Genomic DNA, 142909 nt, shown 5'->3' with positions numbered 1-142909 from the left:
CTCTTGCTCTGTGAGTTCTGGGTGCGCCCCGGGCATGGGAACAACTGTCCAGATGCACTGGACTGATCAGGGAGCAGTGCCCTGTCCTGCTTCACGCCTGTGTGACATGCTGCTCCCTGGAGCTCCTGCCACCACGTGAGTGAGGAGTGAGCCAGTGCAGAGGAGCAGGTGGCGTCCCCACCCCACACACCATACCACACATACACACACACACACACAGCACACACACACAGCACACATACCATACACACCCCACACACCATACCACACACACACACACACACACACACACAGCACACACACACAGCACACATACCATACACACCCCACACACCATTCCACACACACATACACACACACACAGCACACATACCATACACACCCCACACACCATTCCACACACACATACCACACACACAGCACACACACCATATCACACACACACACACACAGCACACATACCATACACACCCCACACACCATACCACACACACACAGCACACATACCATACACACCCCACACACCATACCACACACACACACACAGCACACATACCATACACACCCCACACACCATACCCCCCACACACACACACACAGCACACACACACAGCACACATACCATACACACCATACACACCACACACCATACCACACATATCACAACACCCTATAGACATACCACACACATACCACACACACATATGCCACACATAAATATACACAGACACCACACAGACACACCACACACACGCGTGCACACCACCTGTGAGCCGCCTGCACAGGTAGCCACCCACTGTGCCCTCTCGGGTCAGCATCTGAGGGGCGAACAAGGCGTAACCGGCGCTGGGCCTGCTTCCAGGGACCTTTGTGCGACTGGGAAGCCAAGTGGAACCGCATCCTGTGCTACTTCCCGGGCACAAAAGCCAGGCCTCCCGCAGCCGGGAGGGGGAGGGGAGACATTGTAAGGCACTAATTTCACTGAAACAAGTGGCCTGCATTCCACATTCTAGGCAGTGTGAGTGGCACCCATTGGGAGGGTGTGTGGAAAGGGGCAGCAGGCCCCGGCACGAATGAGCACCCTTCTTGAGAATTTTTTAAAGCAAAATAAACTTTTTTGAAAAGAAGAAGCAAGCTGGGATTTGCAATTTTTCTGGGAACTCCCGCCTTTCCATTGCCCAGGGGCCGTTGAAGGGCAGCAGATACTAGGCTCTTAACTAGGCTCAGATGACCCCAAGGTGAAGTGTCCAACAGGGAAAAACCAAGAGGCAAAACCATGCCCAGAGCATCCAGCCGCTTATGTGGAAAGAGAACGTTATTCCATGAACACAGCTGTGTGTGCGATGCATCGAGAAAGGACCTGCAGGAGCCACTCACACTGTGAGCGTTGTTATCCCTGAGGAGGGAAATGGAATTGTGGGTGAAGAGGCCCGTCATGTGCCCGCCTGTGTTCCTGACGCATGGGATCTCGGGAAAGAAAGACCCCCTTTCGTATTACTCGCATAACAAAAAAGGCAACAGCAACAACAAGAGAACAGAGGGGGAAGGGACAGTGAACTTACACATATCAATGAGAATTACACGTTTTTAAAATGCCAGGCCTGAGTTGGCAGGGCACCCTGGTGTTTTGTATTTTGGTTTTTGTTTTTTCAGCTGAAGACACTTTCAAGATCACTGGTGGGAAGCGAAGGGACTGGTCAGACACGAAGAGCGTGAAGTCTCTCTCCGTGGGTCTCTGGCCGCGCCCAGCGCAGGAGCCCAGGGCGGGATGGCAGCAGGTCACTGAAGGCAGAGGGGTGGGCCCACGCCGGCCAGGCTCCCTCAGCCGCGTCCCTGCTGGGTGGTCCCGGCCGCTGGCGCTCCCAAAGCCTCAACGTCTGGTCCATGGAACAGAGTTTAAAACATCATCTACCTCCCGGGTTGAAAAGAGTGCCAGAGGCAAAGCCCTGTGACCCCCGTCATGGGGCCTCGGACAGATGATTGGTTAGGAAACACTGGCTTATCCTTGTTCATGAAACGCCATGAGGGGTTCCCACCGGAATCCACACCATCACCCCAAATCCAGAGGGTGCGGGAAGATTCCACGGCCAGAGTCAAGTTTCACGCTCAGACATTCAACGAGTAGCTGCTGAGCACTTTCCCTTGAGGAAATTCGCAGAAATGACAACAAAGAGGGGAGAATTGGGTGCCCTGGAGCAGTGGCATGGGTGGCAGAGGGCAGCTGTCCTGGAGAGCGGAGTGGGGCAGGCTTCTGAGCGGAATAACGAGGAGAACGGAGAAAGGCAGGCAGAGTAAGCGTGCATCCATTCAGACCTCAGCGGCCAGCAGAGCCAGGGCAGGGCCAGCCTCGAGCGTTCTGATGAAGCTGGAGACAGGGAGTGAGTGAGGTGAGCAGAAATAAAGCCACTCCTGCTAATCCATTTCCTGCCCTGTCATGTCACACAGCTGGACTGGACGCAGAGGCCTGGCCCACTGTCCCCTCAATGGAAAACTGGGTGTCAGGTGTTGGGGGTGGGGAGGGCAGTGGGAAAGTGGAAGGTGGGGAGGAGGAGGATGGAGAGAGTCTTTACAGCAACAAAAGGTGAGGCCAGGGCTGGGGGCAACTGGGAAAACAGTAACACCCACAGGTGAGTGAAAACGCGTCCTGCCCCTCCTCGCACAAGCCCCAGACCAGTGGAGGTAAGTGAGCCTGAATGCTATGAACGACCCCACACTCTCCCTCGCAGACACGTGCAGCCAAGGCTCCCCAGGCCTGGGTCCCAGCGTCCTCAGCGGAGCCGGAGAGTCAGGGGACACGCAGCAGGCCGAGGTCTCCAGCTCCTGTCTCCTGTGGACGTGGCCGGCTCCCGGGCGTGGAGAAAACAGACTTGGAGCGTGGCCCCATGAACGCGGGGGAAGGGGATTCCTGGCGCTACAGTGAAGCCTGGTCAGTGAAGAGGCCGGTTAACGGACAGGTCTTATTCCCACGGCGCCAGGGCAGAGAGCGAGCATCCATGTTCAGACCTTACCATTTGTTTCCTTTCCAATTAGGTCAGAAAAGAACTGCTCACTGCCTGGATTTCACTTCTGTCACAGAATGATCCCGAGATTGTTATGGATTCAGCGCAAAAGGACCAAGAGACGGAGGAGTGCTGGCCCCAGGGCTCCCCCAGGCCCCGCTGCCTCAGGGACCCAGGCGGCTGCACATCCTATCACAGGCCCCCCCCCCATGTGAGTGATTAGACTCGGCATAGCCAGTGCATGGACCAGCCCCGTGGAATGAGCTGGCCAGTGGGGCTGTCACCCCTAGGAACTCGACCTGAGAAAGGAGGGGATCAGGCTGTGGAGCCCACGCTGCAGGGTCGTGGGAAGAGGAGGAGCGAGGTTAGGAGCCACAGGAAGCCCTGAGCAAGCGGACATGACAGGAAGCCACGTCTTAAGGAAGAAGATGACATCAGCAGGATAGAGGAGCCGATAATAAAGAAAAGAGAAGCAAGAAGACAGACAAAAGGAGAGGCTGGAAGAGAGGCCAAGCGCAGGTGAAGGTGGACCCTGGAGAGAAGACAGGTGCTCTGGGGGCGGTGCTGCACCGGGCAGGAGCCCCCCACCCACCGGACAGGCCCCTACTGACCAGGTGGGCTCAGCACACCTCTCCGACCTCAACCGGCCCAGGAGCGCCTCTGCTGCTGCCGTCAGGGAGCCCGGGAAACACAGACGAAAGACCAGACGCCCAGAAGGAACATGTACCCCCGAGGGTGTGGAAGAACTGGGGCCTCTTTGCCACAGCCAAGCTCTGCAGGCCTCTGGTTCGCAGGAGTGTTCGGGGAATTGTGGGCGCGGGGAAATCTTGTCCGAGTTCTATAGAAGTTGGCAGGTCATGGCTTCCCTGGCCTGTGCTGTGGCTGCTGTGCCAGAGTCTAGGACAGAGCATCAGACTAAAGGAGATGCCCTAAGAGTCCGAAATGGCTTCTGAAGAGCCAGCTGGGGCAGATGGAGCGCATGTCCTAAACGCGGCGCAGAAATTCAGTTTCTGGGAGAATATGTTTTTAAGAGTTGGCTTTCTTCACCTTTGCCCCAGAGTAAACGTCATTCTTCAAAATACAAGCTTCAAAATCAAGCACATCCTTAAAGATATGACGAGGGCAAGTCTCCCTCCGCCCCTGAGCACTGCCTCCTTGAGTTTGGCTTTCTCCAACGAGAATATGTAACTTGTCTGCCTTCCTGAATTCTTTCTGCCAAATTACCACAACTTTTTGTTAGTAAGAGAATAAAGCAAATATTTCTCCCAAGTAGCCACAATTGTATTAGCAAGAACCAGTGCTAAGGTTATTTACTTCTTTCTCTGCTTCTTCCTCCTCCACCTCTTTCTTCTTTTTAAATAGAAAGTAGCTTTATCAATAGTTTCTTTACAGAAGCCAAAAGGCTACATGTCAACTTTCAACTACCTCCTATCCCCAGAATTCCTCACTCCCACAAGCAGGGAGAGGCTACAAGCTGTCTTGCTTTCAGGAGGCCCAGTCCTGTCCCCTCCTCCACCGACATCCCACCACGACACCCAGCAGCAATCCCGGCCTTTGCACCAATGCCTGCCGGTAGCTCTTCAGTGAAACTGGTTTGGAGTGGAACAGGGGTGTCAGGGCTCAGGCCCGATTAGACACCAAATGTGAGGAAGACACAGGAAGACAGGGACCTGGACTACACAAGGCCTCTCTACCTCATCTCACTAGCTGGGATCTTACCTGCTTTCATCTGCTATCACCCCATCTGTCTCAGGGAACGCAGTTTCTCGTGTAGTAGTGAGATATATGGCAAGACTGTCAAACCAGATGCCAGATCCATACTGAGGTCATGGAAGTACTATTTTCAACCATCAAAATGTTTCCTGGTTGGACTCCAGTTGATACCAGTCACTGTTCATGTCATGTTGTGTCCTAGGGTTAGGGTTAGGGTTAGGGTTAGGGTTAGGGTTAGGGTTAGGGTTAGGGTTAGGGTTCATGTCAGGTGAGAGAATGTTGGTTCTCCTTGAACCTCTCCACCCACAGCCACAGCTCTGGTGTCTCTGGAACAATGGACTGTACTCTCAGCCACTATCTTGGATCCAATAATTTTTTTTTTATCTGTTACAATACTTTTGATCTCTAGCATCTCTTTTTGGTCGTTAAGATTCCCATCTCTCTCCTTCCATTGCTCATCTGCTCTTGCCTGCTGTCTACTTTATCCATTAGAGCCCTTATTAGATGAATAATCACAAGTATTTTAAAGTCCAGGCCTGATAATTCCATCATCTCTGCCATCTGGTTCTGACTCTTTCTCGGTCTCTCCAAATTGTGGTTTTTGCCTTTGGTATGCCTTGTGCTTTTTTTTCCTTATAGCTGGACTTGATGTCCTGGTGCAAGGAACTGCCTTTAGCAATGTGGTGGCGAGCCTCCAGCAATGCATCAATTAGAGTTTGGGTTTTCTTACCCAACGCTGGTTCCCATGGCAATTTCTGCTCTGCTCTGCTAAGCCAGGCCTCCCTGGGACACCTGTCTCTCCAGTCTTGGGGGCAAGCTTGCCCTATGACCTGACTTCTCTCACCGATCCAATAAGAGTGGAGTTGTTTCAGTCTGCGCAGCTTTTGACTTGCTCTTAGGACAGAGTGACGATTTCCCAGCTCCTTACATGGAAGCAGAAACAGAAAGTCCTAAGAATTTCTTTTAAAACCACCTTTGCCACTACAACCACCCCATGAAACGAGACAATGAATGCTATCACCACTATTGACATTTTATGTTATCTTACAGTATACTCTAAAAATAAGAAAACCCTCTGACCCATGATCTGGCCTAAATCAAAGAGGCCTCAAAAAATCAAGGACAGCAAGGCCACTGACCTAAAAGTGCCTGCTGACCTGCTTGGTGTCCCGGGACCGTCCGTGGGAACGTGAGGGCCCTCAAAGGCTACTGGCTTTGGACGGATGCCCACTTATGTGCTCTGTGCCTGATGATAGGGAACTGGTTCTGAAAGAGAAGGCGCCTGGAAGGATCATGCTGGGGAATGTGGGCAAGCCGCAGGTGAATGTTTCTTCCGAGTGAAATTAGTGTTGGGAGGAGACCATGATTTGGGAAGATCTTTTGGTGATTTTGTGAATTGTCTGTGACAGGTACTGCAGATTATTTTAAAAATCATCTCCAACGTTGTCTAGAATATGGTCCTTACCTCTAGAGGCTAAAAGGGGAAAACCACCTTCCCAGACTCCCTAAGAAGCACTTGTTGGATTCCAGTTGGAACCAATCATTGTCTGCATTCTTATGGGAATAGGCAAGTGTTCTAGATTATGCCAAACAGATGCATCCATGAGAAACTTGGAAGACAGCAGGGAGCCATGGAAAGTGATGCTAGTGAGGGGAGGTGGGATCTCCTGGCAAATATGGGGATGGAGGCGTTTGCTCTGTGGCCAGGGCTCTCCTCTCTGGTCCCGGCTGCCTGTGATCTGGGTCCTTGGCAGTGGGGACAGTGAGGCTTTTGCTAGAAAAGTCTCTCTGTGTGGCTGGTGTTTCTTCTGTTGCTATTCCCGCCTGGGTCGTGTCCAAGCTTGGTTCCCGGTCCTCCTGGGAATCCTGCACTAACTCTGCCTAAGCCAGCTGGGTGGAGCCTGCTGGTTGCAAAGGAGAAACCCGGCCTCGTCATGGTTTCCAGGTGATGCAGTGGCAAATGGGCGGCCATCCAGTCGGGTCCTAGCTTCCTTCCATCTCCGGTGCTCCCAGACGACCAGGTGAGAACCTGGGGCACGAAGAGATGACGCTGACGAACCAGCCAAGAGACCTGAACCTTGTCTTTTAAAGGCACTAGTTGCACCCATCTGAAAAGTTAGGAGTTTCCTCACAAACTCTATCCTGAAAACACTTCTGATATCTTCATGTTCCAAGGAGCATATGTAGAAGAAACTGATTATATCCTCTATTTTATACAGGAAGAGGAGGCCCCCTTCAAAGGGCCTCAAAATAGTTATAATTTGAAACAAAAAAAATGTTGTGTAATTCAATTTATTAGTGAAAAGAAGAATTTGAAATAGTGGGTTTTTTCTGTCACTTCTTTCACATTTCTGAGTTCAGAACTTTTAATTAGGTTGTAACATAATGTTTCTAATTGTTCTCCTCAAAAGACCATTTTGGGCAATTGCATTTGCTCTGAGAACCATGTCTAGATGTGCCATCTTCCAGGTCAGGGCAGCCTAGCCTTGTGTAAAACCTGGAGGTTGACCTGGCTCTGCAGGTTAATGTGTAAGAAAAACTCATTCATTAACCCACATGTGAAAACCACGCCCAGAAGCTCTGGACACGGCGAGCGTAGGAACAGCCACCCGACCAATCAGTGTTGACGGTGGAAGAGGGTAAAGAGAGTTTGACACAGACCACATTTGTTTTGAGATTGAATGTAGAAAGGTATCAATACTACAGGAGGGTGGGGGCGGAGTGGGTTCGATGCTGCAAAAGGAATTTGATGTGTAGAGAAGATTCCCAATCTTAGTAAATGACAACTCCCCTCATGCAGTTACACAAGCCAGAGCCCGGAGTCATTCCTCACGCTTGTCCCTCCCTCACTCCTCACAGCTGACCCAGCACCAGCGTTCGGGGTCCCAGCTCCTGCATGTTTCTTGAACTCATCCACGTCTCTCCAAGTCTCCTGCCAGCGTCCCGGCCCAGCGGAACAGCACCTCTGGCCTGGACAACTGCAGTAGCCTCCTCGCCCGCCCTCCTCAACCCACGTCCTCACATGCTCGGTCACGGGGCAGCAGACCACAGCCACGCCTGGGTCCTGCCGCCTCATTCATCTCACGCTACACGCTCTTCCCATGCTCCGTCCTTTCAGGCGTCAAAGCACCCAGCTCGGTCTCCTTCAAAGCCCACAGGAGAGAACCTCACTGCTTGGAGCATCCTTGGCTGACTCGGCAGGGGACTCCCTCGGGTCTGAGCGGTCACTTTTCAGGCCAGGCTCTCTCCCACCCCCACGCCTTAACTTCATATCCGGACGGGGCCACCCCCCTCCCCGCGCCCTGTTCCTTAGAGAACGTCTCACAAGCTGTAATTATGTATGTACTTGTGTCTCCTTTGGCGTAAGTCTCTCCCCTACTAGATTGTAAGCTTCTCGAAGGCCACATCTTCCCTGTGTTGTTCGCATTACGTTCCTGAGCCCGAGCTTTGTGCCTGGCACGTAGCAGGTCCTTAGGTATATTTGTTTTAATTTGGGGACAGATTAAGAAGTGGCTTAGGACATTAATTCAGGAGACTTAGCAGTAACCAACAAAGGGGGAATTAAACTTAAAATTTCAGTTGAAAACAAATCTAGCCAGTACATCCAGAAACTGGGAGGCGGGAATGTCAACTGGTCACATACAAAGCTCACTCGGTGGTTCTTCCACCCACCAGTTTGCAAAAATACAGGTAAAGGTTCTCAGGGCTGGACTTGCAGGAGCCAGTTTGTAAAAGAGCTTACACTATGCACTCAGGTTCAAGGTCGGAGCCAGCAACCTCACTCTCACTGTGTAACCGACAGGCTGTGCACGAGTGTGCGCGGCTCACCACTGTTGTTCACAACAGCCCCAGACTGGAGACAGCCCAGGGCCCACCAGCAGGAGACCAGATAAGTGAACTGTTATACAATATGACTTAACTACTACCGCACACAGCAACGCAGATGAATTTCACAAACATATTGCTGAGGAGGCAAAAACACAAAGCAGATGCCACAGCTACAAGCTGTCTGATTCCATATAGAGAGGCGTCAAACAGCAGACAAAACTCATGCATTCCTAAAGTACATCACCCATCCCAGGGAAGCGCAGGAAGTGATTGCCCCGGAATCAGGACAGCAGCTGCCTCTGTGGAGAGGAGGGGTCCCCAGGGGGTCGCTGCCCTGTGAGTGAAGTTCTGCTTCTTGGCCAGGTGACAGCTATATATGAGCATGCATGCCCGTAAATACCGAACTGTTTTTCAAAAATCTCAACATGCTTAAGAATTGAAAATACCAATTCCTGGGCCCATGTCCCAGGTAGTCTGATCAATGGGGGTGGCTCAGGCCCGGAAGCTACACTTTTAACAAAGCATCAGAGAGAATCTCATGTAGGTGGCCCTCAGGCCAGGCAGGGGAGATGCAGGCTGACACCCTACACCTCAGAGGCGGGAAGAGTGCCCAGGGACAGTCAGAAAACTTACCCTGGTTCCCAGCCTCACGCCCTGGCACAGTCAGCTCGGGGGGCTCCAGGTTGATTCCGTTAAACACCCCCTTGACCCAGGCACAGGGCCCATTAGCAGGGCACAGAGATACAGCGAAAGCTCACGACTCAGAAACGGTTTAAGTGAGCGTCTAAACAAACTGAGGGTAACGCTCAGAATTACATCCCAGTGTCTGTACGATCACAGCTGTGTGTCTGTCTCGTGAGGAAACTGACCATGGCAAAGTCTGGTAAGTGCATCTGATCACTTTGCTTAGCCTTTAGGGGAGACACTGTAGTGGCACATTGGGGTCATCGTGGGGTGTCTGCTGTGTGCCGAGGCCCAACATTGGCATGTGCGGCACCAAATGCCAGGCCAGTCCTGACAGAGGTCCTGCCCAGGCTCCTGCGCCTGCCGAAAAGGCCCCGGTTTTCTGGGAAGACACACCTGCAAAAGGCCAGGGGGTGGGTGAGCACCATTGTCTTGCCTTTCTGACAGTAACAACAGTAACGTTTGCAGAGCATTCTGGGCAGCAGCTTCAGGGCCCCAGACATCTCCTAGGTGCCCCCCTCACCCTGCTCCCCCCGGGGTGCTGCGCTTGATTGGCTGGTACAAAAGCAGCTGTGACACCAGGAGGCTGCAGCTGGCTCTGCAGCGCTCTAGGCTGAAGTCGCCATTGAGAGCCCCTCGGTCAGAAGAGCTCAATATACCCATTCATCAGGAGGACTTTCCTCAAGTCAGGTCCTAAGCCCTAGTGCTGCTCTCACCAGCGCAGCCTGTGCCGTGCTGTGTGTCCAAACCCCTGGAGACAGAGATGCTCACATGCGGTGGGGTCTTCCCTTTCTCTCGTTGCATCCTGCTTTCCCCTCCCAGATTCTGGAACTTTTGAGAAGCTGCACTAAGATTCCTCCGATGTGGCCTGGAATCAGACATGTTTGGGGCACATCTGGAATCCCAATCTCTTTGTTTTCCTGGACCCAGCAGGCAGCTTCCCTTGGAAACCTCTTCCTCTGATGATCCCACCTGCCACCTGGCATTCACCCAGGGCCAGGCCCCAGACCCGAGCTGCCCGAGCCCTATTGTTTTGTTTCTGCTATTGTTTCTACCAGCGCCTTCTGGGTTTTAACCTCCAGCCTCCCGGCCACAACCCCTTAAGCAAACGAAGGCCACTGGAACCAGCCTGCTGCTAAGCCTGAGAGCAAAAGCAGGGTGGGCTTTGGGGAAATGATCGGGGGCACTTCCTTCCCTTGCTTTATTGAGTTTGAGAAGTCTGTGGAGGAGAGGGAATTACCCATATGCAGGCATAACCTCTTAACACATTTTCCAAGGATCGCAAATGAAAAAATGTTAATACACAAAGTGGGAAGAACTGTAGCTTTGTGGGTGGCAGCATGGAAAAAGCTCCGGGCCAAGAGGAGAGAGGAACGGATTCTCATCTTGTCTCTGCCAGTAAACAGTTCGGGGCCTTAAGCAAATTGCTTGGCCTTCAGTTTCCTCATTTTTACAAGGAAAGATTTGGGTTTACCAACCGTTTCTTCCAGCTCTGAAATGCTGTACACGTATGGATGCCTTCTATTCATTCTATAGTATATGGAAGGACTGTGTGAGCAAGAACTTGACCTCAGCCCTAACCGGTTTGGCTCAGTGGATAGAGCGTCAGCCTGCGGACTGAAGGCTCCCAGGTTTGATTCCGGTCAAGGGCCTGTACCTTGGTTGCGGGCACATCCCCAGCAGGGGTTGTGCAGGAGGCAGCTGATCGATGTTTCTCTCTCATCGATGTTTCTAACTCTCTATCCCTCTCTCTTCCTCTCTGTAAAAAAAATCAATAAAATATATTTTTTTTTAAAAAGAAAGAACTTGGTCTCAGGTCTTGACTGTGCTACTTGTCCCCACCCATCCTTTCCCCTCTTTCCCAGGCAAGATTAAATATTAAATATGTTAAAGTCCCACCTACTCAACACCGTGGTGCAGTGGCCTGGGAGTCCCGCCCCCACCACGGGGGAGGAATTCCCTGGAGCCCTCAGGCATTAGCTTACTTCTCTCCCGCCTCATCCTGGATGACAAAAAGAACAAACCTAACAATATCGCCTACCAACAGCGAGCGATCTGGCTCGGGGAGCTGTTGCTCCTCCTGGAGAATCCCGACCAGAGAGAAACACGTCCACGGCCCACTCGGTGGTCCTCGTTCCCTCTTAAGCTCCCCGGAGGCCTACGCGGAAAAGCAAGCCTCGCAGACACGTAACCAGCACCTTGGACCTGAAAGTTCACGAAGGTTCAGCCAGTGCCTTAAGGATGCGCAGCTTCCCTGTGCCCAGTTTCCAAAAGGCGCTCTTCACGCAGGAACAAAACCCATGGCTGTTTCTCTCAAAAGCCTGCACTCCTCTGACTACAAGGCAGGTGACAATCAGGCTGTGGAGGATAGGAGGCAGGGTTAGGCACACCAGTGGTGGGTGGGCAGGCTGCCGTTAGTGTGACTAGACAGGGAAGTCCTGTCTGCTTAGGTGCCATCAGGGCTGAGGTCTGGAGGAAGGAAGGGGGAGCGTGCTGGCTCCCTGGGGGAAGGGCATCGCAGGCAGATGGAACAGCAGGAACAAAGGCCCCGAGATAGGCGAGGCTTGGTATGGTTTTTGTTGTTGTTGTTTTGGTTAATCCTCACCTGAGAATATTTTTTCCATTGATTCCCCCCCCCCCCCATTGATTTTTTTTAGAGAGTGGAAGGGAGGAGGGAAAGAGAGAGAAACATCAATGTGAGAGAGACACATCAATTGGTTGTCTCCCGCACGCACCCCGACTGGGGCTGGGGATTGAGCCTGCAACCAAGGTTCGTGCCCTTGACCGGAATTGAACCCGGGACTCCAGTCCACAGGCCAAGGCTCTACCCACTGAGCCAAACTGGCCAGGACAAGGCTTAGTATGTTTGGAGAAGGAAAGCGGCCAGTGTGACTGGAGTTGAGTAAGTGCAGGGAGTTATGACAGGGAAGTGGGATGGGACAGGAGTGACTGTCTCAGGGGCGGGTGGAGGGCTGATGGCATATGGCCGACCAGGACTGTGGCTTTCAGTGCAGGGAAAATGGGGACACACTGGAGGCTCCATGCAGAGCGTGACTGATAGATGCAGCTTCTTCCTCCTTCTGAAACACCCAGAAACCACACATCGGGAAGCCGACCCCTCCTCTGCCATCAGTGGGGTCTTCACCGCCAACCTGAGACTTCTTAATGCGCGCGCACACCTGAAAGCAAGCGCTACTTCCCAGGTTGCCACGCTTGCCTCGCCCAAGGCCAACCCTAACCCCACTCCCGGGGCCAAGAGAGCGCGTTCCAACGTGTCTGTTCCTCACACCATGGGGGTTCCTGAGAGATCCCAGGAGAAGCAGGGTGGGCCCCAAGCCCCGCCCCCCCCCCCCCCCGCCTGCTTGCTTCCGGTGTAGTTCTGTTTCCACCTGGGCCGTAGCTTCTATTTCCAGAGCCTGTTCTTGCTTGAAAAGTATCTGCGAGGACACGAGGACGGCAGGGCCACTCACCAGACCGTTCTTGCTTATCAGGCCAGCGGAGGTGGCCACTGGCGTGGGATGGAGGCAGCCAGCACACGGAGGAGGAATTTATTCTCCCAATGTGTTTCAACTGCGTACAATAACCAGGCGCACATTTTGTGTGTTTTAAAGGAAATGTGCTATCAACACATTAAATCCTGTGCAGATATTGGGAGATGCTAGGGATGGGACCATTCCGAGGTGGTTGTTGGGGGTGTTGTTCTGTCTGGATAGAGAGCAGAAGGCCGGAAGGCAGCAAAGATGAGGGGTGCTTTGCCCTAGTGGACACCCCAAAATGTTCTAGATGCAGTAATAAGCAAGGGCAAACCTCGGTGAGTGTGCTCAGTGAGTCCAGAGGAAGTGTGTTGAACTGAACGGTTGTCTGCCACAGACAAAACCAAACAAAACCAGGGTCTGGAGACGGCCACCAGCACAGATTGCAGGAGCCCAGCGGATGAAAGCAGCAGAGCATGTTCCCTCGCAGTCCTGGAGGCCCCGGTGTCTGCGGGCCACGCCCCCTCCAGAGGCTGGAGGGAAACAGCATCCTTGCCGCTCCCAGCGTCTGCAGCCCCGGATATCCCTTGGTTTGTGGTTCCAGGGCTGCCTGCATCCTCACAAGCCTTCTCCTCCTTCTTCCCGTGTCTCTCCTGTGTGTCTCTTCTAGGGATCACTGTCCTTGGGTGAAGGACCCCCCCTAAATCCAGGAGGACCTCCCCTAGAGAACCTCCACATAATCAGATCACAGACTCTCAGAAGGTCACATTCCCGGACTTAATAGTTTTTGGGGGAAAGCCATCATTCAACCCACTCAAAGGACACTTCTGGAGACAATAAACGGGCCTCCAGCCCTGGAGAGAAGCAGGGATGCAGCCATTCAGAGCCAGAAAGCAAGCAGCCAGATTGGGGCTCATGAAGCCACGCGAGCAGGTATGACATGACCGGCAGGTCAAGGACGTAGGGCAGGGGGCGGCCACGACTTGGTGCAGCACAGCCGTTCGCAACCCTGGCTGCACGTTAGAGTCACTTGGGAGCTTTAAACAAATATTAACACCCAGGCTCCTCCCTCCGAGATTCTGATTTAATGGGGTTGGTTTGGTGCCAGGGCACTAGTATTTTTTAAAGGTCCCCAGGGGATTCCAAGGTGGAGAAACACCGGTAGCTGGAAGAGCACTGAGGGGAGGAGTCAGAGCCCTGAGCTCTCCTCCAGGCTCTGAGGATGCTTACGTTGGACAAGTCAGTTCCCATCTCCCGCGGGGACGTGGGTGTGGGCTCAGAGAGGAGAGCCAAGGTTTCCTTTCATGGCGCTGGTTAAGCACCCCCTTTGCATGATGCTCAGAGCTTCGCGGCTGCTGCCAGGCCAGTTGTAAGACCTTCCATGAGTACACACTGTTCTGATTTCGCTTTCCATCTGCTTCTGCACAAGGATCGCATGAGCCTCGGCACTCAGGCACGAGTTGTTCAAACTGTTACAAGGATGACGATGTGAGCCACGTGTGCTGGGGCCTCGGCAGGCCACGGAGCCATTGGGTGCGATTAGGTGACCCATGTTGTTTCAGAGCATTCGCCAGAGGCCGGCTCCAGGTTTCTGAAGGACCCCGTGACCGGGGCCGTGGTTTCCGACTTTATCCCTCTTCTCCGAGCACTCCCTCCTCTGGGCCCGAAGAGTTGCAGAGAGAGCAGCTCTTTCCTTCTCCTCCAGGTTTCTGAGAGGGAGACACAAACTCAGTAACACATGTCGTGTTGCAGTAGTTACTCGTCCCTCGGCCTCAGAGCTCCCTGACCTGCCCAACAGTGTTATGGGGGCTGCATAGAACGTCTTGAGATACTCAATTAAGTGCATGTTTTTGTCCTCTTTCCCCTCTCAAGTTCATCATCGCCATCTTGCCCTGGATCCTCAGAGGGCAGCTCAAACAGGGTGCAGCCTCGAGCGTGCCAATGAGAGGCACAAGGAGAGACCCAGTGTCCTCAGCTCGGAGACGGCCCGCTGAGGGCACCCAGGAGGTCTTCTGCTGGAGGTGCCCCTGCCTTCATGTTTAGATACTCGAGACACTGAACTCGGACTGAAGCACTGAGCTGCTCTGGGGCGCGATAAGTGACCTGTCAGGGGTGGAGAACCGACTGAAGACTGGAAACAAAAGACAAACCGACTCTTCTTGGGATGGAGAGGTGAGAGGGGTAGGGGTTTCCTGGGGTGGGTATTGGCAAAATATTTGGGTGACATTTTTTTAAATGTCCTGAGACTCCACAGTGACATCTCTAGGTTTAAAGAGAATGGCAAACCTTCCTGGGCATGCAGTAACAGAGACAGAAAACAAACAAGTCTCCTAAGTCACTGTGATGTGGTAGAAAGCCCTGAACCAGGGGCTGAGCTAGCTGGCTTTCGGTGCGTCCTTAACTGGTTATGTGACCTTGAGTGAGATACATACCATTTCCTGGGTCCAAGTCTTCTCCCCCACAAATGAGGAGGTTGAATTATGGGGCTATCAAAATGACTTTCTTCATAAACCATAATCCAGATCGATGGATGTGAGCTGAATATGAGGAGGGAGCTAATATTTATTTTCACATACTAAAGGCCAGACATTGAGCTGGTGTTCAATGAGACATGTCATCACAATACAGTTTTACCCCCTTTTCAGCTGAGAAAGCTGCCATTCCTTGTCAAGTAATTTTGCCCAAAGGCACACAACTAGAAGGGAGTGAAGGTGGGATTGCCCATGTGGGTTTATTCGACTCCACAATTGAATGAAAATAATTCCTCTATACTTGCAATTTTATTTTTGAGTTTTCATCAGGAATTGAAAACTATCACAATTGATGAAATACAGTGGGTGCCCGAGGCATGGTTTTTGGATGAGTGAATGTTTAAACTTCACTATCAAACTGGCTCATCATACTCCTCAGCACCCAGAATAGTCCCTGGCACATAATAGCTACTCAGTAAGCATTTGTGACAGTAAACTACGCCCTGAACACATTAGTCCAATATGCTGTGACAGTAGAGAAGACCAACAGCTCACGTGTCTGATCAAGAAGGACACTGGGAACCAAGGCAAAAATAGCATATCCCAAACCTGCCAACAGGCTACGTGCTGCTCACCACGCTAGGCAGCTGTGCCTGCCCGGCTTCATCTCCCTCTGCTCCACGACCTACAAAGAGAAGTGAAGGAGCTGGAGAAAATTCCAAGTTGAAAGTGCTTTTGTGAGTGAACAACCTTAAAACTAAGGACTCTTCAACCTCCAATGCTCTCTTCTCAGTCCTCATCTTCTCAGCTACTCAATAGAGTTTGCCTCAGTCCATGGTCTCCCAGTCAGAAACCTACCAGATGATCTCCAAGGCAACATCTGTGTTCAAACATTACAAAAATCTAAGGTGAAGAAAGCAATTGTACTTGACATGACACTTAAACTGCTTCAAAGATACACAATCTAATTTTAGAACATGTTCAATGTTCCCCAAAGACAGCTGACATATCAGAGTCTTCCTGGTTCCTGCTTATCATCCCCTGCTCCAGGCACGTAGGATAGATGGGTGGGTGGATGGATGGATGGGTGGATGGATGGATGGATGGATTGGTGGGTGGAAGGGTGGATGGGTAGAGATTATATATATATATATATATATCCTATTGGTTCTATTTCTCTGTAGAACTTGAATACACCAGTCTTTCCTCTGACCTGATTCATTGTCAAAATCCTTATGTCTTAGTTTGGATTTCCTGGGAAGGATTTCTGGGACTCTGATATATGTGAGCAAGAGATGTATGGGGAAGTGCTCATAAGAGTAACACCCAAGTGAGTGAGGCAGAAAGAGAAGTTGCTCTGTGAGAAGTTCTGGAGCTGAGATGACCCTTCATGGTTGTCCCAAATTCAAGCAACAGGTTGGGTTTTTATAAACTCCGCTCCACCCACCACAATAAAGCAAAGTAGTGGCATGCTTTAACTGGGCAGCTTTCTTGGACTGAGATCAATTCCCAAGAGGGACTTAGCTGTGAGTTATCAGCCTACATTCCTGTCAGCTTGGAGATGAGTTCCCCTGTCTTGAAGAGGAATCTGGGCTGCACACTACAGCACACTACACCTCGAATGTTTCCATTTGCACCAAGTCACTTTGAAATTGGGGACTTGGGGGTTGTTGTGTTTTTTACTGAATTCAATCAGGAGACAAAAATCACCCTTTTTAGTTTGTGGAAAGGACTTCTTTAGCTGTTTAAGAGCTTTAGCAAGCAAACCTGAGTAAGAAACAAAGAAGAAAAGTTGCCCTTGCAAAGTGATGAAAGAATTCTACAGCAACTGGCAAGAACGCTGAGGGGCTAGTATTTGGTTATTAAAACAAAATCTCTAAGGTACTTAGCACAAAACACTGGCATTCATAATGGAGAGTCTTGTACACACAGACAGGCAGGCTGACAGACTGACAGAAAGGCCAATAGTTCTCAAGGCAAACATCTTAAGTTACAGCAGCTCTTGGCTTATTTATTTTCCCCATTAGGTACTGCATTCAAAGGACCTTCATGTGGTACAATGAAGATCAAAGTACATTTTTTCAAAGAAGAAAAAAAAAAAAACAGAAAGAATGAACTATTCCAAATATACATATGTTCTCAGTTGTGAATATTTTCCATCCTTTGTTGTAGGAAAATAAGTTGAAGACAGGAAAGAACTAGGTGATAGAATCAATTGTGTACATATCAGTGTCAAGAGAGGACGCCAAACCCAACACAATGGAAGCCTGTCTGTGAGCCGAAGCTTTTAGGATTTAAACCAATCAATGCTCTTCCTACATTTGAAGTCCTTTAAAAGACAATCTTCTTTTCACGACAGTAGAGTGAGACTTACAGACACAAAGCATCGACATGTCACTTTTTTTCTGCAGACAAGGCTTTTTCCTGCAGAAAGTCTTATTTCCCATTCTATTGCAAGTACAGTTTCGATTTAAAAACTCCTACTGCATTATCCTAGTGCTTCTACGAGAAGGAAAATCACACACTGTGTTCTTGAAGTCTCACCAAGAGAAAAGTCTTCTCATCAGTACATATACAGCAACACAGTTCAACACATGTTGATGTGTGGCCTTGTGTGTGAGAGACATCGCAGCAGGCACTGAGGCTGCGCGCATACCTAAGACACAGTTCCTACTTCCCAGGTGGGAGGAAGACAGGCAGTTCCAACGTTAGGCAGGAAATTTCAAGCTAGCACGTACCTTGGAAACCACCTGCGTAGCTGTGGGGAGGGATTTAGAAGATGAGGGAAGATTTCGTGGAAGAAATGGCTCATGAGCTTCGTCTTATAGGATGAGCAGAGTCAGATGGGGTGAAGAGTCCTGGGAAGACCTTACGGGCTTGGGGAAAGGTAACAACAGGCCACTCGGGAAAGAAAGGCAGGGCAGGAGGGGAGAGCTGGAGAGTGGACGGGAGACGGTCAAGGAGGGCTGTGGGTGGCATGCAGGAGCCCGATCAGAGTCATTCAAGAGGAACATGGCCAGATTGGTTCTCAGACCCGTTGTTCCGGCAGCGGCATGAAAAGGGGATTTAAAGGAAACAGGATGGGCTAGATGAGGGGGCAGGTGTGAGGACTTTTTTAGAAACTATTAATAGGACTGGGTTACCGAGAGGATTTCGGAGTGAGGAAGAGCGAGAAGTTCAGTATGACTCCCAGGTCTCTGGATTGGGCAATTGGCTAGATGGATGGATGTACAGACACAGAATTCAGGAAAAGCAAGTATAGAACGAAAGGATGGGAGTTTGATTTCAGATCCCTTGAGCTAAGGAAATCCAAGAGAGAGCTCAATGTAGATGTGTGAGTCTAAATCTCTGAGGAGAGGTCTGAGTTAAACATGGCCTTGGGCGTCATTATCATATTCAAGCACTCTATAAGGGTATGGACTTTTGTTTGTGTTCATGTGTCTCATTCACTACTGTACTTGGAGCCAAGGACGGTACACACCATAAATATCTGTGAGATGAAGAGTAGTCACACTTACAGAAGTGAGGGAATTGTCCAGGTGGAAATGTTGAATAAGAAGTAATCAGGGGACACACAACAGCATTGAAATAGATAACCTGTTGGCCATCTCCACTGCTCTCCCTGGCAACACCAAGCACCAAATCTCTATATTTCTAGTTTAATAGAAATTACAAAATAATTCAGTACTTACCTTCATGCAATTATCTCCAAAGTAATAGAAGATAAGAAGACATTTTGTTAATCTCCTATGGTGGGGAGAAAAGCCCATTTTATGTATTTTCAACTGATTTTTATGAGGTAGTGTGAATATTATAAATGGATGAGAAATACACTCATGGACCTACAAACACAAACCCTGCATATTTCATCTAATTTTTTAAAACCTGGAAAGAACAAACTATCCTACATAATAAAGCCCAGTGACCAAATGGCAGAACAACTAGAACAACCCTTCACCCTGGCCAGCCCTGCCCCTGATCGGCCCCCATGGGGGCAGGCCAGCTGGAGCCCACCAGTGCACAAATTCATGCACCAGGCCTCTCGGATAATAATAAAAGAGAATATCTTGGCCTCCAGATGTATCTCCATTTAGAGGACTCAAAGGCACTTCAAAATTAGTATGTTGAAGAGCGTACTTATGATCTCCTCCCAATTCTTGCTGAAGCAGAGAAAGGAGGAGTCAGCTCTGACACCTCCCTCTCCCTTGTCCCATAGCTACACGGTTCCCAAATCCTGTCCATCTCACATGCCATAGACCTCTAGAATCTCGTCACTTTCTCTCCCCATCACCCCACCGGACTCCAAGGAATTGCCACCTATCCCCTGGATGTCTGCTACAGCCCCCTAATTACCCTCCCCTCCTCTCACCCTCTCTGTGCCTCCCCCCATATATTTATTAATGTTAACCTGAGTGTTTTCGTTTTTTTAAAACACAAACCTGATCACGTTTCCCTCTTATATGAAGCCCTCCTTTGGCTTCCTGTGGCTCACAGGATGAAGACACATCTCCTTAGGAGGCCTCAACCTCTCTCTGGTCTCATCGGGCCTGCTGTCCCTGCTGTCTGCTGCCGGGACCTTCCTTCAGATCCTCAGATAAGCTGTCTCCCTCCCACCCCCGCACTCGCTATTCCCTCCACCGGGAACATACTTATCATCAGCCCCCCACTTTCCAACTCGATCCATTTGGCCTAGGTGACCCCACTCGTTCTTCCAGCTTAGATCAGGCTCTACTATCAGCTGACTCCATGGAACTCCACTTCTATCCTTCGGAGCGCATATTTCACTTTATGATTATACACATTCTTCACTGTATCGTTATACATTCATTTGTGTAATTAAATAAATAATATCTGTTGGCTGGGCCTCATGTTCCATATCTGTTTTTGATCACTACCATAGCCTCAGCTCCAAAATGCCTCAAAGCCTGGCATATAGTAGGTACTCAATAAAAATCTGCTGAAATAATGAATGTATTAATGAATGTGTGTGTGTGTGTGTGTGTGTTTCCTTATTTAGGATATGTGTGTGTGTGTGTGTGTGTGTGTGTGTGTGTGTGTGTGTGTGTGTGTGTGTTTCCTTATTTAGGATATTTGGAAGGCTTTGGAATTATTAACTAAAAAAAAAAAATTCTACCAAAACTTAAGTACTATATGTTGCTTCTCCCTCTCTGTTATTATATAAGATTAAATGACATATACCAATACATACTCCTTGACAAAATGTTTATTTATTGCTGGTTCATCTGACTTAGCTTTTCCTGAAAAACTAAAACAATAGTCATGTAAAAATTTCAGTCCCCTCTCTTAGACATAATTCCACTAGGAGAAAGGAACCAACTGGAAATGGCAACTCAAAAGCCATTTCAATGTATCCCTCACCACAGCATGTAACATGGACACTTTTTGAAACTGAAATAAAACAATACTTCTTAGACATTACTTTGGACGATCCTATAGTTTTATGGAAAGTTAATCAGGATATTGCAGATTAAATATTAGAGAATTTCAAGAAGTGTTAGATAAGCTTTTGTAAATATATTTTAAGTAACTCATCCCTACATGTTAGCTAGGGTTTCACACGACTGTTTCCTCAGACCCAGTAGAAGCAGGACCGGCCTGAGTTTCCACTGCCAGGGCGAGGCCCACATGCTAACCTCCACGAGCAACCCATGCTCCTGAAATAAATAATTTCCAGCTTCGACATTTTCATTGAAGGTTTCCTCTTTTTTCAAAAACAACTAAAAGGCATCCAGTTCAATACTGTCCAGAGACTGAATCGCCACTGTTCCCTTTGCCTCAAAAAAGGGTACTTCTGTTTAATCAAAGGCAAGTTTTGGTACTTTCCCCGACCTCCTAAGACTGAATCTGCATGACTTCAGATGCCTCTGCTGAGAGGTGAAGAGAACGGCAAACCCCACACCGGGCCCTGCTGCCACCAAGGAAACAGGTCGAAGTGGAAGATGCCTGGTCTTTCAGGGCTGCGGCTCCTGGGGAGCGGCCCTGGGGACCCCCTCGTGCTGATTAAGAGAAAATAACTTTATGACTCGGTTGGTTAAAAGGCTCACGTCTTGCTTTCAGAAAGGTTCCTTGTAGAGATTTCGAGGCTGGATCCATACAAACAGGCCAACATTCCTAATGAGAACGTTTCCCTCTTGTTCAAGGTGACTGTGTTACGATATGTTTCCCAGGAGCAACCCCAAGGAAGGATTTGCATGCAAGGAGTTTATTTGGGAGTGGCGCCGTCGGAGGGCGGCCGGGAGGAAGGGAAGGCAGCCAATAAAAGGTCCATTAACACGAAAGTCACCCCTGTGAATAGCTGGAGCTCGATCCCACTGGGGAACTCTGGAGCCGAAAGGGTGGGAAGCCTGGGATCAGAGTTATTCCAGGCAAGAGGGAGGAGAGCTGGGCGTTTTATACGACAGGCAGTCCTTGCTGAAGGCTGCATCCAGGCTGTTCTGGCCTCAGCTCCTCCCGCCTGCTGTGTGAGGGCAGCCCAGCAGGTTTTGGTGGCCGAGAAATCTCCCAGCAAAGAAGTGCAGCCTCCAGCGGTTGAAAGTTGGGCTGGCGAGTGTTAGGGACAATAGCCGGGCACCGACAGCATCTGCTGTTGGTGACGAACTGCACAGAAACCATTCCCACTTAGTGAGTGCCTGCTCTGTGCAGAGCCCTCTATGTTGATGATTTCATTTTCCTACTCCTAACAGCCCTGGGGGGTAGGCATTCTTATTATAATTTTACAACTAAGGAGGGAGGGCAGTTCACTTCTCCAAGGCCACGCTCCAATGCACCGCACCATGCGTCTGGCTCCAGCATGGAAGTGCTGAGCCACTACCGTCCATGGGAGGACTGACCCTGCACCTCCAAGAGTACATGCATATCACCATCCCATGCACAGCGGAACCCGCGCAAGGCCAGCCTTCCTTCCTGTGGGCACTGCACTCTTTGCCTTTGCTGGTTCTTTCACATTGGCACCAAGAGCTGTGCCAATTATTCAACAGTCAGTTGACCAAATACAGGACAACTTTGTGCAGGATAGCGGAGCTCTGAGGCCCTTTGACTGAAACGTCCAAATGAACATTCCGTGTGGCCAAGTTGTCAGTGAGAAAGGAGGTCTAATGAAGCTCCATGGTGTAAGCCAAAAGCAGAGCTGAGCCGCCCGAGCTTGAATACAATTCCAAGGGGCTGTCCCAGGGCTCTGGGGTACAAAGTGGCCGTTATCTGAAGTTGCGAAGGGATTTCCTGAAATAGCTGGTAACTGCACAATGAAGCACATCATAAAAGCTGGCTATCCCTGGTGCCTGATCACCAGGGCCAAATCGGACCAGTCAGGGCATTGACCTAGACCATGAAATGATTTTCAGAAACTTTCCCTCCAACAGGGAAAAACCCACTTCCCTAAAATAACCTCCCTTTAATAGACTGTTGCAGTAATAAAGGGGTTTATTTGATGGAACTTGCTGTGTACACTCAAAGTGAATTTGGACCGACCAAATTCCCATCCTCCTCTCCAGTATAGTAATGACCTCCTATGTGTTCATGCATTAAAAATCACAGCAATTTGTCTTGAAAACAACTAAATTCTTTAAAGGTTACGTTTCTCAATTTTCAGGGCCCTCATTTCTTCTTGTATAATTGCTCAAAGAATCCCCCTCAGTTCTGTTTTTCTTTTTTAAAGGGCCCGTGGCCTCCTCGTTTATCATTAAAAATACGGTTTTCCAAACTCTCCGCTGAGGTGCGTCTTCCAATTCTCACGGAAACCCCGGGGACTCAGTGGGTGTGCCGGCTCCTCCTGCCCCACCCCCCTAACCCCCCAGACCTCTCCTGGCCCCGCAGGTCCACCCCCAGCCCAAAGGCCCATTGCAGAGCATACCCATTCGCCCGGAAGGTTGGGAGGTCGGTGAAACCCAGGCCTTAGGCCAGACCCACACTCCCAGGCCGACGCCCCAAATGTTGAGGTTGGTACTAATAGGGGCGAGGAGGAGCGGTTGGCTGGAAGGGAAGCTCTCCCCTAAGTTCTCTGGTTCTGTGGAAAGCCTACTTCTAGGGGAAAAAATATTTACCCTATAACCCTTATAAAAACTATTAAAAGATACTAAAAGAATTAGCCTAATGGTGTTTTCTGAAAGCATAACCAGCCATCGGATCTTGTAATCTTTTTTTTAATTTTACAAAAAAGAAAGATCAAATATAGAGACTATAGACCCAACTGCCATCTGATTATAAATGACAATGAAATATCATTTCTATCCTTTAAAAAAAGATGTTCAGGCGACAATTGTACCAAATACAAGATCACACATTTAGAAGGAGAAGCAGAAGCGAGGAGTTCAGTTGACACAAACCGCCCAAGTTCTGCGGGTTAATTACCTCTCTCGTGCAAAGTTACCTGCCATGGTTGGCATTCTCTGGAGGCAATAATAATAATAATAATAATAATGTGTGAGCAGCCTCCACTGTCGGCGACAGTTCATTTCAAGGAGAGCTGCTGCGAAAAGGCATCTGGAATGACTTGACAAGCAAATCAGAGCGTGAGACATTCGGGCCTCTGTCTTCCAGCTGACAAGGAGTCCCCTGGCATCACCTCTCCTAGAAAGAATCTGGCTTCTTGTTCCCTTAACACAAGCAGTGTAAAAAGGCCAGTTTACATGGGAGGATAAAAGAAGAAGGAAGCCAGGGGAAGCCACCTAAAGGTGGCCTGGGAACGATGGTTTTGTAAAACAGCCACAGGAGCGGCTGAGGTCCCCAGGGTCCTCCCCGCTGACACAGCCGCCGTCTCCCCTCCCCGGTCACAGCGAAGGCCCCTAGAGACATGCTCGTCCGAAGACTGAGTCGCGTGTGCTGTGGTTCGTGTGTCTTTTTCACGGATGCCCTGTCTCTGTTAAAGGATTTCCATCCATAAAGCGATGGAGTCGCTGTAACTGTGAATGAACTAGACTGAGTTTACATTAAATAGTAACTTTGGCTCAGGAAGACTCCATCAGAATCAGGGAACGAGCTGGAGGAGTTGTGAGGTGTTGCCATTGCCATCGAACATGCTAACCATCTTGATTATGAATTGTGCCTACAAATGACATCACTGCCAACTGATGGCTCTCCCTCATCGATGCTTCTCCCTCTCCCCCTCTCTCTAAAATCAACTAAAATCATATCCTTGGGTGACAATTTATAAAGGCAGATTACGAGTACCAGAAAGCCCACTTCTGAAGTATTTAAACAACAGCGGGAAAGCACAGGCAGTGTGAAATAGAACCAGGGCCTGAAAGGGTCGTCAGGGTGAGGTCCCTCCTCCGTCTGCCACACCCCGTCTTTCCCTCATTCTCAGGCTGCACTGGCATTTCAAGCAGCACCAGAGTTAGTCATTGCACTCAATGTGAGGGCATCTCAGCGGGGTTGTCCCAGAGAATGGATGTCTCACTGTGTTTCACTGCCTCAGACTGGCTCGCCTGCCCTTCACGGAACCAATCACTGTGGCCAGGGGAGTGAGATGCCGGGTGCGCCGGGCCAGTCTCAGGACTGTGCCGGATGTGGGATAAAGTCAGCTCATCCTGAGCACTTCGTGGGGGACAGGCATCCAGCAGGAGGAAACTGAGGTGATGCAAGCAGAGAAAGAGCAGCAAAGGGAGACTGGGGATCAAAAATAACAGCTGTCCACCATGGCCGGTTTAGAAGAGAACAGAGAGTTAGAGCAGGTGAGTATTGTGGGAGGCAAGAGATAAAACCGCTTATTTCAAATGGGGAACCAGGGAAGTCTTCTTGGGGCAACTGACACCTGAACTGAGCGGCCGGGGGTGGAGGTGGGCAATAGGGAATGGCATGAGCAAAGGTGAGAGAGTAGGTGAGAGGGATGAGTGCACGCCGCCTGCTGCTTCACAGTGAATGAAGAGGAGACGGAGGACTCTGATGGGAGGTGCTGGCTGCCAGGCTGGGCATCACCCTTCACTCGGTAAATGATGGGCAGTGTAGAGGGTTCCGGTCCAGGAGTCATTTGAAAAGAGCTGTACCTTAGGAATGGAACTTTGCCATGATATATGGGGGTGGACTGGGATGGATGAGGTGGGAACCAGGGAACCAGTTTGAAGACTATTAGAATAGGCTCAGTGTTTGGGGCCAGGGCACCTGTGAGAATGAGGGAAGAGAATGAACATGAGAGAAATGACGGTAGGAGAAGAGGTGGGATGGAGACAGGTTGGTGACTTCTTGAATGGGAGTAGAGAGAGCTCGGCAGGCGAAAAGAATAAAACATATACACAAAGTGTCCGATTTGGGTGGATGTTGGAGCCTGAAAGAGAGAGAGAGAGAGAGAGAGAGAGAGAGAGAGAGAGAGAGAGAGAGAGAGAGAGAGAGAGAGAGAGGTGATAATTTCCACCTGCTGACATTTTGAGTTTGGGGTACCAGTAGCAGATCAAATAGAAATTATAACATTTCTGAGTTCTAAGGGATTTAAGGACCAGACATCTGGCCGCTCTGCACCCACAACCCTGCAGCTCATCGGTTCACCTGCTGGAGTGAGTAGTTGCTGTCCCCTCTGGACAGGGCTCTGCAGCTTGCCACACTGTCCACTACTCCCCCCTTTCAATCGGTGATTAATAAGCCTGTATTTATCTAATTACTTCTTTTATTTTATATTTTTACCATTCAAAAATATTGACTTTTTTTCTTATAATATGTCTTTCTTTTCTCTTATAAATGATGAATTTCCTACCTCTGTTAAAAAGGTTTCCCCAAACCCTAGGTCATGTTTTATGTCTTCTAAATTAATTTTTTTGTTGTTGTTAATCCTAACCTGAGAATATTTTCCCCATTGATTTTTTTTTTTTTTTTAGAGAGAGAATGGAAGGGAGGGGGAGAGACACAGAGATAGAAACACTGATGAGAGAAAGACACATCATTTGGCTGCCTCCCACACATGTCCTCACCAGGGGCAGGGATTGAGCCTGAAGTTGAGGTACGTTCCCTTGACCAGAATCGAACCTGAGACCCGTCAGTCCATGGGCCGACGCTCTAACCACTGAGCTAACCAGCTAGGGCTACATTATTTTTGTTATACATTTTGCATGGAAACACTCCAGCTCAAACTGATTTTTGCAAATGTTTGAGATAAGGCTCCAGCCATATTTTCTTTCAGGAGATACTCGGGTCAGCACCATCAGATTTCCCTCTGATCCTTTGTCAGATACTACATTCCTGTATTTACTGGGACCTAGTCCTGTGTTCTTTTTTGTTTTTACTTAACTATGTGACCTTCCTTGTTACTAGGAGAAGCGGGACAAAGCTCTAAAAGCAGGCTCTGATTAGAGCAGTGGTTCTCAACCTTCCTAATGCCACAACCCTTTAATACAGTTCCTCATGTTGTGGTGACCCCCAATTTCATTGTTACAAATTGAACATAATTAAAGCATAGTGATCAATCACAAAAACAATATGTAATTATATATGTGTTTTCCGATGGTCTTAGGCAACCCCTGTGAAAGGGTCGTTCGACCCCCAAAGGGGTCGCGACCCACAGGTTGAGAACCGCTGGTTTAGAGGGTCTGTCTTTAGGTCTTTTACAAGAAGGTGTAAGTAGAACGAAAAAGGACCAGACACATGTGAATAGTGTGGAGGTGGGAAAATACGGACAGTTTTGGTGACATTGAGTTTTGTATTCTTGGCAAACAGCAATATGATGTTGGCTACAAAAAATAAATAAATAAACACACACACACACACACACACACGTATGATGTTGGCTAGTTTGCCATTGAATGAGAGGTCCGGAAAGGCAATTGATCAAATAATAGGCCAATAATTTGAAACAAGTAAAGTCCTACCAGTGAAATGAAAAAGAAAAAGAGTCTGAGTTATAAGTACCACCTTTCTGATTCGAAGACCAATTTCTGTTCCATTCAGAAAGTATTTGACAGTCTTTCTGCCGAGAACCCATGCTCAGCATACGTGTGTGTCAGGCAGGTGAGTGGCTGCACCTGGGAGAGAGGCAGGACAGAGGGCAGGCCTTGGCCAAGGGAAGCCCATGAGCTGCCTACAGAGGCCCAATGAGCAACGCAATTCCATCTTCCCTTTCCCTTGAGGCCAGATCTAGACTAACAGCTCTCAAATTGTGGCCGGCACCAGAATCACCTGGGAAACTTGTTAAAACACAGATTGCTGGGCCCCAACCCCACAGCTTCTGATTCAGCAGGTGTGTGGGCTGGGGGGTGGGGGCGATAATTGGCATTTCCAACAAATGCCCAGCTGGAGTGTTTTCATGCAAAGAGGCAATGCTACTGGCCCAGGGCCCCACCTTGAGAATCATTATCTAGACCAGTGGTTCTCAACCTTGGCTGCACATTAGAATCACCTGGGAATCTTTTTAAAAATCCTGATTTCTGGGCCTCATCCTCCGGAAATTCTGTTTGTTTGTTACTAATGTTGTGCGCCACCCCCACCCCCCACCCCCCATAACAAAGAAACAGAATTTCCGGAGGATGGGGCCCAGAAATCAGGATTTTAAAAAGATTCCCAGGTGATTCTAATGTGCAGCCAAAGTTGAGAACCACTGCTCTAGACGTTAATTCCGATGTGACTAAAAAGTACACTAGTGCCTAATAAGCTAACATCAAAATGACTAATAATACTTGAGAGATTTAAATTGTTTAAGAGAAAACCTGATTTATGACCCCCTGGTGCAGAGTTGACGCCATCTGTGTGAACCAATGAAGTGACATCTGAGTTGCATCTTGAAGGATGTATGTAAAGGTAGAAGGGACAGAAAGTAGACAGAGGGAGGAGCGAGTGCATGGACATAGAGGAGTGAGGAAATCAGAAAGCTGCACACGATTGTGTTTGGCTGAAAAAGAGCAGCTGGCCGGGGAGGAAGGAGACGGACAAATTCACCAGGGCCCTTGCAAACCACCCCAAGGAACGTGGACACGGTGCCCGATGAACTCCGCTGGGTAGCAGAAAGCGGGCCAGCTCAGGTGCTGCTTACCTTCTGGCTGGCCAACCTGTGAATGGAAGAGCCAGGAACTGAGTCAGGAGGGGATGGGAGGGCACAGGGAACTCAGCTGGGAGAGGTGGGCCCGAACATGTGAAATGTGGGCACCTGTGAAGCTTCCATGCTCCTGGAGGTACAGTCTGAAGCTCGGGGTAAGTGGCCGAGGAGATGTGGGTGCCCATGGGCGCGTGGTCCAACCTGCAGGAGTAAAACAGTCAGCCAGCAAGTGGCGCTGAGGTCAGCGCTGGGCGACACCGACGTTTCAGGACTCGGTGGAAAGCCAGGAACCAGCAAAGGAAGTGGGGCAGGAACCGTCAGAGAAGTAGAAACAGAACAGAGGCCAAGGCAGGAGAAGAGAACTTGGCCACGAGGGGCTGCAGCAGGGCACATGAGCGAGCCACACAGGAGCCTGGGGCGTGCCTCAGTGACAGCCACCGGTCGGGTCTGGAGGCAGGTGTGGAGGCTGGAGCCCCAGCTAGTCTCTCCAGCCACAAAGCAGCCACGGTGGGAACTCCCAGGGTGGAGTCGAGTGGGGTCAGGCACTGGCTGCCTCAGGGTGTCCTCCAGCAGTGGCCTCGCTGAATAAGGCTCATGAGTCAGCTGGGGGAGGTCGTGTTTCAGGGGCTCAAAGCATAGCAGGTTGGCGCTGAAGGTGGGAGGCAGAAAACAGACTCCAAGAATCTCAAATCTCTGTATTCACACATATGGGATATGGACTATGTCCCTCCCTTTGGCTACTGGTGCACTATTTTCATGGTGTCCAAGTGGGCTCAGGGTGACTGCTCTAACACGGGTGTCTACTCCGTGAATCAAAGAGTCCTTGTTTTGAAATGCTTGCTTTTGAAAAAATTCCATGATGTTATGGGTTGCATTGTTCTCCCCCCGCCCCCGCCCCCCAAGATATCTTGAAGTCCCAGCCCTCAGTACATGGGAATGTGACATTTGGAAATAGCGTCGCTGCAGATGTAATGAGTGAGGATGAGGTCATACAGGAATAGGGCGGGCCCCTAATCCCATATGGTGTCCTTATAAGAAGAGGAGACACAGAGGCGGACACCCAGGGAGAGCACCTTGCGAAGAGGGAGGCAGAGCTGGGCGCGGTGCGGCCACCGCCCTCGCCGGAAGCGGGGAGAGGCCTGCGGCAGTCCCCCTCCGGCTCTCAGAGGAAACCTACCCCGCCCACACCTGGATTTTGGACTTCTCGCCTCTGGACTGTGAGCGGATACATTTCCGTTCCTCTAAGCCGCCTTCTGTGTGGGGCTTCTGTGACGCCAGGGAGGAAGCATGTGCACACGGGACGCTAGGGATACATTTGTGTTATCACGAGACATTTCAGTATCTGTCAAAGCAAGAAAGCGCCATCCGTTTAACAAAGAATATGTGAGACTCTGAATTTCAACGGGTATAAATTTGGGTGTTTTCAACTTTATTGAGGTATTATTGACAAGATATTTAAAATGTACAGCATGATGACTTGATGTACATATACATTGTGAAAAGACTCACCACCACGCCCATGGAGTTAATTATCACCTCCTTGGCCTCACATGTTTACTTTTTTTGTTCTTTTTTTGGTGGGAATTTTAAAATTCTACCCTCTTAGCAAATGCAGTTGTACAATCCAGGGCTATCAACTGTACTTGTGACCTTAAACATTAGGTCCTCAGACATCATTCATCTTATAACTGAAGCTGTGGATTCTTTTACCCACCTCTCTCCATTTTCCCAACCCCCTCATCCCCTGACAACTGCTTTCCAACTCTGTTTCTATGAGTTTGACATTTCCCCCACATGTAAGATGCTATGCAGTATCTGTGGGTTTTTTTTTCTGTCTCACTTACTTAGCATAATGCACTCAAGTTCCATCCATGTTGTCACAAATAGTGGGATTTCCTTTTTTAAGGCTGATTAATATTCCATTGTGTGCCTCTACACCACATTTTTTTCACCCATTCATCCATTGGCAGACACTTCGGTCATTTCCACATCTTGGCTATTGTGAATGATGCTGCAATGAACATGGGGGTAGAGATATATCTTTGAGATAATGGTTTTATTTCCTTTGGCTATATACCCAGGAATAGAATTGCTGGGTCAGGAGGTAGTTCTGTTTTAATGTTAAAACTGGGCAAAACTGGCCTTTAGGCTGGGCTTGAAGTGGCATTGTATGCCAGACAACCTCCACGGTGTTTCCCATAGTGGCTACACAAGGTTACTTTCCCACCAACAGTTTGAAAAGGGTTCCCTTTCTTCACATTTGTGATCTCTTGCCTTTTTGGAACAGCCACCCTAACAGGTGTGAAGTGATCTCTCAGTATGTTTTTGATTTGCATTTCAACAGGTGTAAATTGTGAATGATTGGGAAATGGTTTTAAATTTTTATCACCAGCCCCTGAAAAGTTTTAAATCATGGTAACTAGAAAGAAATTTGAGCGCATCATTTAGACATCTTGAAGAGATCATTATTAAAGTCTTCTTCAGAGACGTTTCACTCAGAGTCACTTTAGGCATAAAAACTGACATGAAAAAAAAAATGATATTCATGGAAAGAAGTTCAGGTTTCCCAATAAGAAACCTGAAGAGGTTTTATTTGGAAGTTTCATACAAATTTCATACTTACTATTTTTCTAATTTTTAAAAGTTTACATACTCTTCTTATAATTTTATACTATAAAGATGTAAATTTTCCACTAATTCCCGCCACAGACAGATAGATGCCTTTGAGCTTCCTCCAGTTTATTCCATTGTGTTGTATCAATATTATCATTCTTTCTAGGTGTAGCCTGACATAAAAGATTGGAAAGCACTAGAAACACTGGAAGAGAGGGTATCCAAAAGACGTTACTAGTGGAGCCAAATAGAATATATGTCTCAGAGGGAGAAGGCATGGAAATGAGGGGGCCAGTCAGTGGAGGGTGGGCCGATACTGTTTCAAATCATGATGGTTGAACAGAAGAAAACATCTGTGTACGCAAACAATGAGCTGCAATTTGTAAGCTGCCTTCTCCTTCACTTCCTTCAGGCCAATGCTTCTTTGTAACTGAATATTTCCTAAGCAGTCTGTCTGTCCCTCTACCCATAGCTGAGTGACTTCATAATAAAACATCCTAGCGACATGAAATTGACAAGAAAAGAGAGCTAAGGTCACTGTTTTGGGGTTTTTACTACTACTCACATTTACAACTCCTAATAGTGTTTGTAGTAAATAAATAACATCACTTCACACACTGAGAACCACCGAAATCTATATATATAAAACCCTAATATGCAAATAGACCGAACGGCAGAACAACCAAACAACCAGTCGCTATGACGTGCGCTGACCACCAGGAGGCGCATGCAGAACACGGCAGGTGTAGGCAGCAGGCGGCAGAGCATGGAACATGGTGGGCATCGCTGTGGCAGGATGGTGGAGCAGGTGAGCGAGGGCGCCAGACCAAGGTGGGACGCCAGTCACTGTCATTGGGGCAAGCCTCTGGTGGTTACTGAAAATTCTTTGCTCCTGTGCACCATGGTCCCACCGGGCGCTCGCACGCTACCAGTGCCCGGTGCCGGCCCTAATCGCTCAGCGCGGTCAGTGGGTGCAAGCGGCTGCTGGCCCCGATCACCCATGAGGGTTTCTCCAAGTCTCCCTGCTCCTGAGGGGTGATTGGGGCCAGCAGCCACCTCTTGCATTTGCTGATGGCGCTCTGCCTGAATCGCATGTGGGAGCGGCAGCGGAAGCAGGGCAGCCGGCAGCAGGGGACTTGGGGCCACGGTGGGAGGGGCCAGGTGGGAGCACAGAGGATGAGCTGAGACCTGCCCCTGTGCCCACTGCAGCCTCGCAGTCCACAGTTCCTTTCAAGGTGCACAAATTCATGCACTGGGCACCTAGTATCATTATAAGATGAAAAGGATGGAGATTTGTTAAACCCAGGTTTGGCCTGGTAAAGTAACATTGCATTTTCACATTTCCTGACTTTAAGTCTGTGTGTATAGCCTCATTCCCCTGGAACAGATCATGTGAGTTTCTAGTCTGTCCTGGGTCATTGTGTTGATACAGAGAAACTATGAAGGCAGTAGCTCAGAGCTGGGACAGGCTGGGGTCCAGAAGTAGAAGCCCAGATTCTAAGAACAGGACTTCCTCTTGGCTGCTGCTGGCTCTCTCCCTCACCCTCCCCCAGGAATACCCCTTCTCTCCCTCTGACCTGATGGCAGCCCTCCTTCCTTTCCCCAGCACCCCCACCCCTGCCCCCTCAGGAGTCAGGCTCAGGCACATGCTCCTGTGCTCCCTGGCTCCTGCACTGTCACAAACCTGGAGCTCTTTGTTGTTCTCCACAGCCATGGGCCAGGAGTTTGTCTAGGACCAGAATGATGTCTTAAAAAATGTTTTTATTATGAAACTAGAGGCCTGATGCATGAAGATTCATGCAAGGATGGGCCTTCCTTCCCCTGGCTGCCGGCATCGCCTTCACTCTGGCCGGAGCTGCCTTTCTACCTTCGCTCCAGCCCGGAGCCGTCTTTCCACCTTCCCACGCTGCCCAGAGGCCCAGAGCGGCTGGGGCGGTGCAGAACACCTGTTTCATTACCATGGCGATGATGCAACTGTCCCGCCCCACCCCCAGCCACTCGGCGCCTACGTATGCAAATTAACCCGCCATCTTTGTTGGGTTCATTTTCATACTCACTCCTGATTGGCTGGTGGGCGCCGCAAAGGTACAGTCAATTTGCATCTTTCTCTTTTATTAGTGTAGATAGACAATACATGAAGTGCATTTATTGCCCGTGTGAACAATAATATAAACAGAGCCACTTTAAAATGGAGTCGAGGTGGCCACTTTAGAGGAATGCCTTGCACTTCTTATTCCTCAAACCTTTGGAATGTTAAAACTGGGCAAAGCAGCCTTTGGACTGGGTCTGAGGTGGCATTGTATGCCAGACAACTGTTTGCTACGACAACTGGGCTGAAAATTAAGTGAGCATCACTATGTTAGCTTTTCTGCACCTTTAGCACTGCCTTCTTCCTTCTCTTGATGTACTTGTGCCCCTTCCCTTCCTCATGAATTCCCCTGGCCTTGTGCCTCCTAATCAGGACACTATGTGGGTTTCTGCCTCAGTGTTTTACAAACAGCTACACATTTGCATCTCAAATAAATAAAGCTTGTTGCCTCTCACTTTGGCCTTTTATTTTCAGGTTAACACCTCAATGGAGATTTTTAAAAACTATAGTGAAATGAATTATCTCTAAAGCTCCCAGCCCTTCTGCCTCCTGCACCCCTAGAGGCAGCTGCTTCCCTGAATGGGTTGTTCGTGCTCTTGCTTTTCTTGATAAGTGCCACCTGGTTTTGACCTTCATAGAAATGGAACTTACACAGGCATTCTTATGAGACTTCCTTCTGATGGGGGTCTTTCACCCAAGATACCGTTTGTAAGACTCATCCGCTTTGCTAGAAGGTAGCGATGACTCATTTGTTTTCACCTCTTGGCAGAATTTTTGTCGTGTAAATTCTGCATCTTGGTTGACCTTTTCTGCTTTGATGGACATTTTGGTCGTGCCCGTTTTATGCTTGTGGTGACCATTCTTGAACGCACCATGGGGCCTCAGCTTCCCCGTAGAGCAGCGGTTCTCAACCTGTGGGTCGCGACCCCCTTGGCGGTCGAACGACCCCTTCACAGGGGTTGCCTAAGACCATCCTGCATATCAGATATTTACATTATGATTCATAACAGTCGCAACATTACAGTTACGAAGTAGCAACGAAAATAATTTTATGGTTGGGTCACAACATGAGGAACTGTATTAAAGGGCCAGAAGGTTGAGAACCACTGCTATAGAGGGATGTCTAGGAGTGGGGTTCAACCTTTCTAATAATGCCAACTTGTTTTCCAAAAGCAAGGGACCCAGCCTACACTCCAACCAGCAGTGCCCCCAAGTTCCCATTGTCTCACAGTCTTACACTTGCCATGGGCAGACTTCAATCTTGCCGACCTGGTGGGTAGGAAATGGCACTCGTGGTGTTGTTAAGGAAGATAGCTGTTTCATTCCCCGGTTCCCAGCACCTACCAGAGGACTAGGCATGTGGGAAAGATCACAAGTCTTTTACCTGATGAATGAAGAACAATAATGCAATGTGACAAGTACCATGATGGAGGAGAACATATCTTTAAATGGACCTCCTGTCCTTAGGTCTTCAAATCAAGTTGCACATCAGAATCACCGGATATCCTTTTTTCTCATTTTATTACAAAAAAAAAAAAAAGTCCAACATACAGAAACGTTGGAAGAACTGTTACCGTGAGTCCCCGACCACCAGCATTTTACTCACTTGCTTTAGGGCAATTCTTTTCCCGGTTGAGTGCTGGTGCTGTAGCTCTAGGATGGGAGCAAAGAATCTATTTTTGTTTCCTCAGGTTTTTGTTTTTAAACTCCCCAGGTGATTCTGATGAGCAGCCAGCCTAGGAAACCAACCCCTGAAGGAACTCGCCGCCATAAATAAAGAAGACAGATTTATAATTAGCCTAGCACTGCTCCTTCTTTGTAAGGGGATGGGGGGAGTTCTACCAGCCATTTTCTTAGAGCCCCAGCATTCCGGGGACTGTGCCACCCAGGGTCAGCCCTGTGGCCGTGTGGGGGCAGGTCCTTGGCCTGAGAAGCCAAGAAGGACCCAGCTCACAGCCACAGAGAGGAGTGCGCCCTTCAAACCCAAGCCGGCTCCTTTCAACATCTGGGTGCTGTCATGGATGAACCGTATCCCCCCGAATTCATATCTTGAAGTCCTAACCCTCAGGACCCCAGAATATGACCATATTTGGAGATAAGGTCCTGAAAGAGGAAATTTGGTTAAAATGAGGTGACGTGGGGGGCCCTCATCCAGCATGACTGGTGTCCTTACAAGAAGCGGAACTTGGACACAGACACACACAGAGTCTGGAAGCCCAAGGAGGGAAGACACAAGGAGTAGGCAGCCAAGGAGAGCGGCTCCACAAGAAAACACCTTAACCCGGGACTTGTAACCCGCAGGACCAGGAGAAAATAAGTGTTTGCTGTTTAAGCTCCTCCGCCTGTGGTCCTTGACTGCGGCAGTCCTGGCACACTAATGCAGGCGTGAGGGAAAGACGGCAAGCCTAGAGTCAGATGGCAGGCCAGGCACACCGCTCCCACCTCCCGGGCTTCCTCCAACACACGCCTCCATCCACACCTGGAGAAGGTGCACTGCCGCATGGGTGCTGCTGCTAGGAAACAGAGCCTCCTTTCCTGGCCCAGCTCCTCAGAGGGCTGGGCCCGGAAACACCAGGAGTGGCACCATCTGCACAGACTGGGGTTTTCAGAGCCACCAGCAGACTGCCAAGCGGCCCCTGAACACAGCACAGGGACAGGGCTCAAGGCAGCTTCAGCCCCTCACACCTCAACCCTCCCCCCGAAAATCTCCCTCTCTCAGAGCCTTTGCCTCACGGCCGCTTTCACTCAGAGTGGAAATGAAATGTGGCTAATCCTCCAAATGTGTAACCACACAGCTCAAGTGAACGAAGTCCAGTTCTGCACCTTCCCACGGACCTGCACCAAGACGAATAATGCACTCTGGGTAGCAACCATGCCCATTGTGTAAAGCAGCACTGCTCTCAGACAGGCTGTGGTTCATGTTTACCGTACTCATAGCCTTCCCAGTCCTCTTAGGTGGGAACTTCGTGGTCATTTTTCTGACCTGCTTGATGGCTTTAAGCTCTTTCCCCTAGCTGTGACCCGCCACATCACTGTCACCCCCAGCCAGCCAGGCTACACTGTCCCCACAGCTTAACCCTCCTTGAGCATTTTGTTCCTTACCACGAGCTTCCGTGGCAAGGCTGCCCTGCGGGTCTCCTACATGGGAGTTGCGTCTCTTTAGAGGGGGTCCCACATGGACATCAGTTGCAAGAGGACATAAGTTTTAAGTTTTGAGGCAAGGAGTTCCACAGGTCTCTCCCTCTCTCACTATTTCTTCTTATCCTGAGATTGTAGCCCCCTCTTTGAAGATTACACTGTCTCCTGGGTCCCCTGGAGCTTTTGGTTTATGATCTTCCAGGTTGTACTCCACTCTTGGTTTTCAAGCTTTTTGTTCACCACGCTCTTCTGTTTTTCAATCCTGTTTTACTTCTCCCTGATTAAACAATTCTCCTCTTACTGTTTCACCATTGTAATTCAATTGTTCACTCTCCTAATTCCAACCTACCACCTTTAAATATTTCTTACCCATTGGTCCTTCAAGCCCTATCTTCCTGATGAAGGAGGTAGGGGTGAGGGTAGGTAGTCATTTTAGAATTGGAGTCCCTACATTGAACGACATCGCTCTGTATGAAAGTTTGATCTGTCTGATCCAGTATCAAAGAACTGCGTGCAAGAGTGGCATTCACTCAGAGGTGGAAAGCTTCTCAAATGTGGACAAATGTGTCTTAACCCTCAGTTATTCATCTGACGCATTCCAGTTGCTGGAGGTTGCTGTGGGGGAGGGGACAGATGAAAGTGCTTAGGCACACACTTTGAGTGGGAGCCAGGGAAGTCGGAATCCTAGAATGAAGAATGTGTGTGTAACAGGGGTTAACAACTGTATTTGAAGTAACAACAGATATTTAGAAAGACAAACAGAGCCAGGGATGACCTTGCCCATCAACAGGCTTGAAGATGCTCAGATGGTCTCTTTTCAGACCTGTTTCAAAAGATCCCTCTATTGTCCCCTCCGCCAATACCCCAAATGTTTCCATCTGGTCCTCCATAGTCAATCTCCAACTTTTTTAAAAAATATTTTTATTGATTTTTTACAGAGAGGAAGGGAGAGGGATAGAGAGTTAGACACATCAATGAGAAAGAAACATCGATCAGCTACCTCCTGCGCACCCCCCACCAGGGATGTGCCCACAACCAAGGTACATGCCCTTGACCGGAATCGAACCTGGGACCCTTCAGTCCACAGGCTGATGCTCTATCCACTGAGCCAAACCAGTCAGGGCGGAATCTCCAACTTTTGAGTTATTCCTCTGAGCAGGCTCTAAAAGTCCAAGTTAACTAGCAAATGTATCATCTAGTAGCCTCCTCAGCCATTGACACCTTGATGCTAATTGGCTTATCAGGTGGGGCGGCTAGAGCTGAGCTCTTTTGCGGAGCCTTGTCAGTCACTGACTCCTTCATGCCAAGTGGGTTATCAGACTGGGCAGCACTGGGGCTGGTTTGCGGGAAGGGACGAGGCATAAGCAGCTTTAGAAGCGGGGAGCGCGCTGTTTGATGAGAAAGAGCCCACCCTGGCGGGGAGTCTCTGAGAAATACCAGTAGGTGACAACATCGGGCGCTCTGTGTGCTGGAGAACATCTCCCTCCCGCTTGACAGCTGAGCATTTCTAGCAGCAAAGAGTCGGGAGAAGAGAGGCACTATCACTTTCAAAGACTGATCTCAGAGGAAGGCAAAGAAGGACAGGTTGCTCTTGGGAGAAAATATTTCCAGTGAGTTCTCATTCCAGACATTTTAGGTTACAACACCAAAGAAAGGTTCTCTCTCACTGATTCGCTACACTACTGCAGCCCAACTCAGGCTATTTAACATTCAAACCAAGCTTGTCTTTGCTCCCAGTTGTAAAGCATTGGACTGAAATATGATGTAATGTGAACACACTCAGTCTTAACCAATGGATGCAAGGCCACACATCTAAATAGCTCTGTAATCGCCTTGCTCTGCACTGCAAACGAGGGTGATTCGTCAGGAGACTCATACAGGAACCCCATACTGCACGACCCCCTTCTGAGGAGATAGAAGAGGGCTAGGCAGTCAGGGACAGGACCTTGGGGGTGAGAGGGAGGGAGTGAAGCACTGTAGACATGGGCAGAATGCAGCCTGCTGACCATGCCCTGTTCCAAGAAAAAACACAGAGACAGACAAAATGACCTAGAACTGAACCCGGCTGGGCAGGGAAGACTAAACCCAGCTAGGCGGGAATTACTAAGGCAACCCAACTGGGCAGGAAAAGAAGAGTGCAAGAGCACGCGTGCTGGAGAAATAAGCTTTAAAATGTATACATGTTGCTAAGGCAGAATTCTTTGAAAAAATCAATCAGAAGCCAGCAACGCATAGATGTACCCCTAGACAAAGAAGCACACTTCCTCTCTCTCTGGTGCACTGGGCTCCTGGCTTTCCTGTGGCAGGGGATGTGCTCTCCGCGCCCACGTGGCTTATGGCCATGTGGGGCTCCACATGTGGACAAATGGACTGTCATTAGCTTGGATGCTGAGCTACACCCGACTGCGACATGGAAGGGACGCTCTGGACACTGGCCTGCTCTGGCTCTCCTGGAACCCAGCTGTATCTTTCCCAGGACGGCTTAAGGGACACAGACTTTGGAACCTGAGATCAAGAAGCTTCCTGGGCAACCCCCCTTGGGGTCCCCTCCCTGTGGTGGGGAGTCCGTCTACCCCTCAGTACACTTTGCTGTGCTTACTGTCTTTGTCCATGGACTCATTCTTCGATTTTGCGAGAGAACAAACTCGAACAACAGACATTTGGCATCACTTCCAAGGCCCTACACTTGATCTTGTGTTTGTAATTCTGAGTTCCTAAAAAAAGCCTTCCCCTCCCAAACTGCACTAAGCCCCTGGCCCCACCAAACCTGGGGGAGCCCTCATGGGCAGCCCTGGCCGCACTCAAGGAGCATGGAGCCAAGTGTGCCTGCATGGCGGCTTCATTTCGATTAAGGAAAAGCCAACTGCACCAGTTCTCCTGGGCGTTCCCCACAAAGCTCGTGAAAGGGAGTTTGCTGCCACAAAATAGGTCTCCTTAGGGCAGTGGTTCTCAACCTTGGCTGCACATTAGAAGCACCTGGGAATCTTTTTAAAATCCTGATTTCTGGGCCTCATCCTCCAGAAGTTCTGTTTCTTTGTTATGGGGTGAGGCCCAGAAATCAGGATTTTAAAAAAAGATTCCCAGGTGATTCTAATGTGTAGCCAAGGTTGAGAACCACCGCCTTAGGGTAAGGATCATTTTAGGCTGTTAGCGTCAAGAAACAGCACACCTGGGAGAAGCTCTAAAAGCCAAGAAGTTCCTTTACCCTCCTAAGGGAAATCCCCATCTGCAAGGGGGTTCCCCTCAGGCTCCCTGACTGGCTTTCACTATCAATGGAGAAGGCATGAATTACATCTGCATAACACCCATAGCTCAGTGTTGTTTCCTGGGCTTTGCCTGGTCACCCCTAACTGACTCTCCAGCCCCAACATCTTTTGTCTGCAGTTGAAGGAGGTACTTAAAAGTGATGGCTTCCACCATTCGACAGGTTACTCCGTGTTCCTGGGTCTCTCCCAGGCATACATGGTAAACAAATATTAAATTTTAATTTGTTTTTGTCCTGCTTATCTGTCTCTTGTTAACTTGATCCAGCCAGAAGAACCTTGGAGAGTAGAAGATAATTTTCCCTTCCAGACACTAGCAACTTTATATTGTGAGCCATTTAAATGTCTTTTGCTAAGTTGTTTCTCTGTTTTCTTATCGCCTCTTCTCTTTCATATTCTAGACTATTCTATTTGGAAATGTATTGATACCTTCTTCCTCACCCCACCTAAGCTTATAGCAGGTTATGAATTGAGTCCTTTGATATGACACTAAATGTAGTATTTCTGAGGGAAATATTGCTGTCCCCCCCCCCCCCGCCCCCCAATTAGTATGACTCTTAGGATCCATGCTCAGGTTATATCTATTTGTAACTATTTCTTAAAGTAAATTGGTATGAAATGACTTTTTTGGGCCAGCCTAATTCACAGGGCTGCCAGCATTCCAATTGTTTAATGACTGTCTCAAACACTAACACTATGGAAACTCAAATGACCCTATGAAAGGATGGCCTACCATCTTTGGGGGAGGGGGATAAGTTGTGACACCTAGGGTGATTGTTGTTTTTAAATAACAGCACACGCTCGAAATCACACACAATCACACTGTCAGCCCCGAGTAGATGAGACAAGGCTGGCTTCACGTGAAGACCAGCTCGTTAACACTTGGTAGTTTCAGTAAGTTCCCTTACCTCTCCCCCATCGCAGTCATTCATTTTTATTCATAACGTGGTCCATTTAAAACAGCACCGATCAGTGGGAAACAGTTTGCCCTGCAGGTTTGAGCAGATACAACGTTAAACAGGGTCCTTCCCATTTAGGGCGAGAGGCTGAGCCGGTCTGTGCGGACCCACAGCACTTCCGGCTAACCCGATCACCCAAGCTTGCTTCATTTGGGAAGGCAACGTGGGTGGGAGCATTTGGGTGGCATACCCCAAAAACCACAGTAATTGGAATGGGGGGGGGAGCAAATCTCAATTAATGACCCCTCGGCCAGCTACCAATCTTGGTTTCTCAGGGACTCCACCTTGGTCTCCTCCGCGGCAGCGGCTGCCTGGGCGCCCCCGACCGCAAGGACACGAATCCACATCCATCTTGGTGCCTTGGCCATTTCCCAGGGGAGGCTCTTGTTATCTGCCCGGCCTCCCCGGCTCTCTGCCTCCCTGTCAGCCGGTGGGTCTGCCGGCCCGAATGCTCCCAGCTTCTCAGGGTTCCGTGGGAACTCGGGCAGCAAAGGGCTTGAGAAGTGACAGGACCGGCGGTGTGGCTCCGCCCGGGCTCCGCGCACCCCGCGTTTCCCGGTGAGCAGGGGATGCTGCAATGAGGTTCCCTGCTCCCCAGCACCCCCATCCCCGGGGGTCCGGAAAGCGGCTAAATGTTAGCAAAGAACGTGTGTGCGGTGGAGGCGTACGAGGTGGGGAAGGCGAGGCGGCGGGCCCAGACCCCGCGCAGCGGCCCCCCGCAGACGCGGCCGCGGGGGGTGGGGAGGGGAGGGGGCGCCGGGGCTCGCGGGAGCTCGCGGGGCCGGGCGCCTCCCAGGAAGGCGGGGAGGGCAGCGCCTGTTTACCCAGGAGGGCTGTGCTGATAGCACGTTCCTCGAGTTTACTTTGCTTTCCTTGAGTTTATTGTGAAGGGGTAAAGTTTTCGGATCTGTCACGTGACCCTGACAGGTCCTGCCTATGGCGCGGCAGACCACCCACGCCGAGGGCCATGGAACTGCTTAATAGAAACAGGCTTGTAATTGTGAGTCCGCGCCGCACTCCGCCGAGAGCCTCCGGCGGCCCCGCGCGCCGGGGTTTTTACACTTTCCGCTCCCTTTGTAACGACGGAGGAGGAGGAGAGGACGAAGACCGGGGCGAAGGGAAAGACGACGACAGGGGAGACAAAGAGACCCGCAGCGGCCAGGCTAGGGGGAGCCGAGGGAAGACGGGGAGCAGACGGAGGCGCGGAGGACCAGGAAAGGGGGGCGCCGGGCAAAAAGGAATTGATGTGAAATCCCAGCCCCGCGTCCGCGCCATCGGCACCCGCGCTCCGGGCAGGGCTTGACGGCCGGCTATGGTGAGTGCAGCCGCCGCCGCCTCGCCCATCGCGCGGCGCGCGCCCCGGGACGCGGCGCTACGGGACCCGGCGCCCCGCGCGGCGGGACGAGGGCCGGGCGGGCGGGCGGGCGGGCGGCGCGCCGGGGCCGCCGGGCTGGGTGGGCTGCGCCGCCGGGAGCGGTGGCCGCCCCGGGTCTCCGCGCTCGCTCGCTCGCTGGCTCGCACGCTCCGGGCCCCCGCCGCGCCAGGCGGTCCCGCGGGGCGGGGAGGGGGCTGGCGGCGACGGCCGGGGATCGGCTGCAGGGGGAATTCTCACGGAGGGGGTCGCCTGGGATCCCATTCGCACGCCTGGAGGGGTCGCCACCGTGGCTTCCGCTCCTCAGCCTGGCGGTGGCCACTGCGTGGCGAGTGCAGACAGCGCGGGGTGGCCGGGCCGGTGCGGAGTGACAGCGCCCCGGGCCCCGGGGAGCCGCTGGAGACCTGCTGGAGGGGGCGGCGCAGCTCGCGGCACCCGGGCCGGGAGGCAGAGGCACTTTCCAAAACCTGGGGCTCAGACACCTCCCGCCCCGCCGCTGCTGGTGGGAGAAGGGCCAGAGGGGCTTTTACGAGTTCACGGAGGGGCCACGGGTAGGAGATGGTATGTGTTGACTTTATCACCCACAGAGTCGGGGGGGTTCTGGTGCCTGCCACCCATTAAAGAGGAGGGCCGCTAGCCCAGTGCTGAGAGGGCTGAGGGAGCCCTGAGGGGGCCCGGCCCATTCAAACTCCTTTAGACCTAGTGCCACCGCTGGGCCCACGGGACCTCCAGGGGCTACACCTCTGGGGTGACATATAAGTTTATGTTTATAATGACAGTGCGTGGATGGTCAGTAAGTCCCAAGTTTTTAGGTCTCAGTTTGTCATCTAAGAAGAACCCTGTGGAAGACACCCAGAGACCTCTATTTTCCTAGACTCGGGAGAGAAAAGCATTATTTCCCCCTTTTATCCTTCCTTCCTCCCAGGGGAGGGGAAATACATGAAGACCCACGTGGGTGGCTCTAAATATTTAATAATTGGATAACTGAGGTCTTGAACTACTACAATAGTATCTTTTCAGCATTCTGTGTGTGTTCAATTTCTTCTTCTTCTCTTTTTGGCTCCCCTAGTTCAACATGCAATTAATTGCCTCCACAAAGAGAGACAATGCCTGTTGGTGTCATCCTTTGTCACTGTCACATCATTTCTGGGTGGCACCTCGGGATAAATTGTTGCCTCAGGTGCATTGTGTACCCACGCTGTAAAACATGGGCTTTCTAGTGTGAGTGTGTGTGTGTTCCAGCTGTCACCCAGCGTCCTTCTGCAAGGCTGTAGAACACCTTTGAGTCCAAGATCTTTTTATGTTAAATGTTGAATCCAGGTGGACACCAATAGGCCCATTCTCAACTTAGGTATTAACCTTCATTTCAGACTCACTAAGAAGTGTATCTAATTTCTGCTGACAATCTAGTCATAATCTAACAAGCTATTTGAATAGTAGCACCATTTGGAGCTATTCTGTGAAAGAAAATAAAAGCCTTTTTTACCAATTGTCTTCAACTTTTCAACTTTCTACAAATAGAAAAACTGACAAGCCAAATCAATGTGGATTAAAATACGTCTCCCCTGGTTTATCTTTCTTCCTCTCTCGCTCTCTCTCTCTCTCTCTCTCTCTCTCTCTCTCTCTCTCTCTCTCTCATACATACACACACACACACACACACACACACACACACACCTTTTATTTTCTCCTGCCTCTGCCACAGTATATAAAGCCCTATTGAGACATGTAGGCGTGATGTGTAAACCGGATTAGCAGTATGAAAGAAAGACACACAATAAGCTGGAATTGTTTTACTTCCCTTTCATTTCTCATGCCTATATCTCTAATAAATTTGTTGCTCCAGCAGTGGGTCAAAGGGATCATGTTGCTCAGCTCCTTTTTCATGCAAGACCCAATGGCAGAGATCACTGAAATGAATAGTGTGCCTTCTGCCAAATGCAAATCTTGATATAGATATATTAGATGGGGCGATAGAGATGAGGCAAGAGAGAGATGGAGAAAGAATTGTTCAAAGTGGGGCTGTTTCCAGAATACACCTCTATCCTTTAGAGTAAAGTAATGTAGCTAAGAAGATATTTAGACAAGGGAGGAATCAATGTAAGGCTCCATGCTACGTTATCTTTCAAGTTCACTGTAGACTCTGAACATTTTCTTTGCACTTGGTGACTGACATTCCCAACAAGAGAATACCAGTAGCTTTGGCAATGCATAAAGTCTAATTCCACTTCTCAAACTAGTGTTTGAACCTGGAGTAATAAATGTGGAGATTTCTAGGGCCTTCTCAGGACATCTCCCCTCTGCCACCGCCCCCAACCCTCAGCTCAAAAAATGCCAGTGCTCCTGGGTTTGTGCTGCAGACCCCTCATTTACTCCTTTGTGGAACTGGGAGCAGCTTCCCATTAAAGGAGATCAGGGGTAATTAGCAGCATTATTTTGACAAGTTGGCTAGAGCTATTCCCTTTCCTCCAGTTCTGAGGAGGAGAGAGTAGGAAACAGAAGGTGGGAGGGAACAGGGGAGGGTAGTCATACTTAGGGGGTTTATATTTTGTGGCTGCTGAATGTACCCGATCTGCCCCCAAACCTTTTAGACTCATTTCCTACCATCACCTTTTTAGCAAATACAAAAGCTGCCAAGGAGAAGATAATAAGGCATTCTTAGGGAGCCAAGAAAATGTGGTGGTTGGTGGCATACTGACTTGAATTGAGTCAAGACTCAGCTCTTAATCAAGGTACCTGCTTTGAACTGCTCAGGCTCTGACACATCCTGCAGTCTCCATCCATAAACAGAACATTACACCAAACCCCAAATCCCTCCCCCATCTCACCCTCTCAACACGAATACTATGGGACTTGGTATAATGTTAGCAATCATTGGCATTTGTGCAAAAGGGTATTAAAATTGGTAGACAAAATTATAACATCACCCAAGGATCAAATTACTAGAACGCATTTATCTCTATTCATTTGTACTCTGCAAAAATGAGTTAAGTTACATTAGATTTCAAAGACCCATTGGGTTGGATGTGAGCCACCAGTGCAAAGTTAAATCTCACTCTGGTTCCTCATTGCCCCACTGAGCCCAGCTCCCACAGTTGCTTACCATTGGCATGCCCAAACCCAAAGGGCAGATGCTTAGGTTCAGTGTCATCTTTCAGATAATCAGAGGTCATTTTTGAGATGTGTGTGTGGCGTGGCCATGGGTGTTTGGAGTATGGGAGCAGAGAAAGAGGATACGAGTGAATATGTTAAGAGTTGAAGGAATCTGTTTTGAAAACTACAGACTCCAATGAAGACTTGGATGGAGATGGAGAGACCAAAATGACAGTTCATGCACTGAGATGAACTTTACTTGGAAAGGGGAGATAGAACACTAAACTGTGGCTCCAGAGAGAGCCAGCAGGTTGGACGGGTTGAAAAGGCCCAGAGCTGTCACTTAATTTGGTAACTCAGGAGGGGAAAAGCCATTACAGGGACTGTCTTCCAGCAGACACCTTTGTAGGCCTGGCTCCTCCAGCTAGCCTCATTTCAGGTCCGGGGAATCCTTGTGGTTAGTTGAAGTTAACACACCCGGTGTGGCGCAGCGGTCCCCTGCACAGGGCATGCATATTAAAGGCGACAATGCTTACAAATGTAAATAAGGGCAGATTGGTTAGGAACAACATTATCGCTGGGAATGTCGCACTCGCATGCATCAGCAATGAGGCAAATTGGGGGCAGCCACAGCCCTGACCACCCAAGTCGGGCAGGCTTTTACACTAGCTCCTCTTCCCTTTCTTAAAACGTTACAGAAACAAGGCCAATTAGATCCTCAAAGTAATTCATCTCTGTGTATGAAAAAAGCAGACCACAGGGGAAGAGGCGGTGGGGGTGGGGAGATTAAGATAGCTCTTGTGAGAGCCCAGGCTGGGGACTGCACCCTGGAACCAATGGGCAGAATTTACAGGCCAGGACCATTGTCTGAGATGCTGAAAAGTTAACCTATCAAACAGCGGGTGAGCAGGCGCAGGGCGCTGAAAACCCCGGAGATCAATGTTCAAAACGTTTAGGAATTAAGTCAAACTGAGGGAAATGAGCCCGAGTGGAATTTGCCATTGAAATGGTGCCCGGGTAGCCGCAGCCAGGACGAGGATGTGCAGCTGCCTGCGGAGAGTCATGGGGGAAGGAACCTTGATGGGTACATAGCCTATAATTTCATTTTAGCATCCACAATCCGAGCAGCCATACTGAAATTGCTGTAAATAAAAGGTTGGTAGGAAAAACTACTATTTTGGTCTAAAACGTTGTAAAGAAATGTGAAAAGACAAACATAGCAACCTGTCCATGGCTACATGCAGCATACCTCAAATATAAAAACTGACATGGAAAACTAGGGGAGCCACCCCCCAAGTCTTTAAAAAATGATTTTCAGCTACAAGCACGAAACGTCTGCAGAACCATTCAGGAAAAAAAAAGAAAAGAAAAAAAGCCAGAGTAAATCACCTTTCCTGCTGTTTGCTATTTATCAAGCATAATAAAGAGAAGAATTTTGCTCAAAGATTAAACTTGCTATGGTCGAGCCCACTTCTCCTGCGATATTATTAAGGACGAAGTCTCATTTTCATTGGATAGTGCTCGTCTTCCCTTCTGGATTTCAGCAGCCCTTCCGAGAACAGCACACAAAATCACGTGCTCCCTCGGAGTTCTGACTTTTGAATTTCCGCGCTGCTCGGGTCCTGCGGTCCTCCCCCTGGTCTCGTGCATACCCCCAGACTTTTCTCTCTTTGTCTTTATTCTACAGGTCACTCTACCCCGCCCGGCGTATCGCACACGTATTGCTGGTTCGAGATTCAGGGGGCAGGATCTCCCAGCGAAAGCAGGAAGCAGAAAAAGCTAGAGGGAATGTAGTGAGGCTGAATAGGGAGGCGAGAGATCAGGGGAGGAGGAGGAAGGGAGGAAAGAGGCAGGGAGACGGGAAGAAGGAGGGAGGGGGACCTCTTAAGAGGAAGGAAGAGGGCGGGGAGGGCGAGCCGACAGGCCCCCCACGGGAGCCGCGTGGGCCCACCCGGTGGCCGGTTGGCAGCGCTGCAGTCCCTCTCCGGCCGCGGCCGCGGGGCGGGTGAATGGAAAGGGACCCCGGCTCTTAACCATTGGCTGGCCGAGGGGAAGCCAAGCGGGCATTGGGCAACGTAAGGGGGCCGGACCGCCTTCAGGAATGTACTACGGCGCGTCCGGCACGTCCGTCCGCGCCGGCGGGGCGCGCGCCTCGCCTGGGCTCCGGGGAGGCAGCTGGGGAAGGGGAGCCCGCCGGGTGCGAGCCAAGCGCACCGGCTTCCCTACCTGCTCGTTCCGGGCCGCGCGGGCGCGGGGAGTGCGGGAGCTCGGGCGCGTGCACTCGGAGACGCGCGCGCGCAAGAGACCTCCCGGCGGCCGAGCGCGCGCCGGCCGGCCTCGGTCACGTGGCCGCGCGAGCTCCGCCCTCTCCCCCGCTCCTCCCCCTTTCTCTCCATCTGGGTCTCTTTCTTTCCTTTCTTTCTTCTTTTTTTTTTTTTTTCAATGAACACACACCGTGTGCATCTTAAAGCCACACGGCCCCATTTCACGGCTTCAGTCGGCTTCTTGTTGCCGCGGGTCCCTCTGCAGTTCAACACCGTTTCTAAAAAGGAAAAAAACAAATATTAAAATGAGGCAGAACCGAAGGTTTGGGGGTCTGGACCCTGTCTCAGGGAGGAACTTAACTTGCAAACGTAAGAAAAACAAATTCCACTGTCCGAAAATTATTTTTAAATTAAAAGGGGAGCTATGTAGACAGTTCGGTTTGACTCGGGCCCCAGGGGCCACCTCAAAGGGTCGCGTGTTTTCTTCCCCAGTGGGAAGCAAAGCCCCCGGAGCCTCGGTGACACTGGCCGCGGTATCCGACGAGCCCTCGCAATCAGCCCACAATTTGTTTCAAATGAATCCAACATCAAAGCCTTTATTGTCCCCTACGTCACGCTATTATTAAATATAACAGGATGCGTACCAGTTTTTGAAAAAAAGTTTAAAACAGACTTTAAATAACTAAGGACATGAAGTTAATAATAAAAAATAAAATAAAAGGGAGAGTGTCTAAATCCAAAATAGGAAAACTTCTTCCTCGAGGAAACAATTCCGTTTCTCTGGGTTGTTAAAAGGATTCTGTTTTCTTTATTTTTTAATATTTATCACATTAAAGATTCAAATAAAAACGCCTTTGCCTCCATGAGAATGCTTCGGTGTCTGATACCCGGCCTCCTTCAAACCCGGACTGTGCTGCCCTGGGTTTTTCTTTTTTTTTTCTTTTTTCTTTTTTTTAGGAGGGGAGGGGGCGAGGGACTAGATTTTAAGAAAAGGTTTCTTTTTCCAAAGTCCTTACTTTCCTCTTTAACTTTCCATTTTGTTTATCTTAATGTTAGGCGTTGTTCCCTGAGAGAGTCTAAGTCTTCTCTTTAGTTATAAAAGAAAAGAGAGGAGGGAAAAAAAAATCTGGCACAAACTGGTGTACTATCCACCACCCTGTCATTATTGGTGCAGGCCTGGGAATTCAAGCCGGACCTCCCAGTATTTGCTGCAGCTTGAGGCCAAGGTGCCTCTGAAAGGGTTTTCTTTGAGGAATTTCAGAAATTGTTTAAGCGCTTAAAAAAATATTACATTTCTCCCCGTGTCTATCGCGAGGCAAATGTTCGTGGGTGTTTGTGTGTGTGAGTGTGTGTGCGCGCGCTCAAAAGGCCTCTACAAAAAGAAGATACTGTTGAAAAGAAAAGGAATAAAAAAGAAAGAGGGGGGGGGGGGCATTCCTTAATGGAAGTATTGCATGCGAGAACGTTGGCGCTCTCGGAGGCTCCCCCCGAAGCCGGGATGCACACACTGGGGTTGCCTACCTGGGTGGTCTCTCTACTTTGGTGAGCTGTTGCTAAGCAGCTAATAATAGTCATGTTTGCTGAGTAATTTCTGCCCTCCGTGAGCCAATCGCGTCGCAGAAACCCAAGCCATCTGACAGCCCCAGGGGCGGGAGCTCCAGCCTTTTTCTCTTTCGCTCGCTCTCTCCCCCTCCACCCCCTCCCCTCCTCCTCTTTCTCCAAATGGAGAGAGTTCTTTTTTTTCTTCTTCCATCTCATCTATTGAATCAAGGAGCTGCTGCGGCCGCTGCCCGCTGCACACACACAGAGCGGAGTCCCCAGGTCCCGGGAGCGAGAGAGGCGCGCTGCACGGGGGCAGAATGGTCCAGTGGGTCGGCGAGGAGCACAAGAAAGCAGAGTCCGGGATCGAGCAGCCACCGCGAACCCAGCAGCCAGAGCCCGAGCAGCCCGAGCAGCAGCTTCAGGAGCCGCCACCGCCAGCAGCAGCAGCCGTGGGAGCAGCGGCGGCGGCGGCTGCCCCTGCCCGGCAGCGCTGAGACCCTCTGGGCACCCACAGACCCTGCGGCGGCGGCTCTGCGCTTGCCCTCCGCGGCCGCTTGGGCGACTCGGGAGGCGCCGAGGGAGCCAGCGAGGCCGGCGGGAGCGGCGGGGATTTGCTGGCGCTTTCTGCAGTGAAGGGGTCGCGGCGCGGGGCGGGGGGCGGGTAGGGGGAGTTGGGGACCGCGAGGAGCGCCACGCGAGCGCCCGAAGGACCGGCTGGCTCCGCGCGCCGGCTCTCGCCCTCCCGAGACCTGGATGTGGGCAGCGGCGGCCGCAGAGACCTCGGGACTCCCGCGCAATGTGGCAATGGAAGGCGCAGGGTCTGACTCCCCGGCAGCGGCCGCGGCCGCAGCGGCAGCAGCGCCCGCCGTGTGAGCAGCACCAGCGGCAGCAGCAGTATCAGGTCTGTCAACCGGAGCCCCAACCCGAACAGCCGGCGGCCAGAGGCGTCCTCCCGAGCCCAGCGCCGGGGCGCGCCGGGAGTCCGCAGCGGCGGCAGCAGCGCGCCGGACGGCCCGGGAAGCCTCGGTTCCCGCGGCGGCGGCGGCGGCAACATGGCCTCAGCTGGTAACGCCGCGGAGCCCCAGGATCACGGCGGCGGCGGCAGCTGGAGCGGGGCCCCGGGCCGGCCGGCCGGAGGCGGGAGGCGCAGACGAACCGGGGGTCTGCGCCGCCACGCCGTGCCGGACCGGGACTATCTGCACCAGCCCAGCTACTGCGACGCCGCCTTCGCTCTGGAGCAGATTTCCAAGGTGCATTTCAGACTCTCCTCTCCTCCCACTCTCTCATCCCTCCTCTTCCTCTTTGGGTTCGCCTGGCCACACACACTTCTCCAGGAAAAGAAGCAGACAAGCGGGGATTGAAAAATTCAAACCCTCCCTCCGGTCCGGGGAGGAAAGGCTGTCTGAGGTCCGCAGGGGGTGGAGGGTGTGTGTGTCTGTGCGCGCGCGCGTGTGTGTGTACACGCGCCCTCCCGGCGTGCCTTTTCCGGAGCCCTGGGAAGCGGTCCGCCGTGGACCACCTTGGGGGCGGCCGCAGCGCGGCACTGCCGGGCGCCCCCGGCCGCGGAGCTCCCTCTTCCCGCGCTCCTGCCCCTATTTACAGCCCAAACCCCTGTAATGCAGCCACATTTCTTAACCTCTCGGAGGGGGAGGCGGAGTACAGAGAGGCGGAGAGAAGGGGGGGAGGGAGCCGAAATAAAGGTGGTTTCCTTTTCTGGCAGCCGGTTTTGCTTTTGTTGAGCATGAAATCTCAGCTCCCTTAAAAATTATCTTTGGAAGAGGGCATCTCCCCTCTTTTTTTCCAGTTTTTTACCCAGTTCTCAGAGCCTTGGGGGAAAGGGAACGTTGTAAACAAATTGCCACCTTAAATCCGCGGTCCGGGTCTGCGGAGCGGCCGGGTTCATTGTGTTTACAAGGCTCGTTGAAATGTGTGGAATCCGGGGAAGGCGAGCACCCAGACGGGGGCCTGCCGGGGCCACGGCCACCGCCGGGGAAAACGCCGCCGCCGGGAGCAGCCAGCGCCCAGTCGGGACCCCGGGCCTGGGCCCTTCCCTTGTGCACTCCGCTGCTTTTTATGTTTACCGAGAAGGAAAGGGAGAGGAGGGAAAGATCCTTGTGGCTGCCCTCTTCCGATCACAAATATTGTAAGTTGCAGATGGCTGCCCCACTTCCTAATTCAGCTCACACGGCGTCTCCCAACGCTATGGAAATGCGTCCGGAGAGAGCTCCCCGGCCGCGCTCACCACGTGTATCCCCTTCCTACCACGCCGGGCGAGGGCCAGAATGGGCAATTCTGCACTGCATTGCTCCCCAAGCCCCCTAACCCCCCAGCCCCCGTCCCTGCAGGGGCACCCCCAAGAAAGGTGAAGGGTGGGGCAGGACTTGCACGGAAGGGAGCCGAGTTTTGCTGGTTCTTAAACGTTGGGCTCCTTTGCAGGGATTACGCAGCCTCTCCCTTACCAGGTCCGGCGTGGCTACTGCGCGTGTCGAGTGTTTTCTCTCCTCTCTGCCTCGGCTTCCCCTTGCCCTCGTTCTTACACTCCCCCAACCCCCGCCAGCGCCGCACGTCGCACGCGGGGATGCTGCGCAGGCCACGCGTGGGGGCGCCCCTGCTGTCGCCCAGGTTCAACTCCCACGCTGCAGCCCGACTTTGATTTATGCCTAGTCCCCCCGGCCACCCCCGCTCCCGCCCACGCCGCTCGCGTTCTCTCGTGCGGGCGGGGGCTCCAGCCTCGAGGGCATCCCCCACGGCTTTTGCGGGATCCGCCGGCGGGTGCGCGCAAGCGGGCGTGGGCGCGCGGGCCGCGGCTCCCCGGCGCTCACCACTCCTCCTCTCTGCTTCATCCTCAGGGGAAAGCTACTGGCCGGAAAGCGCCGCTGTGGCTGCGAGCGAAGTTTCAGAGACTCTTATTTAAACTGGGTTGTTACATTCAAAAAAACTGCGGCAAGTTCTTGGTTGTGGGCCTCCTCATATTTGGGGCCTTCGCTGTGGGATTAAAGGCGGCTAATCTGGAGACCAACGTGGAGGAGCTCTGGGTGGAAGGTAAGAGCCCGACGCGGCGCCCTCCCGCCCCCTCCGGACCCCTGCCCTTCCTCCCACTTGATGAAGATATTCGCCGGCGCGCACCTAGGGCCCTGGGGGCGCGAGAAAGCCCCCGGCCCGCACCGGGGGGGACGGATTGTTTGGGCGCCTGGCCCCGAGCCAGGCCCGCCCGACAAAGGCCGCGCTGTAATCTACTCGGGGCGCCGCGCGGGGCTAGGTGTTGTGGGAGAGCGCGGCGGAGGCGGGCCGGCGGGGGCGCGGGGCCTCCGCGGGACGGACCACTGCGCGGCCGGGGGCCGCGGGGCCTGCCGCCGCCGCCGCCGCCCGCCGCCGCCGCGCCCCGAGAGGCGGCCTCGGGCAGGCCTCTCCGCTTTTGGCTCTGCTCCTTGGCTTCCGTCCTCCCCCACCCCACCCACCGCGTCCAAAGAGAAAGGAGGGGGGGCGCGGAGAAAGGCCACCCCTCGGGCTGGAGGGAGTGTGCGCGCCCCCGGCGGCCGCGGCCGCCGCGCAGGGGAGGGGGGGGGGCGGGAGCAGCGCGGGCCTGCGGAGGCGGCGGCGTGTGTGGTCCTGTTTTTGGACGGCTTTCAACTCTGGGGGAAAAAAACATTTGTCTCAAGGTATAAAAAAAAGCGGGGAGGTGGGGGGAAGGAGTTGGGGAAAAAACTGTAAAGCGCAGACTGGAACGCATGTTTGCAAAGTAGATTAATGTTTCCTCGCGGGTGGGGGCTTTTAAAGTGGAACTGTTCTCGGGGGTGGGGGAGGCTGGGCTTTACGGGCTGAAAGAAGAAATGTGTTTTAAGAACGCGGGTTCGGAGGGAGGGGCCCCGGAGCTCTCCAAGGGGTTCTGCCAGTCTTTTAACTGCATTCCTCCATTGGGGCGCGCGGGGGTGGGGGGTGGGGGGGTCTTGAAGCCTTTTTAGGCAGTCGTAAATTTAAAATAGATCCCTCTCCCTCACGGAAACATTTCACATTCTTTTGGTGATACGGAGTTTTTTTTTGGGGGGGGGGGGTCTGTTGGTTGTCTTTTAATTCTTTTTGGAAAGTGACAGTCTTGGTCTTTGGAAACACTTTAACCCCTAAACACTGCCTTGGCTCTCCTACAATGGGGCGGGCGGGAGGGATTGAGGTAATGATGCAGATATTTCAAACCAGAATATGTGGAGCTCTCCTGGCGAAAGCTAGCTACCAAGGACAAAATGTGGAAGCCTGAGTTCCATGCGGACTCCCTCCCTTTCAGAACGCTGCTGCAGAACTAGCCTTGGAGAATGTTTCGTTAATTTTGCCTTGCTGGTGAAGATTCAGCCGTCGGTGTTTAGCAAACATATGGTGAAGCCTTTAGCTGAGAAGTGACAATTAAAATAATAGTTCAAATAATTAAGGCCAGAAAACATCCTTGCCTTAAGTAGCTTGGTAATTAATACAGAAGTGTTATTTGGATTGAATCCATGGGGTAATTTGCCTCAGGGCAACACTTGACTGTCATTGGTAGAGGAGAGAAGGGTTTTATTGACCACCTATGATGTTCTGGGCGTCTGTAACGTCCCTAGCACGGTGCTAGGCACTGCCAGGGACACAAGCCTGTGAGACTCTCCCTGAGCACACATTCATCACTGAACACTACTGCGGTTCAATGGACTTGCACTAAATTTGAGCTCACAGTTGAAGTGGGCGTGAAAGTTAAATTTAAAAAAAGGAAAAGCTTTGATGGAGGTGGTGAGGCAAATTAAGGCGACTTGGAGAGAGAGGATGAAGGAGGGAGCTCTAGGCCATAACTCAGAAAAGGGGTCAGGTGAAGGCCCAAACTGAGTGGACAGATGGCAGAAGCTCGCGCCCCCCCCCCCCCCCCCCTTGGGTGCAATAGCTTAGGTGGGCCCTGGACCTCAGGGCTGTAGTTTGGAAATGTGATTGGCTAGACCAGCGGTTCTCAACCTGTGGGTCGCGACCCCTTTGGCGGTCGAACCACCCTTTCACAGGGGTCGCCTAAGACCATCCTGCATCTCAGATATTTGCATTACGATTCATAACAGTAGCAACATTACAGTTATGAAGTAGCAACGAAAATAATGTTATGGTTGGGTCACAACATGAGGAACTGTATTTAAAGGGCCAGGAAGGTTGTGAACCACTGCGCTAGGACAGAGCAAGGGATGAGCTGAACAGAGGGAGCCCCCAGCTCTGTCCACATGTTCACATTCCACCATGTGTGCCAAAAATTTGGTTGGTTTTTTTGGTGACAAAAGATCACTTTTTTGTCGTTTTGAGGATGACTTTTCTGTGGACCTTTAATAGGTTTACAGAGAAGTAATGTGTTTTGTTTTTGTAACATTGTGTATTTCTAGAAGCACCTATGTTTCTGCATTGCACAACACATTCCATTCAGTTCTTGGAAGGAGGAGGAGCATGCTTTGGCTCTGTCTTCGGGAGAGAGTGTGAGGGACTGGCACACCTGAGAGGAAGCTCATTCTGCCTACTTTGGGCCTCTGCGCTGTTTTCCTTCCCATGTCTGTTTTGGCAGTTTCGGTGTGGCTCATTGGTTCTTCAACCAAATATTACTCACTCAGTACTACCACTTGTTGAGCTACTACCATTACCATTTATTGTTATCACATGCCTTACAACTCAGTAAAATAGTTATTATCTTTGTTTTTTGTGACGTGATAGTTTATGTAATGCTTTTATATATAATAACTGAATTATTGTCCTTTTTTTATCTGAGAAACTATGGATCCTCCATGTCACCATGACCACTTTGCCTACTAATGACTTGAGTCAGCGATTTTCAACCTTTTTCATCTCATAAACTAATTAAAATTATGCAGCACAGCAGAAAATATCTTTTTTAGTTTTTGCTGATCTGACTGTGTCAATATATTTTGATTGACTTACAAAAAAGAATAGTAATTAGCCTTTTTTAGGCTCCAAAGTGACTTTTGAAAAAAAAATCAGGTGCCTATACTTACTTGTATATAAGGATTTCTAGTGCCAAGAATTAACCAGTCAAACACAACCTTATTATGCGACATGACCAATACGATGCAACTCTATCATATGACCTATATGTTTATGGTTCAAGACAGGGCATTTACACTGGACAGCTGTTGTCATTTATTTTTATTTGACAATCTAAGGGAAAAGAGGTCAGTGCCCCTGACTAAATAGTCAGGTATTACACATTTTAAAAATTCTTGTGGCACACCTGTTGGAAATCACTGACTTAAGTCAACTTGGTCTCCTGTTGCCTTGACCTCGATTTGTCATTCATTCACTCATTCACTCACTGTGTGCTAGATTTTTTCCCCTGTAGAGGAAGCAACAGTTTGATAAATGCAAGTAAACCCAACCAGGGAGGCCACCATACCATTTTATAATTTTAATTTAAATTCAAAGTAGAGGTCTTGTTTGTGATGTAGTGAGCTTACTGTTCATGTCGGCAGTAAGTCGTGTGAGCCTTTGCTTTCAGGAGGAAGTGTGCCTTGCCGTCTTATACTGTAGTAAATTAAAATGAGTAGCAAACTCGGAATTTAAGTTAATTTTGCACTTTAATCTCTTAAATTCTTCATCACTGTCAGCAAAGAAGTCTATTAGATGGTGTTTTCTTAATAGGAACTGTAAGTGTCCTGGGTACAGACAGGGTGCTGGCCACTACACGAAATAAACCAAGTGACAGAGGTTGTGTATTTCCAGGGTTAAAAAGCAACAGAAGAAAAGAAGGCATAAGAGATTTTAGGGGGAGAGGAATGCTGAGGGGCAGTTTGGAAAATGCTATTTTTTCCTGTGATTTAAAAAAATGCCATGTATATATATATACACAGATGTATACCCACCGACAGGCAACTGGGGGCATATGTTTGTCTACATATAAATGCGTACTTGTAAAACGTGGGTAAAAGTGGGTTTACAGTTGTTCATATGGAAAAAGATGTGCAGGTTATGAGTATTATAATAGCTTTATTAACTCAAAATAATGTCACAACGGCACAGTGCCCTTAGATACAATCTCATAAGTGCTCAAATTGCTTCATTATTCACACATTCTTGTAGTCTTTGGAAATCGGTAAACAAAGCTAAATTTCAGTGACCTGCTTGGGCCAGCCCCACTGCCTCCCGGGTGGTTGAATTCAAACCTACTTTGCCCTCCTCTGTATATAGATAACAGATAGGTAGATGATAGGTAGATGGCCACTTGCCTTTGTTTGTGTGTGCACATAGACTTACTACATGCATTCATATAGCTGCCAAAGTAATGTTGTCTTTTTAATGTAGCTAGCAAATTAAAGGTATCCTTTGATTTCACTTTCTTTTTTTTTAAATATATATTTTATTGATTTTTTTTTACAGAGAGGAAGGGAGAGGGATAGAGAGTTAGAAACATCGATGAGAAAGAAACATCGATCAGCTGCCTCCTGTACACCCCCTACTGAGGATGTACCCACAACCAAGGTACATGCCCCTGACCGGAATCGAACCTGGGACCCTTCAGTCCGCAGGCCGACGCTCTATCCACTGAGCCAACCCGGTTAGGGCTGATTTCACTGTCATGCCTTGTTTAGCATGCTGGGAAGATGTGGCTTTATAAAGACAGTGTAATACATTGGCTGCAACGCACAGACCAGTATAAGCTAGATAAGGAAGGTGCCTCAATTTCTTTCATGGCTTTGGCGATAAGAATTCTTTGATTCTGTTGTTTGGATGTTCATATAATGATTGCCTTTTAAGAAAGTGTCAATATACATTAGATGTTAGCTTGAGTCTTAGGTCAAGTAAAAAAAATGTCAAGTCTAGCTCACTTGTGAATGGAGTCCTGAAGTTGAGAATGTGTGGAGCCCTGGCTGGTTGCTCAGTGGTTAGAGCGTCGGCCCTCAGACTGAAGGGTTGTGGGTTCGATCCTGGTCAAGGGCATGTACCTCAGTTGCAGGCTCCATCCCCAGCAACCAATCGATGTCTCTCTCTCACACCAATGTTTATCTCTCTCTGTCTCTCCCCCTTCCTTCCACTCTCTAAAAATCAATGAGGAAAAATACCCTCGGGTGAAGATTAACAACACCAACAAAAAAGAGTATGTGGAACGATATAGTGGACATCTGCTGTTGTGGAAACACATACCAGTGCCAGCAAACCCGGGGGAGGCTAATTGCTATTTAAAAATAAAGATATCCACTGAGCATGTATTCTCAGTGCTTGCTCTGTTCTGGGCACTGCATGACGCTCTAAAGAACACAGTCCCTGCCCTCAAGGTACCACCGCAGCGGGCATACAGACCAGTGGCAAGATGGCAGGACAGCCCCAAGGGGAGGGCCTGAGACGAACATAGGGCTTGGAGAGCTGGGGGTCATGGGGGCATTCCAGGCTGAAGGAACAGCATGGGCAAAGGCTCAGGGGACAGAGGCGTGGCCTCTGAGAGAACTCCCAGTGCTTGCTTTTGGTCAGGTGTGAGGTAGGGAGCCTGAAGGACGAAGGCCCAGCCTCCTGGCAGGAAGGTCTTCGATGTGTGTAGGGCTTTTGCTTGGGAGGCTGCCAGCTTTTTCTTTCTCCCCCCCGCCCCCCTCCCCCCAACCTTTGCCTGTCTTATGATTTGCACTAGCATTTTGGCCCTCCACTGCCCTCCCTGGTACCAAAGCACTTCACCTGGATCTCACCCTTGTGGGCACGGAAGGGAAATGCTTTATTTTTATTTATTTTTAGTCTTGCCCATTTCTCTGTTGGCTTTCATTTTTTTCGCTTAGCACTTTTATCCTCCTATCTCCCTTAATATCTGCCCCCCCCCCCCAACCTTCTCTCAGACACAAGTTTGTTGTCGCGGTATCCCAGTGACAGAATGGCCATTTGCATCTTTGAACTTCTTGTTTTTTTTCTCAAAGCCAGCCTAGCGCCTCACTTTCTTTACTGCAAAAGGGAACAACCTCGAAATGAATCCATATTGCTTTGTGTTTGTTTATTAACATCTCCGGAGGCCAGCAGCAAGGGAGGAATAGCTTTGATATTTTTATTTTTTAAAAGAGAGAGAATTTTTTAAAAGGCTGCTTGAGGTTTATAAGTGCTCTCAAGTTCATACGTCCGTGCTAGCATTCTGCCTTCCGTGTTCTTGGCAGTTGTAGGAGATAACTGAGCCTCGCCATCCTTTCCGCTTAGCAGTGGTTCTCAGCCTTCTGGCCCTTTAAATACAGTTGCTCATGTTGTGACCCAACCATAACATTATTTTCGTTGCTACTTCATAACTGTAATGTTGCTACTGTGATGAATCGTCATGTAAATATCTGAGATGCAGGATGGTCTTAGGCAACCCCTGTGAAAGGGTCGTTCGACTGCCAAAGGGGTCTCGACCCACAGGTTGAGAACCGCTGCCTTAGAGCAAGGTTTCTCACTGCTGACATTTTGGGCTGCTTCATTCTCGCATGCGGGGGGCCTTCCTATGCCTTGTAGCAGCACCCCTAGCCTCCACCCACCAGATGCAGTGGCAGCCTCCTAGTGTGATAACCAAAATTATGTCTGGTCATTGGCATGTATGTGTGTGGGGGGAGAGGGGGGACGATGATGCACAATATCGCCCTGATTTAGAACCACTGGTTTAGATAATAGATTCCAATTGGAAGAGCCATGCTTTGCAGATGGAAGGCTTTTATTATGATGGAGCTGCAACTGCAAATGCATGCATGGCCTTGACAAACGCAAGAACTTTATTTTGTGAGGTACTCTCTCATCCCCACATTTACTGGCCCAGGTAACTAATGTTTTTCAGGCTAATTTAAAATTTCTGTCTTTTCCTTAGAGTTGGGGGTAGGGCAGGCCATGGAAGGAAGAAAGAAAGAAATTTATATTCAAGTGCCTTTTCCTCCGGTGACTTGATTTTGCCAGATAGACCTTGTTGCATTTCAGCTTCGGTAGGCTGAAGGGATTCGGCATGGAGGTGACTTTGTAAAAAGCAATAAAAGACACCTCTGGGTTTTGTTCCTATTGAAATAACAGCTTTTTTCCCGGAAGTCCACACCGACTAGTATTAGCTCTCTGGTGGTCTAGTTCCCCAGATGTTCCTGTCACAAACCACTCTCGCCCAGGTGTCCTCACGCAGCACAGCCAGAGGGCCTGAGCCAGCCAGAAAGAGGTGGGGTGGGTTCTGCTTCACTGCCCTGTCCCAGGTTATCACCCAGTGTCTGGCCACTGGGGCTGTCAGTCTAGGTGAATTCCGCAGCGGACAGAGGCATTGCTACTCCTTTCCACCCCTCGCTTCCCTGTGCATGTTTACAAATGAAGAACGTGTTTATTGATTACATTCCAATAGTGGGCGCGCACACACAGGTAGAAGCAGTTGTGGTATTTCTTTCCGATCTGGAGAAAAATGTTTTAAAACAATAATGGATTTAAAAATAACCAAGAGGCTCAGGTGCCTTCTCCCAGGGCAGCCGACCCTGTGGGTACCCCCTCTCTCGTCTCTGCTGCCTGCCACTCTTCACCTCCAACAGGGGCTAGAAGCCAAATTGGGCGAAGGGGTGTTTCAGATGCCCGTAGCGCCACTTGGAGGCCCCCGAAGATGACAGCTTCCAGATGTATGAACTGCCGGATCCGTTTGTTTGGATTACGCGCCACAGCTGATGGCTAGATTAACGCTGGCTGGACAGGCTATGGGAGATTTGTCTGGTTTCCACAATGCCATGTTTATATTTCATTGGGCTTTCTCCTTCAAAGCTGACCTCCCTGTGACCCCGGAGCTCTGTCCACTCAGGCCGAGCTGTAACTTGTCAGCCCTTCTTGTGTTGGGGGGCTCACGGTTCAGGAGAAGACTGCTTCTGTGGCTGCCCCGTTTTGTCGGGGGCAGCGGTCTGCCCAGATTGAGCCACTGGAGGGTATAGTCTGTTCTGGGGCAGGTAGGTGTGTGGGTGAGTGTGGGTGCGATTTTAAACGTGGTTTCTTTGTTTGTTTTTAAAGCTAGTATGGAAATATCTTTAAATTAAAGGGGAGCAGATTTTAATAGAGGCCATTTTGCAGGAATATATTATTTTAATGGACCACTATTTTGACAGTATTTTGGGGGGGGGAGTTGAGGGAGGTCCAGCTGTGTATAACATCCCCAAACAATGGTCATACCCATATGATTCTATTACTGTGACCTCCTTTGCCCCTCACTGACTCCCAGAACCACCTTCTGCTTGCTCCCTCCGCCCTTACCCCCCTCACCGTCTCTCCCTTTGCTCATCTTCACCTCTGTCCTCCCTTCACTCCCTCTCCCTCCCACCCCTTCTTCTACCCCCCTTCTCCTAAACTGCCCAACTCATTTCCTCCCAGTAGATCTCGGGAGTGACTAGTGTCAAGTCTGCAATGGTGGTGAATCCGGTTAGTCACACACGGGCAGGGATTCTGTATGTTTCCACCCTATGGGATGCCGAGCCAGCTCCCGTGTGCACCGTTGGGGCTCTGACCTTCGTGAGGGCTGTTTCCGGGACCGTCCTCTCTGCTGGGGTCTTGTCAGCAGAAGGTGGGCCTCCCCACTTGAGGAGTCGTGGCATTTTGATGGACTTTCCAGGGAAATGTAGGATCCCCTGGCCGGCGGAGTGTGACGTCAGTGTCGGTCCCCTGCACTTCCTGTGTCGAATGGAATATGGAAGCATCGGTCCCCCTAGCACAGCGGTTCTCAACCTGTGGGTCGCAACCCCTTTGGGGGTCGAACGACCCTTTCACAGGGGTCGCCTAAGACCATCGGAAAACACATATATAATTACATAGTGTTTTTGTGATTAATCACTATGCTTTAATTATGTTCAGTTTGTAACAATGAAATACATCCTGCATAGCAGATATTTACATGACGATTCATAACAGTAGCAAAATTACAGTTATGAAGTAGCCACGAAAATAATTTTATGGTTGGGGGTCATCACAACATGAGAAACTGTATTAAAGGGTCGCGGCATTAGGAAGGTTGAGAACCACTGGCCTAGCCGTTCTGAGATGGTTAGTGAAACGTCCACACGCATATTCCAAGCCAAGCTTTCCTGAGTGGAACTCGCGCCACAGCCAAAGGGAGCACGGAGCTTGCACAGAGATGAAGAGGACAGACTTCCGCACCCATGTTTTGGCCAACTGCACAGCGTTAGGGGGTCCATCCACACGGTGTCCTGGGGGGGCGAGGGCTTTGCTCCCGAAGGAGGGAGCTCCTGGGGGTTCCTCTCCGGGAACCGCCCTGGACTAGACACAGGTGTTGTCAAGGTTATCAGAATACAAATGCATTGCTTGTTCTTTGCTGCCACACTCTGAATTTGGGTGCTTTAGGATAATAACTAGATTTTTCCTCTTAAATTGGATTCAGCGTTGTTTTTTCCTCGACACTGCAATATCTGTTTTTCTACATGTACTAGTATCTTAAAGTTTCACAGAAATAATTAGCCTTCCAGAACAGTAGAATGCCGCCATTAAGAAACTGCCTGACCGCCGTGGAGATTTCTAGGAGTTGCATCCTGGCCTCGATCACTTCAAGACCATGACTGTTGCGTTATATTTGGGTTTCGAGTATGGTTGGAAAAACAGCTGTCATGTGTTAGGGGAACTGTGTCGTTGGTGGGCAGTCAGGTCCCTGCTAATGAATGACAAGTTTGTTGTTGGAGAGATTTATAATGTGGAGTCAGGACCTTATTTCTAACCCAGTAACCCAGGTGTGAGTTGCCCACATCGTCCACACTGCATGTGGGTCCCCAAACCTCAACTGGCTATGATGGGGAAGCTAGTACGAGCAAGTCCCCGTGCCAGAGACTCATCACTGTTAGCTAGGATAATTAACAGAAACAGATTTTCCCAATTTATCAAGCTCGACAGCTTTCAGTTACTGGTGAAACGTGTTGCAAAAGTAAGCAGAAGGAACTAGAAGGGGCCTTTGTTAAGTCAATGTGCATGATCCCCCCCCCCCACCCCACCCACCCCACCCCAATCATTGCTTAAGGGCTTCTGGCCCCTAGCTCAGGAATCCTGCCCAAAAATGCCAGATGTATTACACAGTCAAGTACTGCAATGTAAACACTGCTCTGTGCCATGAGGCAGGGTGGTCTATCTGTTTAAGAAGAGGGAGAGGTTGAGGGGGGGAACGAGGGGTAAGCCCTCTGCTCCGCAGTGAGCAGCCATGGCCCTGTCATTGGGGCTTTTGGCTGCACAGTCAAGGTTTGGAACTATAGATGAATTAATGCTTTGGACTGGCAAAGAAAAGCAGCTTGAATAGGGATGCCAGAGGGAGCGAGATGTGGCTTGGATAATGTTGCTTCTTTGGGTCAGATAAGTATATCAAATGTTGAACCAAATGTGGGGGGACGGGGGAGGCGCGGGCTGATAGTAAGGAAGCTGTTGACTTCCTAGCAGCACCCTTGGCATCAGCCTTGGCACCCGCTGTGAGTTAAGTTGGAAGCTGAGCAGAGCAAGTGGAGGAGAGGCCAGCTTCCTTCCCCCCCCCCCTGTGTCTGAGGAAGCCCGTTGGGTTGGTGAGCAGCCTGTGTGAGCCCAAGATACATCACAGAGCTGCTCTGGTGCTTTGTAGCACTGCGGGGTGCGGGTGGGGGGTAGCTCAAGATATGTTGCAAAATAAGCGGCCTTCCAGTTTCTAAGTTTAAGTGAAGAATCTGATAATAATGATCTTTTGGAGGTGAGGAAGGTAACGGGCACGTAGGGCCACCCCACCGGGAGATCTCGGGGCAGGGCTGCCAGCAATCCAAGGAGATTGGATGCCAGACGTTATCTGTGCATCCAAGTCATGTAACACTAGGCAGTTCTTAGATGGACTAAATTCAGGGTTTTTAAAAATTAATATGAAGGAATTTTGTGAGTTAGGAGGAAATGGGTTTCCGTTTGAATTTGGGGAATTGTTACAACAATCTGAAATAATGTTATCCTGATCTAAGAAATCAGTTCTGTACAGAGATTCCAGAAAATTGCTTTAAGAAACAGTGATGATAAAAATAGGAATTTTGAGATTACGGAAAGTGTAAGCTTCTTGACTCTCTCCCCCCCACCACCACTTTTTTTTTTTTTTTTAATTCTCCCATCTTCCTCACCCCCTTCCCTGACTTCCCCTTTGCTCCTCTACTGGGGAAATCAGAAAACTTCACAAAATAGATACAGATATCAAAGTGTGTATTTTTAAATAGAGGCTTTTTAAGAGAAAAAATAACAAAAGAATTCCCCCAGCTGCCTAAGAAATTCTTTCCTCTTACCTGACTTCTCCCCATGAAGCTTATGGATTGTGGTGGTAAGTTTTAAAAATGATAAATATATCACCATGTCAGTCCACACACGATCCAGAAAAAAAAAAATTGCATGCGTTTAATACCTTGCTTAATTGCAAACAAAGCTTACAATTTGAGAGACTTTGGATTAGGACGAAATATCTACTAACTGTTCTTTCTAGAGATTTGGGGAATAGGATGACCCTTTTTTCCCCCCCTTTTTTTAAAAAAATAGGCTACAGTTTCACATGGCTCCCAAAAGAAATCTCTCTCCCTTTTTGTTTCCCACACCAATTGATTTATCATTTTGCTTGCAAGCAGATCCAGAATGTTAGGGCAAGAACACACTCACTTTTTTCTCGTAACTTTTTTGTTGCGGACCGAAACCAGTTGACTTGAATAAATTTTTCTGAGGCCTGAATGTAGCCAGCAACGTGGAAAAATCTTACCATTCAGGGCCGGCTGAATGTACATTTCAGCCACACAGTAAGCTGCATTGGTAGGCACTGGACTGCTAAATACAACCATTTTTCGCAGCAGCGAGTTAGACAGGTGATTAGCATAATTAGCACTGAGCAGCTATACATATGGTAATGCTGAGTGTGTAAATGCCAGCTGCGGTGTAAAATTTATGTCAGGGGTCGGCAGGGCTGTGCGAAAGTATTGTGTTCCAGCTGCAGGTCAGGGCCCCCAGAGCTTACCTCCTTTTCTCTCGTTGGTGAATACGCCAAACAGAAGAGAAAGACAGAAGTATAACAGATACGGCTTTGATGGAACAGCCCAGTTCTGTGCAAGAGAGACTGTCCTATAAAACACACACTGGCACACACTCGCAGAAATCCCATTACTTTCCCTACAAATTGTTTTGCTTCATGCAGGGTCCCCATGAGCAGTGGCCAGGATGGGGGCTCTGGGTAGTGAACCGGCCCGGTGGTTTCTGGGAGGACAACTGGAAGAGTTGCACTTCTGTTTTTTCTCTCCGTCCTCCTGCCCCCTGCCCCCATCCCCTCACTACTCCTGCCCACATGGTTTTCCTTCCGATGAAAGGGGAGGGGGTCCCCCACTGGATGGGGTAGTGCTTGTCCTTTAGAAGAATGGGAACAGCCATCAGAGGAGGCGTTAGTTCACCCTGGAACCTATGAAGGTTCCAACAGGGCGACTTCCCAAACTGCTTAGCTGGTGTGGGCAGAGGCTCACAGTGTCTTTGTGCTCTGTGGCAGCTGTGCTCACCAGTCCACCTACCACCCCTAACCATTCGATAAGAAAGGAGGACAGTTTTGAATGGCTCATGCCCTTGGAAATGCACAGTGGAGGGATTTATTGCCAGGATGAGTTCAAGCATTTTTGCACTTGAAGCATTTTTTCCTGCCATGTCCCCATCAGCCCCCCCCCCCCCCCAACCCCCTTTTGGTTGGTGGCTATGAGCTGCGGTGGTGACAGCATATAGTTCACACCACCACTGACCTGGTGATGAAACTTCCGCCCTGCACCAGGGGGTCCTTATGCATCAGCCCCTAATCCAGCTAATCCCAATGGCAACAAAATCATGAAAGTGGCCCCCAGTGACGGGCAGGCGTCTCCCGCACAGATGCAGAGGGAGGGGTCCCTCGTGGGAGATAAATTGGGCGCCCCTGGTGTTTCCCAGGGCAGGAGCCTGCGCTGGAAGGTGGGGACTTGCATGGTCTCCTCCCCCTTCACGCACAAGGAGGAGGCCAGTGCAAAGAGCCCAGGCAGGACAATGGCAAGAGGACTGTTGAGCGCAGAGAGGAGAGGTGATGTCAGTCCCACAGACGTGGAGAAGGGAACTGGGGTTAATGTTATGCATCAGCCTGAATGCTGTGAGGGAGCCCACTGCCACACAAGCCCTGGGTTTTGTTGTTGTTCTTGGCTTGTTTTCTGTTACTTTTTTAGTGGAGACTTTCGCAGGCCTTAACTAAAAACTGAGGACTGGATGATTGCATGCTGTCTTTGGTGCCTGGGTGCTGCGTCCCGGTTCAGCATTCCCTCGGAGCAAGCCGGCTGTGTGTGGGGGGGACCCTCCTGGGCTTGCTCAGCTCCTCAGACAGACAGGGCTTGGGTTTGCATCTGCAGGTTTTTCAGCCCTTGAGCCGTGAGGTGAGATCGTGCTAGGACCTGGGACAGTCCACAGCCGGCAGGTAGGCGCCGAGGCTAGAGCAGAGCTCTCCTCCGCGGTGTCGCGCCAGCAGCCAGGAACAGCTTGGCTCTGCAGGCTGTGATTTCGCTCGGCCTGTCCTCGGTGGGGTTGACCGCAGCCCTCATTTGCGCAGCAAGCCGCTCATGAAGAGTGGGCCTCCTGACAGACACGGTGTCATTTTGGGAGCTGGCGGCCCTGTAAGAAATACTGGGAGGTGAGGGGGACCGTGGCAGGCAGCAGGTCCAGTGTGGGCAGAGTGCTGGGCTGACCTGATCGTGTCCGACAGGGCGAGCGGTTGGCTCCCGGCAAGGCCATTCAGAGGAAGCAGGCTGAGCTGCAGCAGATGGCACCACAAGCAGCTGTTGTGGGGTCTTGCAGCAGACGCATGCTCCAAGGGAGCCTCCAGCGACTTCTGCACTCCGCCTCCCCTCCCCCACCCCTCGTCTCTGGGGAGGGGTAGGGACGGGATGGTGTCCTGCTTTTTGTCTTGTTTTTGTGGTTTTCATCTCGCTGGCCTCCCTTCATGAAGGCAAATTCTCTCTGGGCTATCTGATTCTAGCATTTTCCCATGGCAACACCCAAGGGCACAATCCCACAAGGAGAAAAACAGCCCAGAGCTTAAGCAGCAGTTGGCTAGTCATGAATAAAAGAGATGGGTGGAAAAGTGACTAAAACTCACAGCCTAGGGGTTTTCAGCCAATTGCCCAAATTACTGAATCTTCACTTTTTTTTCAAGTTAGAAAATGAGCTGGTGTTCATAATTCTGCAGTTGCACCCTTTTAGAGATGGGTACTTTTTTTTCACCCTCTTAATAACTAATCGCAACATTGAAAGAGGGACCAGAAGTAACTAAAGGGTGGGGGGGGGGAGGGGTGATCTCTAGCGTTTGTTCGATAATTCATGGGATTAATCAAATGCAAATGCTACGCTTGCATATACACAGACCCATTTTCCTAATTGGACTCTGAGTGGGTACTTTTCAGGCTGAAAGGGTCATTTGTTTTGACTGATTGACTTTTTGAGGCTTTGAGGAGAATTAATATCTTATACAGATGACTGCCTGTTCCCAAGGCTCTCTCTGTATTGAGGCTGTTCATTCATTTATTCATCCGACACCCTGAGTGTGCCCCGGCGAGCCTGGTGAGCCGAGGTGAGTGGGCAGTGGAAAAACACTTTGGTTGGTCGCCCAGATTATCTTTTTGTGTATCACAATAAGCTTTTGCGAAAAGCTTTTTTGCATGAATGCCACAGGCGTGTATTAAGCCTGTGCAGAAGGCTGAGGCAAGGGATGAGACAGCAGGCGGACTCCACGAAGGGGGTGTCTTTGGCTCACTCACCTCGGATCCAAATCGCGTGGGCCCAGCTGTGGCCCCCAGCGTGGAATGGTTTCTCACCTGTGCTGGCCCTTCTTCGCCTTGGAAAACTATACTTGGTTTGCTTCGGGGAGGGAGGGATCCACAGAGCTTGATCAAGAACTTCGCAGGAGTGATGCCCTTTTACCCAGCTCTTTCAAAGAACTGGTTTGAGCCTCAGGTTTCTGGAGAACCAGACAGTGGAATTTGCAGACAAAGAGGCATAGGGCCGCTTGTTCCCTGGGCCCTCATCTCTCTGCCCCTCTGGGACCAGGAAGAAAATGGGGCCTGACCACGGCCGCCCATGGGGCTCTACTGACAAAACTGGGTCTCCTCAGGGGTGTTGGGAAATCTCGATGCAATGTTGTTGCCTTTTAAAGAAAGATACCAATTGTGCGCCCTGGGTAACACCGTCCCGCATCCTGAGAGCTCCAGCCGTGAGCTGGCTCTGGTCTGGTGCACGGGGTTTGGTGCTTCCAGGCTTGTGTCCTCAGCTGGTGCTCAGGGGCCAAGAGGCTCGAAAGGCAGTTGGACTCAGGGTTAAAGGGTTGGTTCTGCCTCCTGTTGTCTGGACAGCCAACTCTGTAGTCACCCAAACTCTGCAGCTATGCGTTCTCCTCTGTCTTTGGGTGCCGATACATACCCAGCGATGAATGAATGAATGAGCGCACAGGTGCCTGCTCAGCTACTGGCTAAGGGCTTGGGAAATTTCACATTCCTGTCGGTCCTATGACGTTAGGAGTAGCATTTTTATTCCATTTTAACGGAGAAGGTTACTGTGGATTGACGGTATCGTGGGCTCATCCCAAATCTCAGTGCCACCAGTGGCAGGGCCGGGACTCAGAACCCCGGACTTCTGGTCCCCCTTCTCATCACCTGTCCAGTCCAGTGTGTCCCAATTTCACGGGGGAGTGACACTGAGCAACATGTTTATCAATAAGTAAATAATGAGTGTGAAAGTGCTTTGCACGTGGGAAGCACCACACAAGCATAAAGGTTATTTTGTGTCCCAGGATCCGGAGGCAGCATGTTTTTCTGAGCCTTGTTCAAAGAGGTTGGTTGTTATTTTATTGGAGGAGGAAAAGACTGTGAGGACTCAGGATCTTACGGAGATGCACGTTATTTTTGTATTGAGCTTGTTTTTAATTCAGACTCCTACCAAGTAGCTTCATATTTATTTTTCTCTTGTCACATGGAAGTCTTTAATTATACATGTTCAGAAAATTTAAGAGACAGAGCTAAACCCCCAAAAGGGAAGCGGCTGAATATTCCCCACAAACCGCTGCAACAGCAATAAGGGCTGTTCCCGTGGCTGTCGGTATTCCTACATCTACATCACAAATACCAGATCTTATGGTTCATTCTGCTCAGTAGTAAAAAATGACTGTGTGCTATTTCATGAACATTCAATTATTTTAAAAATAAGAGAGAGGGGCTTTGACCGTGAAAATGGAAAGAGAAGAAAACCATTTCTCCCAGGTCACACCTGTAATTTCAGTCACTTGAAATGGGGTCGGTGGGGCTTTCTGAGAGCCAGGCTTCCCACGGGTGCATGATAAAAAAAAAGCCAGCAATATGAGGAACCCCTCTGGCTGCACTCGGCTGTGATTTAGGATAGCAGCATGTGTTGGGGCAGCAAGTCAGATGAGCCCATAACATTGCTCTGCCCAGAGGGGTTTCCGTGTCTGGCAGCTTGTTCCAGGGTGCCTCGGGGCGAATACCAGTGTCAGAGCACGTGAATGCTGTGCTGTGCAGTTGATGACACGGGTGCCCCAGGGAAGGAGCTCGGTGTACCTGCCCTTGCAACCAAGTGGATGACATTATCATGGTGTCGCCAGGGGCCAGCCACACGCACCTCCTTTGTCTCCCTGCAAAAGCCAAACCCAAGCAGCTTTGCTGTTGCCAGTTCTTCTGCCCAGAACACTGTTCCCCACGCCCTTCAAAGTTAATTCCTTTTAGGTCTTCCCTGGCCACTCCATGGGAAGTGGCCTGCCCCTCCCCACCACCCAGGAACTCAGAAGGCATCACCACCTCACCTTGGTTTCCTCCTCGGCCCATCTTGTGCCAGGAGATTATGTCACTGCATTGCTTGTCTGATGCCTGTCTGCTTCGCGGGCCAGCCAGCCTCTTGGAGCAGAGGACACACTGGTCCCACCCACCATGGCACCCTACGGCTTAGCCTATAGCACGCACCCCCAATGGTTGGCAGGTGAATGAATTGTTACGGCCATTTGTCAAGTAAAGCGGGTGTCAACTAGACTTTGTAAAAATTACTGAATAATTTTGCAAAAAATTCTTAGTCAAATATAAGATGAAACGATAAGTAAAATGTGGCCACGTAATGTGCAAAAATAAATGGAATTTCACAATGCTCAAAAGTAGGAAACAGCATAGGTCAGTGAGGGCGAACCTATGACATGCGTGTCAGGTGACACGCGAACTCATTTTTTTTGGTTGATTTTTCTTTGTTAAATGGCATTTAAATATATAAAATAAATATCAAAAATATAAGTCTTTGTTTTACTATGGTTGCAAATATCAAAACATTTCTATATGTGACACGGCACCAGAGTTAAGTTAGGGTTTTTCAAAATGCTGACTCGCCGAGCTCAAAAGGTTCGCCGTCACTGGCATAGGTGGTTGAGGAAACTTTAGAAGTCAGGGTCTTTCAGTGCTAGTTGCTCATTCCACCCGTGATGATAGTCTTACCTTGGTTGAAACTGGTTGTCACGTTAGCCAAATATTCCTGTTTATCAATTGAGCATCGAGACGGAAGGGCAAAAACGTTTTCAATCCCAGGCACCTGAAAATATACACCTTTATTAACACATCTGTCTTAAAACATCTAAAAAGGTGACGTTATGGAGCCCCTGGTAGGAAGTAACATCGTTTCTGAAGACCCCTGTGATAGTCATTGCTCTGGCCTGAGACTGGCCTGGAAGAGCGTAGTCGGAGCCCCCAGGGTGGGACCTTGCATCCCGCCATCCTCGTGGGCGCCCTTCCCTGCATCCGCACCTCACTGACCGTGGCCCCAGGCCGCTGCTCTGCTAAGGGGCACAGGCCTGGGCTCCTGCTCTCGTGCTTTGTTGTTACCTCACTGTCTTCATTCACCTGAAGTTTTAAGCTTCAATAAAGGTAAAGGGAGTGCGACTTCTGTAAGCAGACCAAGAAATGGTGAGCCAGCGGTTCTCTACCTGTGGGTCGCGACCCCTTTGGGGGTCGAACGACCCTTTCACAGACCACCGGAAAACACATATATAATTACATATTGTTTTTGTGATGAATCACTATGCTTTAATTATGTTCAATTTGTAACAATGAAATTGGGGGTCACCACAACATGAGTAACTGTATTAAAGGGTCGCAGCATTAGGAAGGTTGAGGACCACTGTGCTAGCCAGTCCTGAGGAGATGGGAGGAGGCCTCCGCGAGGCCGGGCGTGGGGCCCTGGTGGCAAAGCCAGTCAAGGGAAGCGGCCGAGCTTCTAAAAGGCTGAACGGAGCTCCTGGGTGTGCTGTTCGCTTTTCAGAGGGGACCCCTGGGCTAATGATTGACTTTTCAGCCTCAAACTACTTTTCTGTCTCTAGAGAAGGTGGGATGGAGTGTAATTCAGCCCACTAGCTAATTGGTTAAAGACAAGCATTGCAATCTCTGCCCAAGGAGCCAATCAGAGCCTGGCCGCGGGCAGCCTTCACCATGACCGAGGGCAGCCCTCACCCCGGCTGCAGGCAGCTTTCACCATGACAGAGGGCAGCCCTCACCCCGGCTGCAGGCAGCTTTCACCATGACAGAGGGCAGCCCTCACCCTGGCCGCAGGCAGCTTTCACTGTGACAGAGGGCAGCCCTCACCCTGGCTGCGGGCAGCCTTCAACATGACTGAGGGCCGCCCTCACCCTGGCTGCAGGCAGCTTTCAGGAGCCTCCTGGAAAGGGCCGGTGGCATTCTGTACCTTTATCCTGCATTGCAGGCTGTTTCCTATGTTTTCCTGTGGTCTTTCTTAAATGTCAAATTGATTGCAAGCTCCTCCCTAATTCCCCAGGGCATTTGTCAAAGTTCTGCCTGAGGAGTCTTAACTCTTTGTGGCCAATTGATCATTTCCCTCTGTCTTTTCCCCCTTCTCACCCCTCCCCCTCTTCCTCTCTGATGCACACAGTCTGCTCATGTCCAGCCTCACCTCACAAGTTCCACGGTGGCCTGGGCCACATGCATGAGCCTGCACAGATGGACTGCGGATCTGGACTGGTTTTCCTAATGAGGGCATTATTTGCTTTTTAGCCTGCCCCCTTGTTTATAAAATATGCCAAGAGAATGAAACAGCCCGCAGTTCCCAGTACTTATTTACTTGCCCAAACCAAATGTTTATGTCCTTGAATACTAAACTCCAAGAAAAAGGATTCCTCCTCCTGGGAGAGCTGCAGTGATTGCTGAGGCTCCTCCGACCAGCGTAGCCGCAGGCCTGCCTCTGGGCGAGTGCCACTATCAGTACCTTCAGGAACTTGCAGACTCGCTTGTGGGCCCTGGAGTGTGTGGGGTCAGGGGGCTCTAGGGTTCTGTTTGCTGCTCCTCCCAGCCCCTTCCCCTTGAGTGCATGGGATCGAAGCACAGCCCTCCCCTCCCACCATACCTCCCAGCCAGGTGCAGCATTCCGAGCTTGGCCCGTTCTAAAACCACAACCTCGGGCCTGAGGAAGAGACAAAAGGAGTTTGCAGCAACAGCGCCATTTGAGCCCAGCTGCGCTGACGTCTGGCATGCCCAGCTTTGGCTGGCCTGCTGGAGTGCAGGCTTGGTGCTGGGGCAGGGGTTCTGGCTTCCTCAGCACGTTCAGAATTACCTGGGAGCTCCCAGAACGCAGGCTGCCCGCCAGAGGCGGCTCAACCTGGCACCTGTGTTTTCTGGATGCTGACCAGGTGAGTCTGAGGGAACCGGGTTCCAGGGCCTGCCCCTGACAGCTCCAGCTGACACATTTGGTTCCTCTCCAGTGGGGTTTCCCGTGGGCATCTGACGTGAATCCTATTATTCATCTTCTCCTGGCAACTTTTATGCTGAATACAGTTTGTCACCTTTCTTTGTTTCTTTTTCCACAAAGAGAAACATTTCCTTGTTACCTTGGCCAGATTGTTTAGGAGAAGAGTGTAAAGTGAAGCCATTTATCTTGAAATGTGCTGTGGGGGCACCTTGTTTATACAAGTGAAAGAAATTGTAACAGCGCTATTTGGTCTGGTCTGCAAGGAAAAGGTGTCTGAGTTTTCCGGCCCCTCCCCGCTTTGCACAACCGTGCAGTAGTTAGAAGGTGCACAAAGCACCCATGCATTAGGTTTGTGCATGTGACAGGACAGTCCTTCATGGGTTTAGCAAATATTTTTTATGTTTATTACTACCTGGTGCACAGATTCGTGCACTGGTGGGGTCCCTTGGCCTGGCCTGCACCTTCTCACAATCCCCTAGGGGGGTGTTGGACTTCCAGTTTCAGCCCAATCCCCGCAGACCAGGCCAAGTGACTTCACCGATGCACAGATTCGTGCACCAGGCCTCTAGTATGCATATAAGATCTTTTGTTAATCTCTTCCCGTCCTCTCCCGGCCCCTCTTCCCTTTGAGATTCATCAGTCTGTTCTATGTTTCCATGCCTGTGCATTGAGTGTCTGCCCCCTGGTGGTTAGTGTGCGTCATAGCTTCATAGCTACTGGTCAAATGGTCACTTAGGCATATATATATATGTATATATATATATACACACACACACACACACACACACACACACACTAGAGGCCTGGTGCACAAAAATTTTGTGCACTTGAGGGGGAGTCCCTCAGCCCAGCCTGTGCCCTCTCGCAGGATGCCTGAGACCACTCGGGGGATGTCCACTTGCTGGCTTAGGCCTGCTCCCTGGGCTCATCTATATACTGGCAGTCAGACAATCCCTCTGGCAGCCCAGGAGCCCTTGGGGGATGTCCATTTGCCAGTGGGGAGCAGGCCTAAGCTGCAATCGGACATCCTTAGCGCTGCTGAGTAGGCGGGAGAGGTTCCCACCACTACCGCTGTGCTGGCAGCTGTCAGCCTGGCTTGTGGCTTAGCAGAGCTCCCCCTGTGGGAGCGCACTGACCACCAGGGGGCAGCTCCTGCATTGAGCATCTGCCCCCAGGTGTTCAGTGTGTGTCATAGTGACCAGTCATTCCCAGTCGTTCTGCTGTTATGGTCAATTTGCATATTACCCTTTTATTATATAGGATAGAGGCCTGGTGCATGGGTGGGGGCCAGCTGGTTTGCCCTGAAGGATGTCCTGGATCAGGGTGGGGGTCCCGCTGGGGTGCCTGGCCAGCCTGGGTGAGGGGCTGATGGCTGTTTGCAGGCAGGCCAAGCCTTCCAGTGGGGACCCTCACCCCCTGGGGGTGTGGCCAGCCTGGTGAGGGGCTGAGGGCCATTTTCAGGCTGCCCACAGCCCCTTCAGGGTGGGGGAGTCCCTCTGGGGTGCCTGGCCAGCCTGGGTGAGGGGCTGATGGCTGTTTTCAGGCCAGCCACACCCCCCAGCAACCCAAGCTCCCAGCCTCTCCTTTTTTTCTTTTTTTCCTGGGATTTATTTATCTTCTATAATTGAAACTTTGTAGCCTTGAGCAGAGCCCAGTGCCAGCCAGAGCAGGCGAGAAGCTTGGCTTCCTCCATCGCCGGGGGCAACCCAAGCCTCCTGCTCACTCCAGCTCCCTGGCTGCCCGCTGTCTTAGTTGGGTTAATTTGCATACTTGCTCCTGATTGGCTGGTGGGCGTGGCTTGTGGTGTGGCTTGAGCGTAGCGGAGGGACAGTTAGTTTGCATGTTTCTCTTTTATTATATAGGATTGGTAAGTTAAACATTCCTGATAACAACCATGTGACTGTTACTCCTCAAACATCAGCCCTACACTTTCATAACCAGAGTTTGTTTATCATGTATCCTCTGCTTCTCAGAGGTAGCACATAGAACGTGAAAATGTGGGGATTGTGCTGTTCTAATTGAAACTCGTACATGTTTATCAGTTGGTGGACGAGTAAGTCGTGAATTAAATTATACTCGCCAGAAGATTGGAGAAGAGGCTATGTTTAATCCTCAACTCATGATCCAGACCCCAAAAGAAGAAGGTGCTAACGTCCTGACCACAGAAGCGCTCCTCCAGCACCTGGACTCAGCACTCCAGGCCAGCCAGGTCCACGTGTATATGTATAACAGGTAAGGTGAGGCCGTGGGAAGAGTCTGCTCGCTTAGGCCCCTTTATTTTAATAAATAAGGTTGCCCTAGAAATACAAGTGGGGTGTTCATTCAAATAGTTTTTTAATGAAATGATTTTTTAAATGAAATTATTAAAAAAAAAAAAAACCCTCGATCCATTTCCAGAGTTTGGTAACCAAAGACATGACTTTATAATGTATTTTCAGTAAGTATTTAGTCACTATCCCCAAATGTGTATGATCCTTCAAGCTGCCACTGGGATGCGATACAGTACACCTATTCTGAAGATGTTTTATTACTTGAGCTGTTTTTATTTTTATTTATTTATTTATTTATTTAAATATATTTTATTGATTTTTTACAGAGAGGAAGGGAGAGAGATAGAGAGTTAGAAACATCGATGAGAGAGAAACACCGATCAGCTGCCTCCTGCACATCTCCCACTGGGGATATGCCCGCAACCCAGGTACATGCCCTTGACCAGAATCGAACCTGGGACCTTTCAGTCCGCAGGCCGACGCTCTATTCACTGAGCCAAACCGGTTTCGGCCTTGAGCTGTTTTTAGAGTAGTCAGATTTTACATTGCCTTTGGTCAGCTTGCGAGGAATAAGGAAAGAATAGAATAGAAAAGAAAAAGAAGTTACTAATTATTTTGTAGTCACTGTAGATATTAACAGGTGTTGGTTTGTGTCACAAAACCAATAGAGGGTGGAGCCACTATGGCAAATTTCTGCTGATAGATAGGTGGCGTAGGTTAGACTTATGCACAGCTTCACAAAATATTTCCCTTTAATTTCATAGCTAATTTAACAATGCTGTGGGTACAGTAAAAGCAGAGGAGGAGTTCTGGCACTTTTTCTTACCTATCTGAGCTGTGAGCTATCAGGGTGGGGACTTCACATCTTGTCCAGCACTTAGGTCAGGGCAGGCACCTGGAGTTTGTTGACTGCCTGACTGCCTGAATTGATTTCATTTAAGTGGGTCTTCTCCCTGAGCGGTTGAGATGACTATCCCTAAACCCCATTTCCAGGGGACCACTGAGTTGGCATTTATCTAACTCTGTCCTGCCCCCATAGGCTTTCAACACCAGGAGGAAGCGGCAGTGCAGACATATTCAGTGGCCGGGGAGAATGAGGGAGAATAAAATGAAAGTCTGTCCTTGTCTCTGCTGTAACCTCAACTCTGCATGCACTTCGCTGGGTTGGCTATTCTGTTAGACCCATCCGGCTGGAGGCAGGATTCGGGGCCCAGCAGGACCTTGGGACACGTCACCTAGTTAGCACACTCTTGTCTCCTCCCCTGTAAACTAAGTTTGCTCTGTGTCCTCAGGAGGGTCCCAGAACAAGATCAGGCACATGTTTATGTGAAAGGGTTTTAGGAAATGCCAGGGGGTGTAGCTTAGCGCTCTTGTCAGGCAAACTTGGGTGGAGAGCGCATCCCAGCCCTCACCAGCACAGCCCTCCAGTCTGCCAGGAGCTTTGAAGGGAAAGCCACTACCTGGTGCAACTTAGTAAAATGTGCAAGTGGAAATGGGTGTTCCAGGGCCACTGTGCGCATGCCAGGGGCGTGCTTACGTGCTGGAGCTCACCTGGAGGGGCTCGTCGCTTACTTAGGAGATGTGGACACATCTGTACAATGAAATAACACTTTCACTGAGATGGAACCGGAGGACTTTTATGCATGAACTGGAAAGAACACTTAATTCAACCCATCTCATTTTTTTAGGTGAGAAAATTGGAAATTAGATCGATTAGAGCATCTGTCCAAGTTCATACAGTTATTAAATAATACACAGCCAGGTTTCATACCTCTCTCATGGCTCCAAGCCCAGTGGTGTTTCTAACCACAGCCATGCCCTTCTCAAGCAAGTTTAAATGAGTTAATTGATCAAGGGATGTGAAGTGAGAACCTACTCATGCTGGATAGTCTGTGCTGATGCTGTATGGAGTTAGAATATGAACATTTACATGGTGGGTGGGTGGGCAGATGGATGAATGAATTGATAACTTGGGTCCTGTGGAAGGAGCTGAGAGTCTAGTTAGGAAGAAGAAAGAGTTCAATATAGATGAGCAGGTACAAAGCCAACACGGGCAGTCTCACTGCAGGTGCTCCTGGCATCACGCGGGAGGTCTGCCCAGCCCGTGCTTAGGAGAAAGGGGTCATTCTTAGGAGCGCTGGTCAAAGAACGCTTAGCAGGAAGGCAGCCTCTTAGTGGGTCGCCAAGGGGTGTGTGGGCTGGGCACAGGGAAGAAGGCCAAGGCCAGAACTCCCCTTTGGGTGATCAGTACAACAGAGCAGTGTGGAGGGAGCTCTTTATATTTATTTTTTCTTCTCTTGGATTTCTCTCCCCTACTTTTTCCAAATTTCCTTTTTTCTTTCAAGTTAGACTTATCTTCCTTAAGGCATGAGCTTCTATAGCACTCTTTTAGGGATAACAGTGCTCTATGATAATATGTAGGTGCTAGATGAACGGTAAGTGCAGGTCAGTATACTTAATACCGTTTCTACAGGACAAGAAGAGAAGACCATAAAGTGGGAAATGGATATACCTGGCATTGCTTGCAGCATTCATTCATGGTTCAGAGTAGGAAAGTTCATTGTGAACACTGTCTATTAATAAGGACATTATCTGCTAGTAAAAAAAAGAATAATAAGGCAGTAGTATTTTCCCACCTGAATATGTTAATACATTATAAGCCTTACCCATTTAGTCTCCAGTTATTTTGCATTTATGATAACTCAATCTGAATTATTTGCCCTGAAGTTGTTTAATGTCTGTGGAAAGCAGATTAATGGTGTAAACAAGATTATTGGGAGAACACTTAAGGAAACAAGACTTCTCAAGTACTTTGGTAGTATTCATTTACATAAACACCCACACGTTAATTACAATTGAGTATTAACTCTTCATTAAAGCGAGCTTGTTGGGTCTCTACTTGGCAAAAGCTCTGCTCGTTTTGACAGATACTTAAAAGTGACCAAAATCTTGATTTGTTCTATATAGTCTGTAGTTCCGGTTTTGCACTGAGTTCCGGACTTTATTGCAATGAGAAATTTTTGTCTCTGCTCTTCACTAGGCAGTGGAAATTGGAAGATTTGTGTTACAAATCCGGAGAACTTATCACAGAAACGGGTTACGTGGATCAGGTATATTTTCTCTTTCGTTTACAAAGAACATTCTCAAAGACACCCCCGTGGTGTGCGTCAGCCTAACGCTTGGCCTATTCTTTTTAATTTTGACAGATAATAGAATATCTTTACCCTTGTTTAATTATCACGCCTTTGGACTGCTTCTGGGAAGGGGCCAAGTTGCAGTCTGGGACAGCATACCTACTGTAAGTGTATGATTTTGTTTTCTGGCGTCTGATTTCTAAGCTCTAGAATGTTTTTGATATTACTTTATCATTGTTTATTCTGTTTCAGTTTTGAACAAGAAGTAAAAACATTGAAATTCCATGTGCATTTTTTGAGTGAATAGTCTGGGGAGAGAGAGGTCTGCAGCAGAATATTTTTCCTCTTAAAAAAATAAAGTTCTGTAGGCATCATTAAATTTCATTCACTTTTACCAACCTATTTATATGCAAATAAAATGCAAATGGTTTCAGAGTATGTGTGATTTTTAACTCTTTAAAATGTTGGCAGTTTTGCAGACTGCACTCAAGCTTAGCTTATCTTTTAAGGAGAGAATTTATTAGTGGGTTCATGTCAGAACTAAATATCTTGAGTGAAAATTCAAGATCTTCCTGAGGAGGAAAATGTTAACCTTTCTTGGGATCACATTAATGACATTTAAAGGGAAAATCTGCTATCTTTGAAGGCCCTGCTAGTGGGTGCTTCGTAGTTTAGCAGTTGGATATTATATACTCCTCATCATTTAAAGAATAATTGCTAATCAGTGTCGACATTTTCAGTTAATTATGCAGGAGTTAGTGCTTGAGTTATTGTTTCTGCCCTAGCTTGCATATCTCTGCAAAAGCAATTTGCAGTGGCCATCCCCTGACCCTCAGTGTACAGTTTTAGATGGGAAATAAGGGGTTTTGTGTTTTCTGGTTGGGAGATTCTGAATAATGGCTTCAGCCTGGTTAAGCAGCTACAGTGTGGTTTGAACCACATAACAGGCAGCCAAAAGCCTTTCTGGTCTGTCAACAGCACAAATTCAAAAGTGAGTGTGGGGGGAAGTGGCCTTGATGGCGGTGATGGCGGAGGCGGCAGGGGGTTTAGAGGGTTGCCTGCCAGGCTGTCAGAGGGAGCTCATAAGTATGGGATTATTACAGGTAATGGAGATCAAATATTTTGATTGATGACATTGACAAAGTAGTTATTAGGCTTGCAAGTGCTAATTTGATATTGCGACTCCCTCTTTTTTCTTTTTTTTTTAAATCTCAGTCTTCTGTTTAGAAGCACCACTGGCTAATTTTGTTTTTCGGTATTAAAATACAGTAGGTGGGCAAGTTCAGATTCCTTGTGCCTTCATTCATGCATCAGCCCTCTGCTTGCCACCTTCATTGGAGTTACTTTCCCGACTTAGGTTTGCATGCACAGACTGGGAAGGGAGCGGTTTGCTTTTTCATGCCGGGGTGGGGACCCAGGATGGCAGCGTTACCAAAATCCTCACGTGATCTGTGATCGGCGCTAGTGCGAGCACTCTCCGAGGTCTTGTCATTTTCCTGAGGGTTTGGAAGCCCCTTCATTGCCTTGCCTCCTCATTTCTTTCACAGAGGTAAGCCTCCTTTGCAGTGGACAAACTTTGACCCTTTGGAATTCCTAGAAGAGTTAAAGAAAATAAACTACCAGATGGACAGCTGGGAGAAAATGCTGAACAAGGCGGAAGTTGGCCATGGCTACATGGACCGGCCCTGCCTCAACCCAGCGGACCCAGACTGCCCCGCCACCGCCCCCAACAAAAATGCCACCAAAGTGAGTACATCCGGGATACTTCTCAGGACAGGCAGGGAGAACACTGTGATGGTTTCCCCCATTCTTCGCTTTATTCTTTTCATTTTTAAGATTTCATTCTCAATGACTCCTTTTGTCTGTGGCACTAAGTTTGTTTATAGAGCGAAATTCTGCTGTAAGATTTGCCGTACGCCTCTCATTAGCCTTGTTTTTAATGTTCTCGCTGAAACAACCAAGCCCTGAATGCGCTGGGTTTTAACAAGGCATGTGACCTGCCTGCTAATTCCCACAATTATGTGGCTGTCTTTCCATTCTAGCCTCTTGATATGGCCCTTGTTCTGAGTGGCGGATGTCATGGGTTGTCCAGGAAGTACATGCACTGGCAGGAGGAGCTGATTGTGGGTGGCACGGTCAAGAACAGCACTGGGAAGCTCATCAGGTAACCCAGCACAGGGAAACCCAACCATCGCGTTGCGTCCTGTCCCGAGAAACCACTTCCCTCCGACATCTGCAAGTGTATTGGTATTAATGCTTCCCTGCTCTCCTAGCTAGCTGTCTGTTGTAATAGCATCTTAGAAAATAATAGCAGACCAGACCAGCTTGAAAAGGCACCACGTGGGGCATTTTTCGAGAACATTTTTGTCGTTTTCATCGAGACTGTAGTTAGTGAATATAGGGTTTTAGATCTGCCCGTTGTGTAGAAAATCGGGGCACGTGTAAAGCAGACATGGCCACAGCATGTGGAGTTCAGTGGTACGAGCTGAATGCCCTGGTAACCTGTTAAGCCAGCGGTTCTCAACCTGTGGCGGTCGAACGACCCTTTCACAGGGGTCGCCTAAGACCATCCTGCATATCAGATATTTACATGACGATTCATAACAGTAGCAACATTACAGTTATGAAGTAGCAACGAAAATAATTTTATGGTTGGGTCACACCATGAGGAACTGTATTTAAAGGGCCAGAAGGTTGAGAACCACTGTTAAGCTAAAGAGAAAACCAGCCAATGATGGCTGACCAAGAATTGTCCCATGGGCACTGCACTCCGTGCCGTCAGCCATAGGCACTCATCCGAGCCTGCTCCCTCGGGAAAGCCATCTGGGATTTCTGCACAGGCGAGGGGCAAGGGTGAGCCCAGCATATCTGGCCAAGCTATCTACTCCTCTACCCTCCCTGTTTCGTTGAGTAGAAACTGAGAAAGGAAATTGCCTATTCATTTAATTTTGGGGTCTATCTCTAGAAGGTTTGTAAGGTGACACCTTTAATATGGTGCATCAATCTGTTAAATAAAGTAACACCGGGTCCGGTTGTAGTGGGAACCTGTGCTCATGTAGAAGGATAGGAGGCTGCAGGAGAGTGGGGCGCAGAGAGCCGCTTCTGGGGGTGCTGATCTCTGCCTTCTCACCACCACCCCTCATCCAGTGCGCACGCCTTGCAGACCATGTTTCAGTTAATGACTCCCAAGCAGATGTACGAACACTTCAAGGGGTACGATTATGTCTCACACATCAACTGGAATGAGGACAAGGCCGCGGCCATCCTGGAGGCGTGGCAGAGGACCTACGTGGAGGTAAACCGCCAGCGTCCTGACACCCACCTTTGAATCTGGGTACAAGCCCCTTAGTTTCCAAATACTTCACTCGAATGGTGTTTTAAAACATTTTTTTATTAGAATTTATTTTCAAAACAGACCGAGTCTGGGAACCTGTGGGATGAAAACGTTTTTCCCTTTTCTTGATATTGAAAATCTTAATATCTGTGCGACGCACATGCTAATTGGGGTGCCCTGGCACATTTTGAGTAACCAGTTGTGAACTCTGGAGTTAGGCATAACTGTTTAAAAAAACAAAACAGAACACTTGCTGCGCAAGAAAAGGTGTCTGGAAAGCATTAGCAAGGCACAGACTCCGTCACAGCTGCAGTGCCCTTGGTTAGGTCATGTGACAGGAGCTGGCCTTTGTTTCCCGAGCAGTGACCTCTCCTGAGCTGCGTGCGACCTTTGAAAGGTGGCCCGAGAATGAACGGGGCGGGGTGCCCGGGAGAGCGCCTTGTTTTGGATTAGTGGGAACTGCTGGAGAGCCTCGGGGAGGGAGCAGCAGTCCTCCCGTAGAGCGCATACAGCCCTGGGCGTGAACTCCGATGATACCAGCTCCCCACGGCCCCACATGCTCACTGGATTAGTGCTCACCTTTACTGTCCCAGGTCCAGGGTCATCGAGCCCAAGTTCAAACCTGAATTGTGCAGAACTCTTGATAAGGCACCAGAAAACAAGTGGGGGTCAGGTTGCAGAGATGCATCCCCGGCACCTGGGCTATGCATTGAAGCTCCTTGAAGCACTGGTTTCATCGGGGACGTTCCCTTCTGTTGTGACCACAGGTGGTTCATCAAAGCGTCGCCCAGAACTCCTCTCAGAAGGTGCTTTCCTTCACCACCACGACCCTGGACGACATCCTCAAGTCCTTCTCGGACGTCAGCGTCATCCGAGTGGCCAGCGGCTACTTGCTGATGGTAACCGTCTGTTCAGTTCCCCCCCTGGGGGTTGGGGTCTCTGTTGGTTTTGGGTTTTTACCTTTCCGTGACGCCTCCTGCTTTTTAACTGCTCTTAACACATGTGCATCTCAGACAGAGAGAGCTCAGGCTTCATAGCAGTTTGAGAAGCGGTCGTGTGGAGTTTGCCCATCTTTGATTTGTACCATTTCATGTGATGTCTGTAATGTAAATTTTTGTTGTTGTTGGATTTCATTAAGTTGTTTTTTTTTTTACCTTTTGATTTGGGGTGATGGGTGGGGGAAAACATTAGAATCCTTACACATTCTAATGTTTGGCTTTTGTGTCTCCCCCACCTGCCCTCCCCCCTCCTCCCCTCCCCCACCCTCCCCCTCCACGGTTCTGCTTGCAGCTTGCCTATGCCTGTTTAACCATGCTGCGCTGGGACTGCTCCAAGTCCCAGGGTGCCGTGGGGCTGGCTGGCGTCCTGTTGGTTGCACTGTCAGTGGCTGCAGGATTGGGCCTGTGCTCATTGATCGGGATTTCCTTTAATGCTGCAACAACTCAGGTACTAAAGGAGCCACCCATCGCTTTGTTGACCAACACCCCTCCCCAGGCCCCGACCTCCTGTGTGTCCATGTCACCTAGAGGGTCTTTTCTGCTGGGAAGCCACATCCCTCAGGGGAGCGTGCCCACGCCTCTGTGGGCGGGAGCGCTGAATGGGCTTGGCGATTAGTAGAGATGTTTCCCTCGTCAGTGGAATTCAGATCATTAGTGGAGCAATGGTTCTCAAACTTCAGTGGGCTCGTGCACACTGGGCGGCTGGGTCCACCCAGCATTTCTGAGCCTGTTGGTTTGGGATGGGGGTGGGGAATCTGCATTTCCAGCCAGTTCCCAACGATGCCGGCCCAGGGGTCACATCGGAGAGCCACTGCTTCCGATGAGTTCCATTCCTTCTCGTTTATTAACTTAAAAAAAATCATTGCGTGTGGCACTTAGAATCAGAAACATGTAAGATCTAGCGTGAGCCGAAACTGCTAGACGTTGGGGATTTAACTGTCAGAAAAGCGGAGTGCCTCACCTTGATGAACGGACGCTGCCCTTTGCCAGCTCTGGGGGGCGCGGGGACAGTGTTTGAAACGGCCCTGGAGCGGCCAGGCTTGAGCCTCCCCGTCTGACGCGCTGTCCTCGTTCCCGCGCAGGTCTTGCCGTTTCTCGCTCTTGGCGTTGGTGTGGATGATGTGTTCCTGCTGGCCCACGCGTTCAGCGAAACGGGGCAGAACAAAAGAATCCCTTTTGAGGTAAGAGAAAAACAAAGGAATAGGGCTGCGGGGGCAGCCACGGCCCCTCTGTTCCCGAGTATTTGACTTGGTTTTCCTCAGTCTGCCCCAGTAAGTATCGTAGTCCCAAGTCAGAGGACACGTTCCTGGCTCTCCATAAGGAAGGTCAGCTGGAAGGACCCAGGAAATATATTCCAAAGTGCATTTGTTTCTCTGAGGGTTCGTGGGGGGCAGGGGTTCACTTTGTCCCCACCACCTTTTAAACTGTATTAACTAAGTCATTGTCTTGCAGCTTTGTGTTTTGGGTGGTAATAACATGGGCCGCACATGAGTGTGTGGATGGTACTGAAAAATGCTCCAGTGCCCGGGTTGGGGGAAGCCAGGGGTCTCCCTGTCAGATTGCCTGAGGCAGCATTCTCAGTCACCATGGGTCTGGTTTTGTATTTGAATTGTTCACGCAACCCCTGCTCTCAGGAAACCCTGCTCTGTGCAGCTCTCAGCACTGTGCTTTCTCGTCCTCAGGACAGGACCGGGGAGTGCCTCAAGCGCACGGGAGCCAGCGTGGCCCTCACGTCCATCAGCAACGTCACCGCCTTCTTCATGGCTGCGTTGATCCCAATCCCTGCCCTGAGGGCCTTCTCCCTGCAGGTGAGTTTCTGGTGCTGAGCCTGCAAGCGTCGCCCAGCGGCTGCGGCCCCGGTGCAGGCAGGGACGTAGCCTGTCAGCACCTGGGACTCTTTCTCCTGGGCAGATGCTTCACGCTGATGTTCCTCTAAGGCAGTGGTTCTCAACCTTCCTAATGCCGCGACCCTTTAATACAGTTCCTCATGTTGTGGTGACCCCCAATTTCATTGTTACAAATTGAACATAATTAAAGCATAGTGATTCATCACAAAAACAATATGTAATTATATATGTGTTTTCCGATGGTCTTAGGCGACCCCTGTGAAAGGGTCATTTGACCCCCAAAGGGGTCGCGGCCCACAGGTTGAGAACCGCTGCTCTAAGGAGAACCGTGGTGTTCTTTCCTTTTCTGTGGCCGGGTGTCCTCCAGGCCTGGTGCCTTCAGGAGTCACCCTTTGCATGGATAGCTAAACTGAAAGGCACCAGGGCCACTCCCTAGGGGACGCCAGTGAGCCCCTGCTGCACGTGGGCAGGAGTCCCCACGCCGGTCCTGGTCTGGCTGCGTCATGGCCTCCCTGCTGGAACGCCCCTCTGGGTTTCCGCACTTTCTCCCAAGCACGCCACCTTCCCTCCTGCTTCCCGTGGCGCGGCCCAGCCCCAGGCCACCGACGGAGCAGTCTTCGCCGACCGGAAAGGTGGCGGCAGGTAGCCCAGCTAGGTGATCGATCACTCAGAACTGAGTGGTTTTGGATGCCACTGTGTGAGAAGGTGTCGCCATTCTCTGCCTGTGGGAGGGTCTGTTGATGGGCCTTGCCACCTCCTCTCCTTAGTTAACTTCCACAGACTCTCCTGAACCCCTTTTCTCTTTCCCTTTGGCCCCCAGTTCCCCTCTTAGGCTGCCCGAGAAAACTCAAAATTCCTCTCCCTCCATGCAGAGCAGTTTGGCCCCGCTTTGTTCTGCTCCCTCCTTTCACACCTGAAGGCCGTCAGGAACTTTTTTAAACCAAGAGCCAGCTTCTGTGAACTGTGAGCGTGGAGAGGTCTGCAGGCGGGGCCGGGGCTGCAGCCGTGCCTCTCCGCGGCCGCTCACGCTGGCTCTGTGGGAAACGCCCAGGAACCCTGCCGTTTCCCGGACGGAGGAAGAGGCTGCCTGGCCACTCGGTCTTCCTAACCCGAAGTGACTTAGTGTGTGGTAGCTCAGGGGTAGTATTCTTGAAGTTTTGGGAGCTACATTTACTTTTTTTTTTTACCATCACCATTTATCCCTCTATAAGCTTTTCCAAAGCAGATGGAAGGAGCGATGGCTTTCCCTTCGTTTCTTTACTTCTTTTTCCTTTACAGTATGATGTGTGACTCATGAGATGGCCAGGTTTTTAAAGGAAGCGGCTTCTGAGGTCACTTTCAAACTGTCTTTATACCCCACTCATTTATACTGCTTTCCTGTCTTCAGTCACCAGAAGGTTCTAAGGATGGGTGTCAGTTTACATTTTTATTAACATGATTAGCTCTTTTTAGTCTTCAGATTTGAATTTCATTTCACTAATTACTGACTCAGCAGCTGAGGACTCTCCCGTGTTTGGGCCCCTGGATTTGTCTGATATTTAGTGTTAGATATAACACGAAAAGAGATGCCGTGCCGGTCACTGTGACCACCAGCTCCCGAAAGCAAAAAGATTTAAAACAACAAAAAAGGTTTCCTTTGTTATAAACATGTAGAGAAATAGCGAGGACATGGATCAAGTTAACCTGAGACTGGGATGGAGGCTCAGGAAAAAGAAAACACCTCTCAGTGACGTGGGAGGGAAGGAGCTGGTGCTGGTGCGGGGCCAGGGCCCGCGGGACTGTGGACTGCCCCCTGCACTGGCGGCCTCCACGCACCTCCCTCTGCCTATGGACCGCCCCCTGCACAGGCGGCCTCCATGCTGCTCCCTCTGCCTATGGCCTGCCGCCTGCACACACATGCCCCCTGCACAGGCGGCCTCCACGCTGCTCCCTCTGCCCATGGACCTCCCCCTGCACAGGCGGCCTCCACGCACCTCCCTCTGCCCATGGACCGCCCCCTGCACAGGCGGCCTCCACGCAGCTCCCTCTGCCCATGGACCGCCCCCTGCACAGACGGCCTCCACGCAGCTCCCTCTGCCCATGGACCGCCCCCTGCACAGACGGCCTCCACGCAGCTCCCTCTGCCCATGGACCGCCCCCTGCACAGACGGCCTCCACACAGCTCCCTCTGCCCATGGACCTCCCCCTGCACAGGCGGCCTCCACGCAGCTCCCTCTGCCCATGGACCGCCCCCTGCACAGGCGGCCTCCACGCTGCTCCCTCTGCCCATGGACTGCCCCCTGCACAGGCGGCCTCCACGCACCTCCCTCTGCCTATGGACCGCCCCCCTGCACAGACGGCCTCCACGCAGCTCCCTCTGCCCATGGACCGCCCCCTGCACAGACGGCCTCCACGCACCTCCCTCTGCCCATGGACCGCCCCCCTGCACAGACGGCCTCCACGCTGCTCCCTCTGCCCATGGACCGCCCCCTGCACAGACGGCCTCCACGCTGCTCCCTCTGCCCATGGACCGCCCCCTGCACAGGCGGCCTCCACGCACCTCCCTCTGCCTATGGACCGCCCCCTGCACTGGCGGCCTCCACACAGCTCCCTCTGCCCATGGACCTCCCCCTGCACAGGCGGCCTCCACGCAGCTCCCTCTGCCCATGGACCGCCCCCTGCACAGGCGGCCTCCACGCTGCTCCCTCTGCCCATGGACCACCCCCTGCACAGGCGGCCTCCACGCAGCTCCCTCTGCCCATGGACCGCCCCCTGCACAGGCGGCCTCCACGCAGCTCCCTCTGCCCATGGACCGCCCCCTGCACAGGCGGCCTCCACGCTGCTCCCTCTGCCCATGGACTGCCCCCTGCACAGACGGCCTCCACGCAGCTCCCTCTGCCCATGGACCGCCCCCTGCACAGGCGGCCTCCACGCAGCTCCCTCTGCCCATGGACTGCCCCCTGCACAGGCGGCCTCCACGCACCTCCCTCTGCCCATGGACTGCCCCCTGCACAGGCGGCCTCCACGCACCTCCCTCTGCCTATGGACCGCCCCCTGCACAGGTGGCCTCCACGCTGCTCCCTCTGCCCATGGACCGCCCCCTGCACAGGCGGCCTCCACGCTGCTCCCTCTGCCCATGGACCGCCCCCTGCACTGGCGTGCCCCCTACACACCCGGCCTCTGCGCAGCTCCCTGTGCCACCGCTCTGGCTTTCCGTGCAGCAGATTCTAGAACTGAGAAGTTGTTCTGGAGTCTTCTAGCCGTGGGACCCTCTCTCCCGCCGCTCCTTCCTGCTCCCTTTCCCTCGCTGCTCTTCATCTGCTCTGCCTCACGCTCCTGCTGCCTCCTTGTCCCCTCTCATGTTCTCTTCTCCTCTCTCAGTACACTGGCGACTCCTCAAGGCACGCTCTCCTTTAATGGTGCCCTCTGGTGTGCCGGTCTGACACGCTACCTGCGTTTCCCTAACGTCTTTTAGAAAAGCCAGTACGCTAAGCGCTTCCAAGGTAAGCCCCTGCCGGAGGCGGAACGAGTGCTGCCGGGTTTGCGGTTCTGTTCCCCGGCACTTGCAGTGTCACCTTAGAAAATGGCATCTGCAGCGTCCAGGGGTCCTCGTGTAGGAAAGAGCGGCTGCCCAGGATGCAGGCTCATTCTCTGTCAAACAAAATTTTTAAAAAAGAAGAAAATGTAAGAAAAGACAGAGACTGCGCCCTGCGTTTTGCAGTACTCACTCATCAGAGCCTTTAACTCTGATGCTGCTGCCCTTCGAAATGTGTTGACATTCGAAATTGACCATTCGGCGTGCTTCTCTCCCTCAGGGAACTGTGAGCCGCGGTGACTCTGGGCATCCATTTGTGTTGATGTTTTCAGGGTGCTACCGACGAAGCATCTACAGGGAGAGACCCAGAGCGGCTCTGTCCAATAAGGCACCCACGGCCACTTGGGAGTTTTCCCTGTGCGACTTTTCCCGTTTTGTAGCTTTACCAGAATCTATGGAAATTTCCCCCGGAGAAGCTGTCTCACGCCTCCTTGCCTATCTCCACCCATCTGTCCAAATGCCACCTCTGTACCAGGAGGCAGGGGCGCCCGCTGCAAGCCTTTGGGAACCAGAGCCCTGCCCTGGCTTTGCTGGTAACTGAGTGGTGCTTCTTCCTCCATGGGACTCCCGGGAGAGGATGCCTTATGTTCCAGGGGCCCCTCGGCCGGGCCTGTTGGTCTCTGTGCCCTGCAAGGGCCTCAGCGGGGCCGCCGTAGGTGCTTTGCAGGGACGTTGCCTTTCAGCACAGGTAGAATCGGTGGACAGTGCACGGTCCTCCCCAGCACCTTTTCAGAATTTGCTTACAGTTTCTCAACCTCACCTTGGCTCCAGCAGGGACACTTCTCCTTTACTGAGGAGCCCTTGCTGTTGGCTTTCCTGTCCTGGTGCCCTTGAGGGGGTGTTGAAGTTCTGTTAGTTTCTCACCAGACAATATACTCCCTGGATAGGTAATAAGCCATTTGGGTTTCTTCTCTCATTGCGCTATTTCCACCAAGAGACAGGAGGATGCTGGGCAGATTTCCTCATTGAACGAGGCTGGTGTCCTGTACATTCCCCAGCCCCTCCGGAAAGTACCAGTGTCGCTCCGGCTGCACCCCTGGGCCACGTGTGTGCCTGCGTGGCTTATCCTTGCACAGTCTTGGCTCTTGTCCTTAGGAACTTTTGTTCAAACCGAGTCACCCAGAGTTTGTTGTCTACGTTGTACTCCTGAATTCTAAAAATAACTGTAATCAAAAGGAAGCTGAAAGGACTCCACCCCCAGCATTGAGTTCTCCTAGAAAATCCTAGAACAGCGGTTCTCAACCTGTGGGTCGCGACCCCTTTGGGGGTCAAACGACCCTTTCACAGGGATCGCCTAAGACCATCGGAAAACACATATATAATTACATATTGTTTTTGTGATGAATCACTGTGCTTTAATTATGTTCAATTTGTAACAATGACAATACATCCTGCATATCAGATATTTACATTATGATCCATAACAGTAGCAAAATTACAGTTATGAAGTAGCAACAAAAATAATTTTATGGTTGGGGGTCACCACAACATGAGGAACTGTATGAAAGGGTCGCGGCATTAGGAAGGTTGAGAACCACTGGCCTAGAGATTCAGAGCCATTCTTCCCAACATCCCTCTTCTGATGGGTCGGCGTTCTCCCCACCCCACGTCCCTCCCCTCAGGAGGGGACCAGATCGGACAGGAACTCCCAGGTCTCAGTTGGGCTGAGGGCGGAGGCATCGAGCCTGCGTTTGAATCCGATTGACTGGGTAACCTCGGGCAGGGGACCTTCCCCTGCATCACCACGTCTTCCCTGGGGGAGGAAGCTGTGCTGATGTCTGCCTCCTGGTTGCTGCAGGAACCCATGAATCATGTGTAAGGACCTGACCTCCCATGGCTCCTGCTTTCTCCTTCCTCTTCCCTAGTAGAGTCTTAGCCTCCAGTGCTGAACGGCTGCACAGCATGCCCCTCTCAGATTTCGCCCTTCGGATTTCCTCCACGCGGCACCTCCTTCCTCGGGGTTGTGCCAGCGGCCTTTTTTGTCCTATGTGTCCCTGGAAACGGTTCCTTGACCGCCATTCCAGCCCACCTGCGCGCTCTCTCCCTGCCCTGAGCCGCTGTGGAGCCCTGCTTCTGCTTTATGACACCCGTCAGCCTAGAGCAGCCGTGGGCAAACTACGGCCCTCGGGCCGGATCTGGCCCGTTTGAAATGAATAAAACTAAAAAAAAAAAAAAAAAAAAAAGACCGTACCCTTTTATGTAATGATGTTTACTTTGAATTTATATTAGTTCACACAAACACTCCATCCATGCTTTTGTTCCGGCCCTCCGGTCCAGTTTAAGAACCCATTGTGGCCCTCCAGTCAAAAGGTTTGCCCACCCCTGGCCTAGAGTGTAATTGGTGGACAGGGTGGTGTCGGTCCCTGAGAGCAGGATTTTGTCTGACTCACCGATGCATCTGCAGCACCCAGCGCAGCGCCCTGCCTTTTCTCTCCAAAGTACTGATCCCTTAGGCCAGTGGTTCTCAACCTTCCTCATGCGCGACCCTTTCATACAGTTCCTCATGTTGTGGTGACCCCCAACCATAAAATTATTTTCGTTGCTACTTCATAACTGTAATTTTGCTACTGTTATGAATCGTCATGTAAATATCTGATCTGCAGGATGTATTTTCATTGTTACAAATTGAACATAATTAAAGCATAGTGATTAATCACAAAAACACTATGTAATTATATATGTGTTTTCCGATGGTCTTAGGCGACCCCTGTGAAAGGGTCGTTCGACCCCCAAAGGGGTCGCGACCCACAGGTTGAGAACCGCTGCCGTAGGGGGTTCCTCCAGTCAAAATAGCGGCTTGCTTACTCACATGAGCCTCGCCGGCAGGGCGCATAGTTCCTTACACAGGTGAGCGTGGCCGCTTGGCACTTATTCTGAGTGGAAGAGGAATCTTCACGGGGACTGAGGCGAGGGGCCCCGTCATATTCAGAAGGAGCCCCTTGGTGACTTCCTGGTTTTGTAGGCCTGACAGGGAATTCAGTGCGGAAGGGCATACCTCCATTCGGAACTCGGGTTTGCAGTGTCACCTTGAGCGTGAATTCAGATGACTGTCCAAGCCCTTGGTGCGGTTCTTGTGATGTTGCTGAGTGTCAGTTTTCTTCCCTCACCCTCAGATGTGTGCCCAGTTGGAGAAGGGTTTAGAACTAAGCAGTTCTTTGAGCAGAACCTCACAAGAGGGTATAATTGTCCAAAAAATTGCTGATGATTTCTGGGTTGCTTAGCACGCGAGTTGCGTTTTCTCGCTGTGCTGCTGCTCGCCGGCCTTTCTGAGCGGGGAGCGCGCTCAGTCCTCCACTGGCTGTCTCCGGTAACAGCCCGTGTGTGATTTTGACGAGGTCAGCAGGAGACTTGCCAAGCACTGCAGCCTCTACCCCGTGTTTATCCTGGGTGGTGGGGTGACTTTGAATCTGCACTCTTTACCCTGCACACTGTAATCACACGGGAATCTTCCTGCTTCGCTCTCCTGGCCTCTCTGTCCCCGCTCTCACCCATAGGCTGCGGCAGGGCGATTTGGAATGTGCCTATTAAACACCTCAGGGGACGCGTTTGAAATTTTATTTCGTGTTTTAAAGGTGCCATTTTGATATACTCGGTCCATCTTGTATATACACTTTCTAAGCATAAAATCGGCTGCATGAACCCCTAGAAACATTGTGAGAGGGAAATGTTCCCTTTAGTTTTAAATTAAAACGTCCCAGGTATCTTCTCTGTTCTGCCTTCTGGTCCAGTTAGGTCGCTAGCAGGAGGCCAGTCTGTTCCTGTGTCTGTGCCGTACGGGTTCAGGGAATGATGCGCAATGGGAAGGACCAGGATGGTGGGGCCTCGTCCAGTCACACGGTCTCTTAATGATGAGAGAGCAGCAAAATGCTGAGAAACTTGAACATCTACTTTAGGTTTAAACTCTTCGGTAGGACAGGGGAAGGAAAGTTGTTTAAAACATCTTTATTGCCAGCCCTGGTCAGAGTGTTGGCCCAGGAGGCCCAGGGGCAGGTTCGACCCCCGGTCAGGGCACATACAAGAATTAACCAATGAAAGCATATGTAAGTGGAACAACAAATCCATGTTTTTCTCCCTCTCTCTCTTAAAAAAAGAAAATAATAATAATAATAATTAATTAAATAAAAAAATAGCACATCTTTATTTTCAAAGCAGTCCTTTGCCTGGGAGCAGACCTGTTGGTAACATCTCCGTTTTCCTCCTGCTCAGGCGGCCGTGGTGGTGGTCTTCAATTTCGCCATGGTGCTGCTCATCTTCCCTGCGATCCTCAGCATGGACCTGTACCGGCGCGAGGACCGCAGGCTGGACATTTTCTGCTGTTTTACAAGGTACATGCCCTGGCTGCCCGGCCCTTACTGTGGGGTACAGAGCGGTAGTGTTTATCATCTGTGGACTTGGATGGGTGGGTGGTGGGGGAGTGGCGCTAGTCGACGGGGGTGCTGCCTTGGGGAGATAGCAGAACCCCTGAGGTTCTCTGCCTTTCTGACCACATGCTCACAGCCCTGAGGTTGTGATACGATGATTCATTTCTATCATGAACCAGTGTTGCTCATTGTTGGGAGTGTGTCATATCGATGGATTAGGGCAGAACAAAGGTTGAAAACCACACATCTGGAAAAAGGATAGCCTTTGGGGTGTTTTTCTTTGTAAGGAGTCATGCCTGGAAGGGGTTCAGCGGCTTCGACTTGATTTTCTGAGCCAGATTCAGGATCAGCCTCCCTTTGGCCTCCTTCGACTGACTCCTGTCTGTGTCCAGACCGAGCAGTTGGGCAGCGTGGGGGAGCTCCACCGTGTGCCCTCTCTCCTGAGTCAGAGCTGTGCGGAGCGGGCAGCGTGGGGGAGCTCCACCGTGTGCCCTCTCTCCCGAGTCAGAGCTGTGCGGAGCGGGCAGCGTGGGGGAGCCCCACCGTGTGCCCTCTCTCCCGAGTCAGAGCTGTGCGGAGCGGGCAGCGTGGGGGAGCTCCACCGTGTGCCCTCTCTCCCGAGTCAGAGCTGTGCGGAGCGGGCAGCGTGGGGGAGCGCCACCGTGTGCCCTCTCTCCCGAGTCAGAGCTGTGCGGAGCGGGCAGCGTGGGGGAGCCCCACCGTGTGCCCTCTCTCCCGAGTCAGAGCTGTGCGGAGCGGGCAGCGTGGGGGAGCCCCACCGTGTGCCCTCTCTCCCGAGTCAGAGCTGTGCGGAGCGGGTGTCCTGGTCATCAGCAGGAACAAGAGCCCGTTTCAGCGGCCACTGCAGCACGTTTCCCCTCTTGCAGCCCCTGTGTCAGCAGAGTGATCCAGGTCGAGCCTCAGGCCTACACGGAGACGCACGACGGCCCCCGCGCCAGCCCCCCGCCTCCCTACAGCAGCCACAGCTTCGCCCACGAGACACAGATCACCATGCAGTCCACGGTGCAGCTCCGCACGGAGTACGACCCCCACACGCACGTGTACTACACGACGGCCGAGCCGCTCTCCGAGATCTCCGTGCAGCCCGTCACCCTGACGCAGGACACACTCGGCGGCCAGAGCCCCGAGAGCACCAGCTCCACGCGGGACCTGCTCTCCCAGTTCTCCGACTCCAGCCTCCACTGCCTCGAGCCCCCTTGTACCAAGTGGACGCTCTCATCGTTTGCCGAGAAACACTATGCTCCTTTCCTCTTGAAGCCCAAAGCCAAGGTACCTACCCGAACAGAAGGCTCTTCCTGTCCTCAGAAAGCGGCAGAGCGGGCTCCTGGGGAATTCCCTGGATTCCAGGCCTCGGGGGGAGCTGGCCCACTGACCCCCTGGGCCATTTCCATGAGCTCACCTTCTACAGCAGCGGTTCTCAACCTGTGGGTCGCGACCCCTTTGGGGATCGAACGACCCTTTCACAGGGGTCGCCTAAGACCATCGGAAAACACATATATAAGTACATATCGTTTTTGTGATTGATCACTATGCTTTAATTATGTTCAATTTGTAACAATGAAAATACATCCTGCAGATCAGCTATTTATAGTACGATTCATAACAGTAGCAAAATTACAGTTATGAAATAGCCACGAAAATAACTTTATGGTTGGGAGTCACCACAGCATGAGGAACTGGATTAAAGGGTCGCGGCATTAGGAAGGTTGAGAACCACTGTTCTACAGGATCTGTAGCAACGGTGTCTGAATTTAGATCAGCTCCTCACATGTTGAACATTTACTCTTTGTGAAAAATGGGGTTGCTCTGACTTTATGTTTTCCCCTCTGGGAGAATGACCCCTTCCCCCAGCCCCAACTCCGACCCCCATGCTGCTTCAGGGCCCGTGTGATGGTAAAGGCGAGGCATAAACCAACAGCTTGTTTGTGGTGGGGAGTCCGTTCCGTCCCTGGGGCCTGACCGCGCCTCGTCCCTCTGCTGCAGGTGGTGGTGATCTTCCTTTTCCTGGGCCTGCTGGGGCTCAGCCTGTACGGGACCACGCGCGTGCGCGACGGCCTGGACCTGACAGACATCGTGCCCCGGGAAACCAGAGAGTACGACTTCATTGCTGCACAGTTCAAGTACTTCTCCTTCTACAACATGTACATCGTCACCCAGAAAGCAGACTACCCGAACATCCAGCACTTGCTGTACGACCTTCACAGGAGCTTCAGCACGGTGAAGTACGTCATGCTGGAAGAAAACAGGCAGCTTCCCAAGATGTGGCTGCACTACTTCCGAGACTGGCTGCAAGGTGAGGGCTGCTGGGCGCTCGTCCTCTCCGCGGCGGGGCTGGGGCGCTCGGGTCCCCAACTTCCTTTTGTTCCCTGTATCACAGTGTTAGATTAGAACGTAACACTGACATGTTTCGTTGACTTCTGGGTGTGTTGCTTGAAGTTCTTAAGTAGACTGTTTCTGGGGAGGCCCCCCCCAAAGCTGGCCTTTACCTATAAAACAACGCAAATGGTTCGTGGGGTGACGCAGGCACTTCTGTGAGAATTTATGAGTGCACATTAGGAGACGGGAGCGGGCTGCTTCTGGTGTCCTTTTTGGGGGGAATGGGGGGTGGTCTGGGTGACCAGGTCTAAAGGAAGTGTTGGTGGAATTTCTAGGCTGACTCGCTGCTGAAGCAGAGCTTCCTGCCCCCACAGGTTGTGCATCTTTGGTGAATGTAATTTAAAACTCCATATTTTGACCATCTTTTGATTTGGCATAAAATGCCATGAAGAAACCTTATAAATGCTTAATCACATCTCACAGTATTTCATAAATAATCAAGTTCTGCTTGAAAATGTCTTTTAACCCTAGCCAGTTTGGCTCAGTGGATAGAGCGTCCTTCTGCAGACAGAAGGGTCCTGGGTTCGATTCTGGTCAAAGGCACGGACCTCGGTTGCAGGTTCCCCTCCAGCCCAGGCCCTGGTCAGGGCGTGTACAGGAAGCAACCAATCGATGAGTTTCTCTGACATCCGTGTTTCTCTCTGTCTTTCCCCCCACTCTCCCTAAAAATCAATGGGCAAATATCCTCAAGTGAGGATTAAAAAAAATAAAATGCCTTTTACAGCTTCTAATCTTGCTCTTAGGAACATCTCTAGGAAATAGTTGTCAACTGGAGAAAAAAAAGATCTAGATTTACTCCTAACTGCTGACTGAATGTGAATGAATGTATTCAGTGATTCCAAGAACATCTGTTCATTTATTCTGTGTTGACGCATGGAAAGTGGAGAATCAAGATAATTATCCACACGATTCCAGCAAAAATGCTGTTACTGAAACACCCAAATAATTATGGCCCCCAACACTTTTGGCTTAAATTATCCAAGTGATTGTCTTAATTTCCCCCTTAATTAGACTTGTTTAAACACAGATTTAAGTGCCTTTTTGGGTCTTGAGTCAATATACTTGTGTGTAGAGAGTAAGCAGCCAGTTTCCCTGTGAGTTTGCATGAAATGGTAAACAACTCTCGTTTAATTGAAAATGGTTCAGTACGGTTTCTGGCTTTGACTTGTGTTCCTAGAATTTTGTTCATGACGTGTACCCCAGATTTGACTCTTCGTTGAGGAAGGCAAAGAAAATTGCAGGATATCAATAGAATTTTTTAACGTGCTCGTGAGATTAATTTTAATTTGTTTCCAGTCTTATTTTTCGCTGTAGTTTGGGAAGCACTGATTTTTAGATAAAGAGTCAAAAGAGGACTGGACAGTGGAGAGATTCCCTGCTTTTCATTCCACATGCACTCACCCCCACCCACATTGGCCAAAGTCATGTAAATCACTTGCCACTAATGACAAAGGGGTCCGCAGTGCTGCGAAGAAGGGTTTTGTAGGATTGATTTCAGGGTCTCCAGCCAGTCCTCGGGGTGCTCCATGTGGCACGTGAGGCGGAGTTTGGGGAGGGGCGGGAGGTATTGTGCCCAGGCATCGCGAGGGCTAACCTTTGCACAGCGTATTGTGAATTACTTCTCTGCTTTCATACCTTTACGGACCTAAAGCAGTTGGACTTGAGAATCTTTTTTAAAAGTGCATTGGAGTCGTGTTTTGGTTGCTGAGTGAGCTGCATCCCCCTAGACCAGTGGTTGGCAAACGGCGGCTCGCGAGCCACATGCGGCTCTTTGGCCCCTTGAGTGTGGCTCTTCCTAAGCCTTAGGAGTACCCTAATTAAGTTCATAACAATGTACCTACCTATATAGTTTAAGTTTAAAAAATTTGGCTCTCGAAAGAAATTTCAGTTGTTGTACTGTTGATATTTGGCTCTGTTGACTAGTGAGTTTGCTGACCACTGCCCTAGTCCAGTGGTCGGCAAACCGCGGCTCGCGAGCCACATGCGGCTCTTTGGCCCCTTGAGTGTGGCTCTTCCACAAAATACTGACTTCTGCGCATGGGCCACGAAGTTTCAATCGCACTGTACGTGCGCACCCGCATGCAGCCAACCGTCAGGAGTCCAGCAGAGCCCTGGACACAGAACGGCCGGACACTGGCCCGTGGGCTGCCTAGAGGCGCTGCTGGCCCATCCAGAGGTTGATTGGTCTTTGAACATGCCCTGCCGGAAGCAGTTATCCTCGAAGCAGCTTTCCTTCACGACACTGTGTGTGGCGGTGAAGTGATGGAACCCTCATTGGTTGTTAATGGAGTTATCCTTGAAAACCATGTCATCCCACTGGTCTTTATCAATATTTCAGTAGTGGGGGGGGGGGATTCATAAAAATACAAAATAGCCATATAGAAATGGCCCCACATGTCACCCCTGAACACACCTGCAAATAAGGGAAAGTTGGAGATAAAAATCACAGTATCATGTACAAGTGGTTTTGCTTATATTTCACGGCGAATTATGCAAGTAAAATGTAACTGAGTATCTTCTTTTTAGAGCCCCGTATCAAAGAAAAGTTCTGAGCAATTGGGATCATTAGCTCAGAACTTTTCACCAGGAAATAATCAGTATGAAGTATATAAAATGAGAAACGTTCTAGCTAAAACTTTTCATGTTTTGCAGTAAAATGCCAGTTTTTTCTGCTGCGTGCCTGTGTTGGAATATAAAATGTTGTCAAAGGGGCAGTGGAAGCAAGTTTTTGTCCCTTGTTTTGTGTCCAGAATTGTGAATTGTGAGTGTGAATTGTGAGTGTGCACCTAGGCCAACCGTTGTTACTTGAGCTTTTGATAATTAGTCAGAAACTAATATGCTGATTCCAAGGACTTAACTTTCCTGTAAAGGCAGTCGCTGTTTCTCGTTCACCTCTGCATTCCAAGTAGAGTTGGTGCCAGGTGGCGGCCAGGCAGCGTGGCTGAGGAGTTGAACTTGAGTGGCCGGCAGGGTCATCCTCCCCAAATCGGGTCTTTCTTCCCTTGTTTCCCTCTGGGGTGTTCCAGGAGTCTTAGTGCATCAGTATCTTTAAACCGCCCTCGGGGTTTTGGGACCCCATTTGCCACCAGATGTTGTCGGTGCCCATGTTAACTCTACTCATCTTATTCGTGTTTTCAGCAAATCCTTCCTGGGCACCATCGTGTGTTCTGGGCAATTTAGAGCATCAGTGGTTCAAGCCAACTCTGGAGGCAGGCTGCCAGGTCCAAAGCTTAGCTCCAACACTGGCTGGAGGCTTCCTCATGTACTTTTACCTTCCCAGGCCTCAGTCTCCTCATCTGTAAAGTGGTACTAAATAGGGGCATCTCACCAGGTTGTTGCATCAATTAAACTAGGATTTATTAGCAGGTCCAGAGAGAGAGAGGGTTAAAGTGCCATACAGGCATGAAGGGGTGAAAATTCTATTATGGCGAGGAAAACAGATCCGGCCTCTCTGGGGGTGGAGGGAGGTGGGGTGTTTTTCCTTTCCTGTTTATTTTTTTTTCAAAACCAGAAAAAAAGGCTTTAGGTAATAAAATAACATCTGTGCAGCGCAGGTTGTTGTGTGCGTGCCCTGCCGTGAAAACAGTCAGTGTGAGCGTTGGGGGCCGCCACCCGGTGGTCTCGCCGCCGGCTGCTCCTCCACTCTGGCCCTAACAGGGCCTTCTTCCCCCACTGCGCCCACAGGCCTCATCCCCAAGTTGTTTGTATAAAAACAATGCCCGCAGCAACATCGGAAGGAAGGTGTAGTTAAAGAGAGACGCAGACCCCCCAGTCGGCACATTTCAAACTCCAGGAGCTTAACCATTTGAGCACTAATGGAGCCCACTTTTTGGGGGTGCCTTTGAAGTCATTCAGAGCATGTCGCGAAATGAAATAAGCCCTTGTCCTTCTTACTGGCCACGTCTAACCCATGCATGTACAGCTTGTTCAAAAGATGTGGTTTCCTGAGCTGCTGGCGCTCAGAGCTCTACTTGGGAGGTGATTTGGGGGGAGCAGGGCGATGGCAAGGGGTGGGGGTGTCGGAGGAGAATGCGTGCACCCTGGGATGGCCCAGACCCCAGGCCGGGTCACCAGGGCCCTGTTTTCTCTTCCAACATGCTTATCTCTTTACAGCTGTGGCCAGGCCGCCAGGTCTGTAGTGATGGTTTTGATTACAGAGGCCAGCGCAGCTGTGTGTGGTGGGCTCGCCCATCCCCCAGACCCAGACCGCTCCTTCCTCCCTCCCTGGGCTTGCGGTTTGTCATCTGTTCTCGCAGAGCCCCTTGTATTGGCCTGCGGCTTCCTGTTCTCAATCTGATCCAAATTTCCCCTGTGAGGTACTTCCCCGCGCACACGCGCACCGCTCCCCGCCCGCTCTCCTCCGCACCCTCTCCCGAGGAAGGTGGCAAAGAGGAAGAGAACAGTCGAGAGTGAATAGGTGTTGGCTGTGATCTTTACACAACCTGGCAGCCGATCCCACAGCTTGTGTTAGCTCCGCAAGTCGAACAGATGGAACAAATTGACAGAATCGTGTTCACTCACCCTGAGCTCGGAGCAGCTGAGTTGCTGTTTGAAGTTGGGAGGTTGAATGTGTCTCTCCCCCTCCCAGTGGAATTTCTGGTTGCATTGAAGAGCCCGTGGCTCGGCCAGACAGTGGCATGAAACGGTTAATGAGCCCGCTGTCTTCCTCCTCTCCTTGTGCTCCGGCCCTCCCTCCCTCCTTTTGGAATAAGTCATGGAGGAAAAGGAGTTCTTTTTTTAAAGGTGAAACATGTATATTTATTCCTTAGAAGTGAACATTTCCCCCTTTGGACCTTAAAAGCGACAGCTATTAGCAACCTGAAGTTCACTCATGAAAAGCCTGATATTATTTGAATGTGAAGTTGAGCACAAGTAGAGCACGGAACGTCCTGGGTCCTTGCCCCACACCGCCCTGCCCTGCTCCCCGTCCTCAGCCCCGCGCTACGACATGGCCGGTCGCTGGAGAGTTCTAACATGTTACACACACTTGCCTTTTCCAGGACTTCAGGACGCGTTCGACAGTGATTGGGAGACGGGGAAAATCATGCCAAACAATTACAAAAACGGATCCGATGACGGGGTCCTTGCCTACAAACTCCTGGTGCAGACGGGCAGCCGCGATAAGCCCATCGACATCAGTCAGGTACTCGCACTGCCGACCCCGGGCTTCGGGGCAGCAGGTTCCCAGCCCGCCCTCCCAGCCTGGCTTTCTGGAGCCAGGAGGCCCCAGGGCCTGGAAGAACATTGCGGCGGCTCTGAGGCCCGTCATCCCACCAGCTAGTTGTGTGGCCGCGGGGCCAGGGAGCAAACTTTACTCATCTGTCAAGTGGGGACAAGGGTGTTACCTTCCTACAGAGCAGTGGTCAGCACAAAGCGCAGTGGAGGCGTGCGGGCTCCTTTCCATGTTAGAAATGCTGGGGTGATTATTTGCTTTGAATTCTAATGTTTATTGCCTCATTGATCCTGATTGTATTCGAATTTGAAAAGGTGGCATGGTTGGGTAGCAGTCACTGGAGCAGGCAGACTTTGGCGGGGGATGGACCATTAGGAGATGGGAGAGGTTCCTGGGAGGATGGGAGGGTCCCCCGGCCCTCGGCGTAGAGAAGGGGGCAGACAGATTGCCCTGTCCTGAGTGAGACACGCGGGAACACCAATCCTTGGAAAGGAGTTGGACTCGCGCCTCTTAGTCCCCCTGCGTGCGCCTCCGCTGGGGCGTGGACTCCAGCGAGTCCCTGCTGCTCGCTCAGGCGGGTTGGGGTTCCCGTGACCCCAGCTCTCTGCTGGCTCCCCAGGTCCGTCCGCCACTCCTTGTGGCGCACAGCCTTCACCTTCAGCAGAGAACCGCCAGGCTAATCTTCGCGGCGGCTCTGTTTATCGCCTCCCCTTTTTTGCTGGCATTAAAGGTGACAGATTTACAAAGTACATTGTTCAGAGTTATTACAGAGTGTGAACCCGGTTCTTTATGGCCGCATGCGGCACGCTGTCAGGTTTGACAAGGATGTGGGCACGGGAGCCTGTCCGAGACATCGCGGGAATGCCCCGTGGCCGGGGTGGGCTCCAGGGACGGGGACACCCTGGGACACAAGCGATGGGGCCAGCCACCCTCCCTCCCCGACACACATCATTTCCTCTGCCTGGGAGGGAAAAGGGTGCTGCGTGCACGGAGGCCCTGAGCTGCGCTCTGTAATTCCAGAGACGGCTTGAAGACATACAGTTGTTACATATCCTGTGGATTAATTGAATCCAGATCTCCGAAATTTAGTTCTCTCACTCTCCTCCGTGCTCTTCCTTCACTCTTTCTCTGTTCACTGCTGTCACTGGTGTTTTTCATTTTGTTAAAAAAGACCAAAAGCGTTGGAACCAGGCCTGAATGTAAAGTAAACAGGAAAAAAATGCCCACGTACGTGCATGTATGTGCGTGCATTTCTCTCACAGTGTTCTTCGCCCACGCGAAGCCCACCAGACCCACTTTCGAGGGGGCGTCGTGTTGGGCCAGCATGGGCTGTGGGTCCTGCTGGTGACCACCTCTCTCAGAAATCAGATTACCCAGAAAGCCCGTGGCTGGGCGCCAGTCCCTCTGGTGATGGGCATTTTTTGAATGCACAGGTCATAGGAGGCTAGTGTTACAAAATTTCTACAGATGTTGTTTTATTTTTATAGCTCTCCTCCATTTACTGGGTGGCATTTCCTTCAGTGTTAACAGCAAAGGTTAACTGCGCACAGACGTGTAGAGGGACTCTTGCCAGGTTTCCCCTTCCCCTCCTATAAGTATGCTGCTCCAGATTGCTCATTCTCCGCCCTGGCTGCAGACAGTCTTCTAGCATTCAGGCGTAATTGGTCCGCTTGAGTCCCGGGCCATCTGCAGGACTGTGTGTGTGATAAACACTCCGGTTTTTGCATCCTCTGTTCAGCGCATTTTGAAAGAAACCCAAGGTGTTCGGCTGGGCTTTCTCACGCTCGCGAACGCGGGCATCCTAGGCTTTGTTACCAGGCTGGTGCAGAGCCCTCTTCTCGCCCCCAAAGCCCCATCCTGAAAGGCCTCTGTTCCCCTTTTGCAGTTGACCAAACGGCGCCTGGTGGATGCGGACGGCATCATCAATCCCAGCGCTTTCTACATCTACCTGACCGCTTGGGTCAGCAACGACCCCGTGGCTTACGCCGCCTCCCAGGCCAACATCCGGCCGCACCGCCCCGAGTGGGTCCACGACAAGGCCGACTACATGCCGGAGACCAGGCTGCGAAGTAAGTGCCTCCGCCCGGGGCCGCCTCGCCTCGCTGCCCCAGGCTCAGTCACAGCCCTCGTCCTGCGGCTGCCCAGGGTTCAAAAGTGCAAACACAACAGTCTCCGTCTTTTACTTTAAAACTCGCGGAGACAGATGAGGATGTGTAATAGAATACAGCCCGTGCTCCATCACGTTGAGAAATAAGCCTCTAATCTCCGTTTGTAGCTTGAACTCTAAGACGCCCACCAGGCCCGGCTCCTCCGTGCCAGCTGTTCCCTGTGAGAGCTGGGGACGCCTCCAGGTTGAGTGTTGGTTTACTATTGCAGAGTTTTATCACTGGGGATTATATGTTTATCTTAACTTTGTCAGCTCTGGTGTTGAAGGGATTTTTGGCAAATTGGGTCCTTGCTGTCAGCCCCCGAGCACCTGCGCTCCGTCAGAGCCGCTCAGAGCGAGCGGGAGCCTGCTCGGCCTCCTCTTCCTCCCGCCGCCGCCAGGGAGGAGGGTGGCGCTGTGTGCGGCTCATCTGCGTTCGGGTTGGAGATGGTGGTCGCTCCACCTCGGGTAGGAAGTGGCATGGGGACAGGAGAAAGGATTCAGGCTCCTTTGCGAAGGCGGCTGGAGAGCAGGCGGGTTGTGCGTCCGGGTATCTAAACCTCGGAGCCCGTGGCAAGCGGCCAAGGCTTGTCTTAATGAAAATTTATAGTTGAGATTATAATAGGGCAAATCATGTTTAGCAAGTCAACTGAATGACCCCAAAGGGTCTGGAACACACAGCGGCAGCCACTAAATGCTTGTTGTGTGGGGATTGCTGCCCCTGCTGCCGAAGACTTAGCGTTGTGTGAAAGGCGGCGCTCGGAGGATAAGGAAGGGACGAGCTCTCTCTGCAAAGCATGACTTCCAGGTTATTTTGTGCTCATCAGTGTCTGAGTGAAGCAGTTTGAACGTAGTATTTTCACTTGTGTCAGCTGAACAAAAAATGCTCCTGCGATTGAATTCTCAAGTTGTTTAGACCCCTTGCAAAAGTGGCTGCCTCCAGAACGCTGAGACCAAAGGTCAGATAATACACAGATCACAGGCTCCCCCCAAAAACAAGCAAAGGTTAGTTTTTGCTTTAAAAAATGTAAACCAAACTCTGCCGTTCTGAGAGCTGAGGCCTCTCTCGTGTTCGCCCTCGACGCTGTAAGCGGAGCGGTACGCGGACTTCCCTGCAGGGTCCTCTCTCTGTCTGCTGTAATGATGGAGAATTTGGGCACACACATCTGCTAGGGCCAGCAAGGGGAACTTGTCCCTTCTCTCCCGTGCCTGGACCCCAGCCATCGGCCTTTGCAGTGTTGCAAGGAGTCCCTAACCCACGGCTCTCTCCCTTCCGCCTTCCTGTCCAGTCCCAGCCGCAGAGCCCATCGAATACGCCCAGTTTCCTTTCTACCTCAACGGCTTGCATGACACCTCAGACTTCGTGGAAGCGATTGAAAAAGTCAGGACCATCTGCAACAACTACACGAGCCTGGGGCTCTCCAGCTACCCCAACGGCTACCCCTTCCTCTTCTGGGAGCAGTACATCGGCCTGCGCCACTGGCTCCTGCTGTCCATCAGCGTGGTGCTGGCCTGCACGTTCCTCGTGTGCGCCGTCTTCCTCCTGAACCCCTGGACCGCGGGGATCATTGTGAGTTTATTCTGAGGGTCTTTGTGGAAGGCGCATTCCTTTCGGCCTAGCTCTTTCTGCAGCCGGCAGTTTTGTTTATGTCTGGGCCTCTGGGGCCGGGGATAGATTGCATCACCCGCACTGTATTTATTCTGCAGGAGGTGGCGAGGTCCGGGGTTAGGGAGAGCCTTTAATGGCCTCCCTCCTGTGTCCCCTTCCTGCAGCCTTAAACGTTTTGTTTACACACTCTTTCCGTGACAGTGCCAAGCGTTTATGAAATGCAAACACTCAAAACATAACTGATTTTTTTCAATTCAAGTGTCATTTGGGGATCACTTTAGACCTCATACATAGAAGGTTCTGCTAAATAGAGGGACGATTAGAGGAGGTGGGACAGTGAGTAGGAATGGAGTGGTTGTATGTGTTGTGTGTATTTTAACTCCTGAGGGAAATGATAAGCTAGTATTGCTCACCTACTTTTTGGCATCCTTTCTCCACGTATAATACTCTCAGATTTGAAGAAAGTTTTATGTAGAGTCTAATAAAATCATGGCAGTGTTTAGATTCCATGAACTGTGGTATAGACTTAAATGCCAAAATTATAAAAACAAGAGACCAGGTCTCGTTCCCGCACCACAAGCTTTTGCAGCAGGTTTGTTAAAAGGTCGGTGTTTAGTCTGCAGGGCTTTCCGTGGTACTTAAGCAGTGGATGTTGTCCGTCTTTCACTAGCTCATTGAGAGAGAGCAAAGGAGACTTACACGATGCTTCTTCCCCTATCACCGCTGCCCGCTGCCCCAGCCCCACGCCTCCTCCCTCCTGTGTCAAGTTTATTGTTTTATTTGCATTTCCTCCCCTTTGGCCCAAGAAGCTCCAAAATCTACCTGACAGATTTTCTTTCCATCTCCTCGCAAATGGTTCAAGGCAGAGAAACGCTTTTCCTTGGGTTTGACCGTTTGCTTTGTCCACCCCAGTTGCTCTCCGTTTCTTCGGCGTGAGGGGGTTGTAACCTGACCCGCATGGGCGGCCGGCAAGTCTCTTTTCTCCTGCTTCCCTTGCTGCCAAGTCATCCTCACTTACTCCGCGGGCTCCGGACAAAAGCGCAGCTCCCTTCGCTGGAAGAACTTTTATTCACCCTATCCTATCTGTATTCTTTAGGATAGAGGGCCAGACAGCCCAACACTAAAGCATCCACTCGTTTACAAAGTTGAGGGATGGGCAAGATCCAAACCGAAGGAAATGTGAAGCTAGTGATGAGTTCTTATTTGTGTAAGTCTCCATAGGTTGCTCTGGTGGAGTTTTGGAAACGTTAATGCTTTCTAGAGCAGGGATGTGGGAGAAACAGCTCGCGGTGGCATACTGCGCTTCGCCTTCATGTTCCTGCTGTCCCAGAGCGGGCTCCAGGCTCCAGGCTCCCTGCCCAGGTCGGGGAGGTCGCACTAGAGGTCAGGATAGTGGTTGGCGCTGCAGCAAGGCAGTGCCTGCGTTGCATTTGGGGGCCGGGGCTTTCTCGGCTGTCGATCTGAAGTGAGGCCACACCAGGACGTGCACCCTCCCCTCGTTTCCGTCCCTAGAGCGAGTCCGTGCCCAGCCACTCATCCCTGTGCCCTCTGACAGGTGACGGTCCTGGCGCTGATGACGGTCGAGCTCTTTGGCATGATGGGCCTCATCGGAATCAAGCTGAGCGCCGTGCCCGTGGTTATCCTGATCGCGTCTGTCGGCATCGGCGTGGAATTCACCGTTCACGTTGCTCTGGTAGGGAGACGTGCCAGCTGCCACTGTGTGGAAAAGCAGCATACCCTCTCGCTCTCGCAGCCTCCACGTTGGGAGCCTTTTCATTTTCCCCTCCATCAAGGAACACACCCAGTACCCACACGTGGACTGGCACTGGCATTCCCTAGGAGTGGCTGGAATTTGCCTGGACTCCTTTCCCTCTTAAGGAATCTGAGGAGAAGGTCAGCGAAGGATGCCATTTATTCGGTGTTGTCATTAGCGGCACCACAGGGCCTGAAGTTGTCGACTGTGTTTCCAAGACATGCAGAGTGTGTGTGTGTGTGTGTGTGTGTGCGTGCGTGCGCGCGTGCACACGGGACCACACACAGTGTTAAAAACCACATTAATCAGGCAGGGATAACATGAGACCACACTCAGGCTCGCTGGGGATGGCATAATTGAGGGCGCGGCCAGTTGGCAGCCGCGGAGACACGCTGGGACTGGTGAGCGCAGGCCAGGTGCTCGGCGCGGAGGCCGCACTCCCACCTGAGCCCACCCGGCTCCTCCGCCTTCCGGCCTCCAGGGTCGAGAACTAGTGTGCTCCACAGGAAGGCTCCCCCCTCTTCCTGTGCCCCGTCCTGTGAATGCTTTGTTGGAGGGAAGTAAACTTCAGCAGGAGCCCTAAGCCCAGGAGACGAGCCCCTTGTCTGTGTGTATCAGAGAATTACTCCGGAGCCTCACAGCGGGGTGAGCCATGTGCCCGTGCGCCGTGCTTATGGCTGAGTCCCTGGGCTGTGGGTCGGCATTCCTGGACTGTTCATTGACTGAGTAAAGACGGATGGTTGGATTGCCCTCGCTAGGACGCCAAGCATTGGGATTGATCTAATTACGTTTAGCTTTGCTTTTGTCATCTCCGGCATTGCTTTTCCCTGAGCTCAGCGCTCAGCACATGCGCGTCTGGGCATCTGCTCCCGCCCCGTGCCTGCCATGGTCCTCCACAGGGCTCGTTCAGGGCCACTTTCATGCAACTTAGAGAAAGAGTGCACACCTTTGTGGCTCAGAGGAATGTCTTGTTGAAATTGACCCATTTTTGTCCCCGTGTGCAGTGTGAAACGCTGGTCATACAGAAACAGAATCTGCTCAATTTTGAACCTGCCCAAGTTACTTTCTCTATTGAACTGGGAGGAGGGAGAAAGGAAGGCTCCCGACAGCCTAGACACATAACTCTAATATCATTTCTTCAAGAAGGAGAAAACACTGGGCGTGAATTAGGATCCCACAGTCATTCTATTCGGACGCGGATGCAGTGGTAGCTGGCACTGCACGCGGCAGATGTGTCTTCGCTCAGGTTTTTGCAATGGAAATGCCTGCACCAGGCTTCATACTGCATGGTGCCCGGTCTCTGCCCATGAGGCGGTGCCGTCGTGAGCACCCACACCGAGGCTGAATAAACAGTGAAGGGTGTCTCTTAATACCCAGCATTTAAGGGGGATCAGGAGCCAACTGGGCCCTGGGAGCAGCAGCCCTTGCTCAGGGCTTGGGGCCCAAGTCTCCATCGAGAGACTGTCTACACACAGGACACAGTGCTCCTCCCCGTCCTGGGGTGAGTGTGTGTTTAAAGCGGGCAGCGGCTACTGGTGGTGACATGCATTCTTCTCCCGTGAATGTCCCCTGTCAGTGTGCTGTGTCGGTGACATACGTTGACTGAGAGGATAAGCCATCCCGACCCTTACGGCCTCACGGCCCAAGTACAGCAGAGTAACAGGTTCCCCACAACGCGGTCTTTCCTCCCAAGAGAGAAAGGCAGCTAGACGGGCCCTGAAGGCTCCCGACTAGGCCTGTGTAGAACCCAAGCCCACTTCAGAGAAAAGAAGACTCACTGCACACCGGGCCAGGGTGTGATCCGTTAAGGAAAGGAAACTTCCTGTCCCTGTGCAGGGCGCGTGCGCGAGGGCAGGGCGCCTGCAGTGCGGTGTAGGCCGGGGTTTACGGAGCTGGGCCCTCAGCACCTCCTAGCTCTTTTCTCAGCACAGCCCGGCTTGCAGGGGAGAGAACTTGTGCCCGGCCCAGCCCATCCCCACTCCCCATTTTGGGTTCGGCTGTAGGGCCTGGCAGGCTATAACAGTAACTGACCCACATTTAATCAGCCCTGGGTCACGCTCTCAGCTCAGGCCAGCAGTCTGGAGCTAACAGTCTGGTACTCTGGGACTCTGTCAAGTTGCCATTTAGAAAAACCGCATTCTTGACCAGGCAGAGCTTAGAGAACGCAGAGGAGACAGGGTATGTCCACCTGTGGTCAGACCAGGATTGAATTTACAATCCTGTCTTTTTCTTGTGATGCGTCCGTGGTGCTGAGATGTGCTACAAGCACATTAGTTTGAACCCAGTGATAGAAATTCTAACCTCAGCAGAATCACGAGGAGGCAAATACTTAGCACCTAGTTGCATGTGACGTGGAGTTAAGTCCACTCAGAATTCAGGTCTTGACCATCCAGATATCCGGCTGAGTGCTGTCACTTTCACAGCCTGAGGTCTCCGTGCTAATGGTGGGAGAGAATTGGATTGGGGGAGAAAGCTCAAGGGCGAGTAGCGGTGAAAAGAAGAGCCCATTTGGCTCATTTTTGTATCGTTTTGGTTTGGTTTTTAATTTCAGGCAAGTATGCTTTCCCTCTTCGTGTTGTTGTTGTTCAAGATTTACGTCAACACCAGATATGACCCGGTGTCCTGAGCAGGTCGCTTTGGTGTAAGCCCAGATTTTTCTAGTTGAGTAGCCCCAGTTAAATGTCCCCAGGAAAATCTGAGAGGTCCTGTCGCGGCAGAAGAAGGAGCTGCCCCGGTCGCGCCCAGGACTGACCGCCTGCCCTCTCTGTTGCACAGGCCTTCCTCACAGCCATCGGCGACAAGAACCGCAGGGCCGTGCTCGCCCTGGAGCACATGTTCGCGCCCGTCCTGGACGGGGCCGTGTCCACGCTGCTGGGGGTGCTGATGCTGGCGGGGTCGGAGTTTGATTTCATCGTCAGGTAAGCAGGAGGAGGGGAGGAGGCGTGTTTGGAAATCGTTACTCCTCGCTCGTGTGATTTCTGTTGCTCGTTTCCTTCTGTCCGTGGTAGATTGCAGCATTTCTTCTTCATTATGACTCACCTTCCGCCCACCTTTGAGGTATGATTTATAATTGGCGAATAAAAATCATATCTATGTAAGGTATACAACACGTTTTGATGACCACCGTCTGTGATGCCACTTTATTTTTAGTTTATTTACTCCGAGATACGCTGAGAGGTATGAAGACAAGCCCTCCACCAGGGCAGTCCTGGGGATTATCTCGGGGAGAAAAGATGGAGGGTTTGGGGGTAGCAGCAAAGGCAGCTCCACCGCTCCAGGCCCAACGGTCAGCCAGTACCCCGTGCCCAGGGAAAGCGTTCGGGGTTAGAAATACCCACAGAAAGAGACAACCGTGGTTCCCAGTAATTGACTGCATTTGACCTTCACTCCTCCTTCAAAACTGTGTCAGGGAGAACATAGCTGCCTAAAACTGTCACCTGGACTTTGTTCCTTTAAGAAGTGGAGGTAAGGTCAGGTGCCCAGTTTTCAGCCTTGCGTTCCACTACGATTCAGGACACATTTAAGGCGTGACTTGGGTGTCACGTTTCGGAAATCCAAGCCTAGTTTGGACGTTCTCTTTGGAACTGAAGGCAAGGAGTGTCTGTGAGTTTACTGAAGAATGTGACTTTGTGACGTGTAGAAGGAGAGCAGGTGTCCCTTTAGAAAAGAATTTGAGGACAGCAGGGCAAGAGCAGGTACTGGCCTGAGCAGGTCTGCCGCTTTGCGCAGCAGCCACTCCCCAGGCTGGCGCTGCCCGGCTCGGGGAAGGAAGGCGGCAGCAACACGGGAACGAGGATCCAGGGCAGCGGTTCTCAACCTGTGGGTCACGACCCCTTTGGCGGTTGAACGACCCTTTCACAGGGGTCGCCTAAGACCATCCTGCATATCAGATACTTACATGACGATTCATCACAGTAGCAACATTACAGTTATGAAGTAGCAACGAAAATTATTTTATGGTTGGGTCACAACATGAGGAACTGCATTTAAAGGGCCAGAAGGTTGAGAACCACTGATTCAGGCTTAGAACCAAATGTGAGAAATGGCTGGACGGTTGGCGATGCTGCAGGGATCTGGAGGGAGAAGCCAGCCAGGCTTTCCTGGTGTGTGTGCGTGTGTGTGTCTTGGGTAGACCTTTGGTTTTCAAGTACAAAGAAGGAGGTTTTCAGTTTCAGCCAGTTTATTACAGAAAAAACATCAGTGCACGGGTGTGGGGTGTAACCCATCGGGCGGGCGGCTCAGCGTCGCAGAGCCTTCCTGGAACGAGAGGCAGACCTCGGCCCACTGCATGAGAGTGCGCCCACCCGTCTCGCACCGTGTGCTGTGAGCTGGCGAGGCGCCCTGTAGAGGCCGTGGATTTCATTGGGTGGGAAGGTGACTCCTGGGTGGTTCCATTCTGCTGGTGTCCTCAACACAGACTATTGATCACTTAACAGGCCAGTTGGTACATTCTTGTTTGCCAATACCAGATAGATACATGCCTGCACTAGGGTAAGGTTTTGTTCTGGGCTTTGTTTTAAGCTCTTAATTTGACTTTTCCTGCATTTCCTTTCCATGCATTTATTTATTCAGGCATTAGTCATTCATGTTATTTAAAAAAACCCCTCTATCAAAAGACTTTCTCTTCTGTAATTTCTCACTGGACAATGTGACAAGCACCTCACGAGTGCCATTTCACACAACAGCAAGTAACAGGGACCCTCCCCCCTCCGTGGAAGTTACGGGAGAGAGGAGTTCACACGCAACTCAAAGCCATGGGGAGCGCAGGGCATGACGGGACCTCAGAGGGCCGAGCTGTCTTGTGGGGGTGCCAAGGGGGCCGCACAGAGGTGACTTGGCCTGAAGCTGAGCAAGCAGCTGGGACCCTGGATGGCGGGCAGGGAAGCCCAGCTCTCTCATCTCACCCTGGCTGCCGCTTCTCTCCCAGAGATACCAGAGTTCCTGTTTCAAGCACTTAAAAGGGCTTCCCATTTTCTAGAACTGGATGGATTAACCTGATAAAGCCCTCGCTGGGGTCGCCTAGATGAGCAGACATTGTATACACTAAGCGTCAGCAATCTAATTGGTCTGTTTATTCTATAGTTAGATGGATGGGATGCAAATGTCTTAATGCCTGCTGCTGATGTATGCCTCTGCCTAAAGTTCCCGCAGTTTACATTAGAGCAGGACGCCGGCTGCTTGGCTTTTACTAATGCAGCTCAGAAGTTCCCAGTGTTTACAATAGCTGCGAGGTATTTGTATTTTTATAGGGATTCTCTCTCCTTTCATCTAATGTCGAAACATATATAGAAATGGCAAAGTTTGGTGCCTGTTCTGTTTTATGATCAAGAGGACCATTAACAGAGAGATATTTGCCCTCCCTCTTCCCAGAACATCCTGAGGCGCCCCCTCGCCCCCCTCCCCCCCCCCCACCACCACCACCGCAGCCCACTCCCAGCAAAACGGCCTAGAAATCATTAGTTACAGAAACGCCCGCTCGCGTGGCGCCTGCGCCTCCCCAGGTGGAGCGTCCGGCCGTGGCTGCCCCGGGAGGACAGGCTTACCTTGGTGCTCACGACCGACCCCAGACTTGAGCCCTCAGTGGTGGGAGAGCAGGGCCACTGGTGCACTTTCCTCCTCCTCCTGCTGCTGCTGCTGCTGCGGCCTTTAGGTTTGAATAGGCTGATGCAAAACAAGGGTATTCAGAGACGCCAAATTGTTCAACAAAAGGTTGGCCACAGAACAGCCCCATCACTGGCCGGCCCTCCCCCCTCCGCCAGCGCCCCAGCAGACACAGAATGGGCAGCGTCTTCTTCGCAGAAAGCTGGCTCCTGGCCTCAGAAAGGTGGCAGTTGTTTGGTTAAACTGGAGCTCGCAGGATTCTAGACAGAGAGTCGCGATGAATGAAAGCGCAGGGAAAGCCTTACCTGACGCCGGAGCCGCGGGGGTGCTGCGGAGGTGCCGCGGGGATGACGCGGGGGTGCCGCCCGTTTCACAGGGGCCCGCCGCTGTGCAGCGGCCGCTTTTCCTCCTGGGCCACATTGTCCAAGCTCTGCGCCCCCCGCTCCATTTGTTTGCTTCTCTGGGTCTTCGTGGGCGGCCCCTCTGCATGGTGCTTGCGCTTTCAGTCTGCTCGGCCATTCAGTTTGCACTCCATGTTTTTGAGTTTGTGTAGCGCAGTGGTTCTCAGCCTTCTGGCCCTTTAAATGCAGTTCCTTGTGTTGTGACCCAACCATGACATTATTTTCGTTGCTACTTCATAACTGTCATGTTGCTACTGTTACAAATCGTCATGTAAATATCTGACATGCAGGATGGTCTTAGGCGACCCCTGTGAAAGGGTCGTTCGGCCGCCAAAGGGGTCGCGACCCACAGGTTGAGAACCGCTGGTGTAGCTCGTTCATAAATAACATGCCGTGTCATGAGAGCTCAGCAAGTTAACAAACTAATTCTTTTCTTCCTTCACGAACTTCGGGTTGTGCAACGCAGCCCTCAAAATCATAAAGTGGGGGGAAAATCTAATCTTGTGCTGATTTGAACCGCAGTTTTGTAACAGCCTTTTCTCCGTGTGGGTCTTGCTCATTTGGGTCTGACGACACGGTGTAGCATTCGGGCAGGTGAATCGTGGCTCGGGTTGTCGTTGCCACAGTTCTCAGTGAGAGCTTCTGTGTCCCTTTCATCCTGAAGGTATTTCTTTGCCGTCCTGGCGATCCTGACGATCCTGGGGGTCCTCAACGGGCTGGTGCTGCTTCCAGTCCTGCTGTCCTTCTTCGGGCCGTACCCTGAGGTCAGTACCCGTGCCGGGCGGAGTGCGAACGCTGTTTTTCCTGGTGTCGCTCTTAATTTAGGTATTTTAGGTAAATTCCCGTTACTGAAGGGTTACTTTTTCAGCAAACATCTCAAGAACTATTGCTTTTTTTCTCTTCAATGGAATAGTTTTGCGCTTATAGTACTGGTCCTTTATTTTGTTTTGTTTTGTTTTAACCATGTGATTGGCACCTCAGTCCTGTCGGCCCATATCAGTAAAGCATTTTCCACTCCAGATGGATGTGGGCGGGCAGGAGTGAAAGGTCCGCCGGCCTTGGCAGTGTGAGCGAGGGCAGTGCTCCTGCTCCAGCCGCAGACCTGGGGGTCCTCCCGGTGGCGGCGGGGGGAGGGAGGGGCGGGCAGATACAGCCTCGTGGTGAGGGGGACAGAGGCCCGAGCAACAGGCACGTGGGTGATAGCACTTTCAATACAGACTCCTCTCACACAGGTGTCTCCAGCCAACGGGCTGAGCCGGCTGCCCACGCCCTCCCCCGAGCCGCCCCCCAGCGTGGTCCGCTTCGCCGTGCCCCCCGGTCACGCGAACAACGGGTCTGACTCCTCTGACTCGGAGTACAGTTCTCAGACGACGGTGTCGGGCATCAGCGAGGAGCTCCGGCAGTACGAGGCCCAGCAGGGCAGCAGGGGCCCTGCCCACCAGGTGATCGTGGAGGCCACGGAGAACCCTGTCTTCGCCCGCTCCTCCGTAAGTCCGCCTCGGCAGCCCGCCCTGCTCTGAGCAGCAAGTCTGCCGGACCCGGTGCAAAAGCGAAGTGGGCGTTAGGTGGAGCCATAGGCAGGTGCCAGTATTTGACTCTTCTGACACTGTCAGTGTCAGTGTCGTGGAGTTGGCTCTCCCGCGGGACACAAAGGCAGAGGCCGTCGCGGGAGGTACACGAAGCAGCGGCTGTACCTTCGGCCTCGGTGCAGTTTGAGCTGAGCAGCGAGGGAGAGGAGGCCTGGCCTCTCTTTTTTTTTTTTTTTTTAAGCTGCATAGCGTTTTAAAATGATACTTTTAAAAAACGGAGTGGGGTTTTTATTGCTAGCTGAAGTGGTCTATTTTTGTTTTCTCTCATTTCTATTATCTTTAATTGCCCTTGGTTACAAAATTATTTCTGTTCTTATTATCTAAGACTTTACCAGGAGCTTTTGTGGCTCCAGGTACATATTCTAGCTTAGCCTTAGGTCATTCAGGAAAGCTGGGAGCCCCTTCCCAGGGTCCACACTCCTCCTCTGCTCTGCTCCCAGGCTGTCCTCGGCCCCCAGTCCTAGAGCACAGCACACAGGACTTCTCCAAGGCCAGTTCTGCCGCTCAGATTCCCCCCACCGAGGGCCTCCTGCTGTCCCTCCAGGAAATGGGTATTCCAGGCCCGGCCAGAGCACGCCTTCCGTGAAAGAGAGAAGGGCCAACCAAATAACCTAAATTTTCCTCCTCTTGCCCCCCGGGGTGATGCCTGCTGAGCTGCAGTGTGAATCTGGTTTAGTTCAGCGGGAGCCTAAAAATAGGTACAAGCTGAACGACTTTGAAGTTGGTCACGGTCCTTTTGATTGATGTGGCCACTGTGTTGCTCTCCGCTTTGTATCGAGACCCAGAAGCCGGATTCCTCACCCGCAGGCCGAGCAGCGCGGCCCCGAAGGACTGTCTGCGACGGGGCAGATGCGGGTGGTAGCCACGTGTGGCTGTTGAGCGCTTGAAATGTGGCGAGTGAAACCCAGAGGCTGGATTTTGACTTTTAGTTCATTTAAATGCAAATAGCTACATGTCCCTATGGCTGCTGTATGCACCAGAGTATGTGTAGATAGTCCTGCCAGGGCCTGGCATCTGGGCGAGCCAGGGCCAGATGCTTAGCCGTTCTCAGAGGAGTTCCGGAGCTGGCCCTCCTGAGCAGGGGGTGTAGGCTGGGAGGGAGGCAGCTCAGAGCCGCTCCGACCACAGCCCTGCGTTTGTGGGCAGCTGTTCTGTGCCCAGCCAGCTGTGCTGGTGAGGCCGAGCCCGAGACGTAGGGTCTGAGGAAGGCCCTCTCTGCCGTGGAGGTTGTCAGAGAACGGGTTTTTCTTTTGTGAGTGGAAGGTCCTTGGCTCCCAGGGCCTCTCCCAGCCCTGTGTGGGGTCGATGGCCTCTGGGTTAAGAAGAGCTGTGTGGGTGTCCCATGGGGAGGGCTGGGAGCAGCAGGGGATGCCCGTCCTGGGGTGAGCGCCCAGCCTGCTTTAACCTGCCTCGCCCTCTGCAGGTGGTCCACCCGGAAGCCAGGCATCACCCACCCTCCAGTTCTCGACTGCCACCCCACCTGGACTCAGGGTCCCTGCCACCCGGACGGCCAGGCCCGCAGCCCCAGCGGGAGCCTCCCAGAGAAGGCTTGCGGCCGCCCCCCTACAGACCGCGCAGAGACGCTTTCGAAATTTCTACTGACGGGCATTCTGGCCCGAGCAATAGGGACCGCGTGGGCCCCCGGGGAGCCCGCGCGCACACCCCTCGGCACCCAGTGTTCACTGCCACGGGCGGCTCCGTGCCCAGCTACTGCCAGCCCATCACCACCGTGACGGCCTCGGCGTCCGTGACTGTCGCTGTGCACCCCCCGCCCGCACCCGGGCGGCACCCCCGAGGGGGGCTGTACCCCGGCTACGAGGACTACCCCCAGCCGGACCCCGGGCTGTTCGAGGACCCCCATGTGCCTTTCAACGTCCGGTGCGAGAGGAGGGGTTCCAAGGTGGAGGTCATAGAGCTGCAGGACGTGGAGTGCGAGGAGCGGCCCCGGGGCAGCGGCTCCAGCTGAGGTGCGTGCGGTGGGGGACACAGGGCCAGGCCCCTGGGGTTTCTGGGGCTTGGAGCCCCTGGCATTGGGAAGTCCCGACCTGAACGTCTCTGACCTGACCCCCAAGGCAGGGCTGCCGGGCCCAGGCTCTCATCACTGGGCCACAGTGTTGTCCCAGATTGGGTCTCACTCCCACTGTGAACCCGTTGAGGGTGGTGGACTAACAAAGATGCTAGCAGCTGCCCCTTTCACCGATGTTTCAGTCCTGATTCACGTGCCCTACAGGTGCATGTGATGAATGCACAGCTCAGCGAATGGGCACGAAGTGAGCACACCCAGCACCTACCCTAAATCAAGGAAAGGGTCCCGACCGGCCCCTGGAAAGCCCGCCGGCCCCAGCCGGCCCCCCACCGTGATCTCTCATACAGAGACTCTCTTAGCTGTTAGTGTGCTTCGTAAATACGGACTCATAGACTGTTACTTCGTGTGACTTCCTTTTCTTTTTCCTTTCAAAGGGTGAGTAAATCTGAAGCAAAGAGGCCAAAGATCGGAATGCCCAGCCCCCGCACCCGCGAGGAGAGCGCTGCTCGGAGTCGGGAAGACGCCCTGCACCGGGGTTGCAGTTCGCTGTAACCGGCTGTATTATTTTGTGAAATATTTCTTTAAATATTTAAGAGGTGTACACATCTGTAAATACGAAGGAATGATGTAAAGTCGTGTGGTCTGGCGCTTCCCACTCCGGCCCAGGGTGGGCTGTGGGGCGGCTGCAGCAAGGCCCGCCCTGTTTGTACATTGGTCTCGGTGCCCCAACCAAGCTTAACTTAGTCTTAAATTCCAGCATCTCCTGCTGCTGCTTAAATATTGTATAATTTACCTGTATAATTCTATGCAAATATTGCTTATATAATAGGATTATTTTGTAAAGGTTTCTGTTTAAAATATTTTAAATTTGCATATCACAACCCTGTGGTAGTATGAAATGTTACTGTTAACTTTCGAACACGCTATGCGTGATAATTTTGTTATTGTTTAATGAGCAGATATGAAGAAAGCACGTTAACCCCGGTGGCTTCTAGGTGTAGTTGGGTGCGGCACTCCTATTGGCTGTGTGTGAACGTGTGTGTGATTTCCCCGTGTGCTGTACTGTGACTGTTTGTTTTTGTTTTTCTCTCACTGTCTGTCACCCTTAGCGGGCTCTGCCCTGGTCAGGCTGGGAGAGCATTGCCTAGTGCGTGGGGGCTGGCCCTGCCCAAAACATCGCCTTATGCTGTTGTCAGACTCACTTCAAGTCCAAGGCATCTCTTCAGATCCTTGCTGCCATCCAGGCACCCTGCTCGTGCCTCAGGGGAGAGGAGTTCCTTCACACGGATCTCTGTCGTGGACGTTGGGATCTCAGGGTCTAGAGCTCACGTCTGTTCATCGTCATTATTGTTCAACAGCTAGAGAGCATGCCTCGTGCTGAGCCTCAGCTGGGCATGAGCATGTTGTGCAGCCTTCGTTGTATCTCTCATGACCAATGCACACGTAAAAAACCTTAAGAGTGGATTAAAAATGCATTGGAGGTAATGACCCTGCTACAAGGTAGAAAAACCTGTCCATTCTGTGCCCACAATAAACCTAGAGGTGAGGTTTTGAGTCCCTGCCATTTAAGTTCTCTTTCTCCCTAAATTGCACGGTTGGTTGGGGCTTTCTGGGTCTGTTTGCATCTTTAAAAATAAACAGTGAGCATTCAATAAGGCGATACGGGGTCAAAAGTTTGGTAGGATTTAGAAGGATCCTTCTCAATGTGTTTATGTTAACGTGATGGTGCACACTTCCTAACTAAGTTATTTTCTTCTTCTCACCATGATTAGTGTTCTTTCCATGTGACATTTATTGACAAGCAGGAGATGCTCGGTGCACACACTCCACTGAGGATGGGTGTGGAGGCAGACTTCCCAGCCAGGCATTATTTGTAAAGATTTGCTTCTGTATCCATTCTCTCTTGTGCGGAGGCTTGGTCTTCCTCAGCTCTTAGCCAGAGACCAGCATGTCGGGGAAGCACTTGGCACCCCAACGAAGTTACTATAGGCAGGCACAGCTGGCAGCTCCCTCCCGTTGTGCTCTCCTGTTTTACATGGAAAATCTTCCTCGAAAGGCAGCGGCCCCCTGCAGCACCCAGCAGTGCAGTGACCTCAGACCCTACATGCATAACTGTAAGATGCTAATTGGAAGCCATCTGTGGGCCCCAGGTGTGTGTTAATATGCCAGGGGCCCGCTGGCCCCCCTGCTACTGTTTGGTGCCTCCCTTAGCCATACTGTCTACCTAACACCCAGCTCTGCTCGGAAAATGTCCATGTCCTGTGTTCAGGAGAGAGATGATGCAAATTCTGAGGTCTGCTTCCCTCTGGCTCGCAGCGTGCCCTTGCTCCTTTCCTGAGCCCAACTCGTGTGGTGCCTGACGGCTTGTCCAGCCCCTGCTTTCTGCTCAGCGTGGAACTTTCTCCGATAGTCACATTGGCAAAGGGAGAACTCGGGGCTGGCAGGCAACTAGAATTTCTCTCCCTTTTTAAAATAGTTTTATTTTGTCTGTCTTGTTTGTTCATTTGGATGTTTTAATTTTTTAAAAGAAATCTTTGCTGATATTTATAATTTTGTATCATAAGAATGTTTTCCTACAGTATTTGTCATGCCAGTTTATAACAAAATGCAGGGATTTTTATTTCTATTGGAAACACTATTACAGCTATGTTTTACTTTGGAACAGAATTTTTATTTGTATAGAGTGCTTACTAATGTTAAATAGTTCAGAGTATATAACATTCTCATTAAGGTCTCATAGTCGGTTTTAGTGTAAGGAGTTTAAAGGAAATAAATATTCAAACTGGGTCTCATTGCCTGCCAATTTTGGTGGAAATGGGTTTGTGTCATTTCAATTACAAAGATAAAAGTATGCCATATAATTTATTTATATGAAAATTTATTTTTGTAGTGTACATAGTAGTCATCAAGTCTTTGACAGAAGTATATTTTTAAAGAATTTATATGTGATGAATCCATAATGTCAGAAACTTCGCTGAGACATGCGTGGGGCACACTTTCCATTGTAAAGTACAGCAAGAAAGAAAGCGTTTAACAGTGTTAAGAGAGGGAGATCGGGTGAATATTCATGCAATTGTGAACTGTGTACTAGTTACCATTTGTGACCTAGTGTGGTTCTCATTTTAAACCTTGGAAGGCAAAAATGTACAAACTCTCTAAATGTTAATGTTCAAACACTGATAGAAATTCTAACATGAATAAAAAATAATATAACTTGTTGGTATGTCTTTGTGTATCGAATGTTTTTTAAGTGAAATACTCTGCGAAGGCAGTGAGGGTGTCAGGCCATTGGGAATGTGGTGGTTTCGTCTAACGCAGTGGTTCTCAACCTGAGGGTCGCAACCCCTTTGGGGGTGGAACGACCCTTTCACAGGGGTCGCCTAAGACCATCGGAAAACATATAATTACATATTTTTGTGATTAATCACTATGCTTTAATTATGTTCAATTTGTAACAATGAAATTGGGGGTCACCACAACATGAGGAACTGTATTAAAGGGCCGCAGCATTAGGAAGGTTGAGAACCACTGCTCTAACAAGCATCCATCTGTGCTCTACTTCACGGAGGTATTAGTGATACAAAGAGTTCCATGTGTCTATTTCCTGAGACCAAGGAACGTCTTCAATTACCTTTCAAAGTGGTCCCTTCTGTCATCTCTTTAACATCCTTACTTTTTATGTGATGCCTAATAACTAGAGGGAATACTTATAAAGACAGATTCAATGATGATTAAAATAAACAAAGGTGTCATACAGTGTGTATGGTATGATTGTACCTTATCTGCAGCCCTGGAGGAAAGTCAGGCCAGGGGCACCCCGTTTGAGGGCTGGGAGCATGTGCTGAGAGGTCAGCAGCCTGAGCCCACAGCCTGCCTCCTGCTTTTGTCAAGACTTATCAGAAGACAGATCCTCATTCACGTGCAGATTGTCTGTGGCATGATGACAAGGGTTGAGTAGTTGAGACAAATGATACGGCCTACAAAGCCTAAGATATTTACTAACTGACCCTTAAAGCATTTGCCGATCCATTTTATGACAAGACTGTCATAGCAGGTGATGCTCACGCATTACGGGTCCATGGAGAGGCAGCACTGGCCCGCCGTGGAAGCCGGCTAGAAAAGCAGGATCCGGGCTGCCCCAGACCAACTGAATCCAAATTCCAGGAATGCTTTCATGAGCTGTCTCGGTGTTTCCAGTGCACCAACAGAGGTGATCCCTGAACTCCTTCCAGTTGATCGTGGCCATGATTCTATCATCTGACTCGGGCTACACGGCCAATGCAGGCTAGACCCAGAGCTAATGCAGGCTAGGCCTAGAGCCAGTGCAGGCTAGACCAGGAGCCGGTGCAGGCTAGACCAGGAGCCGGTGCAGGCTAGACCAGGAGCCGGTGCAGGCTAGACCAGGAGCCGGTGCAGGCTAGACCTAGAGCTAATGCAGGCTAGACCTGGAGCTAATACAGGCTAGACCTGGAGCCAGTGCAGCCTGGACCTGGAAACATGGGGGTCCTGACTCCTCTCTCATCTTTCCAGAGAAACACATGCTCATTGGAGTCCAGAGAGACGGATTCCCTTTCTGATGCTCTGCCGCCGCTGTGGGGCAGGACCTCAGTGGAGGGGGTGGGCTGCTGACCTGACAGGCAGGGGAGGGAGGTCCGCACCAGGCCAGACCCTCTTCCGTTGACCCAGTCGGACTTGAAACCTTGGAGCCCCTGTATCCTCCTCTTTGTGTGTCCCCCACCGACTTCTGGAGGTTGAAAATGGTGGTTGTGATGAGTCCGGACCAGAGGGAGCATTAAGAGTCCAATGAGAACCACCTATGTGGCCCCCGCACTGTGTTCTGGTTCAATCACCAACTCTCAGCCTCCTAAGGGCCCCCACCTCTAAGGTGACAGGAGCCTTATGGGAAGGTTTTGACCTGAACGAGACCCTTGAGGCATTCGAGGTTTACAGTAAACTGAACAAGGAGTGAGATGCTTGTCAATGGATACTTTACGTGGAAAAGAAAATTATTAAGCAGGGTTTCTGCCTTATAACCTCACCTTCCTCCCCCTCGGACAGAGCCAGCAATCTGTTTCTAAGCCCTTCAGGAGTGAAGTGCATATTCACTGCTCACCTGGCTCAGGCAAAAGTCGTGGAGGAACCTGCACTCCCTGAAACTGAACATAGGAAATATTGGTTGTACTCACTGGAATTCAAATTCAGAGACACTTTCTTTTCAATGTGCTTTATTCCACCAAAATGGCCAGTCCTTGCCATCTAATCACAGTCTTCATAAATTACATGGACCTGAGGAAGTTAGCTGAGCTCTCCTGTTGGCTCAGGGAGAGTTTTTAATCAGACCTGTGTCCCCAAATCCACCATATTTATTCAGGACTTGGGTAAACACAAGGCCCCATTTTTTTTGGCACCGCGGGCATATTTAACAGCTCCGGGAATGCCGCGTGCTGCTCAGCCTCGGGCAGCAGCCACGTGGATGTAAAAGCAGGTGTTTCATTTTTGGTAACTGGCAACTGACCTCCCAAAAGGAAAAGTGGAGATGACCTATTAATCATCTAGAAAGAATATTTGCCAACTTTTAATTACTTTTCGTGAAGGCTGCACCTAATGAGAACACGCCTCGAACATGAATCTATTTCATTGTTCACATCGTTGTGATGGAGGCACGCTGGACGCCATCTCCTGCACAGGCCCTGCCGGGAAGTCACAGCCTCAGCCCAGGATGCTGAGGGCGCGGTCTGCAGCCTCCTCCATAGGGATTCCCTTTCGTGAGACAGAGGGAACGGGCCTCTCAGCTGAGATGCTGTGAAAGGGACCGACCTCGTAGAGAGCATTTGCCCTTTGAGCAGTGCCACCCAAAAGCGGCAACCACACAGTCAGCTGACCCTTCCGTGCCTTTTTCCCGGAGTGTTCTCCTCATTCCTCTGCTTCCCCTCCACAGCCCTGGAGGCTGAGAGTACAGGAGTGGGAGGTGTAAGCCACCAGCAAGGCAGGAAATAGGCAGGTAACAGGCCACACTAACGCAAGCCCAGGAAACACAGGTCAACTGCACCATTTTGTACACAACGGCAGCAGCTGGACTTCCCCCCTGGGGGGGTGGCAGGGCAGGAGGGGTAAGGACCTGTTTTACTTTTATAAAGAAAATAATCACGTAGATGGGGCAGAAATTGATGAGCAAGTTCTGGCTGGTGGGTTATTATATAATAATGAGGATTGCAGCATTAAGCCCAAGTCAAGATGCCAAAGAAAAATCTTGGTAATTACCAAGTTCAATCAGCAGCAGCGGTAGGTAGACTCCTGTCGAGAGCCCGTTTTGCAGCAAGAGAAGCAAGATGAGGCAGGACCAGAAGAGCAGGATGCTCTCTGCTGAGGACTGAGAGAGAGGACAGCCACCCACCAGAGGGGCCACGGTCAGGCGTCCAGAATGTGAGGCCGACACTGGGGAAGACGAAGTACCACTCGGACCAGGAAAAGCCCTTTACAATGACGAAGATGGAGGAAGGAGAACAAGAGTGGAATGGGGTGCCAAGAGACAGTCAAAGGCCTTTTCCTTCAAAACATCCTCGGGCGGCCGGAGCAGCTGCCAACCCATAATACTTAGTATTGTGGCTGCTGACGTGTCAATCAGCACACCTGGGCCTTCTATCAATGGATGCTTTTCTCTTTTCCTATACAGCTCGCACCTCACGTGGAATTAGGGAAGGTTATCACAAACCATTGGAGTTTGTCGTGAACCCTGGAAGCTGAATGAGACCTTTGCCCTCTTGCATCCAAGAAATCTGGAGATGTGATGTGACATGCCTGCCATTAGCCAACACCTCAGTAGTCAAGTTGGTTTAGAACCCGGATCAGTCCCGTCTGGTGTTTCTATTCTCTTTTATTGCCCGCATTCCCCTCACCCCACTTGTTTCACATGTTAACTTCCAAGGTATGGGTGATGGCTGTCTACACAGCTACTGTAGCTAAAGAGTCCCTGGGCCTCTCAGCCACCACCTATACATACATGACCGTGTGCACACAGACCAAAGGCAGAGAGCTGCAATGGGGGGAAGCAATTAGCAGATCTCTGAATTATGCTTCTGATTACACTCAAATTCCAAAAGCTAATTGGTTAAAATGTTCCTCCTTAATTAGAAGCAATTAATATGTGAAACTAGGTTTGCATTTCACAAGAGAGTTTGCATTTCATGATCGAAATCTCAGAGTTCATTCAGTAATGGTCTCTAATGGCCTGTAATCACGAAGCCCACACAATCAAGGTGGGATTTTCAAAGTGTGAGTAAGGGAGGGTGCCTGGATTTATGAACTGTTCTTCCCCTGCCGAGAGCATGGCCTGCATCCGCCTCGGACTGCGAAACACACATGCACGCACGTGCTTGCCCAAACACACCCAGGGCGCAAGAGGTCCTGACTTTGACCCCTTCTGAACTTACTCCCCTCTTCTCTCATTCTCTCGAGGCTTGTCCTCTCTGAGAGCGCTCTCTCACATCAAGGCCAATCGAGGTCCACCCAGAAAGCAGGTTCCATTTAAAAAGCAGTACCATTTAAAAAGCAAACCTTACTGTTTTTTGTGCAATACGCGTCAGGCCATGCATAGGCCATCTCACCAGACAAACCCAATACACATGATCTCAACAGAGATACAAAATGAGGAGGGCAGAGTGCTAGAATGCAGGAGGCATCAGAAAAGACGAGGAAGGGGCGGGGCAGGGCAGTAAGGAAAAGAATGAAGCAGCAGAGAAATCCAAATGACAAAAGTGAATTAAGAAAGAGAGAGGAAAAGGAAAAGCCTCAGCGAGAAGAAGGCGCCCGCAGAGTTGAGGCCCTGACAGGAACTCCTCACCGCACACCACAGTCATTTCCTGGGAATGGTGGTTTTCTAAGCCGAAGTGGGAGGCAGATTGTAAAGAAAGGGCGCCTTGCTTTCTCGCTGCCTGGCCATCGTGGTGGCTGCTCTCGGTCGGGGGCTGCCTCATACCTGGGGCAGGAAGATGGTGGCCGCAAAGAAGACAAAAAGTCCCAGGAGTTGGTCATTCTAGACTCAACATGTTATGAAAAGTGGGAAGTACGTGCCGGGGTCCGAGCAGGCAGTGAAAATGACCAGGCAAAGCAAAACTGCTCATCCTGGCCAGCCACTGCCCCGCCTCGAGGAAATCTGGAACAGCGTCCTACGCCGTGTTGGCCAAGCCTGGTGCCCATCACTACGGTGCAAGGATATTGAATTGGGCACAGCGTGCGGAAGACTCCCGAGCACGCACACTGGCTGCTGCTGAGGCAGGTGATTCTGTGACACTAGAAGCACGCCAGGACGGACCGGCGGGGAGCAGATCAGGCAAGACTCTCTTCCATAAAACTGGCCGGGCCGGGCCTGGCCCTGTGGTTCAGTTGGTTGAAGCGTTGTCCCATGCACCGAAGGTTGCAAGTTTGATTCCCAATCAAGGGCACATACCTAGGTTGCAGGTTCGATCCCTGGTCAGTGTGTGTGGGAGGCAACCATTCGAAGTTTCTCTCACACATTGATGTTTCTCTCTCTATTTTCTCTTTCTCTAAAAATCAATAAATATATCCTCGAGTGAGGAATAAAAAAAAATGTCCAGAGCTTGATTTAAATACACACACACACACGAACAGTGCCTTTGTTTTATGTTACTTTTTCCCACTGTCATCCTTTCATTTTCCAAAATCTTAGAGTGATGATGTCTTTAGAGCAGGGGTTAGCCAACTATAGCCTACAGGCCAAAACCCAAGCACCACTTGTTTTTGTAAATACAGTTTTATTAGAATACTGCTATGCCTATTCATTTCTGTATTATCCGTGTTTTACATGCTACGACAGCACAGTTGAATCGTTGTGACAGAGACCATAGAGCCTACAACGCCTCAAATATCTACTACCCAGCCTTTTAAAGAAAACGTTTTCCAGGCCTGATTTAGCGTAGAAACCCTTCAGACCAGACAAGGTATCCTCTTAGAGCCACTGCACAGACAAATGGTGCTGTTTCTTGTTATTTCTCAACACACTTATTCCTCCCTCCACCTGGACTGACCATTCTTCCCCGAAACAGACACCTGGCTCACTCTGTCATCGAATTCAGGTCTTTGTTAAAATGTCACTGTCTAGGCAGGGAGGGGGGAGGGGGGAAGTCCTGCTCACCCAGCTTAAAATAGCAAATGCAAGCCCCACATCCTCTCTCCCTTTTCTACCTCATTTTAGTAGGAGCTAACAGCCTCTATATTTTGCAAACTCATTTGTTTATGGTCTATCTTACCTTCCTAGAATGTCAGCGCTTTGAAGACAGGGATTTGGGCTATGGTATTCACTACTGTACCCTGAGGTCTAGAATGGTCCCTGGGACATTTACTATGGCAGTTGTGAAAACAATGAACCCTAAAAAGTAACTATAGTTACCCCTGTTTCACAGATGAGGAAACTAAGACTCTCTGAGGTTAAAAGACCTGCTAGAGATTACAGTGCAAGTAAGAGGAAGAACTAGCCATGGATTCCGGAGCCTCTGGGCTTAAGCACTGCTGATGGGAACCGTTTCCATGGCTACTGTTGGCCTTTACTGTTCATTCATTCCGCAGCTGGTTATTAAGCAGAGCACCCTCTAGAGAGCCAGGCACCATTCTAGATTCTGTGTAGGATAAAAAGAGAAATATGACCATAGTCCCTGACATGAAGAACCTTAAAATCTATTTCTGTCTCTCTACAAATACATATAAACATAAAGACACGTGTGCATTTTTGGTTTGCTCTCCTTTTTTTTATTAAAATATTTTTATTGATTTCAGAGAGGAAGGGGGAGAGAGAGAGAGAGAGAGAGAGAGAGAGAGAGAGAGAGATCAATGATGAGAGAGAATCATTGATCAGCTGCCTCCTGCACATCCCACACTGGGGATTGAGCCTGCAACCCTGGCATGTGCCCTGACCGGGAATCGAACCATGACCTCCTGGTTCATAGGTCAATGCTCAACCACTGAGCCATGCTGGTTGGGTGGTTTGATCTACTTTTTATTGTGGAAAAGTCACAAACAGAGCATAGAATAATGAACCCCAATAATATTCCTCCAATTCTATTTTTTGTCAGTTCTCCTTCAATTTTTTATTGTTTGATGGAGTATTCAAACACAAATTTCAGGCACCATGCCATTTCACCTGCAGATACTTCAACATATGTTTCTAACTGACAAAAGCTTTCTAAAAAAAAACACACATAACCACCCTGCTATTATTACACCAAACAGAATTAACAATAATTCCTTCATATCACATAATACCTAGTTCATATTCAAATCTCCCTGATTGTTAAATGATGACTTTGTGTGTTTTATTTTCCCCTATTTTTGATGCAAATGTTTCTATAAGAAACCTGTTTTGTTTTATTTTGCAACAAAGAGAACAACAATCATTTTTAATATTTTAAAAATAAATATGTTAGATAAATTAAGATACACATGAACTATTATAATATGGAATACAATATATCATTTCTAAAAAGGAATAAATTAAGCAAAACAGGGCTCAAATGAATGGGCAGGTCAGGAAAGATGTGCTGGAGGAGATGGCATTTGACTTTGGCCTTGAAGGATAGGGTTTCAGCAGACAGAAATTGTGGGATGGGCATTATCAGTAGAAGAAAGAGCCCGAGCTAAGCCCCAGAGGAGAAGATAGTGAGATGTGTCTGAAAAGTGAGGGGGCCATCTGATTGGAGTACACGCCACCCATGAGCTGTGCTTCTCTGAGTAGAGGTCCGAGGGCTAGTAGCTCCAACATCACCTGGGAAACTGCTAGAAATGTAAACTCACAGGCCCCACCCCATCCCACTGAGTCAGGATTCTGTGTCTTAAGCTCTCCAGGTGACCCTTCAGTTCCCCAAAGTTTAAGAAGTGCTGCATGGACACAGTAGGACACGTGAGAAGGTGACCTTGAAACCTAGTCTAAAGACCGAAACAGGTATGCCTCTGGAAGACTGCTGAACAGACACCTGACCTTGGCTGTGTTTTAGACCTCTGGAGGGGGGGAGGGGGGGAGGGGGGGAGGGGGGGAGAGAAAGGATGGATGGAAAGAGAACCTGAATTTAGGAAAAGCGAGGAGGTTTTCACAGTGGCTGTGAAATGAAATTATAGAAGCATCTTACTGTTTGTTTCCCAACATCCATTCACTCTTTGGGTCCCCATTAACCCAATTTTCTTCTGAAGAAATCACCTTTTTCCCCACTCTCAGTCTGTTTGCTTCAGGGATAGTTGCCTTCATCCCAGGGTCCAGGGTTGATCATGTGGCTCAGACCACCCCAAAAGAGAATCACATCTGGCACGGTGATCGGTTTGAGGATGGGAGCATGAGCCAATCAGGATCTGTCAGATGTGAGGCTGTCTGAGACTTCTAAGAGCAGATGCAATATGTGCTTTCCCTAAGGAATGCGCAGCCTTTCTGTGAGGGGAGGAGGAGAGAGCTGTTGTGAGAAAGGAGCCAATAGAGCAGAAGGCAGAGCCAATGAAGGAAGAAGTCCAAACTGGTTACAATATTTGAACCCTGGATCAAGCTAGACCTAAAGCTAAATCTACTCCTGAAATACTTAATTCTGAACGGTCTTTGCAATCAAGTGTTTGTGAGTTTTTTGTCCTGAATGACTTAACCTTGGCATTGGACTTGACGAGGGAAACACAGGTCCACGGGACAGTGACAGGCTTTGACTGCCATTGAGGGAGGAGAATGGGGAAGCCAAAGGGAGCTGAGCGCTGCAGGCGGGGTTCTATAAGCAGCAGACTCCGAGAAGGTTCGTGTGCAGGAAGTTTGCTGGGGAGCACTCCCAAGGCCAACACCGATGGGAGAGTGAAAGCACAGCACTGGGTGGAAGGGCACGAGGAGCTGCCCGCAGCTGGTCCTATGGGCGCTGAGATGGCCCTTCAGGGTCGGCTCGAATTAGGGCGAAGAGGCCAGAGCTGTCGTCCCCTTATCTGGACTAGCCGTTGCGTTCAGGCTGCCGCCAGGTCGGGGCGTGATCTGGGCCAGGTGTCCTTCTTCCATCAAACGTAACTCCCACAGAGGGACTGGGCCCAGCTGTCAGCCATCAACACGCCCACAGCTGGGGGAAGAGAGCTGAGCCCGGGCGCAGGTGGCGCCGCAGGGCGTCCACGGCAGCTGGGTGCTGTGCCCTGGGAGTGGCTGGGAGGACGCAGGTGCCTGCAGCTGAAACGAGGCAGTGAGGAGTGATGGAGTCAGGAGGAGGGACTCATTTTGGACTGGTGGTATCTAAGCACTTGAGAAGATGTCCCCAGACGTCCGGAAAGACACCAGTCGGAAACAATAGAGATAGAAGCTGTGGCTGTGGAGCACCGGCCAGGAGAGAGTGTAGTGAGATGGAAACGAGGGAGGGGGGAGCTTGAGCAGCTCCCGGGAGAGAGAAAGGAGCAAAGAGAAGGAAAGGAATCCATGACGGGAGAAACGAGGAGCAGTTAAATGAGGAGCAAAATCAGACAGTGTTGCAAACTTCAAGATAATAGTCGTCATAGCAAACGTGCAGAGACTAGTTACTCTGCACCAGGCTGCGGGCATTCACGTCTCCTACGTTCCCAACTTATATCAACTCATTTCCGGAGAGGGACTTAGAGAAGGGGATGGCCAGTGAGCGGGGTCTGAATTCACCAGCCGTGCGCAGAGAGAGCAGAGGGTAGCCCGGAATCCGGGCGCACCTGGAGCATGCGTACTTGCTGAATTTTAAAAACTCATCAATAAGAAGAGTGTGTGTTTGCTGTATACCAGCGATTTCATCCTTGCTCTCTGGGTTCTTTTTCTTCTAACAGCTTTCTTGGGATATAATTCACATACCACGCAATTCACTCATTCACATTACACAATTCAATGCTTTTTAGTATGTTCACTGTTATGCAACCATCACCACAGTCAAGTTTAGGACATTTTTGTCACTCTTTGGCTGTTACCCACCTATCCTCCCCGCCCCCTCCAGGCCTAAGAAACCAGTAACCCACTTTCTGCTCTGTCTTGGGCATTTCATATGAATGGGATTGTATAGTACGTGGTCTTTTGTTGTTGGCTTTCTTCCCTTAGCATAATGTTTTCAAGGTTTATCCATGTTGGACAAGGTATCAGTACTTCATTTCTTTTTATGGGCAAATAAAAGTTCACTGAGACCTGGCCGGTGGCGCTCAGTGGTTAGAGTGTCGCGCGATACACCTAAGAGTCATGGGTTCAATTCCCATACCTGGCCCTGGTCAGGGCATGTTCAGGAGGCAATCAATCAATGTTTTTCTCTCTCCCACCCTCTCTTCTCTCTCTCTTTCTCTCTCTCCCCCACCCTCACCCGCTCTAAAAATCAATGGGAAAAACATCCTAGGGTGAGGATTAACAGAAACAAAATTCACTGAGTGGCTATATCACATTTTGTTTATCATTGGTCAATTGGTGAGCGTTTGGGCTGTTTTGGCCTTTTGGTGATTATGAATGGTGCTGCAATAAACATGCATGTACTGGTTTTCTCATTCCTTTTGTGTATATATCTAGGAGTAGACTTGCTGGGCATCTGGTAACTCTATGTTTAATTGTTTGAGGAGAGAGATATACAGGCAGAGTGGGAGTATTTCCCATGTGAAAATACATGGTATTAATAAAACCAAACAGCCATTCTAATGTCTGACCTAACCTGTGAGATTTCAGTTCTTTAGAACCAAAGAGATCCACATTTGGCTCTCAGAGTAGCCATGGATTTAACCATATCTTAGCTGGCCCTATCACCACCTGTTCTCAGGGGTGGGAGGAGGAAAGAAGGAATAGGATGATGAGCCCTCTGCTCCCAATAACATGTGTATCTGCTTGCAGAGAGTATTATGCAGCTTATGATAAAGTCTGAGTTGAATTCAGTTTAACCAGTACATGACCCAATCCTTTTGGGCACCATAGCAGCAGCGAGGGAGGGAACACATGATGTATAACGCGGTGTACCAGATGAGTCAGGGGTACTAAAGGGCAGATAGCGATTAGGCTTCAGGAAGAGGTCAGCAAAGTTTAGAAGCTGAGGGCAGGAGACATCATTGTGAGCTGCGGGTATTTCTGTGGAGGGAGGGACTGGCTTTTGAGATTACCTGTCTACAGCCACCCTGTGAATAAACGTTCAGGATGAGGTGGGAGCAGAGACAGTGACCAAAGTGGAGTTGACATTTCTGCCAGGTTCTGTGCTTTACAGTCACTCTCTTTCATAACTCTTCCCGCAAGCCTCTGTGAGATGTTAAGTCCCATTTTGCAATTGAACATATTGGGTAGAAGGGGACAATGGGAGGAAGGGACATCTGTAATCATCTCAACAATGAAAGTTTTTTAAATTTGGTTTTAGTTCTGAAGAGCAATTCCAATTCCACAGAAACAGACCATCTGCCTTTTTTAAAATCAAGAAGCCAGTTTTGCTCAGTGGATAGAGTGTTGGCTTGGGGACTAAAGGGTCCTGGGTTTGATTCAGGTCAAGGGCACATGCTGGAGTTGCAGACTTGATCCCCAGTAGGGGCTGTGCAGGAGGCAGCTGATCAATGATTCTCTCTCATCATTGATGTTCTATCTCTCTCTCCCTCTCCCTTCCTCTCTGAAATCAATATAGATATATATTTTTTAAAGATATAAAAAATAAATAAAATAAAATGAAGAAGCTACTAGTGAACCTGGAATGTTCTTGACAGCTTCTGAGCCAAGCACCACAACCCTGCTTCCCAGGAGGTAAACGAGAGCAACACTTCTATGGCCCTGGACTCACTTCTGCTTTCTGCTTTGTCCGACAGCACCAAATCGATGAGACTACACCACATAGCCCCTAGCTGCAAAGGAGTCTGGGAAAAGTTTTTAGTTCTCACCTCTGAGATGGAAGACAGTTGGAATGGGTGTTAGTCACCAGGCCACAATAGTAATATACTAGTACCAGGTCCTTCAGCCACTGGGGAGCAAAGCTGAGATTCAAAATGAGGTCATGCTTTTAACCCCCACAGAACACTTCCTCCCATGATCGGAATGGTCTTTCTTACCTTTCAGATTTGGGACTCTTTCCTGTGTGGAACTCGTATAAAAATATTTCTGGCCTGTATCTAAATGTGCATTTACCCACAGCTTCCATTGTTGTCACCAGTTGCAGACTTTCCTGACACAGCCTATAAAGTAGGGAATAAAAACGCTTGGCTGTGTTTCTAGTCATCCGCACGGCCTTGGGCACGGGGAAGGCTGCCAGCGGAGCGCCCTCTTCTTCCTCAGCCGGTCACTTCGAAATGTTTCTGCTGATGGAAGCGGGTGAAGCAGGCACTGGGCAATTTAACCCCATGGGTTTAGTGACACTCGAAATTATAAGAAGCGTTTGCGGAGAGGGGAGAGGACCAAATTTCTGGCAGTAATTATAGAAAATATCTACAATGAGAATCAAGCCTTTTTTGGATCTTCTCTTTGTGTCCTTGTCACATCGGTCCCACACCCGAAAATTCCTAAGTAGTTCCCAGTGAACACATCTGGCCCGCCTCTGGGCAGGCACGCCTGGGCAGCAGCAAGGAGCGCTCACAGGGCTGTGACCACCACTGAGGGCCATTCCTGAAGATTCACACCTGTGTCAGCTTGATTCCTTCAGAACCATCGGGAACTCAGAAATAGACATCTGAAGTCTCTGAAGGGAACCAAAGCAGCACTCCTAGCAAACACCCCCAGTCTCAAATTTCTGGGCAAGTGATCCAGAACTCTGACATTTGTAGATCTAAATCAATGGATTTTTCTGACACAACTGTACAGCTTCTTTCTAGGGAAGAATCCCCTTAGTAAGCTTTTGTTTAAGAGAAATCACCTTTTCCATGTGATTTGTTCAATACATATGTATGCTCACATGTCTGTATTGGCTGGGTACATATGAGAGGCCTGATAAGTGACAGCAAAACCTACCTGTGGCGATTTGATTTCCCGGAAGATGAGAACAGTCCTTGCGGGTCTGCAGAGACCAGGTGGTTAACTGACTTTGGAAAATGCTCATGATCTATTGAAAAGCAGATTACAAAAGAAGCAGTCCATTGTAACCCTGTTTCTGAAAAAAAGCATCTTTATATAAGAGCAGAGGCTAAGTCAGATAGGATGCACATTTTCATCATATTATCCAGACAAGCAGTGTTAAAAATCATTTATTGATATTAATGGAACATCATTTAATAACCATTACATATTATTTAATATGTCATGTTATTTATTATCATACTAGAGGCCCAGTGCACGAAATTTGTGCACAGGGGTGTGAGTGTGTGTGTGTGTGTGTGTGTGTGTGTGTCCCTCAGCCCAGCCTGCACCCTCTCCAATCTAGGACCCCTCAAAGGATGTCCGACTGCCCATTTAGGCCTGATCCCAGTGGGATCCAGGACTGTGGGCTCCCAACCGCTCATCTGCCTACCTGCTTGATTGCCCCTAACTGCCCTCCCCTGCTGGCCTGGTCACCCCCAACTGCCTCCCCTGCAGGTCTGGTCCCTCCCAACTGCCCTCCCCTGCTGGCCCAGTCACCCCTAATTGCCCTACCCTGCCAACCTGATTGCCCCCAACTGCCCTCCCCTGCCGACCATCTTGTGGTGGCCATCTTGTGTCCACAAGGGGGCAGCCATCTTGTGTGTTGGAGTGATGGTCAATTTGCATATTACCTCTTTATTATATAGGACTAGAGGCCTGGTGCATGGATTCGTGCACCGGTGGGGTCTCTCAGCCTGGCCTGCATCCTCTTGCAATCCAGGACCCCTTGGGGGATGTTGGACTGTTGGTTTCAGCCTGATTCCTGCAGGGCAGGCCGAGGGACCCCACCGGTGCATGAATCCATGCACTGGACCTCTAGAACACATTTGAGATCTTTGGTTAATCTCTTCCCACCCTCTAGGATTCATCAGGGGAGGGCAGTTGGGGGCGACCAGGCCTGCAGGGGAGGGCCATGTTTCCATGCCTGGGCATTGAGCGTCTGCCCCCTGGTGGTCAGTGAGAATCATAGCAACCGGTCGAACAGTTGAATGGTCACTTAGGCTTTTATATATAGGTGATGTTATTTCATTATATTTTGTTGTGTCAGTGATGGATATTTAGCGTGTATGTGTATTTTCTAATTGCTCTGCCAAAAATTATCTTTAGTTACGAGGTACTTTTTAAAAAAGAGATTTTATTATCGTCCTTCCTCACTTTGCTTTCCCTCCTCTTTTCCTCTCCCTCGCTCTTCTTTCCTCTTTCCTTTTCAATCCAGCATTGTAAAACCCAACGTTCTTTAGGGATTTCTTACAGGCAGCGGCAAATCGTCCCAGAAGCGAGGAGCCCTGAAGGGTGCGGGGCTGGTGGCTCAGGAGGACTCAGACGTGCTCTGGGAGGACACAGACGTGCTCTGGGAGAAATGAAGGCGGCCTGGGCCCAGGAGATGCGGCTGCCGGGCTGGTTTGCCATCAGACAAAGGGACCGCTGCACATGGGAGGCGAGCAGATGCCAGCAGACAGCTTTTGTGAGTCCCTTCATGTTAATTAACTTTTGTGAGAACCTTCATGTTAATTAACTTTGCTCGAGCTTTCCCTGGACTTGAAAGCTTTGGAGTGGTTTGTTTTTGTAAAATGCTTTGACTCCAGAGAGAGCGGCTTCAAGAGGAAGAAAAGGAGAAACAAAAAGAAAGAAAGGGAAAATTTTTAAGTGGGGCTTTGCTTACCAGGAAATTTCTTCCCTTGGCTCCGTCCCTCCCCTCCCCCCACAAGGACTGACTCAACCATCAGAGAGAATTTTAATGGCCTTTTTCTTACCCTAAAAAATAAACCAGAACCAGACTTCCATGGCTTTGCCTCACCCAGAGAAGACAGGTGTGTGTGTGTGTGTGTGTGTGTGTGTGTGTGTGTGTGTGTGTGTGTGTTTTAGCGGAATTAAATTCAAAGAATGACGAGCCTTGGCTTAATTTATTACAAGGTAGAGAAAAGGGAACACGTAGGGCCGGCTCTGTAGGTGAACAAACTTGCCGTCTATGGAGCACCAAGGACCAGGTGAGGCAGGTTCCTGGGGTTTCCAAGACTTTATGTGGCTGGACCGGATGTTAGAGTCTAACAGAGGCCAAGTAAAAAGAGAAAGTGTTAGAAAGTGGAAAATCTAGTCAGCCTTCTAGTTATTTATAAAGTCGACACAGCATCAAACTACTGATTTACCTTTCTTCCTCCCATTTTATCAAGAAAAAATTTCAAACATACAGAAAAAGTTGATCATACAACTAACGCTCATATACCCACAACCTACATTCAGTAATTAACACTTTGCTATACATGTTTGCTTTTATCACATACATACCATCTACCCATCCTTCTTACCTGTTCATCAAATCATCTTATTTTTTAAGCTTTTTTGAAGTTGCCAACATTAGTATACTTCAGCCTTACATACTTCAGTATACATCTATTAACTAGTGTTCAATATTTGTATATGGTTTGTGGAATTTTTTAGGTAAAATTTATACGGTGAAATGCACATATTGAAAGTGGGCCTTTTAATGAGTTTTAACAAATGCATACAATTTTCCTTTTAAAAAGTAATTTCAAATAATGAAAAGTTCAAGAATAATACAAAGATCTCTCATTTGCCCTTAAGCCAGATTCACCACTTTTTTATACAGTTAGGAGTAACTTACATATATTATATTACCTTTACTTCTTAATAATTCTGTATTTCCTAAGAACAAGGCTATTCTCTTATTCTTAAGAAAAAGGCTATTCTCTTATTCAGGAAACTTGACTTTGATACTTTTTTTAATCTAAATTTCAGCCGTTTTTCAATTTTGACAATTATCCCAGTAATTTTCTTTATAAGCATTTCCCCCTCTAATACAGGTTCCAGTAATTTGTGAATTATGGATTTAACTTTATTAAGCATCCTATCTTGTTTGATGCTTTTTGGCTTAAATTCCACTTTCCTATATCACAATAACAATGCCTGAATTCTTACTGCTTCAATTAGCCTGGTCCATCTCTTTATCTTTACTCTTTTTGAATGACTGTGTCATATGTGTATCTTTTGAATACAGCTTAGAGTTGGATTTTGCTGGATAAGCCAATTTGAAGGTCTTTTCAAAAATAGGGGAGTTAATCTATTCCTATTTGACAATATGACATATGTTTGGTCTCAACACTGTCATGGTATTTTATATCATAATTACAGTGTATGTTATATTGTACTTGCTATGCTTTTTTCTCCATTTAGTGTGTCTGCTGTATTAAGTTTAAAGTTTCTTTTTCCTATTGAGGAGTTTTTATTTTAGTTATTGTCTTAATATTTATATATGGGTGGGCAACAGTAGGTTATCGCTGTGACTATGAGAAACAGGATTTATTCTTGTACTATTATTTGTAATTTATCGTATTATTTTCTATACAAGCAGCTGTAAACTTCCTTTTGCCCCGCCCTGTATGCTCTAGTTTTCCAGCAGCTTTTTTTCTCACGTAACTTCTTGTTATCTGACCCATCTGTGGTAGATTCTGACTCCTACTCACTACAACAGGTAGTGATCTTATTTTGGTTTCCCTATCTTTGTGCTGTCTCCTCCCATCTTTTCGTTGTGTTCTTTCTATTTGGCCGAAACATATACTATTTACATGCTTTCTCTACATGTCCCCTCCCTCATTTTAGTCTTAGCATTGCGGTGAATGATGTTATGTGCTCACCGCTGGTTATTTTGACAAATGAAGTTCCTCTTTATCACTTAGTTGGATGGAGTTCATTTCCTAATATATTCTTCAGAATGGGCATATGTCCAGTACGCCATGGATATATGATTCTTGACCAGCACTTTCTTTCCTTGAGTTTCATGAAAATGGGGCCTCACTTTTACGTTGTGGCTCAGGGGAAGCCTGGTGCCACGCCTGATTTTCTAACCTGTAAGTAACCGGAGCTTTTTGCCAGGAGCCTGAGGCTTCTTTGTCTTAAAATCTAATAGTTTTACTAGGATATGTCTTGGAGATAATTGTGTCAATTTTCAAAGTTACACAGGCCTGTTCTATGTGTAGGTTAAATTTTTCTTTAATTTTTGGAAAGTTCTCTTGGACTACAAATTTAATACTCATTCTGTTCCAATATTTTGTTTGCTTCTTCATGGACCACGACTATTCATGTTAGACCTTTTTTGTCTGCCTTCCGTTTGAGCCATTTTCTCTTGGACCCTTTTAACTTCTTTTTTTTTTTTTTTTTTTATTGCTTAAAGTATTACAAAGGGTATTACATATGTGTCCATTTTATCCCCCCGCCCTAGACAGTCCCCTAGCCTCCCCTATCCCCCAATGTCTTATGTCCACTGGTTATGCTTATATGCATGCATACAAGTCCTTTAGTTGATCTCTTACCCCCCTACCTCCTGCCCCGCAACCCTCCCCGGCCTTCCTGCTGCAGTTTGACAATCTGTTTGAGGCAGCTCTGCCTCTGTATCTATTATTGTTCAAAAGTTTATAATGGTCTCTATTATCCATGAATGAGTGAGATCATGTGGTGTTTTTCCTTCATTGACTAGCTTATTTCACTTAGCATAATGCTCTCCAGTTCCATCCATGTCCTTGCAAATGGTAAGAGTTCCTTCCTTTTTAGAGCAGCATAGTATTCCATCGTGTAGATGTACCACAGTTTTCTAATCCATTCATCTACTGATGGGCACTTAGGCTGTTTCCAGATCTTAGCTATGGTGAATTGTGCTGCTATGAACATAGGGGTGCATATATCCTTTCTGATTGGTGTTTCTGGTTTCTTGGGATATATTCCTAGAAGTGGGATCACAGGGTCAAATGGGAGTTCCATTTTCAGTTTTTTAAGGAAACTCCATACTGTCTTCCATAGTGGCTGCACCAGTCTGCATTCCCACCAGCAGTGCACAAGTGTTCCTTTTTCTCCACATCCTCTCCAGCACTTGTCGTTTGTTGATTTGTTGATGATAGCCAGTCTGACAGGTGTGAGATGGTACCTCATTGTTGTTTTGATTTGCATCTCTCGGATGATTAGTGACTTTGAGCATGTTTTCATATGTCTCTTGGCTTTCTGAATGTCCTCTTTTGAAAGGTGTCTATTTAGGTCCTTTGCCCATTTTTTGATTTGGATTGTTTATCTTCCTTTTGTTAAGTTGTATGAGTTCCCTATAAATTTTGGAGATTAGGCCCTTATCAGATATGACATTGGCAAATATGTTTTCCCACACAGTGGGTTTTCTCGTTGTTTTGTTGATGGTTTCTTTTGCTGTGCAGAAGCTTTTTATTTTGATGTAGTCCCATTTGTTCATTTTCTCTTTCGTTCTTTTAACTTCTTTATCTCATTTTAACGAGACATCTCACATTCACCTTTCTTCAGTGTCCCTTATTAAATCTTCATTGAAATCTATTCTCCACTGGAACTTGAAATTTATTCGTAATTTCTGGGATAACTGTGTCTTTCACATCAGTATCTTTCTTGAGCTCAATCAATTCATGTTGCGTTTCTTCCTGTTTTGCATCCACTTCTACTCTTAGATTTTTTTATATTTATAATTCTAGGGTTTTAAAAAATGTATCTCCATAGATTTGCTTTCGGATACTGAATTCAGTTAGGAGCTTTGTTAAGTTTTCTTCTGTCTTGTGAATGATTTCTCTTTTTAGGGGGGGGGGGGCGGGGGGAATTTTTATCAGCTCAAATGTAATATTTAACATTTTCTGGGTTTTTTTTTTTTTTTTTACAATTATTTTATAGAATGAAAGCTTGATTTTTTTCAATTTGTAGGTATTTTGTGGGCAGGGTGCCGAGATAAAGAGTTCCTTCTTAGGCCAATTTGTTGGCGTGCACTTTCTTTAATGGATGATGTTGTTGACAGTTGTGGTGGTGGAAGTGGATTGACTGGTGTAATGTGGTTATCAAGCTGTCATGGGGACTCACTGAGCACAGAGTCGGGAAGAGATGCTCTCAGTCCTGGGGAGCCATTATGTCACCGGAATGTCCTGTTTCTCTTGTGTTTTCGCATGATCTTTACTTCCCCTCCTTTTTCCTTCTCGTTCATGGCAACGCGTTGCGAGGCACAGCCCCTCCCCTCGTTGGTTTTTCCACTGAGACAGCAATGCTTCTTGGGGGTTGCCCCCGCCAGTACTGCCCACCCCGGCCCCTCCCCTCTGGTTGGCGCTTTAAGTTGAGTCCCAGGCATGTGTTCAGCATTTTGACGGGACTTTTCTGGGCTGGTTCTGCTTATGCTTCATCTGTATGCTTCACTTCTCTTTCTTACTGTTTAGGGTCACTTCAGTCTCCCTCTCTCTACCCTCAGCATCCACGGGCTTACAGTGTGGTGAGATTCTCCTGGGATTTGATGTTTATTTCACTATTTACAGGAGTTGAAAGGTCATGGGGTCCTCTGTGGATTAGTAATGCCAAAGGCACAGCTCATGCATAGTGTCATTTGCACTCCTTGGTGGTTTTATGGTTGGGAAGTAGATGAATAAGGATGTAGAGACATTTGGATTCAGGCAGCCGTCATTACCTCCGGCACATGAAGGCCCTCCTGGCTTGGCTTGATTAGCACGTGCATTGATTATTCCAGTGTCGTGTGGATAAAAGATGTAAGCTTCTCAGTTTACCTCGCTTCAGGTGATGATTCACCCCTTAGGCTGGCTAGGTCTGTGTGCTCCAGGAACGAAAGCCTGGTTTTAATATCTGTGAGAATGATTATAGGGTGAGTGGCAGGTCATCCTGACAGGGCTGGGACCCAGAGGTTGGTGATTTGGTCCAACCAAAACCTCAGGCATTCTCATCCAGCTGTTTCTGTCTTGGTGGCAGATATTCCACACCGATCGGATTTTGAACTTCATCTTAAAGAATTTGTTGTAAACTCTAGTATGTTGTTTTAATGGAAGAGATAACTATGTCTGCAAAAAGATTATAATATAGTGGGGCCTTGACTTACGAGTTTAATTCGTTCCGTGATGGAGCTCGTAACTCAAATTACTCGTATGCCAAATCTTAAAGTGAACGAGTGAAGCACGTGATGCTGGGCTGATGTTGTGGCGTTCACTGTGACGTTCGCTGCGCCAACTAGCGGTGGGGTATCTGAAGCTGGCTCGTAACCCAAAATTTAGCTCGCAACTCAAAGCAACAAATCGCCCGAGAGACGGCTCGTATCTCGAAAAACTCGTTAGTCGGGACACTCATAAGTCAAGGCCCCACTGTGTTTTTAAAGATCTTAGTCCAAGACTGTCTTCCGGTAATGGGGGACGGAATAGACTTCAAACTAACTGGACTTAGAGTGGTTTGGTTTGGTGACGTAACGGTCCAGATGGAAATTCTGAAAATGAAAGAGGGTAACACAAATCAGATGTCCATCCCAGGGATTTTTAATGCATGTATATATGTAAATACATCCGCTGGCGTCTCAGGGATGTGCTTTTCTTTGCAGAGATTCTCTTGCACAACGTGACAGAGGCCACCCTTGGGAAGCAGCCTGCTTTGAAGTAATCCATCATGTTGGGCTCCTTAGATCTTGTAATTTTTCTCTGCTCGTGATACATTTACCAACATATCCCCTTAATTACACATGCCGCTGCAGACCCTCATTATGCGGCTCCAGCGTCCTTCGCTGACTGGGCGAGGGAGACCCCGTTTGATTTCCTAGCTTCATTGAAGTGGAGAAATGCTTCACTACCCCTCAGCTTAAATATACAGCTACAAAGCTGCCTTGCCTGGGTCGTATAAAAAAGTTTATAGAGAAGCAAGATGATTAAAGCTGGAAGGGCTCCACTGCCTTTCGAGATTTCGGATAATTTTTTTTATACTTTATATTTTCCTCTTTTTTTCAGTGCATGTGTATTATTTTTTTCAAAACCACATACACTATCAACATTTATTTTAAACGCAAACAAAACTGAAAAAAAATATACCCAAATTATACAGTTATGGCAGTTGAAATAATTTTTCTATTCTTCATACTTTTGGTATTCTCTAAATCTTATTTTTAAAATAAGGACAATTATACACAAAAACTAGCCCAGAACTAACAAAGAATTATTCTTTTTATAGAAGTCAATAAGCATTGTAAAGCAGCCTATTCTGATCTCTTAGCTTCTAGATTTCCATTGATTTCATATTCTACTTCAGATAATTCTTCTTGATAGATGTAAAGATTTAAGACCTTTTCAGTCTTCTCAACTGTTTCAATATTTCAACACACCTGACTATTTACTCTACGTCTCTGAAAAGCAAACCTATCTCTTCTTCCCTCCAAAGCACTCACACACGCACACACACACACAGGCGTGTCATAGTGGTGATCTCTGGGCAGCATAAATATGATTTTGGTTTGTTTTTATTTGTTTTTGCTTGCCTATATTTTCTCATTTTCTTCAGTGTTGCTTCTATGATAACGAACAAGTGTTTTTTCTTCTAAACAATAAACTGATCATGCAAATAACTGGCTCCCAGAAAAAACATAAAACATTGTTCCCTAATCTTACCAGCACTTGGTATTATCAGAAGTGGTGTCCATTGCTGGAAATCTATTGGGTACATAGTGTTGTCCAGAGTGGTTAATTTGCATTTCCTGATTATTAATGAGATAGTCATTGGTGTATTTGTCTAACTCTGCACAAAATCTACACTGTCCTAAATACTACATTTAAAAAAATGAAATCTGCTTTGGCTGGTTTTGCTCAGTGGATAGAGCACCAGCCTGTGGACTGAAGGATCCCGGGTTCCATTCCAGTCAGGAGCACATGCCAGGGTTGCGGGCTCTATCCCCAGTAGGGGGCGTGCAGAAGGCAGCCAATCAACAATTCTCTCTCATCATTGATGTTTCTTTTTTAAAAACAATTTTTTATTGATTTCAGAGAGGGAGAAAGAGGGAGAGAGAAATAGAAACATCAATGATGAGAGAGAATCCTTGATCAGCTGCCTCCTGCATGCCCCATGCTGGGGATTGAGCCCACAACTCTGGCATGTGCCCTGACTGGGAATCAAACCGTGACCTCCTGGTTCATAGGTCGATGCTCAACCCCTGAGCGACGCTGGCCAGGCTCATCATTGATGTTTCTATCTCTCTCTCCTTCTTCCTTCCTCTCTGAAGTCAGTAAAAAATATATGTAAACAAAATGAAATCTTGATATCTGGTCTAAACCTGCACTGTCCTATATAGTAGCCACTAACTCATGTGTTTATTGAGCCCTTAAAAAGTGGCTAGTTCAGCCGAAACCGGTTTGGCTCAGTGGATAGAGCGTCGGCCTGCGGACTGAAGGGTCCCAGGTTCGATTCCGGTCAAGGGCATGTACCAGGGTTGCGGGCACATCCCCAGTAGGGGGTGTGCAGGAGGCAGCGTATTGATATTTCTCTCTCATCGATGTTTCTAACTATCCCTCTCCTTTCTTCTCTGTAAAAAATCAATAAAATATATTTAAAATAAAAAAGTGGCTAGTTCAAACTAAGATGTGCTTTAAATGTAAAATATACACCAAAGCCTTAGTACCAAAAAACAATGAAAAATATTTGTTTATAATTGTTATGTTAATTACATGTTGAAATATATTTTAAACATATTGGGTTAAATAAAATACATTATTAAAATTAATCACACCTGTTTCTTTTGACTTTTTTAATGTGGCTAATAGAAAATTTAAAATTACACACATAGCTCATATTTTTGGCTTGTTATACTTCTATTGAACAACACTTCTTTCTAGGCCAATTAGATTTTCTACTTTTTCTTAAGTCAACATTGGTAACCACATTTTTTTTCCTAGAAAATGTTCCATTTTTTTCTAATTTTCAAATGTATTATTATAAAGTTGCTCATAATATTCTCTTATGACCTTTTTAATGTCTATAGCATCTGTAATAATGTCTCTATTTTCATAAAATTTCTGATTTGGGTTAAAAATTTCTCTTTTTTTCTTGGTGAGTCATACCAGAGATTTGTCAATTACTAATCTTTTTAAAGAAACAACTTTTGACTGTTGGTCTTTATTTTAGACTAGAGGCCCAATGCACAAAATTCATGCAAGAATAGGCCTTCCGTCCGCTGGCTGCCAGCAGCAGTTCCCCTCTGGCACCTGGGACCCGGGTTTCCCTCGCAGCCCCAGCTTCATCCGGAAGGTCGTTCAGCAAGACATCTGGTCTAATTGGCATATTACATTTTTATTATTATAGATGTTTGTTTTATATTTCACTAACTTCTGCTCCTACATTTATTACTTTATCTTAAGCTTCTTTATACTTATTTTGCTGTGCTTTTTTCTCATTTTTGAGATATATACTTCAGTTATTGATTTTTAGACTTCTATTTTGTTTACTATTTTATTCTATTTTTGTTCAGTTTAAGTATTTTCTCATTTCCATTATTATTTCTTATTTGAACCATACTATATTTAGGAGTGTCTCTCATAACTTCTAACCAAGTTGAAATGTTTTCTTTTAATTATTGATTTCACTTTTAATAATCGATTTCTAACATAATTTAATTGTGGTCAGAGAATATTATTCTGTAAAATTTGTTGGAACTTCCTTTTATGGCCCACTAGATTGTCAATTTTAGTACGTTTACTTGAAAAGACCATGTACTATACATAATTTAGGTTGAATTTGTTAATTATATGCAAATCTTCTATATCATGAAGTTATCTTTCAACTACTGACTTTAAATTTGCTCCTATGATGAGTGTGTCTATTTCTTATTTTACTTGTCAATTTTTAATTTAAATACATATTCAGTGATTGTGTGCACAGTGGAACCATGCCTGTCTTGAGTGCTAAGAGCTCTAGACCAGTAGAGCCCAGAATCACAGATGTAATAAACAAAAATTTCGCAAGTGGCAATAAGTGAAAATTTTGCAAGTGGATGATGAAATGTAATAATGAGAGATGTCATGCCCTTCAACGTCATTAACTCTGGCAATGGGTGTAACCACACCATCGGTCACTGATTCCAGGCACAGGCTACATCCATTAAGATGACAACATGCCAACCTCACAAGGCATTATTGACAACACAGCGGACTCTTCCACAGGCTACAGCTATGTCTAGTTTTATTGCACTTCACTTTGTTGTGCTTTGCAGATATTGCACTTTTTGAAAATTGAAGGTAAGACCCTCCACCAGCAAAAAGAGGCTCAGGTGATGGTTAGCAGTTTTTTAGCAATAAAGTAGTTTTTAATTAAGGTACTACATTTTTTAGACATAGTGCTATTACTGCACACTACATGGACTACTGTATAGTGAAAACACAATTTTTAATTCACTGGGAAACCAAAAATGTGTGTGAATTGCTTTATTGTGGTATTTGCTTTATTGCGGTGGCCTGGAACTGACCCGCAGTATCTCTGAGGTATGCCTGTACTTTATTAGGAAGTCAGATGCTTCTGGCCATGTGGAAAGGGAAACCCATTTATGGAGTTTCTTTATGGAGTGAGCTTCTTTGTCAAAAATTCAAAGATGCATCAACAATTCACTACGTCTATGAGTGGTATTGCTGGAAGAGGCATGGTGGGTAGGGAAAGCAAATCCAAACCCAAAATAACTATTTCCATAGGTTCATCAATTGAAATAAACATCCTACATCTATAGTGGGGGAATGTTGGTAACGGGAAAGGCCGTCTCTGCTGGTGTGAGGGCAGGCGGTATATGAGAACTCTCTGTACCTTCTGCTCAATTTTGCTGTGAACCTAAAACTGCTCTACAAAAGTAAAGTCTATCTTTAACATGAAAATAAATCTATTACATGCCCCTCCGGTGTAACCAATCTGCCACAGGGGCCTGGCTTGTCCTCCCAGACATGACTCCTCCGCAGGGGTTCAGGGATGGCCGCTGCTGCTGGCAGGGTGAGCGTCGGTGAAGGGAAGCGACACGGCTTTGTTCACCGAGAGCCTCCTTTTCTACTACGGTGGCCACTTTCTAAAACAGCCCATTGAGCAAGCAGTTTGGAGGTTATGGAAAGAGACTGACTAATGTCCGCAGGGCGAGTCCTCTGTCCACCTGCATGGCTGTGGCTGCCTCTGTGATAGAGACCTTTGGGGTGACCGTGTACCTAGGATATAAATATTCTCACACCCTACCACAAAGAAGGTTATTTACAATCTGATTTCCCAAGCCTCCTGGTCATCACTTCTCCCATCTTCTTCCTTCCAAGTCCCTGACCATTTGTCCAAATGAATAGCCATGGCTATGAAACAATACAGATCCTTACTCAGACAATCTCATGCCTTTTGGGAAAAGTGAACAATAACCTGTATCGATTAAAATTCAGAAAACTGGAGATATAGTATTTTTTAACCAATATCCTGCTGACTCATTGAGTCCACATTTCAGGAAATCACCTGAGAAAATCATCAGGGCCACTTCCAATTGCACAGGCTATCCTACTGACTCCAGGTTCTTTGGTAGGCGGTCTTTAAAAATCAGGGTATCCAAGTAATTGTTGTTCTAGAGAGCGAGAATGGGGGAAATAGAGGGGAGGGGATCGACAATGAAATGCAGCAGGACCTTGAATAGCATTGCTTCCTTTAATGTTGGTGCACTACAGCGTTGATGAGAAGCTACAGGCACTCAGTTCTTGTTTACAGCAATTAGCCCGTGGCAAAATCGGTTTCCATACATGTGGCTTCGTTTATCGTCACACAACCTATTGACGATGTTAAGTGAGGACTCACTGTAATGTAAGAATCTTTCCCAGATCCAAATGATACACATTTTTAAATGGAAAAGGCTTTGCACTACAGATAAGAATTAATTCACACCAAGGCAAACATTGTGCAACTCAGAACACAATGAACAAAAAAAGAACCTCAACAACTATTCCAGAAAATACATTTTTATAAGTTCACAATCTAATGGACATCAAGATGCCTCTAGACTTCTCAACAATAACACTGGCAGCTAAGTAAAGGAGCAGTGCCTCGAAAACATCTGAAAGAAAATGATCTCCAGGCTAGATGCTACCAATTAAAAATGAGAGTAAAGCGAAGTTCAGACATTCTAGGTTTCAAAAAACGTATCTCCTACACACCTTTTATCAAGAGGAACATACAAGACGCAGAAACAGGAAATTCAACACAGAGGACTGAACGCGGTCTCTAGGAGTCTTGGTGAAGGGAGAGCCCCAGACACAGCTGTCAGCCAGGGCGGCCGTCCCCACAGAAGCAGGACCATTCAGGGGACCTGCATGGAGCGCTCTCATCACCATCCCTGTGCCATTGCCCCACCTGTTCATTGTCTGCCGACTAATACACGCACATAGCTTAAAACGCCAAATAATACTGAACAGCATTACTTAACTACAGTTGCTCTGTGATCAAAAGGAACAAACTACACACAACAACATGGGTGAATCTTAAAAATATGATGCTGAGTGGAAAAAAAACACCCACTTTTTATATAAAGTTCTAGAATTGGCCAAACAAACCTAATTTATTGTGATTAAAATCAGATCAGTGGTGGCTTTGGGAGTGTGTACTAGAAGCTTTCTGGGGGGTGACAACATTCTATATCTTACCTAGGATAATAATTTGTCAAACCCCACTGAGCTTTGGAATTAA

General features: G+C 49.6%; 1 protein-coding gene across 7 annotated transcripts; it reads left to right on the top strand.

The window, feature by feature from the left end:
- The first annotated feature begins 49129 nt into the window (after positions 1–49129).
- On the top strand, positions 49130–116617 carry PTCH1 (patched 1). Of its 7 annotated transcripts, none has more exons than XM_036331407.1 (24): positions 49130–49721; positions 51321–51513; positions 73224–73413; positions 76492–76561; positions 76658–76749; positions 78133–78331; positions 78628–78749; positions 79733–79880; positions 80687–80818; positions 81210–81365; positions 82000–82098; positions 82600–82725; positions 90545–90663; positions 91587–91989; positions 92704–93013; positions 98097–98239; positions 100155–100338; positions 101705–101985; positions 103580–103717; positions 106553–106695; positions 110444–110543; positions 111012–111266; positions 112792–113335; positions 113829–116617. In XM_036331407.1, exons 1-23 carry the CDS (start codon positions 49524–49526, stop codon positions 113332–113334), a joined length of 4344 nt encoding a protein of 1447 aa, XP_036187300.1. In that variant the 5' UTR covers positions 49130–49523; the 3' UTR covers position 113335; positions 113829–116617. The 7 variants fall into 7 exon arrangements, with proteins under 7 accessions (XP_036187300.1, XP_036187302.1, XP_036187301.1 ...); XM_036331412.1 differs by lacking the exon at positions 49130–49721 and adding an exon at positions 50407–50614; XM_036331409.1 differs by lacking the exon at positions 81210–81365.
- The last annotated feature ends 26292 nt before the right edge of the window (positions 116618–142909 follow it).

Source organism: Myotis myotis, unplaced genomic scaffold (assembly GCF_014108235.1).
Source record: "Myotis myotis isolate mMyoMyo1 unplaced genomic scaffold, mMyoMyo1.p scaffold_m19_p_12, whole genome shotgun sequence".
NCBI lineage: Eukaryota > Metazoa > Chordata > Mammalia > Chiroptera > Vespertilionidae > Myotis > Myotis myotis.
Note: the sequence above shows the minus strand (reverse complement) of the source record. Positions and strands in the feature narration are given on the sequence as shown.

Bases quoted from the DNA above. Each gene is read 5' to 3' on its own strand.
- PTCH1 (XM_036331407.1), top strand. From the start codon at position 49,524: ATGGCCTCAGCTGGTAACGCCGCGGAGCCCCAGGATCACGGCGGCGGC. The intron at 51,514-73,223 runs GTAAGAGCCCGA...CATGTTTATCAG, and splicing joins GGAGGAGCTCTGGGTGGAAG to TTGGTGGACGAGTAAGTCGT. The intron at 82,726-90,544 runs GTGAGTTTCTGG...CCTCCTGCTCAG, and splicing joins TGAGGGCCTTCTCCCTGCAG to GCGGCCGTGGTGGTGGTCTT.